General features: G+C 44.6%; 9 protein-coding genes across 19 annotated transcripts; 4 read left to right on the top strand and 5 right to left on the bottom strand.

The window, feature by feature from the left end:
• Window positions 1-20,607: 20,607 nt before the first annotated feature.
• Window positions 20,608-28,826, bottom strand: TSACC (TSSK6 activating cochaperone; the record flags this gene model as incomplete). Its single annotated transcript, XM_079104993.1, has 3 exons — window positions 20,608-21,200; window positions 22,249-22,371; window positions 28,652-28,826. 3 exons carry the CDS (start codon window positions 28,824-28,826, stop codon window positions 20,983-20,985), a joined length of 516 nt encoding a protein of 171 aa, XP_078961119.1. The 3' UTR covers window positions 20,608-20,982.
• A 118-nt stretch (window positions 28,827-28,944) lies between these two features.
• On the top strand, window positions 28,945-44,902 carry CCT3 (chaperonin containing TCP1 subunit 3). The gene is made up of 14 exons (XM_079104472.1): window positions 28,945-29,103; window positions 31,258-31,319; window positions 31,991-32,041; window positions 32,128-32,190; window positions 33,303-33,399; window positions 35,479-35,596; window positions 37,646-37,832; window positions 38,525-38,674; window positions 39,924-40,056; window positions 40,237-40,318; window positions 41,605-41,785; window positions 43,447-43,692; window positions 43,953-44,084; window positions 44,570-44,902. The coding sequence occupies exons 1-14, from the start codon at window positions 29,073-29,075 to the stop codon at window positions 44,672-44,674; spliced, it is 1,638 nt and encodes a 545-aa protein (XP_078960598.1). The 5' UTR covers window positions 28,945-29,072; the 3' UTR covers window positions 44,675-44,902.
• Window positions 44,903-52,639: 7,737 nt separating this feature from the next.
• GLMP (glycosylated lysosomal membrane protein) lies at window positions 52,640-55,621 on the top strand. Of its 2 annotated transcripts, XM_079104648.1 has the most exons (6): window positions 52,640-52,816; window positions 53,331-53,588; window positions 53,779-53,979; window positions 54,096-54,314; window positions 54,791-55,047; window positions 55,167-55,621. In XM_079104648.1, exons 1-6 carry the CDS (start codon window positions 52,655-52,657, stop codon window positions 55,330-55,332), a joined length of 1,263 nt encoding a protein of 420 aa, XP_078960774.1. In that variant the 5' UTR covers window positions 52,640-52,654; the 3' UTR covers window positions 55,333-55,621. The 2 variants fall into 2 exon arrangements, with proteins under 2 accessions (XP_078960774.1, XP_078960775.1); XM_079104649.1 differs by lacking the exon at window positions 54,791-55,047 and having other exon boundaries at window positions 52,647-52,816.
• Window positions 55,622-55,761: 140 nt separating this feature from the next.
• TMEM79 (transmembrane protein 79) lies at window positions 55,762-63,076 on the bottom strand. The gene is made up of 4 exons (XM_079104710.1): window positions 62,959-63,076; window positions 61,393-62,184; window positions 60,886-61,099; window positions 55,762-56,952 (listed from the first exon to the last, which is right to left on the bottom strand). The coding sequence occupies exons 2-4, from the start codon at window positions 62,144-62,146 to the stop codon at window positions 56,739-56,741; spliced, it is 1,182 nt and encodes a 393-aa protein (XP_078960836.1). The 5' UTR covers window positions 62,147-62,184; window positions 62,959-63,076; the 3' UTR covers window positions 55,762-56,738.
• Window positions 63,077-65,149: 2,073 nt separating this feature from the next.
• On the top strand, window positions 65,150-93,040 carry SMG5 (SMG5 nonsense mediated mRNA decay factor). Of its 3 annotated transcripts, XM_079104286.1 has the most exons (22): window positions 65,150-65,399; window positions 69,331-69,429; window positions 70,011-70,134; window positions 70,686-70,842; window positions 72,758-72,847; window positions 74,057-74,146; window positions 74,792-74,870; window positions 77,562-77,687; window positions 77,788-77,856; window positions 78,363-78,571; window positions 79,216-79,353; window positions 79,738-80,337; window positions 81,693-81,868; window positions 82,910-82,985; window positions 83,629-83,804; window positions 84,668-84,826; window positions 88,787-88,846; window positions 89,272-89,431; window positions 89,876-89,966; window positions 90,799-90,873; window positions 91,308-91,446; window positions 91,623-93,040. In XM_079104286.1, the coding sequence occupies exons 1-22, from the start codon at window positions 65,326-65,328 to the stop codon at window positions 91,704-91,706; spliced, it is 3,051 nt and encodes a 1,016-aa protein (XP_078960412.1). In that variant the 5' UTR covers window positions 65,150-65,325; the 3' UTR covers window positions 91,707-93,040. The 3 variants fall into 3 exon arrangements, with proteins under 3 accessions (XP_078960412.1, XP_078960413.1, XP_078960414.1); XM_079104287.1 differs by lacking the exon at window positions 69,331-69,429; XM_079104288.1 differs by lacking the exons at window positions 88,787-88,846; window positions 89,272-89,431; window positions 89,876-89,966; ... (1 more) ...; window positions 91,308-91,446; window positions 91,623-93,040 and adding an exon at window positions 86,268-86,719.
• Window positions 93,041-93,725: 685 nt separating this feature from the next.
• Window positions 93,726-98,463, top strand: PAQR6 (progestin and adipoQ receptor family member 6). 5 transcript variants are annotated; one of them, XM_079104730.1, is made up of 8 exons: window positions 93,726-94,064; window positions 95,210-95,285; window positions 95,719-95,846; window positions 95,952-96,157; window positions 96,266-96,392; window positions 96,732-96,828; window positions 97,009-97,159; window positions 97,510-98,463. In XM_079104730.1, exons 2-8 carry the CDS (start codon window positions 95,235-95,237, stop codon window positions 97,782-97,784), a joined length of 1,035 nt encoding a protein of 344 aa, XP_078960856.1. In that variant the 5' UTR covers window positions 93,726-94,064; window positions 95,210-95,234; the 3' UTR covers window positions 97,785-98,463. The 5 variants fall into 5 exon arrangements, with proteins under 5 accessions (XP_078960856.1, XP_078960859.1, XP_078960857.1 ...); XM_079104731.1 differs by lacking the exon at window positions 93,726-94,064 and adding an exon at window positions 94,509-94,634; XM_079104732.1 differs by lacking the exon at window positions 93,726-94,064 and adding an exon at window positions 94,673-94,828.
• On the bottom strand, window positions 98,258-101,044 carry BGLAP (bone gamma-carboxyglutamate protein). Its single transcript, XM_079105066.1, has 4 exons — window positions 99,455-101,044; window positions 99,241-99,279; window positions 99,012-99,081; window positions 98,258-98,817 (listed from the first exon to the last, which is right to left on the bottom strand). Exons 1-4 carry the CDS (start codon window positions 99,627-99,629, stop codon window positions 98,685-98,687), a joined length of 417 nt encoding a protein of 138 aa, XP_078961192.1. The 5' UTR covers window positions 99,630-101,044; the 3' UTR covers window positions 98,258-98,684.
• Window positions 101,045-101,180: 136 nt separating this feature from the next.
• On the bottom strand, window positions 101,181-117,065 carry LOC306640530 (polyamine-modulated factor 1-like). 2 transcript variants are annotated; one of them, XR_013757809.1, is made up of 5 exons: window positions 116,737-117,065; window positions 105,222-105,327; window positions 104,243-104,343; window positions 102,354-102,858; window positions 101,181-101,669 (listed from the first exon to the last, which is right to left on the bottom strand). XR_013757809.1 is itself a non-coding variant. In XM_079104827.1 (4 exons), exons 1-4 carry the CDS (start codon window positions 116,892-116,894, stop codon window positions 102,429-102,431), a joined length of 795 nt encoding a protein of 264 aa, XP_078960953.1. In that variant the 5' UTR covers window positions 116,895-117,065; the 3' UTR covers window positions 102,105-102,428. The 2 variants fall into 2 exon arrangements, 1 of the variants encoding a protein (XP_078960953.1); XM_079104827.1 differs by lacking the exon at window positions 101,181-101,669 and having other exon boundaries at window positions 102,105-102,858.
• A 61-nt stretch (window positions 117,066-117,126) lies between these two features.
• Window positions 117,127-135,798, bottom strand: SLC25A44 (solute carrier family 25 member 44). 3 transcript variants are annotated; one of them, XM_079104770.1, is made up of 4 exons: window positions 135,527-135,793; window positions 129,086-129,723; window positions 122,687-122,814; window positions 117,127-119,698 (listed from the first exon to the last, which is right to left on the bottom strand). In XM_079104770.1, the coding sequence occupies exons 2-4, from the start codon at window positions 129,708-129,710 to the stop codon at window positions 119,507-119,509; spliced, it is 945 nt and encodes a 314-aa protein (XP_078960896.1). In that variant the 5' UTR covers window positions 129,711-129,723; window positions 135,527-135,793; the 3' UTR covers window positions 117,127-119,506. The 3 variants fall into 3 exon arrangements, 2 of the variants coding, with proteins under 2 accessions (XP_078960896.1, XP_078960897.1); XR_013757808.1 differs by having other exon boundaries at window positions 119,559-119,698; window positions 122,687-122,809; window positions 135,527-135,797; XM_079104771.1 differs by lacking the exon at window positions 122,687-122,814 and having other exon boundaries at window positions 119,561-119,698; window positions 135,527-135,798.
• Window positions 135,799-139,114: the final 3,316 nt, after the last annotated feature.

The raw sequence follows: 139,114 nt of genomic DNA, 5'->3' as shown, positions 1-139,114 counted from the left end.
AAGGCCACTTAAGATCTACAAAACCATAACCTTTCAGTTTTCCCTTTAGTAGATTTTTAAAAAAATTTTTTACTTGTAGATGGACACAATACCTTTATTTTATTTATTTATTTTCATATGGTGCTGAGGATGGAACTCAGTGCCTCACACATGCTAAATAAGTGCTCTACCACTGAGCCACAATCCCAGCCCCCCTTTAATAGCTTTTGAGCTCCATGTGCAAGGCTAGGCAGGCCCTGAGGGCATAGCAATGGACAATCGACATTGTCTTTGCTCTCACGGAGCTGATATTCTAGCAGGGGAACCACACGACAAACACCAATAGATATAGAAGACAAGGAAACAACCTGGGCCAGAGGATGGAGAGGCCACAGTGCCATCAGATGCATTAAAGGGAAGGAGAGACAGGAAGAAGTGTGAGAGGGGATCCTGTGGACTTATGGGATAGGGCATCCCAGGCAGAGGGGACAGCAGAAGTGCAGCTCCTGACTTGAGGTATGCAACCTCGACTCCACCCAGGCAAAGCAGCCCCAGGTGCTGAGGAGAGCGCTATCTAGATCTGGGGAATTTAACACCCTCCTGCAGTATCCACCCCAACCCACATCCCTATTCTCATTGCCCATTCCAGTTGTGGTGCTGCTGATCGAACCCAGAGCTCTGGGTGTGTTTAGAGCTGGAAGGTCTCACCTGCCCTTTCTGGTGGGTTCCATTTCCTCCTGTTTTCTCTTCCAGGTCCAGCCACACTGAGGCAATCTACCACCTGGCAGTAAGCAAAGTCACTCCTCCCCTCTTTCCCCTGCCACCTTCATCCTAGGCTTGAGGTCCAGCAACTTCAGCCCAGACCAGAGCAGGTGAGTGTGGGACAGGGATGGGGGCTGAAGGGAATAAGTGCATCTCACACCCTTGGCTGTGTAGTGCTCTCTGGCTAGCTGTCTTGCCTTTATCTTATTTTGTTCTCAGATAAGTTTGTAGATAATATCCTTTCCACTTTAAATATTTACTTTATTAGTCATTTAAATATGCAGCAAATATTTATTGAGCACCAGCTATGTGCCAGGTACTGTTCGATGCACCGGTTATACAGCAATGGAAAAACCATCAAGAACAGGAGAAAAGAGCTACTTGAGAGGCTGAGGCAAGATGAGCACAAGTTCAAGGTCAGCCTGGGCAGCTTAGTGAGACTCTGTCTCAAAAAATAAAAAGGGCAGCTGGATACAGTGGCACATGACTGTAATTTACAGTGGCTCAGAAGGCTGAGCAGGAGGATTGCAAGTTTAAAGCCAGCCTCTGCAACTTAGCAAGAACCTGAGCAACTTAGTGAGATCCTGTCTTGATATAAAAAATAAAAGGACTCAGTAGTGGCTCAGTAGTTAAGTGCCCCTGGGTTCAATCCCTGGTACAATAAATAAATAAACATGGCTAGGGATGTAGGTCCAGTGGTAGAGCGCCAACAGGGTTCAATCCCCAGTACTGCCCCCAACCAAAAAAAAAAAAAAAAAAAAGCTAATGTGAAACTTATTACAATTTTTTAAAATAGTATTGTTCGAAAATGTGTCAGTACTGGAAACTGGTGATCTGACTATGTACCAAACTCCTGCCAACTTGTTTGCAAATGTCAGACAATGAAAAATCCCAGAAGATCCTGTTTTGGGAAATGGAGAAGATGGACGGAACAGGCAGGACACAAGACAGAATATCTTGGGGAACAAGGATGTTTGTTCCCTTGGGTGTACCCAGAAAGCCCCTCCAGGTTCTGACTCTCCCTTTCCAAATTCCATTTCTTCTCAGCTCTGAACACACCCAGAGCTCTGAGTTCAGCTAGCAGCACCACAGCTGAAATGGGCAGTGAACGAGGAGGCGAGTTGGGGTGGAAACTGCAGGAGGATATTAAAGGAACCTGGGAGAGGGAGGCCTTGGCTGGGAAGCAGGGTTACAACTGCCCTGACTTTAGCATGGAATCTGCTTATTAAGGACTTGGAGAAGGCTGTGGGAGTCAGACCTGGGGCCGGGTCCAGGAAGAGTCTTTTGACTCAAACCTATTTCTTAGAGGGGCTAACCCTCCTACGTTGGATGCTGAGTGAATCCTGGCAAGGAGAGTCATGGACCCAAAGGGGTGAGGGGACTAAACCACTCTTGCCACCAGGGCAATGTTGAAAAGACTTAGCAGATGATTCCAATGGACCCCATACCCACCCCCAGTGAACTACCCTGGCGTGGTGGACTGTATATTAGTGTCCCGACTGTACATCAGAATCACCTGAGCTGGAGGAAAAGAACCTCGAAAAAATTCCAATGCTTGGCCCTACCCCCAGAGATTTGGATTTCATAGGTTTCATCAGTATGTTTTTAAAGCTGTCCAGATAATTTCAGTGTGTAGCCAGAGTTGTGGCTCATGAATTTAAAAAAGCAGTAGCAGTAGTAGCCCTCATGCTTGGGAGCTTGTGAGTAAAGAAAGATCTCAGGTTCTGCCCCAGTTCTATTGAATCTGAAACTCTGGGAATGAGCCCAGTGGTCTGCTTTTTAATAAGACCTCTGAGTCATTCTGATAAACACCAAAGTTGGAGTTCCATGGATCTAGTGGAACTCTGGGGCCCTTATAGTACTGAGTCTTGGGATCTCTGCGAAATGAACATTTGACCTTTCCTACCCCCTTAGCCAAGGATGTGGGTTCATGGCTCAACCTGCCAACAGGACAAACCTGTCAAACTTGAGATCACAGAATCGTTTCACTTCTTTATTATAGTGTCACACATCTTCTTTTTTTTTTTTTTTTTTTTTTTTCATACTGGAGATTGAACCTAGAGGGGCTTTACCACTGAGTTATGTCCCCAGTTCTTTCTATTTTTTATTTTTAGACAGGGTCTCAATAAGTTGCTAGGGTCATACTAAGTGGTTGAGTACAGGCCTTGAACTTGTGATTCTCCTGTCTCTGTCTCCTGAGTTACTGGAATTACAGGCATGCCCTGCCACGCCTAGCATCACACACCACTTTTAGAAAGCAAAAGAAAACTACCTATCTTCAGACTTTTAGTAGGTGTTTGGCTTCGCAGTTTAGCAGTCCTTGAGTTGGTCTAACCCCTGACCTGGCTGTCTCAGAAAATCTACTGCTTAGTTCCTTTGATTCCTATTGTCTGGTTTATGAGGACCTCACTTTTGATGCCTTGATTACTCCTTGATTCTCATCCAATCACGAAGATTTGAGTTTCAGTGTAAGGAGAGAAGGACCTGCCCAAGAGGATACTTGGCTTGGCTCACCCAGGGAAGAAAATAGTGGCAGAGTAAGCTTTGTGTCAGAGAAAGCCCAAAGTAAAGGACTCATCTGGGAGGGCGATATTGTAGAATGTGACTCTGAGGGTTCTGGCTGAAGCTAGAAGGCTGGGAGGATCCTAGGGTTTCCAATAGTCAGTTCCAGGAGACAGAGTAGAGAAGCAGGGACCCAGGATTCTCAGTTTTCTCTAGGTCTTTCTCTCAGTCTCAGAGCAACTAGCCCTTAGAACTAAAAAAAGAATCAGGACCTGGAGAGAAAGAAGTGGCAAAACCTGTAGCCTTGAGGACAACTTATTCACATAAGAAGGAAGAGAAACAGTAATTATTGCAATCTCAGTCTCATTGAGGAGAAGTCCAGGAAGAGAGCACAGCCAGGAATCCTGCCTCACCACTCCTTTGTCGCGAATCCTCTTTACAATTCCCTTTGAGACATTGTCATGAGGCTGTTCCAAAGGCACTCTTATTTTTTTTTTTTTTTTTCTTTTTGAACCCTTAAATTAGGGCTGGGGATATAGCTCAGTCAGTAGAGTGCTTGCCTTGGCCCTGGGTTCGATCCCCAGCACTGCAAAAAAAAAAAAAAAAAAGTTTCTGAACCCTTAAATTCATGGATCTCCAACTTTGGTGTTCATCAGAATTACCTCAGAGGGCTTGTTAAAAAGGAGATTGCTAGCCAGGTGCAGTGGCACACACCTGTAATCCCAGCAGCTTGGGAGGCTGAGACAGGAGAATCGTGTGTTCAAAGCCAGCCTCAGCAATGGCAAGGTACTAAGCAACTCAATGAGACCCTGTCTCTAAATAAAAAATATAAAACAATAGGACTGGGGATGTGGCTCAGTGGTCAATCCCCGGTACCAAAAAAGAGAGAGAGAGAGAGAGAGAGAGAGAGAGAGAGAGAGAGAGATTGCTATTGCTAGGTCCCATTTCCAGGTCAGCAGAAGCAAACCTCCTCCCTTGCTGGAGGAAAACAGCCTCCCCTTGCATGGAGAACCTGCAAAGATATCACAGAGAAAGATGTCTCAGAAGGTACTTGTCCTTATCAAGTACCACTCTGCCATCTTTTTATTCTCTAAAGGGAGATAACTAGGATTAGACCTCACCAAAATCCAGTGTGTTATTAGAGATTGAATCCAAGGGCGCTCTGCCACTGAGCTACATCCTCAACCCATTTTAAACTTTATTTTGAGACAGGATCTCACTAAGTTGGCCAGGCTGATCTTGAACTTTAGATCCTCCTTCCTCAGCCTCCTGAGTAGCTGGGATTACAGGCATGTGCCTCCATGCCCAGCCAACCATCATTATATTTATAACAGACACCTAATTCTATAAATTCTCTGAACTCTACCTCTTCCTTTGTGCTGTGGTGACAGTTTAATACAGACTTCAACCAGCCCAACCTGACAGTGTCTCCCCTCAGAATCTTCATTATGTACTATTTCCTACCTTGGGACTTTGCAAAAATCTACAAAAATTCTTGTATTTGCAATGTGGAAGCACAGAGGAATTAACAATTGTGGGGCCACTCTTGACCAATGGAGGTCAGAAGCCAAAAATTTATTCCCCTTGGTTTGTGTTTCTGGGACACATTGCATATTGACTCCCCCGAAGTTTCTGTGGGACAGAGCACCAGTCACCTATAGTGGTGGCCAAATCACTGACATATCTTTGCGTAGCCTTTTCCTTAGTCTCAGTTCCACTCCCCTTGTTCTGCATATGTGCTTTCTGGATCACATTCTTAAATAGGCTGCTGTGTGCATAAACCTTTGATTCAGTTTTTGCTTTTGGAAGGATCTGGCTAAAATAATTAGTTACAAACTACAAGGTAGACTCTCAAGATGGGATTTTGGAACTGAATCACTCTTTAGTTAGATGCCAAAGAAGGGGAGTGGGGATTTTGATAATTCTTCACATATGATAACATCAAATAACTTAAGTCGCCTGTGGTGGATTGGAATGAGGCAGAAGGTGAAGTATAGGGATATATAATAGTTATGACCCTTAAATGATACGGAGGCAATAACAGGGATTGACTGACTTTTGTTAATTGCTTTGGAGGCCTTGAAAAAAATTATAAGATCAGGTCAGCCAACTCTAAACTCAAGGAATGCTATGAAAACCAAAGCGTCTCTAAAGCAATGTTTAAGAATCTTCTCTTCAGGCATGGTGGTGCACAACTATAATACCAGCAACTTGGGAGGCAGGAGGATTGCAAGTTCAAGACCAGTCTCAGTAACTTAGTGAGGTCCTGTCTCAAAAAAAAACAGAAGTGGGGGTCTGGGGATGTGACTAACACACCCCTGAGTTCAATCCCCAATACCAAAAAATAAAGAAGGCTCATTGCAGTAGCAGGACAGATCATGCTGAAAATCACAGATGGGATCTATTTAATAGGTGGCAGACCTACAAAGGAAACTGAATGAACAGTTTCAACAGTTCTCCTATATCAACATCAAGACCTTCAGAAAGAGTAAGAATCAAAGACCTGGAATGGAAAATTTGAGTGCATGAGCCCAATCTTGAAATTTTATCTTCTTCTTAAGACTCCAGGTCAGCAAAAGCAACCCCTTTCCTTGCTAGAGAAAAGCAGCCTCCCCTTACATAGAGGCCCTGCAAAGATCTCACATGAGAAAGATGTCTCAGAAAATATTACTGGGCTGGGGAGATAGCTCAGTTGGTAGAGTGCTTGCCTTGTAATCACTAAGGCCCTGAGTTCAATTCCCAGCACTGCAAAAAATAAAATTAAATTAAAAAAAATATATATATATTACTTGTCTTTATCAAATACCACCCTGCTACCCCTTTTTCTCCAGGGTTAGTCTTCATTAAATTCAAGTAGAGATATGAAGTTCCTAGAGTTCCTGCTCTAGGAAGAAATAGGTATGTATCAAAAGAATTGCATGACCGGGCCAAGGTGAACCAGTTAGGACTGGGAGAACACATGAAGTGAATCTGGAATGGGAGGAAGCTGTAGGAGATAAGGATGGATAGAGGAGACTTTATTGACTGGAATTACTCTATGTTTTGGGGTTCACTGTCCTGGCAAGGACATTTAGAACTAGTACTCATCAAGAAGATGGGTCTTTGAAACCTGAACTCAATAATAGACGAGTGGTGAGGCAGAAATACCCAAACTGTCTTGATGGGGTATTGAAGAGCAAAGCAAAAGAGTTGTGAATTTTAGAATGGATTTATTATGTGAGACCCAGAGGACTCACCACCTGACTATTCTCCTAAGGGCCCAGTGTGCTCTTTGCTAATGCAATAAGAAATGTACTAGTTAAGGGGACATCAGCATTTCTGAGAAATTCAATGACTGCTATTATCCATATGCAGGGGTTGACAGTAGGATATACTTCCATGAAACTGGGATTCTTAGTATCAATAGGGATGATGAAATTGCAGAACATCAGAATCCAGGCAGGGTCCTTAACCATCAGAGGCAAAAGAAACAGAATTATCATAATAGACAACTAAGCCAGAAAAATATAAACAGGGTGCCTTAGTGTACAGGGATCTGTGATGAAGGCTAATATTTAAGAAAGTTTAAAGGGACAAGATCAATAAACAAATGTTACTTGTAGAATTTTTTTTAAAATCACAAACCATAAGCAGAAGTCTATATGATGGAATATTATGGTCCCTCACCTTATCCCTATATCTAAGTCACTTTATAGATCAAGTCCATCAAATGAAAGGGAGACAAAATTCCCTGAGAAAAAAAAACAGCAATACCTTCATAAATATTTCTTTTTTTTTTTTTTAATTTTATTTTTTGTAGCAGGAATTGAACCCAGTGCTTAATCACTGAGCAACATCCCAAGCTCTTTTTTAAAAATATATATTTTATTTGGAGACAGGGTCTCACTAAGTTGCTGAGGCTGGTTTTGAACTCATGATCCTCCTGCCTCAGACTCCTCAGCCACTGGGATTAGGCACCGCCATCCCCAGTCCTTTTTATCATTCATTTAGAGAGAAGGTCTCAATAAGTTGCTGAGGATGGTCTTAAATTTGGCATCTTCTTGCCTCAGCCTCCCAATAGATGATAGGCATGCACCACTGTGCCTGGCTCTCACAAGTATTTCTGACAAATTTTCCTTGATCCTTCCCAAAGGGACATTTATTCATTTACTAGGATAACTGGAAAGGAGGAAATGCCCAAACCTTTTGAGATTTATTACATATGAAGTCTGAGCTAACACTGATACCATAGGATATAAAATATCTTTTTGGTTGTGTGATTCCAATGGTAACATATGGATTCCAATGGTAACATATGGTGATAAGTGAAAGTGAAATTTCAAACCAATTCTGTTTTACAGTGGGCCTGATGGACTCATAGATCCACCCTGTGGTTTTTCACCCATTGCTGAGGGCTTACTTGGGAAAAATATACTTATTAATTACACTAAGAACCATTATGGGGGAAGGGCCAACAAGTCCATCTTTAATATATCAAAAACAGTATCTGTCCTGGTAAAAGTTGCAGAGATTAGCACCACCATTGAATACAGTGATGGTAGTTTTGTTGGTACTCAGTGATGGATATATAATGTTTTGTACACTATTAAATTTACCTGTCTAACTCGAACAGAAGCCAATTGTAATAGACGATAATGGATTATCACAAATTTAACCACACAGTAGTCCCAATAATAAATGTGGAATCTTTTTTTCCATGTTTTTTTATCAGTACATTATAGTTGCACATAATAGTGGGATTCATTGTTATATAGTCATGCATGCACATAATGTGACAATATAATTGGCCTAACTGTGGCATCTTTATTGGCCATCTTCTGGTATTTACTACATGACCCCCAACTTAGTAGTAAGTGAAACCTCCATCATTCCAGGTGTTCTGGTCATCCTTGATTTCTTATTCTCTCATATATTATATCCGGTCATCACCAAATCTTCAGAGCTATACCTTCTAAATATAATTAGACCATATATTTTGTCCTACTCTGAAGCTACCAGATGTTCCAAGCCACCATCATCTTTTGCCTAGATAAATGAAATAGCCACCCCACAGCTAGTGGTGCACACCAGTATCTTGGGAGGCTGAGGCAGGAGGATCACAAGTTTGAGGCCAGTCAGCAGCAGGAACTTAACGAGACTCTGTCTCAAGATGAAAAATAAAAAAGGACTGCGGATACAGCTCAGTGGTGAAGCATCCCTGAGTTCAAGTCCCAGGACCAAAAAAAAAAAAAAGTCACCCCACTAGTTTCCTCCTCCTTCCTTTACCTCTGTGCAATCTATTTGCAGCACAGCAGCTAGAATCATACTAGTAAAAGTCATTTCTGATAACAACACTCTTCCTTATAATCTTCCAACCTTCCAATATCTTCCCATTTCACTCAGTAAAAGCCAAAGCTCTTAAAATATCCTACAGTACCTACACACGATCTGATGTCCCCACCACTTCTCTGATCTTATCTCCTTCTACTCTTTCTCACAGTCACATCCTTGCAAATGTATTGACCTCTTTTTCTTGCAGAATTCCAGGTACTTTTCTACCTTCTGGCTTTTGTACTCACTATTCCTTTGGTTTAGAATGTTCTACACCCAGAAATTTATATGGCCTATTCCTTGTCTTCTTTCAGGTGTCTGCTAAATGTTACCTCAGCAGTAAGACTTTCCTCCTCCCACAATCTCTTCCCTCCTCTCACTATATTACACCAATCTTTCTCAAGGTTTTGGTCTCTTTACAACCTTAAAAATTATTGAAGAACTGGGCACGGTGGTGTGCACCTGTAATCCCAGCAGCTAGGAAGACTGAGGCGGGAGGATCATGAGTTCAAAGCCAGCCTCATCAATTCAGCAAGACCCTAAGCAACTCAGCAAGACCCCATCTCTAAATAAATACAAAATAGGGCTGGGGATGTGGCTCAGTGGTTAAGTGTGCCTGGGTTCAATCCCCATACCAAAAAAAAAATTAAAATTAAAATTAAAAAAATGTATATACACACACATATATAAATGTCTTATATATATACATATATATAAATATATATGTCTTATTAGAAATTGGAACATTAAATGAATTTATATTGAGTATAAGTAATAAATATGTTAATATAAATATATTGAATAATACATAGTATTAATATGCATTATTCTATATTATATATATAATAATTATGCATTATATATCATTTAGTTATATTTTGTTTAATATATTATTTTGATATAGTTATTTAATATATTTCATTATTTCTATTGAACATAAATAATAAATATATTTACATATTAATTTTAAAACAATAATATAAAATTTTTAAATTTTAAAAATAAACCCATGACATGTTAATGCAAAAAGTTTTAATAAAATTAACTATATTATCTAAAACTAAATGCAATTTGTGAGAACACAACTTTACATTTTTAAAAATCTTTTTAATGTCTGGCTTATTAAAAAATACTGGATTTTTGCATCTGCTTCCAATTTCTTGTGATCACATGCCATGCAGTCTCTGGTAACTCTACCATATATTTGTGACACAATGATAATGAAAGCAAAATAATGTCTTAGTATTATAAAAATTGTTTTAATATCATGAATCTTCTAAAAAGATTTTAGGAACATTCAAGAAGCCTTGGCACAATTTTGAGAACTAATGTATGGCACTGCTTTCTAAATAGTTATTTTTTGCTTTTGTTTTTAGATACTGGGGATTGAGCCCAGGTGTGCTCTACCATGGAGCTACATCCTCAGCCCTTCCTATTTTACTTTTTAAAAATTTTGAGACAGGAACTCACTAAATTTCCCAGGCTGGCCTCAAACTTATGCTCTTCCTGCTTCAGCCTTTCAGTGTCTGAGATTATAGACTGTGCCAGGGTGCCTGACTTTAATTGTTCTTACTGCCACCTGCTATACTTATATGTTTACTGATTTCCTTATGGTCAGTTTTCTTGCACTAAAATGAAAACTCCACGCGACAGAGAATTTGTTTTGTCCTCTGCTCCATTGCCAGTTCCAATATCAATGTCTGGCACCTAAGAGGCCCCTAATAAATATAAGTTGAATGAATGAAGAAGAAGGAACAACAAATATTAATTTTAAAGATTAATCATAAAGAATGCACTGATGCTTTAAAAATCTCATTTATATTTTATTTTTTCAATAAATTATTATTGACATAGTAATTGTACATATCTATGGAATACAGTGTGATAATTTGATACATGTATACACTGTGTAACAAGCAAGTCAGGATAGTTAACATTTTCACATTGATCATTTCTTTGTATCAGGAAACTGAATTCCTCTCTTCTAGTTCTTTTTTTTTTTTAAATACCTTTATTTTATTTATCTATTTATATGTGGTGGTGAGGATCGAACCCAGTGCCTCTGAGTCACAACCCCAGCCCTCTTCTAGTTCTTTATAAAATATATAATAAATTGATGGAAATTATAGTCTCCCTACTATGCTATAGAACACTAGGACTTATTCATTCTATGTAACTACTTGGGTAACCATTATCCAAACTTCGTTTCCCCTCCCTCTTTAATTTCTAATGATCACTATTCAACTATTTCTATGAAGTGAACCGTTTTAGCTTCCACATGAGTGAAAATATGTGATATTTGTCTTTCTGTGTCTGGCTTATTTTGCCTAATGTTCTCTGGTTCCGTCCATGTTACTTCAAATGACAGAATTTCATTCTTTCTAATGGTTGAATTATATTTCTTTGTGGCATATGTACCACATTTTCTTTTTCTTTTTCTTTTTACTTTCATAATCTTGAACTTTGCTTAGTTATACATTGTATCCCCTGTTTGAGATCACAGTAACGTTTACAACAAATAACAGTCTTTTGAACAAGACTTTAAATAAGCTGAAGTCTAGCCTATTTTGGAGCCATTTTAACATGGAGTTAAGGTGGGAGGCAAAGCTTTATCTCAGGTAAGATGGAGCTCTTTACAAATAACACCATGCAACATTACATCTGAAACATGAACCAAAGAAAGGCTAAGAGAGCCTTTAACTTTTCTTTTTGTGGAAAAAGTGGCAGAATGTTTCCATGCTTTACAATGTCACCTTTAAACAGATCAGGCTCTCATTATCTTCCAAAAAATGCATTTAAATTCCAATTCTAGTGTGAAGAGTAACACAAAATTGTATATATATATCTTATTGACCATGGGTTACTTACCCAATTATAAAACATGAAATGACATGAATAAATACCAATCAAATTTGTTATTTCTATACAAATCCAAGATTTTTGCTACAGATTATTTTACTTTGGATAACCAACTTGGCAAAGTGCTCTCCTAAGCTCTACATTTAACTAAGTTTAACTTTTAAAGTACAATTTAGAATCCAAGGATATGATAACAAGAACAGGTCTGCATGGGTTAACAAAAATCAAAGGATAGTCTGAAATATTGTACACATTTAGGAAACAGTGTTAATCATCAGATATTGACTTAGTTGTAGCAAACAGGTATAAGACAGGTCTTCAAATAATACTGTGGCCCTTCTATGTCAGATACAATATATAAAAGAGAGCACTTGGGGAGATAGCTCAGTCAGTAGAGTGCTTACCTTGCAAGCACAAGGCCTTGGTTTCAATCCCCAGCACCACAAAAAAAAAAAAAAAAAAAAAAAAAAAAAAAAGAGAGAGAGAGAAAGAGAGCACTTACTGGTTATCTTGCCAGTAAACTTACATGAGCTTTCATTTTATAAACTGTTACATAACACTTAGACAAGACTTAGATAGATATAGTTCTCAGATGCAAACATATACCTAGTCACATTTATTTAAGGTGTTAAAAATACTGTTTTAACCTAAGAGTTGTTTGTTCAACCAGTTACAAAGTAATCATTTAAGACTTTAAAACAGGTATGAACCCTAATGCCTTACTTAGTTTCCCCAAGTAATAAAACGGAACAAATACAAGAAAATTATCAATAGATAAGAGCAGATCAATGTTTCGGGTTTTGCTTCTTATCAGTACATTAAAGTTCAAATAATTTTACTGACTGATAATTACAGCCAATTTAATTGCAAACCCAAACTTTTTGAGGTTTACCTTCCACAAACCTTCTGTGACTTACTTAGATATTCACAACTTTAGGGGTAAGTTTTGTCCTCTTTCATCTTGGACTTTAGCTCAAGAATATTACTTTACCAGACAAAATACTTTCTCATCCAGAAACATTTCTTTTACTTTCTAATTTTTCATACTAAAATATTTCCATACCTGTAACTTTATCTTTTCTAATTTTGAACCCTTTCTTAAATTTATATTCTGAAACAAACCTTATGAATGTTTTCTGTGCATTCAATTTACACAACAAATTTCATCCCAAGAAAGGGTTGGAAAATCTAGCATATAAAAACAAAAACAAAAACTGTGCCTTAATCTTTTTTCTCCTGGGTTGCATTCAAGGGGTTGGAGCACAGGATAATTTTGAGCCTGACCTGTCTCCATTATCATTATCACAATGCCATCAACTTTAAGTGAGTTAACCATTGTCAATTGTACCCAGAGTCTCCTTTTGGACCTTTTTCTTATACTAAGGATATCGATATACAATGGAGGAGAGCTTTTCCATCCTTTTTTTTTGGGGGGGGGTATCAAGGATTGATCTAAGTGGCACTTGGCCTCTGAGCCACATCCCTTGACCTATTTTGTATTTTATTTAGAGACAGAGTCTCACTGAGTTGCTTAGCACTTCTCTCTTGCTGAGGCTGGCTTTGAATTTGCAACCCTCCTATCTCAGCCTCCTGAGCCATGGGATTACAGGCATGCATCACCATGCCTGGCTTCCCTCCTTTTCTTTAAGCTTCCTTGAAGATTCATTTGCAGAAGCTGCCATAGGCATTGCTTCTTGGTACCTTCAGCTTAGTTCCTGATGGAATAACGGGGTTCATGTGTGGCTTTGAAACAGATGTTTTTTTTCTTTTTCCCAAACTTCTTCTCCCTGATCTTCTTTTCCTTGATCTTCTCCTTCCTGATCTCTCTTCCCTAATTTCATTTTCTCTCATTTTCTCTGAATCACCTCTATAAAAGCCCCCTGTTCCTGCTGATGGGCAGAGTCACAGACTTTGGGGCAGGAGACTCCTATGCTTCTTCTTTGCTAGCAAAGCAATAAACCTTCTTTTTCCTTTTTCATGAAACCATGTATTGGATTGGCATCAGGGACAAGGACCAAGCTTTTGGCAACAATGGTTCAGACCCCTTATCATGCAACTGCATAAATGCCTGCACATACAGAATATCTTTCATACACTTTATCCCTGACAGACCAACTTCAATGTCAGAATTGTATAATAATCTAGAAAAAAAAACATTTAAAGGAAAGATTGTGTTACAATAAACCCTCTTTCTCTTAGACAGGCTTATCCCTTATAGGTGGCCTATGCAACGAAGATCTCTCTACTCAAGAGACTATTGGTAAGATCAATGCAGCATGGCCCATGTCTTATAGGACCAGTAACAGACAAAAAAGACAAGAGAAGATCACCAAAACCAGGGCTGATAGACAGGAACCTTTAAAACAAAGCTGCACATACAAATTTCTTCCACTTACATTACCTTTGACAGACCAATTCCAAAGGCAAGATTGTACAATAATCTAGAAAGCTATTTAAAAGCCAGATCATTACAGTAAAACATTATCTTAGACTTACAGGTAGCCCTTTATTCAACTCACTTTACCTCTTACAGACCAACTCCAATTGCAAGATTGTACAAAAAAGAAACACTGAGACAACCAGAGAGGAGCCCCCAAACCATGACTGAGAGATGGGGAACATTTAAATTGACCAGCCAAGATCTTTTTTTTTTTTTTTTTAATATTTTTAGTTGTTGATGGACCTTCATTTTTTATTAATTTCTTTGTATGTGGTGCTGAGAATCAAACCCAGTGCCTCACACATGCAAGACAATTGCTCTACCACTGAGCCACAACCCCAGTCCCCAGCCAAGACCTTTTCCAAGAGACTGCCCATAGAATTAATGCAGTACTGGGCATGTCTTAAAAGGGGCACGAGTAGATACACGCAAGAGACAACCAGAGGGAACTCCTAAGCCTAAGGCCAACAAACTGATGAGAACCTAAAAAAGATCAGATGGGACTACATATCCCTAGGTTCTCAAGTCCCACTTAACTGTGACTCCTACACCAGTGGCACCACAGATGTCTCCAGAAAGAGGGACCAGATGTTCCCACAAAGAGGAATCAGGGGTGTGGAATCAAGGGCCTCAGCGGGGGACTTACCAAATGGCCAAAGCTGTCACGACTTTCCTGAGTTCAGTTTCCTTTTTCTCAGAGTGGACCATGATGGAGCAAGCTGTACTCTCCAGGGAGAGAAAGCGGGAGTTTCCCAAAGCAAAAGGAGCTCCAGCAGCTGCTGGGATGGTCTCACAGAAACAGCTCCTCTGGTTCAACTGAAGGCAAACTCATCCATCTCCTAACTCTCCTGCAGTTGGCTCTTAACAAGTTCACCAGCACCATGAATCCTCAGCATGGAAGTGGGGTTCCTTAGAGAGTCAAGCCTGACCAATAAAGCTGGAGCGGGGCTGCTCTCATTTCCCATCTGGGTCACCAAATTTGTTGCCAAAAACTCAGTCCTTGTCCCTGATGCCAATCCAATAACAAGGACATGGTTTTGAGAAAAAGGAAAAAGAAGGTTTATTGCTTTGCTAGTAGAGGAGAAACACAGGGGAGTCCTGTCCCAAAGGCTGTGATTCTCCCACATTTTCTTTATCCATTCATCTGTTGGTAGACACCTCAGTTGATTCTGTATTTTGGCTATTGGGAATAGTACTGCAATAAGCATGGAGTGCAGGTATCTGTTTGATACAATTATTTCATTTCCTTGGGATATATAACCAGTAGTGAGATAACTGGATGATATGGTAGTTCTATTTTTATTTTTTTGGAGGAAACTTTGTAGTGTTTTCCAAAACAGCTACACTAATGTACATTCCCATCAACAGTGTATAAGAGTTCTCCTTTCTGTGCATCTTTGCCAGCATTTGCTATTTTCTCTTTTTCATAATAGTCATCCTAACTGGGGTGGATGTCTCACCCCAGTAAGAATAGCTATCATTTTTAGAGAAAATATATTGTGGTCTTGATTTGCATTTCCCAGATGATTAGCGATGTTGAGCATGTCTTTATATAGTTTTTGACCATTTGTATGTCTTCCTTTGAGAAATATCCAATCAGATCATTTGCCCAATTTTAATTTATTTGGGGGTTTTTGTTTGTGATTTTTAAAAAATTTTCTGTATGTTCTGGATATTATGTTCAGATGCATATTTTGAGACTATTTTTTTCCTTTTGTGGCTTGTCTTATCACTCCATTTCCTTTGCTGTGGAGAAGCTTCTTGGTTTGAAGTAATCACATTTGTCAGTTTTTCCTTTGTTGCTTATACTTTTGGGGTCGTGTTCAAAATATCATTGTCTACAGTGATGTCTTGAAGTGTTTCCCCTATGTTTTCTTCTAGTAGTTTCATAGTTTCAAGTCTCACAAATTAGACTCTTGACCCATTTTGAGTTTATTTTTGTGTATGGTAAGAGACAGAGATCTGCTTTCATTATTCCATGGATATACAGTTTTACCAACACCACTCACTAAAAAGACTATTCTTTTTCTAAAATCTGATTCAGGGGTCTTTGTCAATGATCACTTGATTGTAGATGCACAAATTTATTTCTAGGTTCTCTATTCTGTTCACTTGGTCTATGTATTGGTTTTTACACCAACACTATGCTGTTTTGGTTACTATAACTTCGTAGGACTTTTTTTTTTAGAATTAGTATTTATTTTTTTTTTATTGGTTCTTCTTACATATGACAGTAGAATCCATTTTGATAAAATTACAAGAATGTGATATATCTTATTCTAATTAGACTCCCATTCTTGTGGGTGGGCATGATAATGGAATTCACTTTATCTAAGTGAATATGTGTACATAGGAAAGTTATGTTCGATTTATTCTACACTCTTTCCTATTCCTATCCCTCTTCCCTTCCTTTCATTCCCCTTTGTCTAATCTACTAAACTCCCCCTCCCCTTATTGTGGTTTAGTTTCCACATATCAGCAAAAACAAAAACCTTTGGGTTTGGGGGATTGGTTTATTTCACTTAGCATGAGAATCTCCAGATCCATCCATTTACTGGCAAATATCATAAAGTCATTCTTCTTTACGGCTTAGTAATATTCCATTGTGTGTATATACACGTTTTTTATTCATTCATCTGTTGACGGGCATCTAGGCTGGTTCCATAGCTTAGCTATTGTGAATTGTGCTGCCTGTAGGACTTTTTGAGATCAGGTGTTGTGATGCCTCTAGCTTGTTTTTAAAATAAACAGTTTCACTGCTGAATTTAGCCTGTAGTCACAAATACCTCTTCTTACAAATCAAGGATATTTATTGCAGTATTAAAAATGTTAGTCTGGGGGGGTGGGAGGAAGGCAAGAATGGAGGAAGGATGGATTGTATAGAGAAAAAAGAGGGGTGGGAGGGGTGGGGGAAGGAAAAATAACAGAATGAGACAAACATCATTACCCTATGTACATGTATGATTACCAAATGGTATGACTCTACTTCATGTACAACCAGAGAAACAAGTTGTACCCATTTGTTTACAATGAGTCAAAATAAAGAAATTATTTTAAAAAGGCGAAAAAAAATAGTCATGGTAAAAAACTGGAAACAATATGTCCATTGATAAGGAACAAGTTAAATAAATTCCATGATGTTGTGCCATGAAATACTCTGCAACAGTATAAAAGAATGTGGTAAATCTACAAGTGTGGATTTTTAATGCTTACCAAGTTATATTAAGTGGTGGGAAAAAGGAAGGTGCAGAATAATGGTTAGAGCACACCACAATTCACAGTAAGGAGAATAATGTTTCCTCCCCACCCACCAAAGATGTTCTACCCAGAACCTGTCAATTAAAAATTACATGGCAAAGGGTAATTAAGGTCAGATAGAATTAAGGCAGCTATTCAACTAATTTAACAAGAGGAAATTATCCTGGATTACCACAGTGTGTCCAGTATAATTACATGGGTCTTTAAAAGTGGAAGAGGAACCAGGCACAATGGCACACCATAATCCCAGACTCAGTAGGTTGAGACAGGAGAATCACAAGTTTGAGGTCAGCCTCAACAACTTAGGGAGACCCTTGACAATTTCATGAGACCCTGTCTCAAAATAAAATTAAGAAGGGCTGGGGATGTGGCTCAGTGGTAAAATGCCCCTAGGTTCAATCCCCAGTACCAAAACAACCACAAAAAGAGTGGAAGAGGGAGGCAGGTGGGCTGGAGACAGATATGACTTTAGGAAAATGGATAGGGGGGAGAAAGAAAATGGACAAAGATGTAATGTTGTTGGCTTTGAAGAGGGAGGAAGGAGGACCCCCAAGAAACTGAAACATACCAGGATAAAAAAGGTTCCCCCCTAGAACATCCAAAAAGGACACCTTGATTTATAGACCAAGATTTTAGACATCTGTTCAGATTTCTGATCCATGATCTATAGAACTATAAGATAAATTTATATTGTGCTACTAGGTTTAAAGTAATTTATTACAGCAGTGATAGGAAACTAATATACTACCATTGTATACATTAGAAAAATAATAAAAATGTATATATATACATATATTCAGTTCAAATCTATTCTATATGCTAAGCTATATAGAATAATATATAATACACAGGAAATGGTAAAAAATGGATTTCTTTGGGGAGAAGTCCTAGGATATTCTGGTTTTTGATAAAGGGCTAGGGATGTGGCTCAGTAGTTAAGCACCCTTGGGTTCAATCCCCAGTACCAAAAAAAAAAAAAAAAAAAAAAAAAAAAGATTAAAAAAATAAAGTACTAAAAAGCTGGCAGACTTTTACAGCTTCTTGTTACCTAATAGGATAAGATATTCTGGGCTTATCTTGCATTTTTTCCTACCTGAAACTTGGAAACAATCATATTTGAGGGGCTGGGGTTGTGGCTCAATGGTAGAGTGCTTGCCTAGCATGTGCGAGGCACTGAATTCGAGCCCCAGCATCACATAAAACAAAATAAATGAATTGTGTCCATCTACAACTAAAAATATTTTTAAAAATCATATTTTTAAGGATCCTAGCTTCCTTTCTTACAACAAAAACACTACCTAAGAGGCTATATTCTGAGTGTTAAAGGTATTTGCTGCTACCAGGTTGATCACTGTTTCAAGACCCTTACATGAGCATGACTTTTTGTGAAAGGTATAAGGTTCATGTCTAGATTTTTTTTTTTTTTTTAATATGTGGTGTCCAGTTGTTACAACACTGATTTGTTGAAAAAATTATTCTCTCCCCATTGGATTGCCTTTGTTCCTTTGTCAGAAATTGGTTGACTATATTTGTATGAGTCTTTTTCCAGCCTATTTTGTTCATTGATCTATCTCTATTCTTTTACTGAGACCATACTGTCTTGATTAATGTACTTTTGTACTAAGTTTGAAGTTGGGTAGTTTCAGTCCTGTGACTTTGTTCTTCTCTGTCAATGTAATGTTGGTTATTCTGGGTCTTTTGCCTTTCCATACAAACTTTAGAATTGGTTTGTTGATATTCACATATAATTTACTGGGGTTTTTTTTGGAATTGTATTGCATCAATAGATCAAGTTGGGAAGAACTAAAATCTTAACAATACTGAGTCTTCCTATCTATGAATACGGAATATCTTCCCATTGAGCATGGTTTTTAAAATTTAAGTGTGAATGGAGAGATCACTGGCCAAGGGAGGAAGGGACCCAGTTAAGATTTTATTTAAAAACTGCATTTTGGCTTGGCATGGAGGCACAACATAACTGTAATCTCAGCGACTCAGGAAGCCAAAAACAGGAGGATCCCAAGTTCAAGGCCAGCCTCAGCAACTTAGATGTCTCAAACAAACAAACAAAAAAAGTTTGGGGCTGTAACTCAGTGGTAAATCACCCCTTGGTTAAATTTCCAGTACCCCACCCCAAACTACATTTTGACAATAATGGGATGGTGGGACTAAAAGAAACTTGTAGACATAATTTGCCCCTTCTCTTTATCCAGAGTTAGGTACATACTTATTCACAATTATAGTTGGGGGGGGGGCTCTTCCATTCTAAAATTATTACTTTTTTCTCTTTCTCCATGGATAATATCCTAAGTGATCAGAATTTCTTCCTCAATGCCAAATTACAATTCCTTGGGTGTCACTGTCAATCCTATTCTTGTATTCTTTTTCTTTCTTTCTTTCTTTTTTTTTTTTTTTAAGGTAGTACTAGATATTGAACCCAGGATCTTAAGCATGATAGGCAAGTACTGTACCACTGAGCTACATCCCCTACCCACTCTGTTCTCATTTTTAATGGTATAGAATAAAGAGATTTCTCTGGAAAATGCTTCAGACTTGAAGGCCAATATGAAGTCCTCTTCTTAATCACTACTTTCTCCCTTCTTCTCATCTGGATCCAAATTTTTCATGTTCTCCACATTCCACAGAAAATATGATCTCTATGAAAAGAGGACCCAGTTTCAAGAGTAACATCAACAAACCTGTAAAGGAAAGTGGTGTCCTAATGTGACTGAAATGATTATGCTCACCTCAGTTGTTTCCTTCTCAAATACTGAAAACTTTTGGCTGGACTTAAAACACTCATTAAAGCTAACCTGGCTCCCTAGCTGAGAAATTTCAGGATGTTGTCTCTTGATGATTTACCCATGTCTCTCTTCACTTCTAAACCCTTTATCCAGACCATGATAGTGTCACAGTAGATTACGAGTACTAGTGTATGCATCTTTCTCAACTTCCATTCTCCCTCCACAACAAAATGCTATGCCCACAGTGTTTCCACTAGCTTATGTGTGCCTCAGCTCTACCTGAAAGCTACTGATGGCTCTCTAGCACTTCTAAGAATGATCAGAATAATCCCAGAGAGCTGTCATAGGGCTGGGGTTGTGGCTCAGTGGTAGCGCCTGCCTGGCATGTGTAAGGCCCTGGGTTTGATCCTTAGCACACATATAAATAAATTAAAAAAAAGATCCATTGACAACTAAAAAATATTTTTTAAAAAAGGAAGAAAGCTGCCATGTCTGTCCTCAGTTCCTCTGCATTCTACTTCACACTCTACATTCATGGGAGAAATAAATTTCTGAGGAGTTGAATAACTACCTACCTCCAGTTTATCCAAGTTTCCCAACTAATAGGAAACGACCTGATTTGGTCTGCCATGCTATTGGATCCCTCCCTCTCTTCAAGCGGCATCTTACTCCAGTAAGAGTCTGAGATTGGTTCAGCTGTATTGAGAAATCCCAATGTTATCTCTTAACCTCCATCTCCCCAACTCAGAGCTCTACTAAGTTTTGTAGTGAATTATCTGTCTTACCTGCCCTGTAAGGCAATACCCCTCCCCTACCAAACTGTCTCTTTTGTAATATGTGTTCCCAAGGGCTTGTACAATGATCTACTCCATGAACACTTATTATGAATTTGTAAACCAATTAACCATATGTAAATATACATGCCTAGGAGCTGTTGGAGGTGGAGCTCAGTGGTAAAGGGTGTTCTTAGTATGCACAAGGCCTTAAGTTCAATCCCTAGCATTAAAAAAAAAAAGAAGAAGAAGGAAGAGGAAGAGGAGGAAGTAGACTATACATGGCTGATTTCTACCTCAGGCTTATTGGGAAAAGAGAGGGGAAAAAACATACACAATAACTTTGTTCTACAATTCATTTACGGAATTGGGGCAGGTGATTTAACAACAGATTACGAGATAAAACTGGGAGAGAAGAGTTCTTGCTTTCCCTCCCAGGAACCAGTTGTGACATCGATGCTTGTAAGTTTTCCAAAATAGCCATCTGTTGCTGGGCAAGCTGGGTCTGAAGTTGGAGGTTGGCGTACATACATTCCAGAAGTCCTAGACATTCCTTGGGCTTGTGATGAACTCCTGAAAGAAGAGCCATGAAGGTGAAAAAAAAAAAAAAGATTTTGTAAGTGTACTAAGGATGGAATGGTGCCAATAAGATGTACGCTCTAATCTTTCCAGGCACAACCCTTTGCTCAACTATCACTTTCTCAGTGCAACTTTCCTGGTTATATTCTATTTTAATTTCGTCTCAAATTAAATTTGAAATTCAAAACCAAACTAAAATAGAATATAACTTGAACTCATCCTCCCTCCCTTATTTTATTTTTCCCAAAATATTTATGGACACATGGTATGTTTTGTAATTATTTATTTAACTTTTGTCTAAGTCCCCCTTCTAGAATGTAAACTTTGGGAGGCAACAATTTTTGGCTGATTTATTCACTGGTGTATCCCTAGCACCTATAAGAGTGTCTGCACAGAAGTGTTCAATAAATATGAGCTCGGGAATATCTCAGCCTCCCCTTAGTGGGATGGCACCATTAGTAGTGACCTGAGGTTCTTCCTGTTGTCTAACTTCAACTACTCTTGGTACATTAATTTATTTTTCAAATGTATAGGCAGCTCTTAGTTAAGCCGGTAATTATATTATTGTGGTTTGTGTGTTTATTGTTTTTGACTTCTTTGTTAGACTCTGAGGTTCTCAAAAATAGGGGTTATGATTGTTTAGTATTGGGTTCCCTATAGGTATTTCAAATATCCCAAGGAAAGATAAATAATGGAAATTCAGTGAAACACAGGTTGAGATAATAGTTAATATTTCTCTCCATGGCCACCTTTTAATTAAAATGAATAGCAAGCGGTAAGATTTTCATTTCATTCCTGCCTAGTGTAGCAAAGGTGGTAAGCAAGGAAACAATACAACTTGGTAGAACCTGGAAGAAAATGAAATCAATATAACTGAAAAATCAGTAAATTACAGTGAAGGTAAAAACAATTAATGATGAAAAATGTATAGGTGCTTTGACACAAAGTTGGCATTAGATCAACAGCAGAAAGCTCAAGCCACCTCCTCATGCAACGCTTCCCCATGCTGAGTCTACTAGGGAAACCTCCCCTACATTCTTACCTGAGGGCAGCTTTGTCGTCTGGATGTTCAAGAAAGTGGCTGGTGGGGAACTTGCTTGAAGATTAATATAACTGGGGGACGGTTTTGCTCGACAAAGAGGCATAGCATTACCTTCCTCTTTTGCTGGAACAAAATTGGAGGTAAATAAATCAAAGCTCCTTCTAATAGGAGATAGGCTTTTTATTAAATCCCTACACCTGGTCTATGAAGGCAGGTACCAGGCCCTGCCCTGACTACCTTACATACTAGAAAAAGATATTTAGAGAGACAATAAAGAAATAGTGGGATCAAGGAAAACCAAGCAGGGATGGGATAAGCCAAAATCTAATTTGCTTCCATTGTGAAGTTCTTATTGATAGGCATCACAAGTTTACCACTGCACTATATGCTAGGGCATGCACATGAGGAGTTAAGATATGGTTTCTTACGTGTTTATTATCTATTTTGGAAGACAAATCAGAAGCAGGTGAAACAGTGATATAACAACACAAGAACATAAAGAATGAGCCTGGGGGCTGGGGTTGTGTCTTAGTGGTAGAGTGCTTGCCTAGCATGTGTGAGGCACTGGGTTCGAATCTCAGCATCACATAAAAATAAATAAAGGTCCATTGACAACTTAAAAAATATTAAAAGAATGAGCCTGATGCTAGGGTGCAGTGGTGCATGCCTATAATTCCAGAGGTTCAGGAGGCTGAGACAGGAGGATCTCGAGTTCAAAGTCAGCCTCAGCAACTTATCGAGGGCCTAAGCAACTCAGCAAGACTCTATCTCTAAATAAAATACAAAAAGGGCTGGAGATATGGTTCAGTGGTTAAGCACCCCTTAGATCAATCTCTGGTACAAAAGGAAAAAAAAATAATAAGCCTTATAATCTGAGATGAACAGAAGACTTTTTATCCATTACACTAAGTACATGATTAAATGTAAAAACAAGTCCTTTCAAAAAGGAAAAAAAGATTAAGATGAGTACAATAGTCAGAGACACCTCCATACAGGTAGAGGTCATTTATTGGACCTTGAACACTTGGGAAACTTCATGAACAGAAAAGATATTTCAAGTGGGAGATGAAAAGAATAGCATGACAAAGGCAAGGAAGGAATATTTTCACTGGAAGTGTGAGAAGCCCTGGGAAACAAGCCAGAATTAGGAGTGAGAAGACAGGATGGGCCATGGAGGCCTCTTTACATAAGCAAATCTGAGATGTCTAGGCTTTCTCCTGAGAATAATGGAAAGCCACTTAGCCTTTTAGGATTAGAAAATAGGATTAAAATATTTTTATTAATCTATATTAAACACAATGAGCTGGACATGGAAAAGATTCTTAAATAGGTAAATAAATTATATTTGGGAAAAACAGTTCAATTAGAAAGAAAAACCAATTTGTAGGACATGAGGAACCCTACCAAAGACATCTGTTATTTTTGTCTACTAAGCAGCCTGTCCTCTGGGAAATTATTCTTTCCCCAGTTTCCAGTCCATATTGATGAGACTGCAATCAAGCCCCTCTTCTCATCAAGGATGGGCATGTGACCCGATACCAGTCAATCATGGTATCCCGTTCCCTTTGGTAAATGTCATTGATCCAAGATGGTAAACATATGAGGAAGGCTGGGCCAGAGTCATTTTCCGAGATCAACATATGGATTCTGTGTCAAAGAAACTTTCCTCTGATTTGCTATTCTGAGAAGACATAAAGTTCGGCCCATGGAAGCTGTTGAATTGGCCAGCATCTCGAGAAGTGGATACAAGCAAGATCAGAGACAAAAAAGGAAAGGGTGCAGCAAGATGAAATTTAACTTCTATCTCTCACCTGCACAAAATTCAACTCAAAATGGATCAAGGACCTAGGAATTAGACCAGAGACCCTGCACCACGTAGAAGAAAAAGTAGGCCCAAATCTTCATGTTGGCTTAGAACCAGACTTCCTTAACAAGACTCCCAAAGAGCAAGAAATAAAAGAAGAATCAATAAATGTGATGGATTTAAACTAAAATGTTTTTTCTCAGCAAAGGAAATGATCAGTGTGAATAAAAACCTACAGAGTTGGAGAAAATCTTTAACACGTGTACTTCAGATAGAGCACTAATCTCCAGAATTTGTAAAGAACTCAAAAGTCTTAACACCAAAAATACAAATAACCCAATCAATAAATGGGCTAAGGAACTGAGCAGACACTCAGATATACAATTGATCAAAAAATGTTCAACATATCTAGTAATTCGAAAAATGCAAATCAAAACTATCCTAAGATTTAATCTCATTCCAATTACAAGGGCAATTATCAAGAATAAAAGCAACAATAAAACGTTGGCGAGGATGTGGGGGAAAAGGAGCACTCATACGTTGCTGGTGGAGTTGCAAATTGGTGCAACTACTCTGGAAAGCAGTATGGAGATTCCTTAGAAAACTTGGAATGGACCCACCATTTGACCCAGCTATCCCACTCCTTGGCCTATACCCAAAGGACTTAAAATCAGCATACTACAGAGATACAGCCACATCAATGTCATATAGAAGCTTAATTCACAATAGTTAAATTGTGGAACCAACCTAGATGCCCTTCAATAGATAAATGAATAAAGCAAATGTGGTATATATATACACAATGGAATGTTAGTCATAAAGAAGAATAAAATTGTGGCATGTGCAGATAAATGGATGGAATTGGAGAATATCACGCTAAGCGAGATAAGCAAATCCCAAAAAAATCAAAGGTCAAATGTTTTCTGATAAGTGGATGCTAGGCTGGTGATGTAGCTCAGCTGGTAGAATGCTTGCCTCACAAGCACAGGGACCTGGCTTCAATACCCAGCACCAAAAAAAAAAAAAAAAAAAAAAAAGTGGATGCTGGGGTGGAGGGGGTAAGGGAAGAATGGAGGAATTGTGCATAGGGAAATGGGGGGGAAGATGGTGGAATGACATAGACATCATTACCCTATGTACATGTATGATTACACGAATGGTGTGACTACATCATGTACAACATGAAAAGCTGTACTCCATTTGTGTACAATGAATCAAAATGCATTCTATCATGCATAACTAAATAGAACAATAAAAAAGAATAAATTATTGATGTTTCCACAAAAAAAAAAAAAAAAGGCAGAGCCAGATAGACAGATACCAGTGGACACTGAATTCTCAATTCCAGTCCTTGACACCCTTGTTTTACATCTCTCCTTCATCTTCTGTGAGCTACCCAGTGTTCTTCTCAACTGTATTACTCAAGGCAGTTTGAGTTGGGGTTCTGTCATATTAATATAATCACATTTGGGATAGACTGAATTCTAGAACTGTCTAGAAAAGCGAGAAATGTCACTGAGTTTGTGTGAAGGGTCAATCTGCCAGGTCAGCCACAAAATTGGGGATGAAGAAGCTACAAAAATAAACTAGCTCTCCATGGCAAAAGAATAACTACACAAAACAGAAAATTGGACCTCTAAATAACTCCTCTCAGGAGTGTGGAAGATGAAAAGAAGGTGGCAAAGGAGACAGGAGAACAATAAATGGAAAAGCAGAACAGCTGGGATCAGGAAAGAATGAAAGTGCCTGGAACAGAGAGGAGTCAATAAATCACTGTCATCAAGAAAGATCAACTGACATCAAGAAAGAAAGGGTTGGGGTGTGGTTCAGTGGTAGAGCACTTGCCTAGCATGCTCAAGGCCCTGGGTTCAATCTCCAGCACCCGAAAAAAAAATCAAATTCATTCATTCATACATACATATAAGAGATAACAGTGCTTCCTAAAGACACCACAGTATAATGAACAGATGTGGTCACTACTCTCCTGGAGCTGACAGTCTGGCAGTACAGATGTTGGTAAGAGATGAAGCACACATTATTCCATCCCAGTAAGTGCTATGAGAATATTTGACAACCTTTGGAGCTGGGAATTATGTCCTGAGGAAGTGATAGCTCAGCTGGGATCTGAAGGATAAAGGGGGGGGAGGGTTTCATGAAAACTAAGCCTGGGGGCAGAGTGTGACAAGTAGATTGTATGAAGGAAGTTGTCGTCTTCTTTTCCCTCACTCAGAGCACCACAGAAGTAATGGCCTCTTCACATAAGCAGTGCCACACTGAGGTGCTTTCTGTCTAGACCGTCACTGAACCTATGAAAATGGAAATCTGCTACATTCCCTGTCAGTTATTCTTGGTGAGGGAAATCTGTTGTTTTGGGTTTTTTCCCCAATGGGTTTTCCAAGCTCTACTGTAGTTCCTCCATCTTCCCTTCCCTCCTGCTAGAGTCATGTCATTTATGGCTCATACAGTGGTTAGAAGACAGACACTCAAACTCGGATTGTAAGATTCTTCTCACCATTTGAAAATGTGTTAATTTCCATGCAAACGCACTTCTCGATCATATAAATCCTTCATGGGCATACAAAGATGTGTTTCCTACAAGATTATAAGACTTGAAGAATATATTTTACCCACAATCTACACTGAATGAACCATATTTCTTTTTTGCGGGGGGGAGGGGGTAACCTGGGATTGAACTCAGGGACACTTAACCACTGAGTCACATCCCCAGTGTTCTTTTTTTTTTTTTTTTTTGTATTTTACTTAGAGACAGGATCTCACTGAGTTGCTTAGGATGTCACTAAGTTGCTGGGGCTGGCTTTAAACCTGCAATCCTCCCGCCTCAGTCTCTGGAGTTGCTGGGATTACAGGCATTCGCCACTGTGCCTGGCTGAAAGAATATTTCTGACTAGAGAATACATAATATAAAGGGGAGCAACAAAAGGAGGTACATTAGAAAAAAACAGTAAAAGGTACTTTACATACAGTGCATTCTCTTACATAGTTTGTACAATGATCCTCTGAAGTAGGCAGCATTGTCAACGTTTTATTTGATAAAACTTAAGTTAGGTAAGTTTTTCGGGATTCCACAATTAGCATGCAGCAGTGGTTGAATTAAATCTGGGCTTGCAGACTCAAAAAATCATGTTCTTTATCACTGCTCTTTACGTTCTGTGAAAAGAGCTAGTTAATTTACGTCCAAGCTATGGCACAGTAGGTTACTACTCCACCTGAAATAAAGTGGAAAGGCTCTGGACTCAGACAGCCCCAACCACCTCCCTGCCCACCAGCCAGTGGGACTGTCCCACTCACACAGAGTTTCCATTCACTCTAGTTAGCATCAAGTCTTCTGAGATGCCTGTACATAGTCTAGTTCTAAATATTAAGAGATACATGAGTATAAATGCATTAAATTGAGCATCTACTATTTAACAGATCCAGTTCTAGGCACCATGACCAGCAATGTTCCCTTTAGTAGGAAACACAAATATGTTCCAACTAACCAAGTAACAAAACAACAACAACAGCTAGAACCATTTCCCCAAATGCTGAGCAATTAGTGAGGTCTGACTTTAGCAGGGCCTCTATATACAACTTTTTTGTTAGTGTGACTAGTGTGCTGCTCCATCTGAACACCAATAGGGTAAGGATAATGGCACCACATGATCAGACAACCCTTGCTATTGTTTTTACCACTGACAGTTTCATAAGTTTTCTCAAGCAGATCCCAAGTTGTTTCAATTTGCAGAGAAAGAAATGTGTGTATTCTGTTTCATGGCTAATTCTAAGCGACTATTCTTGAACTGTTCATTCTCTTCATGTTCCCTTCATCCGTTTGGAAAAGTTATTTCTATTATTTTTAAACATATTTAGTTTAGATGGACACAATATCTTTCTTTATTTTATGTGGTGCTGAGACTCCAACCCAGGGCTTGGTGAGCACTCCACCACTGAGCCACAACCCCAGCCCAGTTTCTATTATTATTACCTCCTTCCCCGCCCCCCGACGAAATATGACCAATCCCAAGCCTTAAGAGCCTTCTTCTAACGGGCATTTATTCTTTTTCTACATGTTTAATTTCTGCAGTCTTTTTCTTATCAGATAGTGAGGTAATTTAAAAACTCTGGCTCCCGATCATCTCTAACGGACTTGGGGTTGAGTGAGGAAGGTGGGAAAGGGATGGATGTGAGTAAAGAAAATATCGAAGCACTACAGGGAATACTTGGGAAGATATTTAGAAAGGACAACTCGGGGGAAACGTAAACCATCACCCTACAAAACCGCTCTCACCCTCGGTAGAAAGCGTTTGCCTAAGAAGGGAAAGATTCACACTCGGCGAGTTCAGAAGTTATAAACCACAACTCCCAGCGTGCCCGAAAAAAGAAAAAAAAAAAAAAAAAAAAAAAAATCGTTGTCTCAGAGCCCTGCCCCATAGAACTACAACTCCCACTTCACCCTTCATCGGACCGGCCGCTAAAGTCCCGCCCTTCTACTCCCCCCAGTTACTAAGGCTGGGATAAAAGAATGAAAACTGTCACAGATCTCTTGACCTTCACAGTCCGAGAGATGCGGAGCTACAACACACTGTTTCGTGACCTCACCTGCGGTATTAATCGAAAGCCTCACACCCAGCACCCGCCCCTGTAGTTGATACGCATGCGCACTAGCGTACGGCCAACTGCCCGAGCCTTGGCGCTTGCGCTGATGATCGCGCCGCACGCGGCCGGGAGCGGCCACCCTATTGCGCAAGCGCTTGTGCTCTCCGGTTTCCACCATCGCGCTCTCTCTATCTACCTTGCCCTGCCGTTTTTTGGCGTAGGGGCGGAGCTAATACTGTCGATTGGCCGGTTTTCGTGCCAGTCAATGAAGTGGCTGCGCTGATTGGCGACGATTTGGAAGGTAGCGGGTTTAGGTGTCAACGCCGAGGAGGCAGCATTTTCGGGGCTTCTCGCTGCTTCTCTCTCTCCAGAAGGTTCTGCCGGTTCTTCCAGCTCTGGGTACCCAGCTCTGCATTGCGCCGCCATGATGGGCCACCGTCCTGTGCTCGTGCTCAGTGAGTTCTGGGGAAGCTGGGGAAGGGACCTCCTCTTCGTACACCTCTCTCCACGCTTCTTCTTGTCCCAGCTTCGTCCCGCCATGACCTGACGAGAGAGCCTTTCAGTCATCGTCTCCTTTCGGAAGCTCCTTTCGCGTTCCTCTCTTTCTTCCATTCTCCCTTAACAAACGCAAACTGACTAATCCCTCGCCAAGTCCCTGGTATTTACGTATGCTTTTCTTGGAAAACCCTTGTAGACCCCCTCATTGAGTGTCTCAGCCTCCACCTTCCTCCACGCCCCTGCGCCCTTTCCAACATGACTTCCGGCGTATAGTTGAATGAATAATGGTTTTCAAAATCAGGCCTAGCTGTGTATTCTTGGACCATCCCTTAGTCACGATGTGACCTTGGGCAAATTAAGTTTTTCCATCTGCGTTAAGAGATTGGTAGTACTTCATCATAGAGTTGCGAGGTAAGTAGATAAGCTACTTAAAAGAGGGCCTGGCACAGCGGTGGCATCCTTGGCTTCGGCATTTATCATCAGCAGTCGTTCAGCCGCTTCCCTCATTGAACTTAGATGTAATCTTTCCCGCTAACCAATTGAGTTTTCCCAAATTCTCCAGTACTTTTCTCTTCCCTTTTGGGAATATCCCTTATTTCTTTCTAAGAAATGAGCATTGTCTACATTGTCTTCCCTTGGTGTGTTTTCATTCCGTGGGTAACTTCTGTACCTAGGATGCCCGACCGACCAGCCATTTCCCCTCTTAAAGGAGGGAATCTTCTGTATACACAATGCTGATGAGAGTTCTTGTTAGTTTTATCTATGCTTGGGGAAGAACCCATTCCTTCTGATGGATTGTAGGTCCATATACATTTTTGGTTACCTCTACCTGAGATAAAAATATAAACACTGAGGGCTGGGAATGTAGCTCAGTTGGTAGAGTGCTTGCCTTACATGCACAAGGCCCTGGGTTCACTTCCCAGCACCACCACAAAAAAAAAAAAAGAAAGAAAGAAAAAAGAAAAAGTATGAGGATTATAGTAGGTGTTTAGGGAGTGGAATGCAAGATTTGCAGAATTAAATTATAAGTGAATGTATAATTGGAGCATGGGGGGAAATCAGCATTATATTGATTTGGTTATAACCACTGGCTTGTCTCTTCTGAATGGGTTCTGGGGTGAGTGGTGCATTTGTAAAGCTCTTTTTAGGTCTGTATTAAAGTCTGGCATTAATGGCTGTACCTGATTATACTCCCTATTAAGCTGTGTAACCAGATCTTAGCCATGGTAAATGGGTTACTGAGGCATTCTTATTACATCCAAGTATGGGATGACTTTGAAGAGTGTGCATTCTCATCCCACAGCATGCAGTAGGGGCTCTATCAGTAATTATGCTTGGACTACTAGAGCATCCTCCTCTTAGTCAAGCAGGAAAGTAACCCCTAAATTCTTCCCCTCTTTACATAAAGCTCTGATTTTCATAAGGTCACTAGCCCTTTGAGAATGTGATGATAGCTTTGAATCCTCTTCTGGGGTGAGAGGTAGTATATTTTCTTTTTCTTCTACAATCTTGGCGGGTTCACTGTCCTGCTGAAGCCCATTCATCTCTCTCAGGTTATCAATCCCTGCTGTAAATATGTGAATGGTTAGAGGGAAAGTGTTGTCCAAGATTTTGAAGTTGGATCATTATGGATTATTTCTTAGTATACTAGGGATTGAAATAAACGAATAGGCCAGGTGTGGTGGTGCACATCTATAATCTCAGCTACTCGAGAGATTGAGGCAAAAGGATTGTAAGTTTGAGGCCAGCCTCTGCAACTAAGGAAGATCCTGTCTAAAATTACAAATAAATAAATAAATAAATAAATAAATGGTTGGGGATGTAGCTCAGTGGTATAGAGTTGCCCCTTCGTTCAGTCTCCAGTACCCCTTGCCCTACACACAAAGTAAATAGCTGCAAGTGTGTTTATTATTTAGCAGGCTTATAATTTAGTAGGTTTTGAAGTATGACATATAATCTGCACCTATTTAAAGTATGTCATTTGATAAGTTTTAATCTACGTATATACTGTGAAATCTGTTTTTATTTTCAAAGATTGGGGAATAAATTGCTTGTGTACAATGGGGCAATCCTGGGCTGTTACTGTTTTTTTTTGTTGTTGTTTATTTTAGGCCAGAATACAAAGCGTGAATCTGGAAGAAAAGTTCAATCTGGAAACATCAATGCTGCTAAGGTAGCATATCCCCCTTCCCCCAAGTATTTTATATAGTCGTTTGCCTCCAGTTGTTGGCGCTAGTATTTCTGTATTCGTTCTTAGCAATTAACTTCCTATATATCTAGACTTTTTAGAATGTGCAGTCAGGCAGAGAAAAAGTTGACTTCCCTTCTTTCTTGACATTTCCCTAATGGTAGTACTGGTAAGGAATTATATATTATAATTTAAGTCTGTAATAATAAGGTCTAATAATCTTCTTATATTAACCTGTGCATAACTGCATTACTATATATGTTTTATAGCATTCTACTTGTGTTTGTCTCCCATATTAGACTGAGCTACTTAAAGGGAAGGACTGTACTGATTCTCTTTTGTATTCCTAGTGCCCGTCATAGGTCCTGCATAGGTGTTACTCTTTTGAATGGAATAGTGAAGTGACCCAAGATTTGACTTAGGGTGGTATGTAGGTGATTGATGTGGAGAAAAATTCTGAGATTTGGATTGCTGGGACACTAAAGCTCTGAGAGGCATATTTCTCCTTTTTTCTGTGAAAAGTCATTTTTTCCTGTATCTGAAATTGTTGCCAACTCTAAAGGTATCATTGTTAAAACAGACTTTCCTTGTTGTTCTCCAACTCATTCATACTGTCCTCTGATTTGTGCTTACATGTCTTGTTTCCTTTCCATTAGACTATTGCAGATATCATCAGAACATGTTTGGGACCCAAGTCCATGATGAAGGTAATCTTACCTCTTATTGAAATTCATAGACTACAGAGTATATATCCTTTCTGTTATCTAGGACACTTACTTTGCTTTTGTTTTAGATGCTTTTGGACCCAATGGGAGGCATCGTGATGACCAATGATGGCAATGCCATTCTTCGAGAGGTGTGTTTTTTTCTTTTTTCTTTTTCATTTACTTCCCCACAGTTTTATAAATACAAAGAACCCATTAAGATATATGTAGGGGCGGGGGTTGTAGCTCAGTGGTAGAGCACATACTTAGCATGTTCAAGTCCCTTGGTTCAGTTCCCGGCAGTAGAAAAACAAATTTACTCTCTTATAAACTGAGGCTAGAAGCTAGACATGATGGTGCATTCCTGTAACTCAGGAGGCTAAAGGAGGAGAATTGCAAGTTTGAGGTAACTAGCAAAGCACTGAGCAACTTAGACCCTGTCTCAAAATTAAAAAAAAAAAAAAAAAGGGCTGCTGGGGATATAATGCAGTGGTTAAGCACCCCTGGGTTCAATCTCTGGTACCCAAAAATAACAGTAAAATAAACTGAGGCTAGAAATCTAAAATCAGGGTATCAGCAGGGCCTTATTCCTGAAAGGTTTAGGGAAGAATTCTTTGTCTCTTATAGCTGGAGTCCTTGCCTAGCAAGCACAAAGTCATGGGTTTAGTCCTCAGTACTGGGAGAATAAAAATATTTCCAAGTCACATTCACAGGACAGTTCACACACAATAGAACTTGCAATATGTAACCTGTATGGTATCATGCTGTCCTCAAGGAGCTATAGTAGTTCAGTTTTTTGTTTGTTTGTTTTTTGTTTTTATTTGCTTGTTTGTTTGTTTGTTTGTTTTGCAGTGCTGGGGATTGAACCCAGGGCCTTGTGCTTCGAGGCAAGCACTCTACCAACTGAGTTATATCCCCAGGCCCATAGTTGAGTTTTTCTGATGCATTTTTTCCTCAGAAGAAGGGGTTGGGTTGTGGAAAGGTGGTTTGGAGTGCCATTTTAATTTTCAAGATATGGTAAAACAATAAAGGGGAAGGGGAATATGTATAGAAGCAAGAAACTGGGCTGGGGATATAGCTCAGTTGGTAGAGTGCTTGCCTTGCAAGCATAAGGCCCTGGGTTCAAATCCCCACCACCAAAAAAAAAAAAAAAAAAAAAAAAAAAGAAGCAAGAAACTTGGGAGTGAGGACCAAGTAGAATGGGTTAAAAGTCTTGAGTAGAGTTGGTTAAGGGGTGATCTACATTTTTAATTAAATTTTTTAGATTCAAGTCCAACATCCAGCAGCCAAGTCCATGATTGAAATTAGTAGGACCCAGGATGAAGAGGTTGGAGATGGAACCACATCAGTAATTATTCTTGGTAAGAGAATGGAAAATAAAAATTAGGAATAATGTCTATGTTGCATTTTAAGAAGGAAATTCTGGGACCAGGGATGTAACTTAGTGATAGAATCATGAAATTGCCCCCCCAAAACACAAAAATGTGAAAACCATAGCTTTAAATATACTATGTTAAGGATACTGATTACAGTATGAAAACTGAAACAACATGATGTTCAACCTCATCCAAGAATGGTATTGGTTTGGCTCAAATTTTTTTGTCATTCTGAACACGTCAATGAATAACCGTGGAAGTGCCATGAATATTGATTTTGAGGTTACAAGTAAATTTTAGGATGTCTGTATATACAGAGATAAGAAATATTTTGGTGGGAAGAGCTTAAACAACATCTCTATTCTAGAGGCTGGGAAGTCTGAAGTGTAGGACAGATACAAAATCTTGAAAATTGTGAGAGTTGGTTTATAAGTTTAAAATAGCCTTGTTTGGGTTTTATTTTGTTTGTTTGGATTAGAGAATGAACCCAGTGCTTTACTATTGAGCTACAACCTCAGTCTTTTGGTGGGGAGGCACAGGATCTCACTTAAGTTGCTGAGACTGGCTCAAACTTTTGATCCTTCTGCTTCAGTTTCCCAAGACACTGGGATTACAAGCATGTGCCACCACACCCAGCCTAATCTTTTCACTTCTTAGGATCATTTCCAAAAATGACTTTGTTGCTTTTGTTGTATAATTCAAATTGATGGTGGGATTATTTTATTTAAAAATTTCAGTAATGATTTTAGAAATGAGAAAGTCTGTTTTATTGCTTACTTTATTATGTTGTTCAGGTTGGGTTTTTTGATTTTGTTTGTTGTTGTTGTTGTTTTATGATGCTGGGGATCAAATCCAGGCCTTACGCACAGAAAGCACACACTCTCGCACAGGACTATATATTCCTGACACTGGAAATAACTCTGTTTCTTAGTTGTTAACCGTTAGGGCATATCCTTTTCTAAGTTCTCTTACTCTGGCATCTTGTGAAGTGTTTATTATCTCTTTAGAGATAGATAGCTAAGAATTGGAATAAATTCAAATAATAAATTAAATAAATTCAAACAATTGGGTGTGTGCATACCTTTTGGAGGGGATACCAGGGATTGAACCCAGTAGCCACACACATACACACACACCCTTTTGCCACTGAGCTACAGTCCCAACCCCACCCCTTTTTATATTTTATTTTGAGATAGGGTCTCACCAAGTTGCTCAAAATCTTACTAAAGTTGCTGAAGCTGGTTTTGAAATTATGATTCTCTTGCCCCAGCCTCCCAAGCTGCTGGGATTACAGGCGTGTGTTACCACACCCAGTAATGCATACTCTTTAGGGTATACATGTGAACTTGAGCACGTGAGCATATATTTTAAGTTTGTGAGTAGCTATTATATACCATTTGTGCCAAATGCTTTTTTTTTTTTTTTTTAACATGTTGTCTTTTAACTTTTTTAGAAACTAGTTTTGTGTGTATCTATGTGCATATCATTTGGTGTGTGCTTATTAATTAGAAGGTTTAGTTTTTTAGTGTTTTATTTTGAGACAGGGACTCACTAGGTTGCTTAAGGCCTTGCTGAATTGTGAGACTGACCTTATTTTGCAATCCTCCTGCCTCAGCCTCCTAAGCCACTGGAATCATGGGCAAACACCACTATACTAGGCAGGATAATTTTGACTTTTTGTTTATTTGGGGGTTCTAGGGATTTAATCCAGGGGCACTTTGCCACTGATGCCACATCCCAGCCCATTTTATGTTTTTTTTATTTTGAGACGGAGTCTCACTCAGTTTCACAGGACCTCGACAAGTTGTTGAGGCTAGTTTTAAACTCATGATCCTCCTGCCTCAGCCTCCCAAGTTGCAGGTGTGAACCACCATGCCCTCCATAATGTTTTCTTTTTGAATTGGCTTACACAAAGTGTAAAATTTCAAATAGTATTAATAGCTAAATGGCAGATCTTTTGAGTCTGTTTTCAGAAAAAAGGTACTATTTTTTAAACGCGTAATAAAGTCTTGATACCCTAGTACTTTTTAAAACATTGCTATGATGATTGTATCCTTTTTTCAGCTGGCGAAATGCTGTCTGTGGCTGAACACTTCCTAGAGCAGCAGATGCATCCAACAGTGGTAATAAGTGCTTACCGAAAGGCACTGGATGACATGATCAGCACTCTAAAGAAAATCAGGTATGAGAGGATGGACCAGAAATGGGTACTCGAAAAGTATGGAAGGCTTAGAAGACTGGCTAGTCTTTTTTAAGATAGTAAAAGAAGGCCAAACACATCTTAGATACTCAAGATCGTTATACCCTGATATTATTTTGTGAGAAAGAAAAATGAGGACAGCAAAAAGAAAAAGAGGGTAAGGGAAATAGACAAATAGAAAAGGAGCTACTGGGATTAGTTTTTCAAAGTATTTTGGGGGTTGATGCTATCTGCAAATTTTCATGTTAAACCCTGCCATGAAAAACATGTTCTGAGTAAAAATAGGCCTACCTTCCAAGATTTTGTTTGTTTGGACCTGGGGACTGAATCCAGGGGTGCTTTACCACCAAGCTAAATCTCCAGCCTCTTTTATGTTTCATTTTGAACCAGGGTCTCACTGAGTTACTGAGAGCCTCACTGTTTCAGCCTCCTAAGTCTCTCCTAGGCATGTGCCATGGTACCCAGCTGGTCTTAGTATTAAAATATCTTACTATCATGTATGATTTAACTAACACAGTACTCAGATCAGTTCTGTGAGAGGGCAACCAACAGTTTTCCATTGAAATGGAAAGGGCCAAGACTGAAAATCCTATTGGAATTTAGTAATTGGAGAACTTACTATTAGTATATATTTGCATAGTGCTAATATGATAATGAAGGGAGTATTAAAATGCATGACTTCTAACTATTGAATTTTAGGTAAGTTGTGGCATAACATGGAGTCACAAAGAGCAGTGTTATGAGTAAAAAGATCTTTGTTTAATAGGCACACAGTGCACACCTGTAATTGTAGCCACTCTAGAGACTGAGACAGGAGAATCACAACAGTAAAATGGTGTTCTACTCTTCTGTATATAGTTGAGTCATTAGGTGTGTGAGTAGTAATTTTGTGAACTTTGTGTTAAACTGCCCCTGCTATAAAAACGAAAGTGTGCATAAATACCTGTTTAGCATACTTTAGGGAATTAGATGTATGATTTAGTTATTTTTATAAGCTGTAATATTTTGATCAGTATGTGGAACCTGAATTGCTGGAAACTTTTGTGTTGGTTTTTTGTTTAGTTTTTGGTGTTGTGGTTTTGTGGTGGTAGGGATCAAACCCAAAGGGCAGACACTCTTGCCACTGAGATCTAACCATAGCTGCAGAAATAACTTCTTGTTAAGCAGTATCTGCCTATCTAGAATACCTTACTTTTAACCAGACATGATGGCACATGACTATAATCCCAAAAACTCTTGAGGCTGAGCCAGAAGGATCACCAAGTTCAAGGCTAGACTCAGCAGCTTAGCAAAACCCTGTCTCAAAAAATAAAAAAGCCTGAGGATGTAGCTCAGTGGTAGAGTTCCCCTGGGTTCAACCCCCCAGTATTCCCCTTCTCACCAAATCTAGAATGCTTTACTTTTATCTACTTTTGAAGCAATTGCTTCTTACTTAAAATCCATAATTAACAACTAGTTCTAATTGCAGAGCCTTAAACTATCATTCAAGGAATTTTAGCAGTATGTGAAAATTTGGACATTTTTTATCCAAGAGTTCTTAGAGCTTTATTTTATTGTTTTGAATAGTCCTACTGCGCACAAATTTATGATCCCGTCAAAGAAGACTAGACTGATAAATAAAAATAGCAAATACATTATGGCATGCCATGAATTAAGGTGCTAGATAGAATATAGTCCAGCATTTGGAATAGTAAAACTGAGGACTTGATATTAAAAGGAACTCAAAATTGGCTCTTTATGGGGTAAGATTTTATAGACAAAATGTGTTGATCTGAGTTACAAAAGTTGAAGGGTTTATTTGGTTGAATGAGGTAAGGAACAAATTGTTTTGCTATAAACTTAGTATATGTTTGTGTGGAAAGTTATTAGCCATGGAAACGGATTTCCCAGGAAATTGTGGAACCTTTCAGGGATAGTTAAGTTGTAATTTAGCTCAGAGCCCCCTGTCCTGCCTTTTGGCCCTCTATTTTAGTCTGAGGTACGTGAAGAACTTCTTCAAATATTTAAGTTGCCCGGCTTTGTTTTCTCCAGTATCCCAGTTGACATCAATAACCGTGACATGATGCTGAACATCATCAATAGTTCCATTACCACCAAAGTAATTAGTCGGTGGTCCTCTTTGGCTTGCAACATTGCCCTCGATGCTGTCAAGACTGTACAGTTTGAGGAAAATGGTCGGAAGGAGATTGATATCAAGAAATATGCAAGAGTGGAAAAGGTGAGCTCTTTTAGTATGTACTTTGGGATAATTATTTCCTGGCATGAATAATCCCACTTCTGGAGGAAATAGTTAAATCAGAGGAAGGTATCTTTAGTTAGTACTAGGAAGAACTTTAAGCCTGGAAAACAAAAACCTAAAGGGACTATAAAAAAAAAATTCCTGAAATAATTTTGTTACCTTCACTGCTGTTCCCTCATAAGGTTTGTAAGGATAGGGAAGGGCTTGGTATCTCCATGTTTGCACATTTGGATATGTATTGGTCACTTAGTCACAATATAAACTTTACAAGGTCTTTATAGTATAATGTAAATAAGCCCTAGAAAACTTTCTATCATCTCTACTAAATATAAGATTTTAAAAGTAGTATCTTATGGCCAGTAGATGGAGCTCAAGCCTAGAATTCTATGGGAATATCTTTAAGGAAGTAGAAAAGACCTGAGTCTTTTTAAATCTGTCAAGTCACTTTCTATGGATGTTAGCCAACCTTCAGAGTATTATGGTCCAAAATTGGTATGCTTCTTAGAGGGAAAAAATGTGTTTGCTGCCATGTTTTGTTTTTAAGCTTCATGGAAAAAAGATATTTTAGGAATGTGAAGTAGTAGCCATTTGGGAAAGAGGAACATCTGGGAACGAAGTTGAGAAATTGTCCCCTTTTGGTTGTAGATTAAAGTGGGTCTTCTTTTTCTCAGATACCTGGGGGCATCATTGAAGACTCATGTGTGTTACGTGGAGTCATGATTAACAAAGATGTGACCCATCCTCGAATGCGGCGTTACATCAAGAATCCTCGTATTGTGCTGCTGGATTCTTCTCTGGAATACAAGAAAGGAGAGAGCCAGGTAAGGTTCTTGGCCCTATTCCTTAAAGTGGAATCTTAACTGCTAAAGTGGATAAGAGAAATAAAAGGTGTGTTTATTACATGACTACTCTGCCAGTTATTTTCCTTTTTATGTGTTGTCCTTGAATCTTACAAAAGTCCTTAAAAATAATTGGTATTAACTACATTTTATAGATGAGGTACTTGGAGTTTAGTGGGATTGCTGACAAATAAGTAAGTAGTCCTACATATTAAAATTGGGTCAGACAGAGCCAGGGACAGTGGCACATGCCTGTAATCCCAATGGCTCAGGAGGCTGAGGCAAGAGGATCCCAGGTTTAAAGCCAGTCTGAGCAATTTAGCAAGACTTCATCTAAATAAAATATAAAAATGGCTGGAGATATGACTCAATGGGTAAGCACATCTGGGTTTAATCCCTGTGTGTGTGTGTGTGTGTGTGTACTAAGGTCAGACATACACCTAATTTATGTATGATCTATCAAAATGCATAAATGCATTCTACTGTCATGTATAATTAGAACAAATTTAAAAATTCTTGAAAAATGATTTGAAATAAACTATTGAGTGGTGACCATTAAAAAAAAAAAAAAAAAAACCCATAGATTTAAGTAATCATTCACCTTCCTCCTTGCTTGACCCTGCCCTACAGTCCTATTATTGGCTTATGAAACCCAATTAACTAGTTAGGTTAGCTGCCTGGGGAAAACTAGTATTGACCAAATTAAGATTTGATCCCAACTCTGGCTTCAGTTTTACATAACCATCCCACCTTCCATAATGCACTAAAAAGATACAGAGTAGAAATTAATTTAGCTTTGAAGTGCTAAAGGAGAATTTTTCGGAGGACAAGAAGGCTTACAGGGTTCTAAAAGTCTTACTGAACAAGGATTGAGAAAAAGAATCAACCTAATTGATGGGAAGAATTAAGACCTGGAATAACCAGGTGCCATGGCATATGCCAGTAATCCAGGAGTTTGGGAGACTGTGAGGCAGGAGGATCACAAGTCCGAGGCCAGCCTCAGCAACTTAGCAAGATCCTGTTTGAAAAAATACAAAGGGCTGGAATGTGGCTCAGTTGTATCAGTCCCTGATGCCAAAAAAATAAAAAGACCTGCAATACCTGTGCATACTGGGAGGGCAGATAATATTGAACTGGGTGGTCAGAGAGCATAGAAAAGCCAAAGTCAATGGGTTAAACTAGGTTGTAACTAGTGCTGAAATGGTATGAGGTGGCTTTTTTCACCACACAGACTGACATTGAGATTACCCGAGAGGAAGACTTCACCCGAATCCTCCAAATGGAAGAAGAATATATCCAGCAGCTTTGTGAGGACATTATCCAACTAAAGCCTGATGTGGTTATTACAGAAAAAGGCATCTCAGGTAGGGCTTCATTAATCCCACCTTCAAGATTGAAGAGGTTAGATGATTCCCTGCCCACCTCCTGCATCATGTTTGTGTAGTCATAGTAAATGTGGTGGTTACAGTACGTTGAGGATAAAATCAGTTGAGAACCCTGGAGTTCTGGCATCTAGCTTGACACTTCTACTCTTGAATTTGCAGATTTAGCTCAGCACTACCTCATGCGAGCCAATATCACAGCCATCCGCAGAGTCCGGAAGACAGATAATAATCGCATTGCTAGGTGAGTGGCCAGGTAAAGATAATATTTCCTTCCCATGTGTTTCCCTTTTTGTAGCTGCATAATGTAGTCATTACCTGAAAAGATATAATACAGGATACAGTTACAGAAATAACCTGGGTATAGCTGTCTGCCCTCTTCAGAAGTCTTCTAGTACAACAGTTATCCACTGCATGAATCCCTCCTCTGCTACTCCTAAACATTAGTGAGCAGCTTGTGCTTGGACATCTGTAATTGCTCCCTTGCTAGGTGTCCATTACATTTTGAAATAACTACTAGTCAAGGTCTTTATTGTCATCATGATTATTCTAAATAAATGTTTCCAGAGTAGTCTGAATATAGAATATAGCAGAACCTTCTGTTTCCTTGACTGGATTCTTAGCTGCTATGAATGTACCTCTAGTTTGCATTTACTGTTTCTGCACTGATATCTGTACTCCATCCATTTTGAATACTAATTTATTTTTAAAGAGTTAAGGAATTGACCCCATTGTATTAGTCAGGTTTTTTGTCACTGTAACAAATACCAGAGATGAATGTATAAAGAGAAAGTTTATTTTGACTCAGATTTGGAGGTTCCAGTCCATGTTTGGTTGGCCCTGTTGATTTTGGTCCTATGGTGAGGCAGTGCATGGTGGGAATGCAGGGTGGAACAGACCTACTTACTTTGAGAAAGAGAAAAGGGTTGGAGTCCTGCTTTCATCTTTTAGAGCATGCTCCCCAGGGCCTCCCGCTAGGTCCCACTTCCTTAGGCTCCGATACCCCCTATCTGCTCCACTCTGGAGAGCAGATATTTACCACATGGACCCTTGGGGGACACTTAAGATACAAGCTATAGCACCTACCATCATTTAGTATATTATAGATCCAGGTCAAATTTTATGCTTCTGATTGCTCTAAAATGGTTCTGAGCATACACGTATATGCTTAGTTGTTACACATACTCTTGAGTTGAGGGAAAAGAGTGACAATTAAGAAATCCATCCTACATTAATTAAAATTGGGTCAAACATACTGATGTACTTAATTCATCTTCCTCCTTGCTTGGCCTTGGCATCTTTTCTGGTTCAGTCCTGTTAATGACCTTGAAATTACAACTCATCTAGTACAACGTAGGGTATATCTAGAAATGACTGTTATGTAGTATTTTTTTTCACCAGGCAGCCAAGACCTCTCAAGTAACATTTCTAGCAATCCACAAGCCCTAATCCTCAGCCACAGACCCTAGACTAGGGACATAGGTAAAGTGTCTGAAATCATCTGATTCTCCCCATCTTTTTACCCAATAGAGCCTGTGGGGCCCGGATAGTCAGCCGACCAGAGGAACTGAGAGAAGATGATGTTGGAACAGGTGCAGGCCTGTTGGAAATCAAGAAAATTGGAGATGAGTACTTTACATTCATCACTGAGTGCAGAGACCCCAAGGCCTGTACCATTCTCCTCAGGGGGGCCAGCAAAGAAATTCTCTCGGTGAGTCAACCTTAGAAATGTGATTGACTGAATGAAGATCCTTCTACTCTTTAAGAGTTCCCAGAGAGTCTAAAATTATTTTTGTTCAGTCAGCTTTCCATTATTATAAGAAATATCTGAGGTAATCAAGCTTTAAAAAGAAAAGTTTTATTTTATCTGTTTTGGAGGCTTCAGTCCATGACTGATTGACCTCCTTGCTTTGGATCTGTATCTGCACATTGGTGGGACTATGTGGCAAAGTAAAACTGCATACCCCATGGCTAGGAAGTAAAAAAGAGGAAGAGGAATACTGGGGCCCCATAGTCGCCTTTGAGGGTGCTCCCCCAGTGATCTGAAGAATTCCCACTAACACGTGGACATTCTGATTCAAATTAATAGCAATCCTGTTGCCTACTTATAGCTATTTAATTTGGATCTGCAACCACAAATATCTTTCCTGCTTCCGTTAAAAAATAAAACTTTTCTAACTATACAAAGAGCGTACCATAAAATTTACCTACCATCTTAACTTTTTTTGCTATACTAGAGATTATAGGGATTGAGCCCAGGGGTGCTCTACCACTAAGCTACATCTCAGCCTCTTAGACATGGTCTTGCTAAGTTGCCCAAGCCTCAAACCTAGCAATCCTCTCTCAGTCTCCTGAGTTGCCAGGATTCCAGGTGTGCACCACCAGCCCTGGACCCATCTTAACTGAATTTTTTTTTTTTTAAGTGTGCAGGTTGGTGGTGTTAAAAGTACAAACAGGTGCTGGGTGTGTTGGCATACATCTGCAATCCTGGTGTCTCAGGAGCTGAAATTGGAGGATCATACGTTCAAGACTATCCCCAACAACTTAGTGAGACCCCGTCTCAATATTTAAAAATTAAAAAGGACTGGGGATAGAACTCTGTGGTAAAGTGCCCCTGAGTTCAATTCCCAGTACCAAAAAAAGGTACATTCACATTCTTCACAACTTTTTTTTTAAGTTGCATATGGACACAATTCCTTTATTTTCTTGTGGTTCTGAGGATGGAACCCAGTGCCTCACACATGCTAGGCAAGCGCTTTACCACTGAGCTACAGCCCCAGCCCCGACAACTTTTTAATCCTATACAACTGAGAGTATATGTCGACTCCTCATTTCTTGGCAGCCACTGTTTCACCCGCCATTACTTCCCCCGCCCCATTTTTTAGTGTGGTGCTGGGGATCAAATCCAGAATCCAAGGCTTCACATGTGCTAGGCAAGCTCTCTACCACTGAGCTGTATCCCAGCCCTCCTTATTTTAAATTGAAATTGTAAATACTGTGTTTTTTCCCTCAGTGAGACTTAGCTAACTTTCCCGAAGGCACATAGCTAGTAAATAGGAGACAGTTTTTTCCCTCCATTCGGTCTCCTAAAGAGCACAACTAGGAATGAGTGAAATGTTCTTCAACATAATAAAGACCTAACTTCCCAGTTAAGGTAACACTCTCCAGTCCTTTTGCAGACAACCTTCCCTACCCTCTTGCTGCCTAAGAAAATAACACCTTCGGCCCTCACAAGTAGAGAGAGGTTCCAAAGATCTTTTCTAGTTGCCCTCCTGCTGGCTTACCAACCCACACAGTCAGAAAGTTCTTTAGTGCTTCTGATTTCTCCATGAATCATCAAGCTGCTTCATACTATCTCTTTGCTTCCCCAAGGAAGTAGAACGCAACCTCCAGGATGCCATGCAAGTGTGCCGCAATGTTCTCCTGGACCCTCAGCTGGTGCCAGGGGGTGGAGCCTCTGAAATGGCTGTGGCCCATGCCTTGACAGAAAAATCCAAGGCCATGACTGGTGTGGAACAGTGGCCATACAGGGCTGTTGCCCAGGCTTTAGAAGTCATCCCTCGTACCTTGATCCAGAACTGTGGGGCCAGTACTATCCGTCTACTTACTTCCCTTCGGGTGAGTTCCTTTCTGTGCTGTCTGTTACCTTGATAGGGTAGGAAAGCTGTTTTTGGCCTCAGGGAATGGTTTGCATATGTCTATCCCAGTTCCCCTTATAGTTTGTTACTTAAAATCTTTTAATCTTTGATTTATTTGCTGTCATTACCATTTTCTCATGTCCATTCTGTACCAATTCAGTATTTTTGGTTTAGTTTTTTACCTAAAGTTCTCTGCCAACTTGCTTATTCTCCTCTAACTTCTGTTTGATCCAACTACAGGCCAAGCACACTCAAGAGAACTGTGAGACCTGGGGTGTAAATGGTGAGACAGGAGCTTTGGTGGACATGAAAGAACTAGGCATATGGGAACCATTGGCTGTGAAGCTGCAAACATACAAGACAGCAGTGGAGGTAAGGCATCCTAAAATTTGTGCATGTTATTTATTTTCAAATAACCAGAAACCATTGTTTTTGGTCTAGTCTTAAAGGGACAGCCTATAGAATGCAGAGTATTCCCTAAAGATTGCTCAAGGAATTCCTTGAGGATTTAAGTCCCTAACTTAAATCTTTAGCTTATACAAAAACAAGATAACAGCCAGACTTGGTGGTGCATGCCTGTAATCTGAGTGACTTGAGAGACTGAGGCAGGAGGATCACAAGTTTAAGGCCACATCCTGATTTCAATTCCTGGTTTTGTTTTGTTTTTTTAAAGAAGGTAACAGCATAAGTTATATTTCTTGGTTAGGGTGAACTACATATTACATTTAGGACTCTGAAAAGATAGATTCAGATAAAATGGTAATTTGTGGGAGGAGCTAGGAGATTCTGTCTAAAAGAAGACAGTATCCTCTTTCCTTTCTCTGCTGACTTCTTTGGAACTGTGATTTTTCTCCTAGACGGCAGTTCTGCTACTGCGGATTGATGATATCGTCTCAGGCCACAAAAAGAAGGGTGATGACCAGAGCCGGCAAGGAGGGGCTCCTGATGCTGGCCAGGAATGAGTGGTGGGCAAGGCAACTTCAGTGCACAGAACCAGCAATCTCCCCCTTTCCTGAGCCAGAGTGCCAGGAACACTGTGGACATCTTTGTTTGGAAGGGATCAAATTGAGGGGCTGTCTCTAGTCCCTTTCTGTCCCAGCTCAGTTTGCAGAAGGCACTGACATGTAATTCTTCTCTATTGTAAGCTTTCCATTTAGTTTGCTTCCGACGATTAAATCTAAGTCATTTGAGATAGTTGTGTTTTTCACCCTTGGGTCATATCTACCTCCTGGCAAAGTGGGAAGAGACAGAAAACCTCATTGGAGAAGAAGGGAGATGGAATAAGGTCATTAAGTCTCTTTGTGTGCCTTCTTAAAGGGTATTCTTCAGTCTTGGTTGGGGAATCTTGAAATTCAAAGGATGATAGAGTAAAGCTTAAGAAGCACCACTTTAGGGCTGAGGGTGTAGCCCAGTGGCAGGGACTTGCCTTAGCCTCACTGGAAGAAAAAAAAAGAGAAAAAAGTTACCATTTTGTATTCATTTCTCAAAGAACAGGAGGAACCTGCCTAAACCATGGGTGTTCCCCATCTGTGGTTATGTATAGAGCCACACCCAGTAGGTGCTAGGGCCTAGGCTTTTTCCCTAAAGGACATGTAACATCTCCTTTGTCAAGGGGGGAATTTGAGTAGTGTCTCCAAATGGGGCTACCCTTTGATTTTTTTTTCTTTGTCCTTCCTCTTGGCAACAGGGCCTTCTGCCCTCCCCTTTGTCCTTATGATTCACACATTCAGCCTTGTTCATCTCTTCCCTGCCCACAGGACTGAGTCATATTAAGTTGAATACTTTTATGAGAGAAATTTAAAATGTAAAGTATAGGTGAAGTGACTCATCCAAGAGTCAAAAAACTTATTGAGTGGCAGAACTGGAATTTTTGTGTAGGCTGTCTTAACAATATAAGCCATGCTTGCCGTCCTGACAGGACTGAAGTTTTGGGGTGGAGAAGGGTTGTAAGAGTACTTCTGAACTCACTTCCTACCCTATACCCGTCCTTGAGCTTCCTGCCCAACTCACTCTAAAACGTTCAGTTTTTAAACAGGGTTCTGAAGTAACCCTAAATCCCTGTCTCTGCTTGCAGTGCTCATTCCCTCAGCCTTAAGTCCTTACAGAGGGATGCGGGATAAATTCTCCTATAGGTTGGCAAATCAGTTCTTAAATACTGTTTATAAGGGACTGGAGATGTGGCTTGTGGTAGAATGCATGTATGAGACCCTGGGTTCAATTCCTAGTACCTCCAGAAAAGAATGAAAAATATTGCTCATACTGAGGAATTACAAGGGTCCTGAGGAAGCTAGTCATTCCCTGTAGATTTTTTTCTTCCTGTTTATCCCTGAGTGGCTTAGGTGCATTCTGGTTTCAGCTCTAATAGTAAAGCATGGATAATATAATCTTTCTTGATAGCATTAGCACCTCTTCCCCACCCACCCATCTACAATGTTAGATCAGTCAGATTCTGGTCAGCTTTTAAAGTCCCTGTCTGCTCTCCAGAATTTATCATTAACATGGTAATTAAAGCCTGCATGCACCCTATTCACTAAACTCAGTAATATCATGAATACAATTTCATCACCTTCTTTGTTCATGACCCTTTGCACTCCTAGATTATTTTTCTTTCTTTCGTTCTTTTTTTTGTTTGTTTTTGTTTGTTTGTTTTTAGTACTGGGGACCAAACCCAGAGCTACTTTACTACTGAGCCACATCCCCAGTGATTTTTTCTTTTTTATTTTGAGACAGGGTCTCTAAATTGCTTAAGGCCTTACCTAGTTGCTAACACTGACCTCCAACATGGGATCCTCCTGTTTCAGCCTACTGAGTCACTGGGATTACAGGCAAGCACCTCCTGGTGGCAGTACTCTTGGATAGTGGGGGAGCCTTGATTTCCTGCCTACTATTTAAACCCTCTGTACTTAGCCAAGATTCATTTGTATTCTCCCTTATCAAGTTCCAGAGTTGATAGCTTAGAGGGTATGAGTGCTTTTTTCTCAAGAAAAGTGAGTTGTTGAAGTTTTTTTTTTGTTTGTTTGTTTTTTTTTTTGGTTTGTTTGTTTTGCGATGCTGGGAATTGAACACAGGGCCTTGTGCTTGCAAGGCAAGCACTCTACCAACTGAGCTATCTCCCCAGCCCAAGAAATTTTGATAGTTCTTCCTAGAGTAGCCACTCAGAAGAAAAAGATGGAATTGTTTCCTTATGTGTCCTTATTTTATTATAGAAAAGTTAATACTGTGTAGCTGCAAGAGTCCAATTGAAGAAAATGAAGCCATAAGAGAAAACCATAAGAAGAAAATAATAGAATTTAAAATAGAGTGGGAAGAACACTACAGTAAAAAACAGGGTGGGAGGATGTTTGTAACAACATGAGTTAATTTCCTTAAAGAATTTTTAGAACTTGGCATTTAAGAAGAGAAGGCTAAGATGAGGGTGTAGTTTGATGGTGCAGTGCTTACCTAGCATGTGTGAGGCCCTGGGTGCAGGGGTGCGCACCTGTAATTTCCATTCTCAGGAAGATGAGGCAGGGTTAAAAGTTAAAGGCCAGCTTCAGCAATAGCAAGACCAAGCCTCAAAAAGGGCTGAGGATGAGGCTCAGTGACAGAACATTTGCCTAGTATGTGTGAAGCCCTGGGCTTGATCCTGAAAAAGCAAACAAAAAGATGAAATTTTTAAATACCTGGGCCAGGCACAGTGGCACAGGCCTGTAATCCCAGCAACTCAGGAGATAGGCAGGAGTATCACAAGTTCAAGGCCAGCCTTAGCAACTTAGAACCCAAGCAATTTAGACCTTGTCCCAAAAAATAGGGGAGGGGGGTTGCTAAAGCTCAGGAAATAATGCCAAGAGTTAATAAGTGGAATAGCATCAAATTAAAAGCTTCTGCACAGCAAAGGAAACAATTGGGAATGTGAAGAGAGAACCTACAGAATGGGAGAAAAATCTTTGATAGCTACTCTTCTGATAAGGATTAATATCTAGAATATATAAAGAACTCAAACTTTACACCAAAAAAATCAACCCAATTAATGGGGAAATTAATTAAACACATTTCTCAAAAGAAAAAATAACAAAGACTGGAAATTGGAGTAGGGGAGGCTTGAGGGAATAGGATCAGGGAGAGACGTAGGCACAGGACAAACTGGAGGATGGGGGAAGGGGCTTGGGCAATTCTGGGGAAAGCATGGAATAGTGGGAGCCTAGGTGAGAGGAATGTGTGTGAGAGCAGAGGGAATCGTGGAGTAAGGGCAGAGGAGGGGTGGAGGAGAGGGGTTGTGGGTACAGCAGGATACTATGGCCCTAGGGGAGAGGAGGTCAGGGCACAGGACTGAGACAAATATAGAAATCCAAACACTTGCCTGGACCTGGGTCACCCAGGGCTAAGTCAGGGTTCAGACTTCAGAGCAGAAAGTCATCATACCTGCTCAATCCACCCCACAATCCTTTCCCATGACCCAAGGATGCCCCTCAGGTCCCACGATGCAATTAGGGAAATGCAAATCAAAACTACACAGATTTCATCTCACACCAATCAGAATGGCAGTCATCAAAAATACAAATAATAGGCCAGGCATGGTGACACATCCCTGTAATACCAGCAGCTCAGGAAGCTGAGGCAGGAGAACTGCAAGTTCAAAGCAAGCCTCAGCAATTTAGCAAGGGCCTTAAGCAATTTAGCAAGACCCTGTCTAAAAATGAAAGAGCTGGGATGCAGCTTAGTTGAGTGCCCTGGGTTTGATCCCTAGAACCAAAAATAAGAATTTTTTAAAAGGGAACTGGGGATGTAGCTCAGTGTTGAAGCACTCCTGGGTTCAACCCCTGGTACAGAAAAAAAATAACAATAAATGCTGGAGAGGATGTGGAGAAAAAAAGAACACTTTTACATCATTGATGTGGTTGTTAGTACAACCACTATGGAAATCAGTATGGAGATTCCTCAAAGACTAGGCATGGAACCACCATATGACCCAACATCACTCCTCAGTACTTACCTAAAGAAGTAACACGAGGGGGCTGGGGAGACAGCTCAGTTGGTAGAGTGCTTACCTCACAAGCCACAAGGCCCTGGGTTCAATTCCCAGCACTGCAAAAAAAAATTAAAAAATTAAAATCATACTACAGTGACACATGCATAACCACTCTATCATAGCACAATTCACAATAGCCAAACTGGAACCAGCCTAGGTGCCCATCGGTGGGTGAATGGATAAAGAAAATGTGGTATACATACACGATGAAGTTTTATTACTTAAGAGAAATAAAGTTATGTCATTTGCAGGAACCAGAGACCAGTAAGTTACGTGAAATATCCCAAATTCAGAAGGTCAAGGGTCTTTTGATTTCACCTATATAGAAGCTAGAAAGGAAAGAAAAGTGGGAGCGGCGGGGTCTCATGAAAAAGAGATCAGTGGAGGAAAGGGATCAAGGGTTGGGAGTTAGGACAGGAGGGGGGAAGTGTGGGGAGTGATATTGGCCAAATTATATTGTTAATGTATACATGTACGAATATGTAACATCCCATCACTGCAGTATAATGCACCAATAAAAAATGTGGAAAAAGAGGCACTGGGGATCTAACTCAGTGGTAAGTCATCCCTGGGTTAAATCTTCAGTACCAATAAATAAATAAATAAAAATGTCTGGGATTGTAGTTCAGTGGAAGTGCTTGCCTATTTAAGCATGCACTAGGCCCTGGGCTACAGCAAGACAGGCAAAGGGGGCAGGCATGGTGGCACATACCTGTAATCCCAAGCGCTGGGGAGGCTGAGGCAGGAGAATTGCAAGTTCAAAGCCAGCCTCAGCAACTCAGCAAGGCCCTAAGCAACTCAGTGAGACCCTGTCTCAAAATAAAATATAAAAAAGGGCTGAGGAGGTGGCTCAGTGGTTAAGTGCCCCTGGGTTCAATCTGTGGTACAAAAAATAAAAATAAAAAATAAGAAAAAGGCAAAGGGTATAAATAGCTCCCAGGGGTTAAAAAATAAAAATAAAGACTAAAACATGAGATCTGTAAACTGACAGTAATAAAAACCCAGTTTGGTAAACATGTGAAAATGGACTCAAGCACATGGTGTGAATGTGGATTAATAAACTACATATAAGGCAATTTGATCTGGCCCTATGTACTTCCCTATGCAATTGGTTATGGATATGTGAAATGTATATCTGGGAATATCTCTTCCAGCATTGTTTGAGCAAATATCACCTCAACAGAGTTCTGATTAAATATATCCATGGAATAAGACAGGCATGATGGTGCACATCTGATCCCAGGAACTTGGGAGATTTAGGCAGAGAATCACAAACTTGAAAACAGCCTCAGCAACTTAGACCCTCTCAAAAAATAAATAGGGCTTGGCTCTTTTACCAGGACGTGCCAACATGGACCGAGTTTGCAACAAAACCTGAAAGAAGGCTGGGTTATCATAGAGAAGCACCTGCTCAGGTACCTGAGCAACAACTTCCATACCAATAAGCACATGTGCCAGGAGATCGCCATTATTCCCAGCAAGAAGTACCACAAAATCGCAAGCTATGTCACACATCTGATGAAGCAGATTCAGAGAGACCCTGTGAGAAGAAGAGGAGAGAGAAAGGAGAGATAATTATGTTCCTGATGTCTCTGCCCTGGATCAGGAGATTATTAAAGTAGATCCTGATGCAAGAAATGCTGAAACCTTTGGACTTGGACAGTCTCACATTTGCAGGTCACTCAATCTGTGGGGATGAATTTCAAAACAACACATGGAGCTGTTTGAATCTTTCTACTATGCTGTGATATTTTCAATAAACCTGGGACAACAACAAAAATAAATTAACAAATAGGGTCGGGTCTGTAACTTAGTGGTAAAATACCCCTGGGTTCAACCCCCAGTACTGCCAAAACTTTTTAAAATTAAAATTTGTGTGTGTGTGTGTGTGTGTGTGTGTGTGTGTGTGTGTATTTAATTGCCAAGGAGAATGAGACAACTCCAAGTGCATGAACGAAGAATAGTCCTCAAGTGGAAAATAACGCTGAAGAACAGTGTGTGGATGCATTGTATCAGTATTTCATTATTATTATTATTATTATTATTATTATCATTATTATTATAATACCAGGGATTGAACTCAGGGGCACTTAACCACTGAGCCACATCTGCAGCCCTTTTTGTGTCTTATTTTGAGAAAGGGTCTTGCTGAGTTCCTTAGGGCCTCGCCTCGCTAAATTGCCGAGGCTGTCCTTGAACTTCTGATCCACTTGCCTCAGCCTCCCAAATTGCTGGGATTACAGGCATGTGCCACTGAGCTCAGCATGCCCAGCACATATTCTTAAATATACATAGAAGAATGCATAAGAAACTGGTAATGACTGAGTGTAGTGTATGCCTGTAATCTCAACTACCTGGGAGGCTAAGGCAGGAGGATTACAAATTCAAGGCCAGCCAGCCAGGGCAATTTAGGGAGATTTCATCTCAAAATATAAAAGAGTTGGAGGTGTGCCTCAGTGGTAAAGCATTTGCCTAGTATGTGCACAGTTCTGGATTCAATTCCCAGTACTGCAGGAATTGTGGGGAAATACTGGTGCTGGGTGTAGTGAAGCAGGGGGATCACAAATTCAAGGTCAGCTTGGGCAATTTAGCAAAACAACCCCATATCAAAATAAGATTTTTTTTTTTTTTTTAATTTTTAGTGGAACCAGGGATTGAGGCCATGGAGCTCTACCACTGAGCTACATTCCCAGCCCTTTTTATTTGAGACAGGGTCTTGCTAAATTGTCCAGTCTGATCTTGAATTTGTAATTCTCCCACCTCAGTCTCTAAAATTGCTGAGATTACAGAAGTGCTCCACTGGTCAAGATAGAATTTTAAAAGAGCTGGGATTGTATTTTAGTGGTAAAGTATATCTTCTGAAGCACAGAAAGAAATCTCTAGAAACACAGGAACAAGGGGGAGAGTGGAAAGACAGGATAAGATAGGAAGGGAGGGTGGGAGGGAAGCGGAGGAGACAAACTGGTAATGGTGAGTGGTGATTGTCTCAGTATAGGCTCCAATTTACTAGGGAATAAAGGTGATACTCTTCAGTACCTTTCAAATTTTGTACTATGTGCATTTATTAATCAAAATAATTAAGATTGCCAGGCATGTGGCAACACCTGTAACTCAGCGGCTCAGGAGGCCGAGGCAGAAGGATCGCAAGTTCAAAGTCAGCCTCAGCAATTTAGTGAGTCCCTAAGCAATTTAGCAAGACCTGTCTCAAAATAAAATATAAAAAGAACTGGGGAGGGGCAGGGGTTGTGGCTCAGTGATAGAGCGCTTGCCTGGCATGTGTGATGCCCTGGGTTCAATTCCCAGCACCACCTATGAATAAATAAATAAATAAAAATGAAGGTCCATTGACAAATAAAAAAATATTTAAAAAAGAAGGGATGGGGTTCCGCACAACTGAGTTCAATTCTCCATATAAATAAATAAATAAGTAAATAATTTAAGATTATGCCAAAACATCGAAAAGCAGGCATTTGCCAGGTGTGACCTCCCTCTTGACCAATAAATGTATTGCTCTCATATATTTCCTCAGGTATCTTCACAATGAAACTGTGAACTCTTTCGTGATGAAAATCTGCATACCTGAGTGTTCAATAAATATTGACTAAAAGAATCCTCTGGGGTACTCCATCTCACAGGAATTCTCCAGACTTTCCTAGCACAGTTATATTATTCAGATCCCATTTGTATCTTGAATCCAGACATCATGCTCATTGTAAGTAACTGTTCAGTGGGGCTGACTGGGTAGGTGAGGCTAGGAATGTGTCTGCACATACGAGCTGGAATGTTGTGCCTGCCAACCCCATTTGAGGATGATGTTTTTTCCCTGATTCTGTTCCAACTCAGCTGAAATTAGGGTTAAGGGAGGCGGTTCCTTTAAGAACTGGTGGTGTGGCCGGGCCCCACCCTCTAAAGGGATCAGCTGAACCCGAGTCACATGACTCTCCGATGTCTTCCATCTACTGAATTTGCTACCGGCTGCATGTGTGGTGGTGGGGAACCCCTCTGGGGTTGGGGTCCCCGTGTCCCCAGCCCCCTGCTACTCTTGAGTCTCCTGTCCACAGCTCCACTTGGCCTTCTGGGAGAGGAGACCCGCCAGGTGAGGACTTGGGGACTAGAGCAATAGAGGTTTCAGGAAATTCTGCCCTTCCGGGGTGGAGGGGCAACCAAGGGGTGGAAGGCGAATGCAAAGAGAAGTGTTTTTGAACATCGTGGGACCTGAGGGGCATCCTTGGGTCATGGGAAAGGATTGTGGGGTGGATTGAGCAGATATGATGACTTTCTGCTCTGAAGTCTGAACCCTGACTTAGCCCTGGGTGACCCAGGTCCAGGCAAGTGTTTGGATTTCTATATTCGTCTCAGTCCTGTGCCCTGACCTCCTCTCCCCTAGGGCCATAGTATCCTGCTGTACCCACAACCCCTCTCCTCCACCCCTCTTCTGCCCTTACTCCACGATTCCCTCTGCTCTTACACACATTTCTCTCACCTAGGCTCCCACTATGCCATGCTTTCCCCAGAATTGCCCAAGCCCCTTCCCCCATCCTCCAGTTTGTCCTGTGCCTATGTCTCTCCCTGATCCTATTCCCTCAAGCCTCCCCTACTCCAATTTCCAGGTGTCTCTGGAGGTTATCCCTGGCTGGCCAGGCCTCCCCCAGAACCTGCTTCATATCCGGGCAGTGGGCACCAACTCTACCCTGCACTATGTGTGGAGCAGCCTCGGGCCTCCAGCAGTGGTGCTGGTGGCCACCAACACCCCCAACAGTGTCCTGAACGTCAACTGGAGTCGCCTGCTGTCCCCTGAGCCTGATGGGGGCCTGATGGTGCTCCCAGAGGACAGCATCCAGTTTTCTTCCGCCCTTATTTTCACCAGGGTGAGGAGACTGGGGGAGACCAAGGAAAAAGCACAGAGGAGAGAGTTCCTCCCAATTAGAGGAAGGGATCGAGGACTGGGAATGGGCAAAGACTCTGATGTGGGAGCCTCAGGGTGGGTACGGAGTGGGACAGGTGATTTAGGAGAAAGCTAGACTGAGGCAAACCCAATTCCACCCACCCCGCCCCCAGCTGCTTGAGTTTGACAACACCAACATGTTCGATGCGGCAGCAGAGACCCCAGGAAAGCCATATCCTCCATATTCCTTGGCTGAGTTCTCCTGGAACAACATCACAGGTTCACTGGACCCTGCCACCCTGAGTGCCACATTTCAAGGCCGCCCTGTGAATGATCCTACTGGGGCTTTTGCTAATGGCAGCCTGGCCTTCAAGGTAGGGGTGTGAGGAAACAGAAGACTGGTTTATGAGGGTGAGAGTTAATGATGGCAAAACGTTTAAGCACAGGTACGTAGTCTTCATCCCATCCCTCCTACCCTCCTCTTTCCTAGGTCCAGGCCTTTTCCAGATCTGGTCGTCCTGCCCAACCCCCTCGCCTCCTACACACGTCTGATACCTGCCAGCTAGAAGTGGCCCTGGTTGGGGCCTCTCCCCGAGGAAACCACTCCCTGTTTGGGCTGGAAGTAGTCACTGTGGGGCAGAGCCCTGACTGCCCCTCAATGCAGGAGCAGCACTCCATCGATGATGAATATGCACCTGCTGTCTTCCAGGTCAGGCTGCCAAGGAAGAGGCAGGTGGATGGGGAGTGTAGGCAGGACCCTATTAGGACCTCAGAATTGTTTATCAGTTGGCAACTTTCTCTGAATGCTTTAAATACTGGGCACTATACTTAATGAATTCCACTCAGTCTCTACCCTCAAGGCAGACAGCCAAAATGTAGTACAGTGTGACTCACGCTCCACAGATGGACTGAAGTCCGAGGGGTGGGAGCTTGGTGCAGACTTGCAGGGCTGCAAAAGGACTCTGCTCGTCCAGCCCAACTGCCCCTTTCTTCAGAGGAGAAACCAAGGCCCTGGTGCAGACAGCCTGTCAGTTCTATAACCAAGCCTAGGACTCAGGATTCTAGCTGCCCTTAGCACACTGTCACTGCTAGTGACAGATGGAGGTTGAGAATTCGGAGGAAGAGAAGGGTCAGTCTGATGTAGGTTGTTCCTTTTCACCCTCCTTCATTTGCCTTTCTCCTCAGTTGGACCAGTTGCTGTGGGGCTCTCTCCCATCTGGCTTTGTGCAGTGGCGACCAGTGGCTTTCTCCCAGAAGCAGGGGAGTCGAGAATCAGCCCTGCCCTGCCAGGCTTCTCCTCTTCACCCCATCTTGGCATACTCTCTCCCCCAGTCACCCATTGTCCAAGCCTTCTTTGGATCTCAGAACAACTTCTGTTCCTTCAACCTGACATTTGGGGCTTCCACAGGCCCTGGCTACTGGGACCAACACTACCTGAGCTGGTGAGAGCCAGAGCGTGAACTGCTGAGGGTTTTGGGGTGAGGGGTTTGAAGTGAAGAAGGGCTCAGTCTCCCAGCCTTGCCTCCTAACCCACTAACTTCTCTCACTCTTCTTGTTCTAGGTCAATGCTTCTGGGTGTGGGCTCCCCTCCCATGGATGCCTTGTCCCCACTAATCCTAGGAATCATGGCAGTGGCCCTGGGTGCTCCAGGGCTCATGTTGCTGGGGGGAGGCCTGGTCCTGCTGCTGCACCACAAGCAGTGCTCAGAGTACCAGTCCATAAATTGAGGCTCACTGACAGAGGGAAGGACATTCCTGGACCTGCCTTGCTGTGCCTTGAACTACTGGAGGTTGGAGAGTCAATGTTCCAACTTTTCATCCCCTCCCAAGGCACTTTTCTGTGAAACCCAGGTGGAGTCTCCTAAATACCTTGTGGAGGGGCTGGGGTCAGGGTTATTGCTAAAAGGTCTCCTTGGTGGTGTTTACTTGTGTCATCCTACTTCCTTGGTTGAGACTCAAAGGCTAAAATGAGAGTGACCCTGAAGGGTATGAAATAAGACTTATTTTTTTCCACAAGGTTCCAGTCTCAACATGTTGATATTGTTGAGTTCATTTGGGGCTGGTTTCAGGGAATGGAAGGGCTAAACTTGGAAGACAAGTTTGTTTGAGGTCCCATTTTCTCACCAGACCTACTTCTCTCCCTCCCTGTGATACCACAGCTCCTGCCAGATATCTTCTACCAGGTGGACCCAAAAGGTTTCTGGTGCAGTCTGAATCAAACAAGGAAGGGATACTTGAGATTGGGCAGGGGAGGGACAAACGGGAAGAAAGAGCCAATGCAGATGCAGACTGTGGTGGTAATTTATTCTCCCTCTCTTTTTTTCTCTCTCTCTCACACACACACATACACATACTCGCCCTGGGTTAACATCAACCATTGTGCCTTCTAACCACTCCCCTGCTACCACACATGTAGGTACCACACACCACTCTTGGGAGCCATATTTCCCTGTCCTTTCTTATCTTCTCATAGGAAGCGTGACATCTGGAATGTTTGGAGGTGAGAAGTTACAGGGGTGTATATAGATTGTAAGAGAGAGGCAGTAGCTCTGGACAGGGGCAGCTAGAATAGTCTTGAGACTAAGAAGCCTTGAAGACAAGTCACAGAGAAGACCAAACCCAGGACTCCAATAATTTCACCAAATGTGAAAGTTCTTATTTGTTCTGATGCCAGCCTCTATTCTTGCCAGTCTCTCCAGTCTCCTTGAGTTCCTCTGATTATTCAACTGGCACAGAAAAAGTTAGGGTTCAGATGTGGCTCTGCACGCTGCCTCATGAAGCTGAGGAATGGGGCGGAGTCCAGCATTTGGGAGGTGGGAGGTCTAATGGCAGTCGGGGTTTGCTCGGGAAGGAACCATGCCTCTCCCCATAGGCTGGACCATGTGTCCTCAGCTTTCTTAAGGGACATTAACCTCCTTCCCTGCTAGAAAAATCCCTCTTTTATGACTGTGCCAAGCCTCAGAAGTGAAGGACAACAGCGGCTAAGAGGGAACAAGGGTCAATCCAGACTCTGATGGAATGATACCCGTATGGGGCAGTAGCAGGGTTCCTCTCACAAAGGTCCCTGGGCTGGAGACAAAGCCCTGGCCTGGGGCTCCGTTCAGAAAAGCATGGCCCCTGCGCAGGGCCGCGCCTCAGCCCCAGGGGCGTGGCCTGTAGTCGGAGGCGGAGCGTGCATGGTCCGGGTAGTCTAGGCGGCTCTCTGAGGCAGTGAGCATGCGCTCTGGCTCCACCACGAACATGTAGTACAGGTTCCACACCAGCATGGCCAGCAGCGGCAGGAATGTCAGGCCATAGCCGAAGCCTCGGAAGGAACGGCCCACGGCGAAGGTCAGCCAGTATATCAGCCTGCAGGGGGGATGGCAAGGGTCGGGTATGTCAGCCAGTTGGCAATAGTTGACATGGGAAGAAGAGTGAAGAAGGCAGGTGGGGGTTGGTGTGAATGGTAAAGTTTCTGCCAAGAACAGGGCTAATTACTGCAAGTGCATTATTTAATTTTGATTTCCTACATCCCTCTCAGTAAGTCTATTATCTCATCTCCTTCCCCTCTTTTATTTACTTTTAAAATTTCAATAAAAATTTTGAGTCGGGAATATACATTTACATGGTTCCAGATTCGGTAACTTCAAGGCCCTAAGCAACTCAATGAGACCCTGCCTCTAAATAAAATACAAAAAAAGGGCTGGGATGTGGCTCAGTGGTTGAGTGCCCCTGGGTTCAATCCCTGGTACCAAAAAAAAACAACAACAAAAAAAAGATTCAGTGGTTCCCATCCTATTTTCCTCCCTGACTCCCACCCTAAGTATCCAATTTCTTGTGCATTGAATGGTTTTTATGCACATACAACAAAAAATGTGTATGTGGTGCTGGGATTCAAATTCAGAGCCCTGCATGTACTGGATAAGCACTCTACACCCCAAGTCTGAACAAAAAGTTCTCCTTTCTTTTTCCTTTTTTTTTTTTTTTTTTACCCCTGAGATACATCCCCAGAACTTAATATAATTTTATTAAAATTTTTTTTTATTTTTACAGACTGCATTTTGATTCATTGTACACAAATGGAGTACAACTTCATTTCTATGGTTGTACACAATGTAGATTCACACCATTCATGTAATCATACATATACATAGGGTAACACTGTCTCATTCTACTATCTTTCCATACCCCACCCCCTCCCACCTCATTTTCCTCTGCACCATCCAAAGTTCCTTCATTCTTCTCTTCCCCCTGCCACCACCCCTCATTGTATATTGTCATGCATTTATCAGAGAAAACATTCAGCCTTTGGTTTTTTGGGCTTGGCCTATTTCACTTAGCATGATATTTTCCAACTTCATCCATGTACCAGAAAATGCCATAATTCTTTTATTCTTTATGACTGAGTAATAGAACTTTTTATTTTTCATTTTGAGACAGGGTCTTAGTTGCTTAGGGCCTAAGTTGCTGAGGCTGGCCTTCAACTTGTGATCTTCTGGCCTCAGCCTCTTGAGTCTCTGGGATTGCAGGTGCACCACCACACCCAGCTATATAGATGTTAGTATGTTGATGTTCTCCCCATTTTATGTATCTTGGCGATCATTTTATATCAGTACATAAACAGTTTCCTCATTCTTTTACAGCTGCAGTGTGTTTGATTGTATTTACCCTTTTGCTGATGAAGACACTAAGATTCCACAGGGTTCCAAATTCACAGCTGGGAAATAGCAAAGCTATGATCTGAACCCCAAGATCTGAATCCAAGCCTGTTCATCACCTCTTCTTCCAATGTTTTAGAGAAACAGAAGGGGATGGTAAGGAAGGGCTTGAAGTCAAGAGGGATAGATCACTCACAACAAAATTTTTCCTCTTGTAAGATCCACTCAAAATATATACTTCCCCAGCTGGGCATAAGGCTGAGGCAGGATGATTTCGAGTTCAAAGCTAGCTTCAGCAACTTAGCCAGGCTCTGAGCAACTTAGACCCTGTCTGAAAATAAAATATTTTTTAAAAATTGCTGGGGATGTGGCTCAGTGATTAAGCACCTCTGGGTTTAATCCACAGTACAAAAACAAAACAAAAACAAAGGACAAACAAACAACAAAAGCATTTCCTCAATCGGATAGGGAAAAACAACTTCCTCTTAATGTATGAAGCATGATGTATTACAAAACTGACGTGTTCCTGTTCCTTTTAGGTAAAAGGGAATGAAGATGATTCCCATCTACTACACCAGGAGGCAGCTGGCATAAGACTTCACATTTAGCAAGTCTTAACTGAGTTCCAGATTGTTTTAAGCACTCTACATGAATTAACTCATTTAATCCTCACAATCCCATTTTATAGATGATGAAACAGGTACAATATGCTTAAAGAACTTTCCCAAAATAGAAAAAGATGGACTCTGGATAGAAGAGGAAAAAGGCCTGGATTCTAGTCCTGCCAAAGTTGCTAACCAATCTCAGCAACTCTTCCCACAATCTGTGTTTCCTCTCTGTAAAATGGGAAGCCTGGATGAGACAATCACTTTTCATTTAGCTCCCTGATGATTCTTACTGCTTAATCTAACTTTTTTTTTTTTTTTTTTTTTTTTGGTACCAGGGATTGAACCCAGAAGCACTTAACCACTGAGCCATATCCCCAACCCTTTTTACTTTTTTATTTTGAGGCAGGTCCTTGCTAAGTTGCTGAGGCTGGCTTTGAACTTGCAATCCTCCTGTCTCAGGAGGATTACAAGCATGCTGAGATTACAGGCATGGGATTACAGGCATGCACTACTGTGCCCAGTTTAAACCAATTTCTGAAACCACTATTCTCAAAGGTCAGAGATGGGAGGTTGAGTTATGTGAGCAGGATTATATTTATCTTGGGGAAATCTATTGAGAGAAAATGCAAGGCTGCATGATGGTCAGGAGGCTGGTGGGACAGCTGAATACTAGATGACAATCAGAGGTGGTGAAAAGACTAATCTTAGCCCAACAGGAAGACTATTTTAGCAGTTAAAGCCACCTGGCATCCTGTATTGAAAGTAACAGAGGAAATGTGTTAGGAGAATGTAATGATTTTCATTTGGGTTCAGAAATTCAAAGATGCCTTCTAGGTTAACAGTAGTTCATATGAAAACATCCTCAGGACTGGGGGTATAGTTCAGTAGCAGAGCTCGTGCTTAGCATGCGTGAGGCTCTGTGTTCAATCCCTAGGACATTAACAACAAAAAACACCCTTAAGGATTTCAAGTGACTCTAACTCTGAATGAAAGGGGAATAAGGAGGCTGCATGAAAGTTCATGTGGCCTCAGTTTGTATGAAGAGGACAGACTACCCTTAACCAGGGTCCCTCCTCATTCACAAGCAGGAGAATTTCCTTCCCAGAGAGAAGGAGCCAGGTCAGTGAAGGGAACAGGGTCATTCAGAGACAGTGGGAGGAATTGAGAGCTATTGTTAAATATCTGAATTTGTCCTAGGCAATTTTGGAGGTCAGAGTCAGGGCAGAAGTTTTTATCACTGTATAAAGAACCTTCTAACAAACAGGACCTTTAAAAATGGAAACAGACTGCCTTAAAAAGAATTGAGCATTTGGTATTCAGCTAGAGGCTAAAATCTTAAGCTACCTGACTACAGTGCCACAGAAGAGTACAGGAGTGGCTACAGTGGATGCACTGGTCTAGATAACACCTGAGGCTGGGCATGGTAGTGTGTGCCTGTAGTCCCTGCTACTCAGGAGACTGAACCAGGAGGATCACAATTTCAAGGCCACTCTGGGCAATTTAGTAAGACCCTGTCTGAAAATAAAAAATAAAAAAGGCTGGGGTTAGAGCTCAATGGTAGAGAACTTGCCTAGCATGTGGGATGCCCTGGGTTCAATCTGTACTACACAAAACAAAGAAAATTAGGCCAGGCATGGTGGCACACACCTATAATCCCAGCAGCTCGCCCAATGGGAGGCTGAGGCAGGAGGATCAAAAGCCAACCCCAGCAATTGAGTGAGGCCCCGAGCAACTTAGGGAGACCCTGTCTCACAACAAAATATAAAAAGGGCAGGGGATGTGGCTCAGTGATTAAGAACTCCTGGGTTCAATCCCCAGTACCAAGAAGTAATAAATAAATAAATAAAATTAAATGTGTTTAAGTCCACTTAAAAAGAGAGAAAAAGTAATTCATCTTTCCAGGGTGTACATTTGGGTTGATATAGAACCCAGAAAGCCCCTGACCCTAGCTTTCCAGACAGACATTCAGATGCCTGGCTCCTCTAGCACCATCCCCCTCCACCCCCCTCCCATGCTCACCTCCAGCCCATACTCACCGCGAGATGGCAAAGAGACCAGTGAGCAGAGGGAGCAGCTTGAGGGTGTCCTGTGGCAGGTAGGTGGAAAGCACGGCCAGGTTGAAGAAGTAGAGGATGAAGAGCTGGACCGACTGGGCCACATACTGCCGGTGGATCTCCACCTCTCGCCTTGGCTCTCCAAAGGGCCGGAGGGCAGAAAAGCACAACAGGCTCAGCCCGTACACCAGGAGCCCTGGGTGGGGTTGGGAAGCACACAGGAGCAGAATAGGCTGAAGGAAGGAGCTAAAGGTGGGAAAGCTGGGGCTGGATTCAAAGTAGAGGGCTCATGGGCCTGTGTAGAGGTATAGACCTCTACACAGTGGGCCAGAGGTGGTCCTGGAAGGAGATGGACATACAGAGTGGCAGGTATGGAAGGTACTGAGGGGTTCAGGCTGAATGAAGGGAAACCCTCCTCTCCAAGCCAGGCAGGCTCTTCCCCCTCAAGTCTACTTCCTGAATGCCCCTTCTCCCAGGACCCAGACTCACCCAGAACAATGGGGAAGGTGGCAAAGACCCCGCATCGCAGTGTGTAGACCAGGCGAGAACTCAGGGTGGGCAGCCGTGGGGCATCAAAGGGCAGGAAGGCATATGCCCCATACAGAAGGCAGGGGAAGAGGATGAGGGCAGCTCCCACTGAGGCCACGGCCCTTAGCCCCTCACGGCCTCCACAGCCCCCACAGCCCCCACAGGATCGACCAGGTGGCCTCACAACTGCCTCAGCCCACTTTCGCTCAAGGGGCTCTGGTTGGATGGCCCGAATGGGCAGGAAGGTCCGGCACTCGCCCTCGCTTGCCTCACAGCGTACAATGAGGTCTTCCTGGGGACGCTTCTCAATACACTGTAAGTCGATGGGTACAAAGGCCCGGGCTGCCTTCCCGGGGAGCAGGTTAGCATCATCTTCAGGTGGCTCCTCTGACTTAGTAGGTGGCTCCGACTCCAGAGGCTCTGGCTCAATGTCCCGCCAGCCAGGGGGATCCAGGAATGGGGCACTGGGCTGGGGGTCAGTTCCCCAGGGCAAGGTAGCAGCCTCGCTTACTGTACTGTCTAGACCATCTTCAGCTCCATCTCTGGCCATGGGAGATCCAACTGAAGAGCCCACTATGAGGGACTCAGCTCCAGGGGACTCAGTTTCACATTCCCCTTCTGGCTGCTGGCCATTGGGAACCAAAGCCTGAGGTGGGCTCTTCGGGGTCTCAGGCCTCTTCATTTCCAGCAGGGCCAGGGTCTCAGGTTCTGTCATCCTGGGTCCTCAATTCTGGCGCCTACCACAAGATCATCCTGGAGGGAGCAGAGGAAAGCTCTGTCAGAAGCCCCTGTATTCTAGACAGTGTCAGAATTGGAGCTCTCCAGGACAGCTGGCCTCTTGGGCCAGTCCCTCTTGGGACTTAGGGAAAACATGATGCGGAGGAAGGTGTTGAAACGAGGGAGGTGGAAGGGTAGTGAGCAGCTGAAATGGAAGCACCCTTTCAACATCAAATGTCATCCAGCAGGACAGGGTGAGTCAGGGGGCACAGGCCCTGGCAGCTGTGACCTTAGCCCCACCCACACCTTCTACCCCCTCCACCAAAACCCCTGGAGTCATGGCCACTCCAGTGCAGGAACAGCAGGAAGAGGAGGTGTCTCAAACTTTGCAAGAGCTTCTTTCCCACCAATGATCTTCCCCTAAACAGAGAGGCTGCCCCTCCACTGTCCTACCTCCCCTTCTCCCTGCAGATCCCTCACTGGAACCCTCCTGACAACGGATACCAGTGATTTGCTGACAAATCTGGCTTGAGGAGTGGCAGTAGCAGGGCACTGGGTCCTTTCATCGTCAATCTAGGTATTGGTCAATTTCCAGACTCCTCACTAGCATACCTTGCCCATGTCCACATGCCTGGGTTTACCCATTCTAACGTTCAGGTCTAAACATGGCTGTGTCCCATGTTTTCTTCCTGTTTTTCTCCTTTCCCTATCACCCACCATCTCACTGCTCCTGGATGAGGCTAATTCCCCACCCTCACTTCCTCAAGAACCCTCCTGCCCTTGCCCATTGGATCCATGACACCCTCTTACTTTTCATCTGGGAGAGATGGAGGGTCCCCAGCATCCGGAAAAGAGCTGCCCAGCTCTCTGCTGGCTGTGCAAGTATTTCTCTCCGTCTCTCCTCCCTTTACCTGTGTGTCCAAACCTGTCTGACCAGAGCAGGTGGGGCCCAGATTAAAGGGGCAGGACACGCCCAGCGAAATCCTCCGACAGAAAAAGCATTAGTGGAAGACGTCATCCTTTCTGAAAATGGGGGTGCAGCTGAGCATAGAGATAAGTTTGTGATTCTAAACACCTGGGGCAGAGGTGTAAGAACTCACAGCTCAGGAAAGCAAAAGGGGGAAGAATGAATTTATGCACCAAAGCATTCTTGGAGTAAGATACCTAGAAAACAAGATGGTATTTGTACATTTATTCAACAGATGTTTATTAAGCATCTGTTATTAGCTATGAACTATTCTAGGCACAGACACAGAAGAGAAGATGATGACAGTCAAAATCTCTGCCCTTGAGCTTATGTTCTATTGGGTTAACATATAATAAAAAAGACTCAGCCAGGTGTTGTGGTGCATGTCTGTAATCCCAGTGACTCGGAGGCAGAAGGAATGCAAGTTTGAGGCCAGCCTCAGCAGTTTAGCAAGACCCTCAGCACTAAATATGACTCTGCCACAAAATAAAAAGGGATGGGGATGTAGATGAGTGGTAAAACATCCCCGGGGGTTCAACCCCCAGTCCCATCTAAAAGAAAAAAGAAAAGAAAAAAAAAAAAAAAAAAAAAAAAACCTCACAACTCAATCAGTAGGGCAATTTCTATGGGGAAAACCTGTTTGATAAGGTAACATTTGAGCTGAAACTCAATGAGAAATCAGAGTATATAACTGTTCCAGGTAGCAGAAGCGTAAGTGAAAGGCTACTAGGTGGGAAAGACTTAAAGCTGTTTCAGGAATGGAAAGATTTAGTGCCTGGAGCCAGAAGCAGAATGGTATAAGGGGGACTTATATTCCCATTATACTGTGTACACAGACCCCCAAACACCTTGCTTTATAGCTTAGGTTTAAGGGTTAGAAAGCAATAGGCATTCAAGTTAGATAGAAGCTGATCTTTCTTTTCTTGTGAAGTCAGGGCCTCTCATGTTAGGCAAATGCTATTCTGTTGGGATACATACCTAGCCAAAGTTGATCTTTCTAATGAGAGCATGGGGAGTGGGGGCAGAAATATAAGGAAATGGCTTCTAATTTATCTTTTCTTTTTGGTACCAGTTATTGAACCCAGGGATGCTTAACGACTAAGCCACATCCCCAGCCCTTTTTTTGTATTTTATTTAGAGACAAGGTCTTGCTGAGTTGCTTAAAACCTCGCTAAATTGTTGAGGTTGACTTTGAACACATGATCCTCCTGCCTCAGCCTCCCAAGCCACTGGGATTACAGGAGCGCACCACTACGTGTTTGCCACTTGAGACTGTGTCTTCTAAATTGCTCAGGGCCTAAATTGTTGAGATTGGCCTTGAATCTGCGATACTCCTGTCTCAGCCTCCTGAGTCCTTGGGATTGCAGGTGCGCACCACGAGGCTGTGTTATTGGCTTCTCATTTCTATGCAATATTATCCCTGAGATCGTTTGAGCTTTGTGAAGGTGAGGACAGGATCTAGCTGTGTTCCCAGAACCCAGTACTGTTGTTAGACGACAGCAAGTGTTCAATGAATGTTTGCTGGGTTGGTGAGAGAGGATTTGCAAGCTGGAAATCTTTGGGAGGGTAAGATGAAGGGTCGAGGCGCTTTGTCTTCCAAAGCCTCAGCTCCATATGATGCTTGGCCTTTCCAAAGGAACTTTTACACATTATTTTTCTAAGTTATGGGGAGGGGGAAACAACTGGAATCATTCTAATCAGTAATATGAAAGGGGCTTGGTTCAAATGGGGGTAGGGATTAAGAGGCAGAAGGATGGATCAAATAACCACTGTAGGGCACAGCAAAATCAAGCTCTCATCTGTAAGTCCACCTGCCCAGATCCAGTTTAGCTTTAGCGGCCTGAGTTCGTTGTCACTTCCCGACAGCTTTGTCAATAAAGTTTTTCTCAAGGGCTTGGAGAAGCCGGAAAGAGGCCATGCTGCCCAGAGTTGGTTCTGGTAACTTCCCGGGAGGGAAAACGACTTTCGCGAGATTTGGTAGCAGCAGGTCACTGGCCCGCAACAGTGGAGCTGCTCTCGCGAGATTTGGCAGGAGGAGGAGGAGCTGTCGCGGGCAGCCGCCTCACAGCGATGGCGGCCGAGCAGGGCCGGCGGCGGTGGCGGCTGCGGCTACGGCCGGAGACGGCAGTGGTGGAGGCAGTGGTGGGTGGTGGGGGCCTGTGACCGGGAGCCGCCCCCGGACCCGGGCACCGCCCCCGGACCCGGGCACCATGAGCCAAGGCCCCCCTACAGGGGAAAGCAGCGAGCCCGAAGCAAAGGTCCTCCACACTAAGCGGCTTTACCGGTGAGAGGGGCCGGGGCGTGAGTGCAGCTGCCGAGGGAAGTGGGGGACGGCAAGGGGCGGGGCCTCCCGGGCAGGCGGGGCCGGGTGCCGGGCTGAGATGCTGGCTGGGGGGGTAGGAGAGTGCAATTTTGGAGGGCGTCGGGGGCGGGGTCCCATAACCCTGGGATGAAGGAATTGGGTGGGTGGGAGTTTTGGAGGAAAGCACGTGGAGTAATCCCTTCTGCAGTGAGCTTGGGGTGGGCACGGAGCTTTGCAGAGTTGGGATGGGAATGAGGTGGGAATTAGGGACTGGAGGGGTTGGGTAGATGAGGGTGGCGGGGGTAACAGATGGAGGAAAACCCGGAAGGGAACGATGCTTAGCCCTGTAGGATTTTCAGGTAAGAGTCCTAGGCAGAAGTCCACAGAACCAGATTTCTTGCTTTGCTCTTGACCTTGGACCTCAGTTTCTTCTTCCTTAAAAGGAGAGATTTGGATCGGATACACTATGAAGGCCCATAAATCTCTAATTTGGGGGAGTCTGAATGAGAAGGAAGACTGAAAGACTAGCTGTGTTGGTTCGGAAGGGTCATGAAAGACTGGGTGCAGCTCGTTCTTAGGGCATGGGACCCCATTTCAGGACTCATGAATACAGTCCCTTGCCAGGCAACTTCCATTCCTGATTTCTGATTCCCACAGTCCCACCCACACTCCTCAAGTCACATCTTCAGCCCTTCAGGCCTCTGCTGGGAACAGACCAGTATGAGGTCTTCCCAACTTCACTGGAAGAATTTTTGTATAGGTCAGCTAGAATATGGACCCTGGAACTGGATCATAATAGGATGAAACACAGAAACGAAACTCAGTTTTCTGCTTTGTAGGAGGAAGTAGGGTTTGGGATTTTCATTTAACCCTGTCTCTGTTGAACAGAAATGTTTGCCTGAAAAGACTACCCTTGGAGCCTTGGGCCCCATCTTGGCAGTGAAAGAAAATGTTTTTTTTTTCCTTCCTGGGTAGGCATCCCAGTCAGCTCTGGCCTTGTAAGCCAGAAAGCAGAGGGGAGTATAGGCCATTCCAAAAATAGAAAAGTGATCCAATCCGGCAGCCCCTGGGCACCCACTGTAGGCTGCCCCACAGTCCCCAAGCTGGTGAGGATTTGGCTAGTGGTGGCATGTGTGCCTCATGTCATGCTGCTGAGTGTCACTGGTGTCTGTCAGACAGAGCGTAGGCAGTGTGCAAATTCCTTCTCTCCAGCTTTGGGGGATGGCTTCGTCCATTCTAATTTGTCTCCCATCTAGTTCTTTCTCAAATCCTGATCTTCACAGGACTGACTGACTTAAGCTAGTATGTTTGCATGTGTGGCTTACCTGTGTGCACATGGGTATCTGTACCTCTAATTGTGCCTTGTTGGCTTTGAGTAGGTTAAACATTTGAGACATCCAGTCTCTGTTTTTATTATTTATTTGTTATAGCAATGGTGATTGGTGGAAGGAACTGGGAGGGAGGTCTGGTTTCTTTTCCTAAAATATTTATGTTGTTAAACTGTGGAGCTGTCACAGGGTTTCAGTAAATTTGGGAAGCTCCCATACCTAGCTGTTTAAAGATATGAAATTCTGAAATATTTTATGACTGACAGTAAGAAAAAGTGTTGCTGGAAGGAACACAAGCACCAATTAATTTATTAGGCTAGTTAAGTAGTTATTTATTTTAAAAACATTTTTCTTTTTTAACACCATGCAACGCTTGGAATTATAATAGTGAATGAGACAATAGTAGCTGGGTACGGTGGTGCACACTTGTAATCCCAGTGACTCTGGAGACAGAGACAAGAGGATTCCAAGTTCAAGGCAAGCCTCAGCAACATAGAGAGATCCTGTCTCAAAATAAAAAAACTATAAAGGATTGGGAATGTAACATGGTGGTAAAATGTCCTGGGTTCAATCCCCATCCCCCCCCCCCCCGCAAAAAAAAAAAATTATAGTTTCATAGAAGACCTTATGATCTGATGGGGAATGGAGAAAAAAGTGCTGAGTCCTCTCAAATGTGTAATAAGATTCCCGAGTAGTGATTATTAACCATTTTTAGATTGAGAATGTAAGCGTTCTAGAGCCTATCCATAAAAATACACCTGGGCTGGGGTTATAGCTCAACTATAACCATCTAGCTACAACTCTTTAGCCCTGGGTTCAGTCCCCAGCACCAAAAAGAAAAAGAAAAATGCACACACACTCCTGTTAGATTTGTCTGTGGCACTGACATTAAAAACCCTGCATTGCTGGATATAGTGGCTTTTGCCTGTTGTCCTAGTTACTCAGGAGGCTGGGGCGGGAGGATCTTTTGAGCTGGGTTCATTTAAGGCTACCCTGGGAACATAGTGAGACCCTATCTCTTTAAAAAAATAAAATAAAAAATTTTTTAAAAAAGAATTCCTGCCCTGGGTACTAAGCTGGTGTCAGTAAATCACTGCTGCTGTCCCTGACTGGCTAGAAGGTCCTGACTCTCACCTCTTGGTAGCCCAGAAGATGTTTGGAGAAATACTGAGCTCAAGATTGCCTGTAAGAAGGCCTGATTGCTGTCCCACCCACTCAGCTGGGTGCTGGCAGTCACTTGGCCCTGTACAGGGCAGCTTTTATTGGTGTACCACCTAAGCCAACACCACCACCAAGTGCCAGCCTGCTGTGACCTGCTTGGGAACACATCTGTTTGTTCTGGGAATCATTACCCTTTGGTTTTGGGCTGCTCTGTTTTTCTGGTCCACAACTATGTCTGATTTACCTATTCTCACAGCTACTGCCTGCTGTCCTTTGGGTTTTACCCTTCCAGAGTTGACACCTACCTCTGGGACTTCTGACTATCCATTGTAGTTTTTGTGCCTCTTTGTTTCCTGTTGTGACAGAGTTAGTGTCTTGACTCTCCCCCTTATCCTTCTATAGTAAGAAGGTTAGAAGCTAACACTTGGTGAATGTTTGCTATGTACCAGGCACTATCATAAATACTTTATATATTTTTTTCTTTTTATTGTAAACAAATGGGATACATGTTGTTTCTCTGTTTGAAATACTTTATATATTAATCCTCACAAGGTAGGTGATTACATTCTCATTTTTAGTGGGGTGAACTGAGATATAAGGAAGTTGGATATTTTGCTCAGCATCAAATAACTGGTAAATAGAGCTAGGATTTGAACCCAGGCAGTCTGGTTTCAGGCTTACATTTAACCACTGTGTTCAGAGTCCTTCAGTAGAATCCAGGAAACCTTATGACTGAACAGCTTAAGAGTCCCTCTTACCTTCTCATACCTTGCAATTCCAAAGCAGAATTTTACATCAGAGATTTTAGGTCAGAGATAATAAGCCCTTGAATAATAGTAACGATCCTTTCATTCTACCATTCTTTATTGAATGCTTCCCATATAACAAAACTTCAGATAAATTATTGCCATTTAATCCTTACAACAATCCTCTGAGTAGCTGTTATTATGTCTGTTTTTTTATTGATATTGTAACCTTTAAGAATTTAGATAATTTGCCCAAAAACACAGCCAGGGTTTACTCTTAAGCTTTTCTGCCTGGCATCACAGCCTGTACTGTTTCAATTGGGAGAGTCTTCTTTCCCATATCACCGTTTCTATACCTTGACATTATCAACATTTTTGGACAGGATAATTCTCTATTGTGGTGGGCTACCCTGTGCATTATAGGATGTCTCTCAATATCCACTAAATGCTAGTAGCACGCATATCCCTATGCCCATTGTGACAACTGAAAATGTCTGCATCATTGACAATTTCCAGATGTCCTCTGGTTGTGTGGCTGCTGTGTAAGATGGAGAATGTGTTCATCTTGCTTTGTATGGACCTTAGCCTGCAGTTGTTTCATTTTCCCTCCCCTTTAGAATCAGCATCTGAGGTGAACCATGCATGTGACTTGGGCTCTTTGCCTGTATTTCCCTATAGGGCTGTGGTGGAGGCTGTGCATCGACTTGACCTCATCCTTTGCAACAAAACTGCTTATCAAGAAGTGTTCAAACCAGAGAACATTAGCCTGAGGAACAAGTAAGCTGGAGAGTAAACCACCAATCCTTACTGTTTCCCTGCCTATCTCCATCAGAGTGGCATTTGAGCTGGGTGTGGTGGCGTATGTCTGGAATTCCAGTGACTTGGGAGACTGAGCCAGGAGGAATGCAAGTTCCAGACCAGCCTGACCAATTTAGTGAGCCCCCTTCTCCAAAACCAAGAAGGGCTAGGGAAGTAGTTCAGTAGTAGAGCACCTGCCTCTGGGTTCAATCCCAAATATCACCTCCTCCCACATAGAAAAAAAAAAAAGCATTTGAAGGAGTTGGCCATGAAGGCAAAGAGAGAAAGAGGGGGTAAGAAGGCAGAGAAAGAGGAGTGAACGGTGCAGAGGGAAAAATGAAGACTGTTAAACTTCTTGTTGCTTCCTGCATCTGTTTTTTGGGGCTCGCACACTACTTTCTGTACTGCTATTGTTTGGGATCATATTGACTCTAATATCTCTTGTCAAGCACATAGATTTGTTGGTGGGAGTATATTGGCACATGCCTCCCTGCCCTCAGTTCTTGTGTTCCTCACCCAGGGATGGGCCATCTCTTTCATGCTCCCTTACCCACTCTCAGGCTGCGTGAACTCTGCGTCAAGCTTATGTTCCTGCATCCAGTGGACTATGGAAGGAAGGCTGAGGAACTGCTGTGGAGAAAGGTGTACTATGAGGTTATCCAGCTTATCAAGACTAACAAAAAGGTAAGGGGAGGTCCTCGAACTTGGGAAGAAACTTCACTAAAGAGGGGAAGCTAAGGAAGAGACAGCTGGGAAACTGGGCCTAGAGCATGGTTGGAGGTGGAGAAGCCATGGAAAAGATGGCAGAAAGGGGGGAAGGAGTCAGACATAATCCATATTCAAGGAGGAAGGGAACCTGGTCCCAGAACGGGTGACCAGAGAGGTAGATCCAAAGATATAGGGGTTACTTGCGAGTGAGAAGAGATATGGATAAGGTTCCACAGTCAAGAAGATAAATTTGTGCCTGGTACAGTGGCACATGTCTGTAATCCCAGCAACTCAGAAGACTGAGGCAGGAGGATGGCAAGTTAGAGACCAACTTCAGCAGTGTAGAAAGAACCTACTCAAAAAATAAAGGGACTGAGGTGCAGCTGAGTGATAGGGTACCCTTGGGTTTAATCAAAAAGAAAAGAAAGATAAGTTTATTTCCTCAGTGGGGTGAGCAGGGTGGGCTGTGGGGGAGTGGTATACTGAGCTTATTGTTTAGCCAGTCCCTTCCCTTTCCCAATCTCCAGCACATCCACAGCCGGAGCACCTTGGAATGTGCCTACAGGACACACCTGGTGGCTGGTATTGGCTTCTACCAGCATCTCCTCCTCTATATCCAGTCCCACTACCAGCTTGAACTACAGTGCTGCATTGACTGGACCCACGTCACCGACCCCCTTATAGGTTAGTGAAACCTGAAGGTGGACTTGAGGAGTAGATTCTTGTGCCTCACTTTTTGCTTTGTCCTTCAGGGTTTGTGTAGCTTGCAACTCAGCCAGGCTTCATGAAACTTAGATTTAACCAGTCTCTGAGTTAGGGTAAAGATGTTAAGGAAGTAGAGAGGCTTGGAATTGTGGACCAATATGGAGGTGGGAGGAGGGACCAGAAATATTTTAGAATACTTCTGGCTCTGGAAGATGATATTAATAATATTTCTTTTCTTCCTCCATTTGAATTTTGCCAGCACTGTTTCTTTTGACTTTAGAGATTATTTTCCAATGTTTGATGAAAGTATTGAAATCTTTAGAAATGTTGAGAAAATTGTGGACAATCTTTCAAGACAGTGAAAATCCCTTTTCAGCCAGTTGAGGTACTGGCAGCTATAGTTGTTTTACCTCCTTTTCTAGTTGGCAGTTTTCTTTTCAGTTCATCTACCTTGTAGAGCTCCTTCCCTCAATCTCCTTACTGTGTCACCTTTCCACCCCTGAAACCTTGCCCCCACCCTCCACCAGGACAAACAGATGGAAGTCATGTCCTTGCTGCCACATGGCAGCATTCTCTGGTCAGAAGCAGAGCATCTGTGTTTTGTGCATTTAAAAATATTTTAAAACAATGGCAGGTATAGCTCAGTGGTACAGTGCTTGTGTCGCATGCATGAGGCTTTGGGTTCGGTCCTCAGTACTATAAAATAACGACAAAATTATTCCAAGATGGTGTCCATAGGTTTTGCCAGATAGCCACATGAACTTTTGGGTCCACATCCTCAAAAGTTGTTTCAAAGAGTCATTTCCCCACACCATTTTAGTTTTCCTCATCATTGATATTTTCTTCATTCAGCCAACTAAGAGATTTCTACAGAAAACATTTGGAAGGGTTTTTTAGAATGGGAACTACACACCTGTGAGAGAGTCTGTAAATTGGAATAGATGAGACAAGGGTCTCTGAAACTAGCCTGTGTTTTAAATTTGGCTGTGTCACTAACGAGCTCTGTGACTGATTTCCTCCACTGTGAAATGGGAGTATTAACTGCTTCATGGAGTTGTGTGGGGATTAAGTTGATGCTGTAGACATTTAAACCTGTACCTGCCATGTGGGAAAATTGGTACCCAAAGAGCCCAAGCTTTCTGAACTGAAATTACAAGGCTGCTTAGGTGAAGAGAGAAGTGAAAGCCCAGGCAGATTTGCCCTTGGCCATCACTAGTCCTCAGGCAGGGCAAGCTCATTTGTCTACTCTCTGAGAAAACTCTCCAGTGGCTGCCTTTCCTATGTGGGCTTCTACCAGGCACAAATCAGGAGCATTTGCCTAGGTCTCATTCACATGCCATTCTTTTGGGCAAGTTAGTTTCTCATCTTTACCCAAACCTTTTATCTTAATGTAGGTAGCTTCTATAAAAGGTACCCTTGACCTTCCTGATTCTTGAACCTCATCTCTTTCTCCTTTCTGGAAGCCTTCCTATGGTAACCTTTTAGATAACCTTCTCCCAGGGTGCTGTCCTGGGTTTAGGACTTAGCCCTGCTCTTCCAATTCCTTCCTATCTTGTGAGTGAATCCTGCCTATGAACCTCTGTATCTCCCTGCATCTTAGGTGAGTGTCTTCTCTGCCCCAGAAGACATGGTTCCAAGGCTGGCCCTTCAGTTTTCTCCTTTCTCCACTTAGAATGTTTCTGCTTAGTTTGGGGAAGAGGAATGGACTCAGAAATCAGTCTGCCATGAGCTGGGGTTTGGCTCAGTGGTAGAGCACTTCCCTTGCTAATGTGAGGCACTGGGTTTGATTCTTAGCACTGCATATAAATAAATGAATAAATGGTCCATCAACAACTAAAAAAATATTTAAAAAATATTTTTAAAATATTTTAAAAAATCAATCTCTGTCTTTCAGGATGCAAGAAGCCAGTGTCTGCCTCAGGGAAGGAGATGGATTGGGCACAGATGGCATGCCACCGATGTCTGGTGTACCTGGGGGATTTGTGTAAGAACCTGTACCTATCTATTATTTATTTCCTCTCTTTGGGGCCACAGGAAAGGCCCAGGCTGCTTTAATTGTTGGTACCACCTTTTACATGAATGAAGAGCAGAAGAAATGGTTTGGCCTCTGAAAACTTCACCCCTGCATTCAGTTTACAGTGATCCCTCCTAGGAGTCAGAGAGGATCAGTGAATACGGGAAAGGGGGAAAGCCTCTGAGCTTTGAGAAAGTCAAGATGATCAATAGTGAGGAAAATTTTAACTTATTGTCTTTCTTCCTCAATGCTCTCCTTCATCTTTGTTGGCTCCTAGACAAGTAGGAACTTAAGCAGGACCTGAGGGAGCATTCTCTGCCTGACAAATATATCTGAGAATGGAAAAGTGCTCTCGTTTTATGGGCTGTGGGTCTCTATACCTCATAGACAACTACACCTCATTAGGCTGCTGGTGTGTAGCTACTGGGCACATTATCTTTCATTGATAAAGACTCCTGTCTCTGCCTGCAGCCCACTCTTGAATTTATGGGCATTGTGTGCAAAGAGTCAGCTCTTTCATATTAGGCAGACTAGTGTGTCCTTAGCAATGTCTTCCTTGTGGAATCAGGCAGTTGCATTCCAGGACCAAATATGAGAGGTCTTTGCAAGAAAATGTAGCAGCTCCCTTTCACTGGGAAGAGATAATCAAGAAGATCCTGTTTAACTGGGTACAGTGGGGTATGCTTGTAATCCCAGCAACTCCAGAGACTGAGGCAGGGAGGATCACAAGTTCAAGGCCAAACAGGGCCTTAGTAAGACACTATCTCAAAAAAAAAGATGGGGGTTGTAGCTTAGTGTAAATCCCCAGTATCTTACCCTGCTCCCACAAAAGATCCTCTTTATGTAATTAAATATTCTTTATATTTTGAACCAATCAACAAAGAAGAGAGAATTGAGCAATTTGTCCATGGTCGTACAGGTTTAGGACTGTGTTTAAGACCCCACAACCTGTCTCCTATCCCAGGTCCCTCTCTACCAGGTTCTTTTTTTTTTTGGCAGTGCTGGTGATTTGAACCCAGGGCCTTGTGCTTGCAAGGCAAGCACTCTACCAACTGAGCTATATCCCCAGCCCATCTACCAGGTTCTTGTTATAGCTCTTAGAAATGGGCTTTGGATGAGGGAGAAGGTTTTCTGAAACATGGAATCATCTTGTTTCCCTTCTTCCTCTCTTTCCTGCAGCACGCTACCAGAATGAATTAGCTGGTGTAGACACTGAGCTGCTAGCTGAGAGATTTTACTATCAAGCCCTGTCAGTAGCTCCCCAAATTGGTAAGTGAACCCCCTAGTTGGGCCTCCAAACCAGTATGGTTTTTTAAGAGGAAGATTGTACCATTGAGATGGCAGGCAGGCCTCATACTCATTTCTTCCAGGTTTTTGCTACCCTTAGCTCTCTCATACATTCTCCACCTTATAATATACACTCAGAAGATGGTAGAAAGAGAAGAGAAATGGGAAAGTCAAGTAAGAAGGGAGGCAGAAAAGGAGGGGACGATCTCCCCATCTGTGAGATCTCTATAGAGAGAGGAAATCATACTTCTGCTGTCCCCACAGGAGATGCAGTGAGAGAAAGGGTAAGATTCCATTGTAGGTAGAGATGGGGATTTGCATGTGGGATGTAGGAAGGAACTCAGAGGTAAAACACTGAGCTAGGGAAGAGGAAAGGGCTCCATGGAGTTCCATCAGCCTCAGCAGAGCCACAGTGACAGGTAACCCCTGGCCAACCAGGCAGAAGCAGGTTGCTAGGAAATAGAGATCTGTAATCCCCTGGAGGAACAAAGTTAAACTACTAATCAATTTAGACACCAGAGTTGCCTGCAGACCCACCTGTTGTCTCTGGTGCTCATCATTGGTTGAGCCTGGCAGCTTTGGCTGAATATTGTGGTCTTAGACTGCATGAATTCTCTTTCTTTCTAGGAATGCCCTTCAACCAGCTGGGCACCCTTGCAGGCAGCAAGTATTATAATGTGGAAGCCATGTATTGCTACTTGCGCTGGTGAGTATTTGTCACCTCTTTCCCAGCCTTGTTCTCATGTCTATATCCCTTCCGCTTTGTCTTCTTTTCCTTCTTTCACTAGCTTCTAGCTAAGATAGATAGGGGGGATGGTAGATTAAGGGCAAACCACATGGATTTGTAGATACTTGGATAGCTAAAATAACTATTTAACACTATTTTATGCAAAATATAGGATTGCTGTCTTCTTGAAGAAGGAAATATATTTGATAGAGTTGATAAAACGTTACCCAAGTGACCTCTGACAAGAATCTCAGAATTCTAGATCTTCAGTGTCTTAATGCAGTGATGATATAACATGGAAAGACCAACTTAGTAGCAGGATGAATCACTACTTCCTTGGGTCTGACCCTCAGCTTTTAGAATTTAGATATAAAGTTTTAAGGCACCCAAAATTGTTTAGTTTTGAGGTACTGGGTCCTCATAACTATGTGCCCTTGAGGCTGATAGGTAGCCCAGAATGCCATTGATTAAATTGATTGTTATAGTGTGGAATAAACTGCCTGGAAAACTCGCATTTTTACTTAATCAGGGCTAAAGACAAATGGTTCTTAGGAGAGGTTATAAAGTGAGCTGACTTCAAACAAAGGGTATATAGCATGGTTTTCTTAGCTCAAAAGGTCAATTGTTAAAGTGTAATATAGCAAAATCCCTAATTCTTTTTTTTTTTTTTTTTTGGCGGTGCTGGAGATTTGAACCCAGGGCCTTGTGCTTGCGAGGCAAACAATCTACCAACCAAGCTATATCCCCAGCCCGTATAATACCTAATTCTGTCATCTAATTCCATGTGCTGTAATTATTGGTTCACATGGTCAAGGAAACCTGTTTCCTATGTCAATCATGTGTTAGTTCCTGGGGTGCACTTTCTCTATATCAGGGCAGCCTGAGCCTGGCCCCCTTCACTATGCCACTACATCCATTCCTTCTTCAGTGTGATTACCAAGTTTATAACTTTCCATGTGTCTTTCCTGTTTCTTGAATGCCTTTCAGAGAATGCCCCCCCCCCCCTTACTTGTTCTTGGCCCCTCATCACACTCATAAGCTTACTTTAGGGTAAATCACTTCAAAATAGAGCCGAGCACATTTGGGAGGTACCCACTGAGAGGTACCCATTATATTCCATGATGTATGAGTTAGGCATTTGGGCAGGGTTCAGTGGGCAACTGTTCTCTTCCCAGTGGTACTGTGTCGGGTGAATTCTTTGGAATTCTCCTGATCTAGAGGCCTGATAAGTCTGCAGGATTGGCTCGCAGTGTCTCAAGGCTCCAACAGTGAACAGTGCCCTAAGAGACTGCCAGTTTTTCTTTGATTACTATTATTATTATTATTTATTTTTTTGGTACTGGGGATTGAACCCAGGGACACTTTATCACTGAGCTGTGTCCCCACCTCTTTTTTTATTTTTTATTTTGAGAGAGGGTCTCGCTAAATTGCCCATGCTGGCCTTGAACTTCAGGTCCTTCTGCCTCAGCCTCCCAAGTTGCTGGAATAACAGTCACATGCCATTGCATCTGACAGAATCTGCCAATTTCTTTTCTTTTCTTTTTTTTTAAAGAATTTATCATGCCTTCAGTTTTTTTTATTGGGGTGGGGGTGGGTACCAGGGATTGAACTTAGGGGCACTCAACCACCGAGCCATATCCCCAGCCCTATTTTATATTTTATTTAGAGACAGGGTCTCACTGAGTTGCTTAGCACCTCTCTTTCGCTGAGGCTGACTTTGAACTCATGATCCTCTGCCTCGTCCTCAGCCTCCCAAGCTGCTAGGATTATAGCTATGCGCCACCATGCCCAGCTGATCTGCCTTCTGGGTTAGACTTGGTCCTACTTGGCAAGCACTCTACCACTGAGCTATACTTCCAACCCTAAAAGTTGTTTTAAAGTAAGACAAAAAGACAGAGCTTGTGAGGTTGTGCCAAAGTTGTTGGTTTTGTAGTGAGATGGGCTTGGAGTCTCAGTTCTGCCGTGAGTCAGCTGTGCAACCTTGGGCAATGTCCTTGTTCTCACAGGCTCCCTTTCCTCTCTTTAAGCATGGACAGTAGGGTACTCCATTACCTGACACAGAGGATGCTTAGTATTTGTTTTTGAATGAATGTTGGGAAGATTAACTGAAATAATGTGCATAAATATATTTGCTTATAGTAAATGCCCATTAAATGCTATATCTTGTAGTTAGGATAATGTATTTTAGTGATTGAACTAAGTTAAGTTCATAATGTAGAGTAGGATTAGTTGTCTATTTTCTAAATATCGAGGAGAGTAAGATATCAGTTTTACTTAATCTGGAAGTTGAGCTGGGCACAGTGGCTCATACCTATAACCCCAGCAACTTAAGAAGCTGAGGCAGGAGAATTGAAAGTTTAAGCTTAGCCTGAGCAACTTAGCGATACCCTGTCTCAAAATAAAAAATAAAAAGGGCTGGGAGTATAGTAGAGAACTCCTGGATTCAAGTTCCAATACAGCAAAAATGATAACAAGAAAAAAATTTGGAAGTTGTGTGGGTATATTTATTGGGTAGCTCAGGAATCTTTTATCCTGAATATAACAAGGAAGGTGAGGCGGGGGACAGCCTATATTTACTAGTGACATTGTTTCCTAAAGCCCAGTAGAGTGAAATGCCCTTCTCCACCTCTCCCCTGCCAAGACTCAGTAGCTCGCTCTTGTCTCCTTCAGCATCCAGTCAGAAGTGTCCTTTGAGGGAGCCTATGGGAACCTCAAGCGACTGTATGACAAGGCAGCCAAAATGTACCACCAGCTGAAGAAGTGTGAGGCTCGGAAACTCTCTCCCAGCAAAAAGAGGTGAGTGGGGTCTGTGGTGGTGAGACTGGGCCTTTCTGTCATCAGTGCAGCAGGGACTCTGGGGCCTCTCAACATTTACTCTGGGCTCCTCTTGGTTTAGATGTAAAGATATCAAGAGGTTGTTGGTGAACTTCATGTACCTGCAAAGCCTTCTGCAGCCCAAAAGCAGGTGAGTGGAGGAAAACAAGCAAAAACCACATTGTGTGAGCCCCAAGTTATAACTGCTCCTTTATACAGGAGGTCTAGAAGGGTGCTGACTGTTGGATTTTGCCCTCCATTGGAAATTGTCTAGCCAGGTAGTCCATCCTTGGCATCCCTCACTCTTTTGCCCAAGGGTTCTATGCCCATCCTCCTTCCCGCAGCTTTCCCTCTGAGACAAAGTAGGTCCTGAATGTTGAAGAAAGAACCCCCTGTCCCATGTTGTTTTGTCTGTCTGCTTTGTGTTCTTTGTTTGTTTGTTTGTGATCCTGGGATGAAACCCAGGGCCTTGTGTGTGTTAGGCAAGTGCTTTACTACAGAGTTACACCCCTGTTTTATCTGCTTTGGAGATAAGTCCAGCACTGTCCCCTCTCCCTGGTTTCACCTGTAGGGCCACTTGGTCTTTCTCTGAGTCTCATATTGCTAATTCCCTCAGCTCCAGCACTGACCTCCTCTGTTATTTCTGCCCTTCCATAGCTCTGTGGACTCAGAGCTGACCTCACTTTGCCAGTCAGTCTTGGAGGACTTCAACCTCTGTCTCTTCTACCTGCCCTCCTCGCCCAACCTCAGCCTGGCCAGTGAGGAGGAGGAGGAGTATGAGAGTGGATATGCTTTTCTCCCGGATTTGCTCCTCTTTCAGATGGTCATCATCTGCCTTATGGGTGTGCACAGCTTGAAGAGAGCAGGTAACCTTCCTCATGACCCTCTTTCCCCTCTGACTGGGATTCTCACTGCCCTGTTTTGCAGCTCCTTATTCATAAACTGCCTTCCACAAGTAGCCCCTTCACTGTTTCACTGTTTAGCTGTGGGAGAAATGAGGGCCAAAGAAACCTTACCTGTGAATGAGCAAAGGCAACAGTGTGTTCCCTGTACACCCTCCCACAAATATGTGCACACTTGACCAGGATGAGGGCCAAAATATGTAGCTAATGAGTCCAACAGAATTCAAATCTTTCTGTTGGGGGCACTTAGGCACTTCTGGAAGCCTTTGTGGCAGAGGTGTATGTAGAGCAAGATTTGAAGGAAGGAGGGGAGGGGCAGGGCTGGACGTGAAGCTCTTGGGTAATTGGGAAGCACCTTGAAGCCAGGGAGGATGAGCTTGGACAAGAAGATGTGCTTATATGAGGGAGCATAGGGTGAGCTGGTACATTCTAGATTATAAGAGAGATGATGGTCCAGAGACTTGGGAAATTTTTTTTACCTTAGCAGAAGCTTGGAAGGGTAGTCAGATCCTTGGATGAGTTGAGAACAGGTAAGATGGGGTTGGAATTGGTGGTGCCTGTTGCTCATCAGGCCCTGGGTCCCTAATGCCTAGCTTTCCCGGCTTCAGGATCCAAGCAGTACAGTGCAGCCATTGCCTTCACCCTGGCCCTCTTCTCCCACCTCGTCAATCATGTCAACATACGACTGCAGGCTGAGCTGGAAGAGGGCGAAAACCCTGTTCCGGCCTTCCAGAGCGATGGCACAGGTGGGAGAATGGGGGAGGTGGTGATTATGGAAAGATTGATGTGGGAATGGGGAATAAAGAAGGGAACAGGGTTGGGTGCAGAGGAGCAGACTTATAATCCTGGCCACTCAGGAGCTGATGCAAGCAGATCAGAGTTTGAGGCCAGCCTAAGCAACTAAGCATGACCCTGTCTAAAAGTAAAAATATAAAAAGGGCTGGGGAGATAGCTCAGTGGTAGAGCCTTTCCTAGCATGTGTGAGGCCCTGGGTTCAATTCCTACTGTTGCATTAAAGCTGAAGTGGGGCAGACATACTCAGTGGGGGAGGTGGTGGGTGTTGGAGAGAATGTTCTAGCTTTCAGGCTCTGCTTTTTCCCTAGGCTTTATCTGACCTTCCTTTTTCACAGATGAACCAGAGTCCAAGGAACCACTGGAAAAAGAGGAACCAGATCCTGAGCCTCCTCCCACCTCAGCACCCCAAGCTGGTGAGGGCAGAAAGAGCCGTAAGTTCTCCCGCCTCTCCTGTCTCCGCCGCCGGCGGCATCCGCCCAAAGGTGGTGATGACAGCGACTTGAGTGAAGGATTTGAGTCTGACTCAAGCCATGACTCAGCCCGGGCCAGTGAGGGCTCGGACAGTGGCTCAGACAAGAGTCTGGAAGGTGGGGGCACAGCTTTTGATGCCGAGACAGACTCGGAGATGAACAGCCAGGAGTCCCGATCAGACCTAGAAGATATGGAGGATGAGGAGGGGACACGATCTCCGGCTCTGGAGCCCCCTCGGGCCAGATCAGAGGCTCCTGATTCCCTCAATGGCCCTCTGGGCCCCAGTGAGGCTAGCATTGCCAGCAATCTACAAGCTATGTCCACCCAGATGTTCCAGACCAAGCGCTGCTTCCGACTGGCGCCAACCTTCAGCAACCTGCTCCTCCAGCCCACCGCTGACCCTCATGCCTTGGCCAGCTGCAGGCCCTGTGTTAATGGGGATGTGGACAAGCCCTCAGAACCAGGTATCTGGGTCACCCTCACTATCCTGCTCTGGCCCACACCTTCATGCCCTCACTTGAGAGAATCCATTTTTCCCTTCTGTGATTGACTTCTCCTTTCTACTCTTTTCCCCTTACCTTTGATCCTCTTTCTATGATGTAGCCCAGTACTGTTTTCCTGAGGATTTTTCCTCTTGCTCACTTCCTCACCCATATCCTGGTCTCACTCCTCTCCCATTCCCTCCCACTCCACACTGCCCTGTAGGTTTGGGGCTCTCCTCACACAGTTGCAGCTTCCTCCCCAAGTGCTACTTAGGTCTCTCTGGGGCTCTGGAAGCTACAAAACCTGCCCCACATCAGGGCAGGTAGGTTGGAGTGACTTCTCTCCTGAGGATCTTCCTTGTAAAGGGAGTGCCCTTCAGCAGCAGCAAGCATTTGTTGAGCTTGCTCTATGCTAGGCATTAGGCTGGATTGTTCCAGGGTGTTGTCTTATTTTCAATTTTCAGAGCAATCATGTGGTGAATGCTGTCTTTTTTTTTCTTTTGGTGCTGAGGATTAAAGCCAAGGCTTTGTGCTTGCTGTATCTCCAATCCCTAAATGCTGCCTTTTATCTCCAAACTCCCCCACCCCCCTATACTGAGGATTGAACCCAGGGGTGCTCTATCACTGAGTTACATCTCCATTCACTTTGAGTGAATGAAGGAAATACATTCTGTTGTTCAGAGAGGTGAAGTCACCTGTCCAGTGCTCTAATATGAAAGTAGAAGAGCTGAGAGTTGAGGGTAATTGTTTGGAACCTGTGCCCCTTTTTCTCCCTCCTTGACAGCCCCATTTTGACTGTCTGCCCTGTCTTCCAGGATAGAGTAAGCACTTCATAACATGGTTGAGCACATAGCTCTAGACCAATCTTACAAAATTAGCTTAAATCTGAAAGAATTATATCGGAAGGCACCAGCCCCTTGGTTTAAAAGCTACCACTTAGTGGAAAGAATTTGGCAGCGGTCTGACAGTGAATTTGCCACCTCTTTCTTTTTGTTTGTTTGTTTGTTTTTGTCTTTATGCTAGGGTTTGAACCCAGGGGCATTTTATCACTGAGCTACATACCCATTGCTTTTTAAATTTTTTTATTTTGAGATAGGTTCTCCCTAAATTGCTTATGGACTCAGTTGCTGAAACTGGTTCTGAATTTGCAATCCTTCTGCTTCAGCCTCCCAAGTCTCTGGGATTACAGGCATGCAACACTGTGCCCAACTTCCTTCTTCTTTCATATCAAAATTCCTTAGAAGAATCTAGGTGGCCTATCTGCCCTGCCAAGAACTAAAACCTGTTGCCAAGTGCTATTCTCTGTTTATCCCAGTTTTCTCTCTCCCTAACCCCAGCATCTGAGGAGGGCTCTGAGTCAGAGGGGAGTGAGTCCAGTGGACGCTCCTGTCGCAATGAGCGCAGCCTCCAAGAGAAGCTGCAGGTCCTGACAGCTGAGGGCCTGCTTCCTGCTGTGAAGGTCTTCCTAGACTGGCTGAGGACCAACCCTGACCTCATCATCGTGTGTGCTCAGGTGCTCCTTCCCACCCCTTCTCAGGTCCCAAGATGTTGGAAGAGGGGATGAGCCAGGAGGTGGGATGGTCTGCTAGGTACCATCTGGACTGTGCCCTGTGCTTTCTATAGGGAAGGAGGCGATGGCGTTTGCCTCAAGGAACCTGTGGCCAGGGAACAGCAAGAAATCTGATTGTTTTGCTTTATATTCCTTGTGCTGGGCATAATGCCTGCCATTACGAGTAATCCTGATAAAAGCATGTGTTTGAGGGCAAACTCAGTAAATACTAAAGAACCAGAGAAGGGAGAGCTGTTTCGTACAGGACAGCAACAGAAGAGATGGGAACTTGGCACAAGGGTTGAGCTGGTGTTCAAGGCAGGTGCAGTGGCTCAGGGAGAGTCACAGCAGCAACCAGTGGTGTCAGTTTGCACCATGGGGCCTGGGTGGGCCATGGCTTCTGCTTCTCCTCTTGTTTGTATCAGAGTGTTTTTTTTTTCCAGTAGTACACCTACCTTGCTGTGAAAGATTCTTCCCTGTGAGTCACCCCCTTCCCTAGATGAGAGTTTTAAGCCAGGGCCAGACACACCCTGGGTGTGTGCTCATGTCTGAGGACAGGTACTCAGTCATTAGTCATCAAGGAGGTGTAGTGTAGTGAAGGTGGAAATTCTAGGTCAAATCCCTGGAGAGCTGTCCCAGAATGGGCACATGAAGAGAGGGCCGAAAGCAGAAAGAGGGCTGGCTGTGGAGAAGTCACCTCTTCCACTATTTAGCTTTTTCCACTGTGCAGATCCAGGAAGTCCTTGTGGCCTCACTGCCCTCTTCTCATGAAGGGCTTAGCTGGTGAAGAAGTTTAGCAAGCCCCTCTGGTTCCATGGGAATGCGCCCCACCCAACCCTGTTTTCTAAGTCCTCTACTAGCCCCTTGGCCTCTTTGATTAATTTTCCTATCAAGTCCCACTAGGCCTCTGAACATGGCCCCAGTTCCCCAAAGTGTGGTGCTCTTGCTCACTGCTCCTCTCCAGCAACGTCCCTGTCTGAAGTCTTCCTCTTTCCCCCTCCCTAGAGCTCTCAAAGTTTGTGGAACCGCCTGTCTGTGTTGCTGAATCTATTGCCAGCTGCTGGTGAACTCCAGGAGTCTGGTGAGTAGGTCACTGACACTGCCCTTCATTTTCTTTTCCCTTGTAGACCCCACTAAGCCCATCCCCCGCCCCCCATAGCCCAGCCCTGGGTAAGGAGGTTAATGGGACTCACTGCTGAGCCTCCCTAGCACACAGCAGTCATTGTTTGGTCCCAGCCTCTCCGATTTCCACCCCAAATTCCTCACTATGGGCAGGGAGCCTGGTCTGTGAAGGGTACCGCCTGCAGTGGTACGGGCAAGAGCTGAGTGAGGAGTCTGGGAGCCAGGCCCTGTCACTGCTGTCACAGCTGTTGTACCGATGTCTGTGGGCATTGAGAACTGACTGAATTCCCTCCTACCAGCTGGAAAACTACACCTGCACTTACCTCCTGAAACCATTCCTTGCTCCAGAACCCCTTCTCTGATTTGCAGCCCAGTGTGTTGACCCTTCTGTCAGGGAGACTTTCTGGATTGAACTGTCCTTCTTCTACCTCTGACCCTCTGAGCTCTGGCATCCTGCCTGAGTGGTCCTTATGTGGCTGTCTTTTTCCTTCCCTCTGTCCTCGTGGTATGTCCTGTCTTGCCAGCCTGGTAATTCCCAAAGGTGAGGGCTGTGTTCGGAGTTCCCCAGGACAGGTGGTCTGATGTGTGTTCCTTCTGCCCAGGCTTGGCCTTATGTCCTGAGGTACAGGATCTTCTGGAAGGTTGCGAATTGCCCGACCTCCCCTCAAACCTACTGCTCCCGGAGGACATGGCACTTCGCAACCTGCCTCCCCTCCGGGCTGCTCACCGACGCTTTAACTTTGACACGGATCGACCCCTACTCAGCGCCTTGGAGGAGGTGAGGATTTACTTTCTCCTGCCATGAGGGTGGTGTGTTACACTTGTGGTGCAGGACATAGATCTGGGGTAGGGACTGCCGGATACCTCCTCCTAGGGGAGGGCGAGACCTTGGGGTTGCAGCCTGCGTGTCCCTTCTTTCCTTGTCTTCACTTGAAGGTGTCCTTCTTCAGCTCTGCTGCTGGTGGTTCCTCCTAATGTAGGAGGACCTTGCCCCAGAGAAAATGTATGTCTAGGCTTTGAAATCTGGATCAGCTCTGAGCCCTGGCTTTTGAGCTGGAAGGGTGTGCTGCTGATTTATCCCATTGTTTTCATCCTTGAATCCGTGTCACCTCATGGGCTGTCTAGGGGCAGCAGAGGGGGAAGCCAAGCAGCTGCCTCCTAGTATTCTTGCCCTCTCACTGGCTACCTCTGTTTCAGCCAGAGCAGCTTGGCTGTAATCTGTTTTAAATTTTAGGGCTCCAGAGAGAATTTACATTTGAAAGAGAAGAAGGATTTTACTGACCAAAGAAAGTTGGGAAATATTTGTCTATTTTATTTCCCTCATTTTACATACAAGGAGCGGAGACCTAGGGAGATAGGTGGCATTAAATCCATTTCTCCTCGCTTCCAGCTCAGTGCCCTTTGCCCTTTCTTCCAGACCAAGACCTGGTTCTCCCATCCTTCTAGGGGGTCTCCTTGCCCTGCTTACTTGCTTCTTTTCTGGCAGGTAGAAGCTTTGGGTCTCATTGCTCCCCCTTTCCCACCTGTAGACCAACAGCCTTTCCAAAGAGTTCTTATCGCCAAGGTGGCTGGACCAGCAGGGAGGCAGGAGAGAAGGTGGGAGGGTGGCCTAGAGGACCCTACTCCTGTGTTTCCCCACAGTCGGTGGTGCGCATCTGCTGCATCCGCAGTTTCGGTCATTTTGTCGCCCGCCTGCAAGGCAGCATCCTGCAGTTCAACCCAGAGGTCGGCATCTTTGTCAGCATTGCCCAGTCTGAACAGGAGAGCCTGCTGCAGCAGGCCCAGGCACAGTTCCGCATGGTGAGTCAGGCCTTCCCCTGCCTTTCAGCTCCCTTTGGCCTCACTGAGGAGTCAGGGCAAGAGGCTCAGCCACACTGGTGGGCCTTGCCTGAAAACACCGTGATAGGGGAGGCCAGCTGGCCTTCCTGAAGGAGGCCTGGGAGGGACTAAGGGATGGGACTAGTACACAGAGTGAGAGGTGCTTTGAGCAGAGGCAGCATGGCCCAGGACCTGTCTCTAGACTGACTTGGACTTGAGGGCCATGTCTGTCACCTCCTAGTCTGAATTAAGAAAGTCACTGAGCCTTGCAAAGCTAGTTTCCTAATCAATTATGTGTGAATAAATGGAATCAATTTTGTGGGGTTTTTGTGAAGAGGGGATGATAATGCATGTAAGGTGCCTTGTGTACTGTCTCATGGGGCAGTATTCCCTTCCCTGAAAGAGGCATCAAGACAGAGGAGTAGAGAGCTGGTGCGTGGTGCATGCCTGTAATCCCAGTGACTGGGAGGCTGAGGCAGGAGGATGGCAAGTTCAAGGCCAATCTCAGCAACTTAGTGAGATCCTGTTTCAAAACAAAAAATAAGGGGTGGGGATGTGGCTCAGTGATAAAGCACTGCTGGGTTCAGTCCCTGGTAAAAACAACAACAAAGGATGGAGACTCTTGGGATCTGGCACCATGCAGGAACCCTCTTCTGTCAATCATGTTCCCATTTATAGGGGCCCCAAAGAGTAGGAAGTGGCCTACGTTACCTCTCTTCCATTTATTACTTTATTCTGCCAATATTCATTGAGAGTCTGCTCTGTGCTAGACATGTCACTGCTGGGGTTACAGCAGTGAACAAGACTGTCCTTTCTCTTGTGGGGCTGATACTTTGTGAGCAACAATATGGTTTTCCCAATGGGGACTGCACAGCTCTGGGCATGTTGTTCTCTCTGAACTGAGTGGCTCTGGTGCGCTTGGGGTATTGGTGTCTGGCATGAGAAGTACAGGCCACATGTCTCAGCCAGCCTCTGGTTTTCTTCTTCATCTCAAGCCAATCTCCTCCCCCACGTTCTTCCTCCCCCCACCCCCCAGCCACAGGCCAGCAACTTCCTTACTATCTCTGAGCCCCTTTCCTGCGGACATTCTCCTAGTCTGGGAAGGGGCCCTGGGTCCCCAGAAACTCCCTTCCTTGCTGCCTTATAAATAAACATATTTAGTTAAAAACAAACCTTTTGTATTAAGGCTTTTATTGCAGTTCCATAGGGAAAGACAGGGAGTTACAAAAATAATTATAGGGAAGTTACACAGCTTCAAAAAATGTTGGAGTTTTTGCAGGCGTTTCCTCTAGCCAAAAGCTGAAGGCTCCAGGGTGTAGGCGGTGGGGGCAGGCAGTATTTGCAAGGCTATCTCATGTGGAATTAGACATCTCAGGCCATGCTGAACCAGGCCACGCTGCCTCCTGCTCTGCCTACGTCACAGGTTTACCCACAGCAGGAGTGTTAGTGATGATCACATTGCCATCTCCTGTCATTCATTAAAAGCTTTCTGGGTGCAAAGACTGGTTCACATGTGACATCTCAGTTAACCCTGAAGCAGCCCTCTGAGGTGAGTGCTTGTTTTATATATGAAAAAGAAGACAGGGGGCTGGGGTTGTGGCTCAGTGGTAGAGCCCTGGACTGGCATGTACGAGGCACTGGGTTTGATTCTTATCTCCACATATAAATAAATAAAGGTCCATCAACAACTAAAAAAAGTATTTAAAAAAAAAAAAGAAAGAAAAGAAAGAAGACAAAGGAACTTTCCCAAGATCATTAACAAGGTATAGTCAGGGTAGGACCAAGGCTCTGGAGTTGAACAAACACGAGTTCTTTTGGGTTTTTGTGTGTGTGGTGCGTGTGTTTGTGTGTGTGTGTGTGTGTGTGTGTGTGTGTGTGTGTCTGGTTTGCTGGGGATTGAACCTAGGGCCTCTGGGATGCTGGACAAGTGCTATACCAGTGAATGACACTTCTAACCTCAAACTTGAGTTCCTATCCTGTCTGTTGTGTGCCGCTCTAGGACTTAACTTCTTTATAGGCCAAGTGGCACCAGGAGCTGCTGCACATACTCCATAGGGCTGTGGCAACGTTTGCCTGGTGTAGGGACCCCCTCTCTTGATGGGCCTCTGAAGGTGGGTTTTCCCTCTGAGGAAGACATAGGCCCCCATCTGTCTATACTGTTGTACTGGTGATTTCAGAGCCCTTAGCTTAATGCAGCCCTCCCCATTCCAGGTCCAGGTGGATCCCACTTGTCTGCACTAATTCTCTGGGGGGAGGAATTACACAAGTGACCCATCTCCCTCTTGAACATGGTACCACAAAGAGAGTTTTAGCATAAAAGTGAGACTCTTGGGCTTTATTTCTGCACTGAAAGTAGGGGGAGTTTGTCCATAGTGCTCCTACCCTTTTCAGTCCGCTAACAGGCCTGTGAGGAAATAACTGTCCTGGACTCTGAGCTTCTGCTTCCACTATGATTACTCTATAAGTGCTTCCCAAATGGGCACTACGAGCATTTGGGGCAGGACTTTTTGTGTGCAGTGCTACAGATGAAATCCAGGACCTCACGTGTGTAGTGCTTTACCACTGGGCTATATCACCAGCCCTTCATCAATTTTTTATTTTGAGACAGGGTCTCACTAAGTTTCCTAAGCTGGCCTCAAACTTGTGAACCTCTTGCCTCAACCTCCAGAGCTGAGATTACAGGTGTGTGCCACCATTCATAACTCAGGACAATTTTTATTATGCAGGACTCTGCATTGTACTATACTAGCCATAGTATAATCATTAAAACTGAGAAATTGGGATTGGTGCAATACTATCAGCTATAGATTTTATTCATATTTCACTGGTTTTCCTACTAATGTCTCTTTCCTTCTATCACCTAATGCAGGATTCCACATATTTGGTTGTTATATCTCTAGATTCCTCCAGTCTGATATAACTCCTCAGTTTTTCCTTTTTTTCACAACCTTGACCCTTTTGACAAGTACCAGCCTGTTCATTTGACTTGGCTGGTGTGATCTCGTGATCAGAACAAGATTAATATTTTAAAGCACCACCTTGATGGTACTACTTGGCTCATCCAGGAGTCTTTAGTGGCTCTCCATGTTTCACATGACAGGCACTATCCTTCTCTGCTTTTAGATCATATTACAGTATTTGGACTTTATCCAAAAAACAAAAGAAAACATCAAAGAACTTTTAGACACGGCCAAATAGGCATCACATGGTTTTAAAAGATTGCTGTGGTTGCAGATAGAGAGAATGGACTAAGAGGGAGACCAGTAAAGAGTGTTCAAGCAGACAAAAATAGAGATGTTGGCTAAGACTAGGGTTTTCCATGCAGGTGGAAGGATTGGTGTGCTAGTTGGGGGCTCAATTGATAGGTCTGAAAGCTTATAACTTCTGGCTGAGAGAGAAGGAAGAGTCAAAGTCAACTCCAGGCTTTTTGACTTGAGCAGCTGGATGGAGGTTCACTTAGAAACAAGGAAAAACTGGCAGAATAGAAGCAGGTTTTAGGAGCAGATGGAGCTGCTTGTTGAACAGGCAGGTGGACATGATGGGCTGGAACTTGGGCTGAGTCTGCAGATTTGGAGGACATTGGCAAGTAGCTAGTAGTAAAAGGCCAAGGTTGTATGGTTGGTGTCCTCTAGAAGGGAGACCCAACTGAGGAGAGCAAGAAGAGCAGAGATCAGACCCTGAGGCACAGCCAGGTGGTGTCTTGCATCATGACAGCCCCTGGAGGGCTGTCCAGTGTGTCCTGCAGTGGGCTGGACATGGGAGTTGTCAAGTGCACCAGAAGAGTGTTTCCTTTTACCATTCCTCCCTTCCCTTCCTGTCGCAGGAGTGAGAGAGGCAATTTTACATGAGTTTGTCTCAGATCCCAAGAATGCTTGTTGGTCTTCATGATCTCTGGAGGAATGAATGCACTTCTCTCTCCTCATGACTTTTGTTTCCTGGTAGGCACAGGAGGAAGCACGGCGGAACAGGTTAATGAGAGACATGGCTCAGCTTCGGCTTCAGGTAGGAACGTGGGGCCAGGTGCTCCTGCTGTTGATTTGGCTTTTGCTTAAACCCCATTGGTGGATCTCATTCACTGTACTTGTAGACCCCTGCTCTATGCCACTGTCCCTCAGCTTCACCTGGATCACCTTTCTTGCCTTCCAGATGGGCCTCCTTTTTGCTTAGGGCCTCACTAAGTTGCTGAGGTTTTCTTTGAACTTGGCGATCCTCCTTCCTCAGCCTCCTGAGCTGCTGGGATTACAGGCGTGTATCACTGCCCTCAGTGTTAATTTAATTTCTTTCTGTCCACTTTCCCCTGAGGTCACTGGTATAAAGACTCTACTGTCCCCTTTAGCAATTTACCACTGCTGCCTGGATTCTTTGCTATCTACTCAGGCCAGGCTATGAGGCCAGGCAGCTCTGCTCACTCTGTCTTCTCTAACTAGCTCGAGGTCTCTCAGTTGGAGGGCAGCCTGCAGCAGCCCAAAGCCCAGTCAGCTATGTCTCCCTACCTTGTACCTGACACCCAAGCCCTCTGCCACCACCTCCCTATCATCCGCCAACTGGCCACCAGTGGCCGCTTCATTGTCATCATCCCACGGACAGGTATGTATTTTGGGGAGGAAGAAGGAGAGATATATATAGTGTGCCTAAAAGAGACTGGATTTGGATTGAAAATGCTTTATTTGGGATATTTGGGGTATTGACCTTTGGGGCTGGGGGAGAACCAGGCAGTTTATACAGTGACCTTGGTCAAGTCCTGCCATCTCTCTGAACCCCAATCTCTTCATCTGCACGATGGCCTTAATAATCCAAATTAAATGCTGTCTCACAAGATACTGGAATAAACCATTGAGAAAAATCTAAATGCACGCACTTGGTAAATTACTGGCAGTTCATGTTTTCAAAGAATTTTAGGAGCCTTGAGGGGTGCCATGGTCCCTTGTTCTGCAGTGTGTACTGGTGTGTGTGCAGGTACTTCCTCAGAGCTCAGGTCAGCAGTTTGAGCTTGTCTGTTTTGTCTTTCCCTCCCCCAACCTTGTCCTTCAGTGATTGATGGCCTGGATTTGCTGAAGAAGGAACACCCCGGAGCCCGGGATGGGATCCGGTACCTGGAGGCAGAGTTTAAAAAAGGAAACAGGTGAGCAGAGCTTGGCCAGAGTGGCCCATGGTGGGGACAGCACATGCTTATGAGCTGCTTGCTTCATGGTCTGCAAGCTGCCTGGAGAGTGATGTGGAACAGCCTGTCAGAAGTCCCAAGTCTCAGCTGCTGAAACCAGTGATTCAGGAGTCAAGCGGCACAGGGGGCAGCACTGAGCTGCTTTCCTTTCACCTCTAGGGCCAACCTGTGGTCAGTGGCACTGGGGAGAAGGGAGCAGCCATCACCCCAGCTCCAGGCTGTGGGCTCCTTTGGCAGACTCTCCTGCTTGGAACCAGGGATCAGGTGTCCAGGGTGGGAGTGTCTTTTCAGGGTCACCCCAGGGCCTCCCACCTCTCCACTGAGCTGAAGCTGAGGCTGGAGGCGGCCAGTCAGGGAGGAGGAGATGGCAGCATGTGCATGTTCCTGACCCAGTCTGGGCTGCTCTCTTGGCCTTTCGGGGTGGAGAACTAGGAGGAGGGGCAGGGCTGCCCTCCCCTGCACCTACCCCACATGGCCAAGGCTATGTGGTGCCTACTTGCATGGCCCTTTGTCTCCAGAAGCCCTGACTTGCAAAGCATCTGCTGCTTCTGCCCTCTCAACTCCTCCTGAGAGGAACCAGAGAATAGATGTTATCAGAGGAAATCGAGCTGGGCCTGGTGACCAGGAAGCCACTTTGAAACAACTCTCTAAAAGAGCCTGATGGGAGCCATGCCACCAGCCCAGCCCAGCCCGGCCCCTCTGGCAACACTGGGACCCCAGGGCCACAATAGTCTGCTTTGTATAAAGTGCCCTTCCTATCCCCTAACCCTGCCTCATTTCATCTCTTCTACAGATACATTCGCTGCCAGAAAGAGGTGGGGAAGAGTTTTGAGCGGCATAAGTTGAAGAGGCAGGATGCAGATGCCTGGTAAAATTTTAACCCTCACACGAAGAGCTTCCTCAGGAGTTGGCCTTGCTCCTCCATGAACACTCCTGTGGCAGTGGGACAGGGAGTCCTCAGGAATTCTGAGGCTCCACACACAACGTGTCAGGGGCCTCCTGCAGTTCTTAAGTTGGAGAGAGTATGGACTTGCTCCAGCCCTGGAGCCCGCCCTGTATGGATGGGGTCAGCCTCAAGCCCGAGATGCTTGGGCTTGGCACTCTCACTTAGTGGGCCCATCTCTGCTGTCTTCTAGCACATCCTCCAGGGCCATTTTCCAGGACCCACTGCCTCTAGCTACCTGGTCTCTCTTGCTATTTCCTGGTGTCCTCCCAGTTCTTACTTCTGCTATCCTCTGGAGGTCCTCGTGTTCAGGCTATACTGATGCTGGGTCTTAGCCCATCTTTTGCTCTCCCCGCTAGGACTCTCTATAAGATCCTGGACAGCTGCAAACAACTGACTCTAGCCCAGGGGGCAGGGGAAGAGGACCCAAGTGGCATGGTGACCATTGTCACAGGACTACCACTGGATAACCCCAGCACGCTCTCAGGGCCCATGCAGGTGGGTCACCAGTGTGGTGGGGACAGGGTGGACTACAGGGAAGCAGAAGTGAATGGAATCCATCCTCAATCTTCCAGGCAGCTATCCCTTCCCCTTCAACACACCTTCACCAGATCCCCAACAACTATACATTCAGGAGGTCAGGCCTTCCCATCTTTCCTCCCCTCATTCTACAGGCAGCCCTGCAGGCCGCTGCCCATGCCAGCGTGGACATCAAGAACGTTCTGGACTTCTACAAGCAGTGGAAGGAGATTGGTTGAGGCTGACTCCGAGGCCCTGCGCAGGGCTGACACCAGATCTCTCCTGCTCTCCCTGGCAGCCGGGACCACCACCTGCAGCCACCCCACCACACGTAGACTCACGCGCACACACACAGGAAGGAAGCCCAGCTGTGCGGAGCTGCAGGGAGGTCCCAGGAGCCAGCTGGGAGGGTGGGGTCCCTTGTTGCCAAGATGATGTCAGGAAAGTGAGGAAAGTGCTTGGAGCAGGAGAGGCCTGGGCTGGGCTCCTTGCCAGCCTTCCTGCCTTAACCCTCCTGCTGTCCCCTGGGCAGAAGGCAGGCAGCAGGCATAGGTGTTGGCATTTCATTGGAGTTGTTCCTGGACCTCTTGAGGGGAAGGGACAGCAGAAGGGGCCCTTCGTTCTGCCCAAGGTGCAGGTGGTTGGGGCCGGGAGTGTGGACCCTCTAGGCCCTGGGGGGAGAGTTGAGTAATACAAGTGTCTGGGTGGTTCTTTGCAGAACCTTCCCCTCCTCAAGGACCACCCATCTTCCTTTCATCTCCCTTTGTGGGGGCAGAACTATTCTGGAGCCCACTGTGGGACTCTGTGAAAGCAGGACCTGGAGCAGCCTGCGCTGTGTTGCAGAGATGGGGTTTGTGTCCCCCCTCCTGCTGTAGAAGCCACACACACTCAGTTGCCCCACTTCTGCTCTCTTTCTGCCTGTCTAGCTCCCAGGGCAGGGGCAGCCCCATGTGGGGCTGCAGGCAGTTTGGCCTGTACCAGCATGGTTTCCTGTGCCACCAGCCCACAGTTGCTATGCTTTGTGCTCTTGGCTGCTGTGCTGGGGCAGAGTGGGGTGCAGGCTAAGGCCACCCCCTTACTATCCAGGGAGGGCTAAAGTAAAGGGGCTGGCTTTCAGTGGGTCATAGAAAGGATAGGCCTATGGAAGCCATCAGCCAGAACTGTCCTGATGGGCTTCCCTCCTTCAGGATTAAAGACCTGGTGGGCTGAGCATCAGCTGGCTTTTGGAGTGTCCAAGTGACCATGTGGGAGCCGAGATCATGAATAGCTCAGGGCAGTGAATGTCACACAGAGAGCAGGCCTAGGAGTGGGAGGTTTTGGCCCAAACACTTCGGTCCTCCCCGCAGGCTGCAAGTAGAGCAAGGCTGGGGGCTGGGGAGGAGGGTCTCAGTTCTGCCCCCCAGCCCAGTCCACCCAGTGCTGGCCTAGCTTCCAGAATGCTGAGAGGAGAGCTGGCTTCTAGTAGCCACCTCTAAGAGCATGTCTGGAAACCTGGGGGGAGCAGTCACACCCACCCCCAGTTCCTGGCAGAGACTGAGACTAAAGCATCACTTAATAAAGACCCCCAAGCCCATGCCTGTCTGCTAGAGTCTCACTGGGGAGCTGGGGTGTTGGAGATGCTGCTGGAGTGCACCTCAGGAATGGGGACAAAGTATAGACGACCTGAGTGAAGTCCCTGGAGATGGCTTTATAATTGTCATTCTTTGACCTCATGGACCACAGTGGCTTCTTCCCACAGGGTGATAGGCCAAAACAGTGCTTCCTGGGTTTGGTGTGCTGTCCCAAGGGAGGTAATCCTGGAAACCAGCCTTTGTGCCTGTCCTGCAAGGGTCAGCACCCAAATGACCCTTGTATCTGGGTGTAAATAAGCCTGGCACATCATCCCTTGTGGTTGAAGTGACCTTCCCCAAAGTCAGTTTGCTCTGAGCACTTCCCAGATATCAGGTGCTGAGAGGCTGGAGAGTGTGGTGAAAGATTGTTTCTTAAATTCAGTAAAAATCTAGGGGTTTGAGTCAGGCACAGTGGCACACACCTATAATCCCAGAAACCCTCAGGATGCTGAGGTAGGACCCTAAGTTCAAGACCAGCCTCTAGTTTAGCATGCCACCTTTAAAAAAAGAGAAAAAGGCTGGGTCAGTGATTAAGCACCCCTGGGTTCAACCCCTGCTACCAAAAAAAAATTTAGGGATTTGGATTCCCTTCTTGACCCTGACGTTAAACTGGCCACACTCCTGGAACCTGGAACCAGGGTGTGCTGATCTGAGGGAATTAAGAGTTTTACACAGCTAGGGCCTGTCCTACCCTGTTCCTGCCAGTCTACACAGCAAGGCGGGCCATGGTGGAGGGGCCACTGTTCGCAGGAGACTGAGTGAGCTGCCTGCTAATGGGGCTGGGCCACCCTGTGCTGCTCCCTAGAGGCTGGACAAGGCTGGGATTGTTCCCTGGCTCCCCCTTGTCTCCCCACTCTCCGCCCAGGCCTGGCCCTCCTCCCCAGCCACTCTTCTCCCTGTCAGCTTGGCTGGCAGGAGCCTGGGACTCCGCCTGAAGGAGCCCTGGGTTGCAGAGCCACCAGCCGAGGAGCAGCCCAACAGCTCTGGGTAAGGAAGCTTAAGACCTGGGGCCCTGGCACCTCCTCTTCTAGGGCAGTCTTCTAGGTTAGTGCCGGCCCAACCCTCCATTTCCACGGCAGCTCTACACACCCCACTGTATTCCAGAGATCTCCAAACTATTTCTGAGGACAGGGATCCCGAGGGGAAGTAGACCCTGCATCTCACCTCCCTCATGTAAGGAGATTGCAAGGGACACTCTGGGGGAGCCCTTTCTGTTCATGTGGGGTGCAGGGACTAGGTACTCTTGTTACCAGCCAAGTCCTCAGCACCCAGTTCAGGGACAGAGGGACCCAAGCTGTTGAATGACAGGAGTAGAGGCCTGACTGAGTGAGGCCCAGAGTACGCAGCACAGACAGCAGGAAGAGGGGTGGGGCTGGCCATGGAGTTGCTGGAAAGTTTGGCCTGGGGAAGGCGGGTGTATCCTATTCTCCCTCCTCTTTGGCGGCTGGCCCACCTCAATGGCCCATCCCCTCTGCTGGTGCCAAGGAATGCACGGGGAGAGGCAGCCTGAGAGGCGGGCGGGGCAGCAGAGCAGCGGCCACCGGAGGCAGTGCACAGGTCTGGGTTGAGGGGCATGGGGCTCAGGAGGGGCAGGGACCCTGCATATCCCCTGGAGCACAAGTGTAGTCCTCAGAGAAGAGCCAGAATCCTCTTATTTCCTGGCGCACTGGATGGCATTCTTCCTGGGAATTTCCCCCAAGGGCAAGTTTCGGTGCTTTACCCGGCACTGAGGGCTTTCTGCTGGAGTGGGGGTAATTACATTTCTGCTGGCCTCCAGGGGTCAGGGTCCTTCTGAGGCAAAGACAGGAATAGGGCTGACTCCAGGGGATGGGATTACTATGGGGTGGGGGGTGGCCTTGCAGCAGGGACCTTCTGCTCCAGGGTGAGGCTGACAGCCTTTTCCAGGGGGAAAGTGAATTCCCCAAGAGTGAGAAGGGCAGGGGGTCTGTGATATACTCACTGAGGGAGCCAGGCCACCTACCCTGCAGGGCCTGAAGGAAGCAGCCCAGTGGCCAGCTGCCACCCATGAATGCAGCCTATCCTGGGCTGAGTAACCAGGTCTAGCCTGAACCTGGGTGAAAAGCAGCCTGTGGGTGGGGCCGATCTCTGATGCTCCCCTACTCTATCTCCAGGTCAACGTGGAGGTGCCAGGCCACCATGCTCAGCCTCAAGCTGCCCCAACTCCTTCGAGTCCACCAGGTTCCCCGGGTGAGGGCCTTGCCTTACCAACCCTCACTCCCCAGAGGACTGATGGGGCAGAGGTTCCTTTAGCTATTGAGGAAATTCCTCCTGCAAGCTAATTCTTGTCCTTCCTATTCCACTCTGAAACTTACCCTGTTCTGAGAAACAAGTGTGTGACCATTCCCTAGAGCCCAGAATGTGCCCCCATCCAGACTCCTCCAGGCTTCACTGTCTCTGTCCTCTTCAATCTAATCTTATCTTGTCCCCTTATTCTGGCTCTTCTGTGTGTCATCTGTGGGTTTGGGTACCATGTGGTAAGATGGGAATCTGATTTTGACTGTCTTTGGGGACCCTGTGATATCCAGTGCATCCTCTTCACCCTGCTTCCAGAGAACTTTCACAGATGGAAAGGGGCAGGGCACAGTGACTGCCTCCTTTCTCCCTCCCACCACTATCCCAGGTGTTCTGGGAAGATGGCATCATGTCGGGCTACCGGCGCCCCACCAGTTCGGCCTTGGACTGTGTCCTCAGTTCCTTCCAGATGACCAACGAGACGGTCAACATCTGGACCCACTTCCTGCCCACCTGGTGAGGGGGTGCTCTGCTTGAGGGCACAGCGTTTGGCTCAGAGGGAGTGCCCAGGTGGACAGGGACCATGCAGTGGCGGACTGAGCACATGCTCTCCCGCCGCAGGTACTTCCTGTGGCGCCTCCTAGCGCTGGTTGAGGGCCCTGGTTTCCGCGCAGAGCCCTACGACTGGCCGTTGCTCATCTTTCTGCTGCCCACCTGCCTCTATCCCTTCGCGTCGTGCTGCGCGCATACCTTCAGCTCCATGTCGCCCCGCGCGCGTCACATCTGCTACTTCCTGGACTACGGCGCGCTCAGCCTGTACAGCTTGGGTGAGCCAGCGGCAGGGACAAAAGGGGGTGATACTGTGCCCGGTGGGGTCCCTGGGTAGGGATGGGCGTCCTTGGGCCTCAGCTCCCTCCTGCGCTGCCTCACCGCAGGCTGCGCCTTCCCCTATGCCGCCTACTCCATGCCCGCCTCCTGGCTGCACGGCCGCCTACACCAGCTCTTCGTGCCCGCCGCCGCGTTCAACTCCTTCCTGTGCACCGGCCTCTCCTGTTATTCCCGGTGGGTGTTCAGGTGCCACCAGAGGGGAGGGAAGATAAAACAGGGCGAGGGACAGCCGAGAAGAGGTGCATTGCCCCAGTATTAGCTAAATGGTTATCGAGGCCACACTGCCGGCCCTTGCATGCTAGCTCTCTCCTTTAATCCCCACAGCCTCCCTCCTAAGAGGCAGGTGTGGTAGCCCCATTTTACAGATGTGGTCATTTACATAGGGAGTCATGTGACCCAAGGGCTCTCTTAACCACTAAGCTTCATTGACACCCATTTTGGCTCAAGCTTCCCTTGCCCTTCTTGACCCCTACCCGAGCCAGGAATGGTGACCAACCTGTACATGTCTCCCAGGTTCCCAGAACTAGAAAGTCCTGGGTTCAGTAAGGTCCTCCGCACAGCTGCCTTCGCCTATCCCTTCCTGTTCGACAACCTTCCACTCTTCTACCGGGTAAGGCTGCTGGGCCAGCCCTGCTTTCCCACCTGAACTTGTGGTGCTCCCTCAGCCCTTTCCTGCCCTCCAGGCTCAGCACAGTTGTGGCCACCCTCTTGGCACCCTCACCAGATCCCAGACACATTTCGGTCTCTGCGCCCAGAGACCTCTCCACCAGCTGTCCTTTTCCTTTGCCAGCTGGGGTTGTGCTGGGGCAGGGGTCACAACTGTGGACAGGAGGCACTGAGCACCAGCCATGGCTACCACCTCCTCTGTGCATTGCTCACTGGCTTCCTCTTCGCCTCCCACCTGCCAGAGCGGCTGGCACCTGGACGCTTTGACTATATTGGTGAGAATATACCTGGCCTGGCCCTGGAAGGGCAAGGGAGACAATTTCCCAGGGCATAGAGTGAGCTGGGTAAATGGATCTTACAGCCTAACGGTGGAAGCACATGATAGGAAGGACACACCTGTCTTCTTCCTTGGGCCCTTCCTCAGTAACAGCAAAACTAGTAGGGCTATGCTAGGGGCTTTGTGCAAATCAACTCAGTTACCCCTTCTAACAATTCTGGAAGTCAGGGATTCTTAGTCCCAATTTATAGGGAAGTAGGAGGACAGGGTGACTTGCCCTGGGTTACAGGGCGAGTCAGTGAACACTGGGAATGGGTATGTGCCCTGACCTGCTCACCCTCCCTCCAGGCCACAGCCACCAGCTATTCCACATCTGTGCAGTGCTGGGTACCCACTTCCAACTGGAGGCGGTACTAGCGGATATGGGATCACGCAGAACCTGGCTGGCCACACAGGAACCCCCGCTGGGTCTGCAGGGCATAGTGGCCACACTGGGCCTTGCAGTGGCTGGGAACCTGTTCATCATTGCTGCCTTCACAGCCTCCCTGCTTCGGGCCCCTGGGACCTGCCCTCTGCTGCAGGGTGGTCCACCAGAGGAGGGAACTCAGGCCAAGCAACAGTGAGATCCATCCCTGACCTTGGCCTGGAGGGAGGCAGAGACCAGAACCCAGCACTGCTGTGGAGCCCAGGCCCAGGCCTAATAAGTTGGGGGCACATCTGAGCCTGGAACCAAGAGTGGCTGAGGAGAGAGCACAGAGGAGGGACAGTTTGGGGGAACTGGCAGCAAGTGACAGGGACAGTGAGGGGGCTCTTGGAGGGAGTGGGTAAGTGCCGAGGGTCTGTGAGGGGAGGTATGTGTGTCCAGGCTGGAGTTGCCCCAGGGCCCTGTTGGAGGCTGCAGTAGGGAGTGTCAGGGACCTTTCATCTGGCCCCATTTCTGGTGCTTCTCAATGTCTCTGCTTGGCCAGGGAAGAACTGACATGACTAACCTAGGCCTACCCTGAATGCTTGTTAATCAGCCAGAGGCCACACATTTGTTCCTTGCCCCCGAAAACGAGGTAGGACTCTGTTTGCCAGCAGCTTTTTACCTATGGAGATGAGTCTGTTGGTCACAACTGTATACTCAAGATGTCCAGGCCTTCGGAGGCTGGTCTGTTTGCATGTGTCATGGCTGATACAGTGGACTGATGTGGGAGGGGTGCTGAGCTAGAGCTGGGAAGCCTAGTTAAGACTTTAGGAAGCCACTTTCAATGCTTTCTGGAACAAAGCAGCTACGATAAATAAACAGGACTTTGGGAAGCACTTTCTGGGACTAAGGAAAGTGAAACCTCCTCTCCGCTCCATCCGCCAAGCCCCTCCCTCCACAGACTGGACAGACTCATAGACCACCAATTCCTCCTCTGGACTTTATTTTTGACCAGCTGGGATACCCACACTTGCAGGGCAGAGAGGTCAAGGGGAGGTGAGGGGAGGGATCCTGGAGAGGAGCCAGAGCAGGGGCTGCTGTGGCCAATGAAGCCGCCCTAGGCCGTGGTACCATAGAAGCGCTGATAGGCGTCCTGGAAGCCGATGTGATCTGCCAGCTCATCACAGTTTGGGTTGAGCTCACACACCTCCCTCTTGGGCTCCAGGGGATCCGGGTAGGGAGCTGGGGCTCTGAGAAGCCCCACACAGTAGTATCATTCCCCATGCAAAGTGCTCACCCCTTCTTCCAACTGCACATGGGGCTCCAGAGTGCTTACCAGGAGGGATCTCCCTGCCCTGTACCCATAAAGGCCACTCCCTACTTGACTCCTCCCCAGCACATGCCATAGGTGCAGGGCCCTGCTCAGCATCTCCTTTCTTCTTACCCCATCCCATAGTCCGCAAAGCGCCTGGGTCTCTTCACTACCTCGCTGCCCTCCTGCTTGGACATGAAGGCTGTGGAGCAGAGGGCAGGGATCAGGTGGTTCCAGGCTTGGGAAGACAAGTAGGGGAGCAGGCTGGCCTTCCTGACAGGCAGGAGTTAGCGGGAGTCGGGGAATGGGACTGAGGGGAGCAGGGCAGAAGGGGTGCCAGGAGCCCCTACCAGGCCCATACCTGTACCTTTGCCAGACTCTGCACCACTGGGCTTCGCATCTGCAAAGAAAAGATTGCCCAGTTCACCCCTGCTCATTCCAAGGGCCCTCATCCTCCTCCTCCTACCTCTCTGGTAGCTTGTTCTTCCTGCTTCTCCCTCCACAATGACAGTGGGAGCCTGCAGAAGGGTGTCCAGACTGCAGAAGAAAAGGGGAGGCGAGCTGGGGGTACTTACCTGCCTGGCCAGCAAGGCAGAGTGCAGCCAGGGCCAGCAGGGCAAGCAGTGTGAGGGCCCTCATGGTGTCCGTTGGCACTGTCAAGGGCTGCTGCTGGGAACTGCACCCATCTGCCTCTTCTAGACTCCAGCGCTCTTTATACCCACCCCAGAGATGAAGGGGCTGTGCCCACATGGTCAGGCGGGGCACATGGGAAACTGCCAGGGCTAATTGGGGGTCATCTGCCCTGGCTCTATAGGCCAAACCCCAAAGGATGTTGTGGCTTGGAGCTGCAAATGCCTAGGCTGGGCCCTGGGAGTGATGAAGGAGGGCAGCCACAATCAGACTCCCAGGCTCTTGACATCACCCCTGGCCCCTTTCCTTGGGGGCTGTCCCAGATCTCTAAGCCCCTCTCCATTCTGTTGAGACCTGCAGCCTCAGCTTGAGTCCTGGCTGGGACCTAAGGGGAACCAGGAGAGGAAGGCGGGTTCGGGTCTAAAATAGGTTCCAGAGCTCCAGCTCTCTCACAGCCTATGATTTGTACTGTCTGCCCTGGAGGCAGGAGCCAAACCATAGGGAGGGCATGCCAGCAATGCCCTTATTCATCCAGCAGACATCAAAGGCAGGCGTGGTGTGGGGCAACTCGACTGTTAGGGCCCTATGCTTCAGGAACGGAAGGGGTCGGGCAGCACAGGCCCAAGAGTCAAAGCCAACAGATACAGGGCTGGTGTGTGAGGACAGCCTCTCCATTTCTGGGCAGGCCAGGTGGCTATAAGTGCCAGGTATGAAGGACAGGACAGGGAGGTGGTCCTATGATAGGGACCCCCTTCCCTGTGTCCCTGGCAGGGAGGGCCTGTGAGGAGTGTAAGATGGAATGCAGTCTGGGCTCCTTTCCCTCTGATTCTCCTCCTACCCATGCAGATCTCCAGTGTTCACGGCCTCAGGCAGGGACCTGCCTCCCTCAGTTTTCCAGGAAAGCCTGTCTTGTGGGGCCAGAAAGACCCAGCCTGAAAAACCCCATCCCACACATGAGAGTTGCCACTGCCTCCAGTCAGTCTAGGGAAGACAGGAAAGGTGGCCTGGCACCTTCCCCTCTGCCTGACCTGTGTCCTCACTCATACACCCATCAAGGCTCAAGCCCATTTGCCCAACCTGACAAAGCACTCGATGAGGTGGGTTGGACAGGATGGAGGTGTCTGGATTCTTAATGCTGCAGCTCCACAGTGCAGAGGGCAGAGAGAAGATGATGTTTGGGCTGTTTATGGGGGGAGGGGTAGAAGCAGGAGTCACCTTGACATCTTCCAATCTGTCCCCAGTGCTTCTGAGACAGGCCCAATCAATCCTCTGTCCCAGGAGTTAAGGTGTGGCCCATACCAGGGAAAAGAGCTTTGCCCTCCACCCAAAACCATCCCCCTTCCTCTGGTCCTGGTGGCCCTGGCTAGAGAAGAGCAAGGTGGAGAAAGAAGGCGGCAAAGTGCCCAGCTATCCTGGGGGCCCCCACCATGGACACTTAACCCAAATGTCAAAGAGAAGGGTAGGGTGGGATGAAGAGTGACATACCCTTGACAGCTCATCCTGACCTTGGGGGACCCAGATATCCTACTTCTGTGAAAATGGGGCTCTGCGCCCTTGGTGTATGATGGTCACATACAATCCCCCATCCAGCCTGGACTGACCAAGCCCTTGACTAAAGTTTGGTCTTGGCCCAAGAGACGCCGGGCAAGGAAGCATCCTCACAGATTATAGTGCAGTGGAGGATGTTTATTTACGGATGTGGGGAGAACATGGCAAGAGACCTTAGGCTGTTCAGCAAGGGGACAATCAGTGGAAACTGAAAACACACTCCCTAAGTGAGGGGGGGGTGGGGGGGCGTGCGGAGCAACCTGCTGGAGAGCCCTGGGAGTGTTGCTGGCCCACACCTAGAGGACAAAGAGCCAGGCACCTGACTCCATGCCTGCCACCGTCCTCTAGGTAGAAGGGAAGAATCTGAAGGTAGAATGTGTGACCCCAGGGGAGTCTCAAAGGCACTGCAACAGTGAGGCTTGCTCTGGCCTGATCCTCCATCATTGCCTGGGGCTTGGCACCATCTCAGCTGTCCTCAAAAGCAGCCCACCCAGGCCCGGTGTGCGAACCACAGCTCTCGACCTTGACTGCCCTCTGCTCTCAGCCACAGTCTCCGCCTCACTCTGATTCCCTCAGCACGGCCACCAGTTCCCGCTGTTCTCTGTGCAGAGCCTGAAATCAGCAGGAGAGAATAGCCACATGGGGCTATGAGGAGACCAAACCCTTTCTCCTCTGTGCCGAACTCCAGGCTGGGTTTCCCCAAGGACAATGTGACTCATCACTGGCCCAGGAAGGTACATTAGAACAAAGGTAGACAGAAGTCTCTACACTCAACAGGTACTGACGGCAAGTTGGGTACCAGGGACACCTAGACTAGGCTTCCCTGGGGCAGAGTCCAAATCTTCTTTTTGGTACTGGGAATTTAACTCAAGGGTACTTTACCACTGAGCCACATCCCCACCCTTTTTGTTTTTAATTTTTTGAGACAGGGTCTTGCTAAATTGTTGAGTCTGGCCTCAAACTTAAAATCCTCCTGCCTAGCTCCCCAAGTCACTAGGATTACACGTGTGCATCACATCTGGCTGGAACTGCATTTTGAGTCAAAAAGAAACCCCATTTCATCACTCCAGCCCCACCTGCTACCTGTGTCGTCCAGCTTGATCACACTCTAACCCTTACATCCCAAGTCACTTGGGACCACTTTCAAAAATTAAGTTCATCTTCAAAGGACATACACTGTTGCCAGAGAATAAATTTCAGATGTACTAAGGCTCTAGAAGTCATGCCAGTGTGCATGTTTTAAAGATTCTGTCCATTACTGTCCATGTTCACAGGGAGGAGTACAATGACCATTACCTGGGACAAGCCTCTGCCCTCTCTGGGCCCAGGGCCCATTTCCTCAGCAGTTGCAACAGGGGATATAGGTTGCAGTTAGACTTCAACAAGAGCAGGCAGCCCCAGGCCAGGGTGGGCAGGCAACCTGTCTACTGCGATGGATGAGAAGTTTACCGCACACATCCAAGCAGAGGTGAAAGTGACTGTATGACCACAGGAAGTCCCTCCTGCTTGCTCTGGGTCCCTTATGTTGGAAGAGGGAAAGTCAACAACTTGGGGATCTGAGGGCCTATCAGATGAAAGGGAAAGCAGGCAGGGCAGGACACTTGCCTTCCAGGCCTGCTGCCGGGCCTGGACCTGCAGCTGCAGCTCCTCCACCTGCCTGCGCCCCGCCAGGATGGCATTGGCCAGCTCCCTGTTCTTGGCCTCCTGTTTCTGAACATGACGCTGCAGGGTGTCTCGTTGCTGCAGGAAGTAGGGAGCCATGGTGCTGCACAGGTCTTTCTCTGGGATCCCGCTGGGGCGCCTGAAGGGCCACATGAGGCCCAAGGGGATAGGGAGGAAGGGACAATGTGTGGGAGAGTTCTACTTCCAAACCCAATCAGTGACATTCCCACCCCAGTCCCAAGTTGGGCTGGCTCCTTAGATCTTTCCCACTTACCTCCCAAGACCTGCTCCTGATGGGAACACGTGCCCTGTGCCCCCTGCCCCCGGCCAACTGCCTCCAGCTTTTCTCTCAGCCTCCCTCATGAGCCTTCTGTACCACACTCCACATTCTCCTCTCGTCCACACACACTCCCCCATCTTCAATACCCCAGGTCTAGAGTGACTTTCCAGCCTCTGCCTCTGTCCTTGTGAACACATGCCCTGCTTATGCATCACCCTATCAGGCTGTGAGCTGGAGAGGTCGGGGTTGTGGCAGGATAAGCCTTCCCAGATGGGGTGGTTCTGGAGCGAGGACCCGACCCTGGAGGCTGGATGATGTGAGAAGGTAAGGACAGAGGGTCTTCGGAGGCAGGCTTACACAAGGAGGAGATGACTGCAGGTTCTTATAAAAATTATTATTTTTTTTGGTGCTTGAGATTGAACCCAAGGGTGCTTAACCACTGAGCCACATAACCCAGTCCTTTTTATTTTGAGGCAGAGTCTTGCTAAGTTGCTGAAGTTGGCCCTGAACTTGTGATGGGAATATAGGCATGCTCCACCACACTAAAAAATTCCTTTTTAGTTGTAAAATTTCACTCTCTTAAGAATTAAGGTCACGGAGCACAAAAATGGTATCTCCTTCCTCTGGCCTGAGGTCCTGTGAGGGACAGAAGGTAGTGGAAGGCTGCTGTGGTCTCGATGGCCTCCCTCTCCACTCTGCACTTAAGACCTTACTTTTTCATCCTGTTCATGGCATTCTAGGCTACCAAGCTGCCCACTGAAATGTCAGTTCCAGAGTGTCACTTGTTCCCTGCCAAATCTCTGGCTTCTAAAACAGTATTCAGCATATAGTAGGTGCTCCCTAAATATGTATTGAATAAACGAATCAAAGCCCACGCCTGGCCAGCCTAGCCTATACATGATTCCTAACCTCACTGTTCTGCTTCCTCCCTGTCCCTCCCCGCCCCTTCCTCCCACAGGCCCAGCAAATCCTAAAATGACCCCTCAAAGGCCTCTTCAGTCTGACCTCAAACCACTTCCCTCCCTGAACCCCTGGACAACATGCACTTGCCCTGGGGCTCTCCTCCCAGGAGGGAACTCTGCATTTCAATTGTTTTTGGTTATTGTTTGGTGTTTGTCCTTTCTATTTGTCCCTGTCAAAGGGTCCTCTCAGGGGCTAAGAGCCCAATGTCTCAGATATGGGATCAGTTTTACAGTCTCCTTCAAGAGGCTGAAGTGCTGTCCCTTCCCACCCCCTTTCTCACCAGGCTGGCTCCTTGCAGTTTTTGCCTTCTTCCACAATTTTATCCAAGGAATTCAAGACAGCTTCTAGGTTCCCTTCTTTTTTAATTTCTGAAATTTCCTCCTGAAGAGAAAGGAGGAAAGAGCTGTAATGATACTAGATAAGCCCATAGTAGAAATACACCAAATTTTGGCTTATTTCTTTTCTCCCCTCCCCCTGCCACCCCTCATGGTACCGGGAATTGAATCCAGGGGTGATATGACACTGAGTTACATCCCCAACCTTTTTGAGACAGGGTCTGTCTATGTTGCTGAGCTGTCTCAAACTTGTGGTCCTCCTGTCTTGTCCTCCCAGTCACTGGGATTACAGAAGTGTATCATCATGCCTGGCTTTAGTTTTTATAATAAAGAAAATAAAATTAAAATGGCAAACATTTAGAAAGAACCTGCAGCAGGCCTCTCTCCCTGCCTTCACCTCTGGAGGCTAGAGCTCTGCTCTATCTCCAAGCTCTCAGTACCCGTCCTGATTCCAGATTGTGATCCTAACAGGACCTTCCCGGAGTGACAGCATGGGAGTCTGACTCTCTAGAGACAATGCAGTTACTTAAAGACACGAATGGAATCATGTCCTTTTTTTGGATTCACAGCAATATTCTGTTTATTAGGCGGCCTCTTCTGTGCAAGGCCTTGATCCAGAAGCTGAAGGTACAAAGTTGAGTACGACCCTGTCCTGCCCTTGCTGAGCACACATGGTCTAGTGGGGCAGACAGCATACAAACACATAATTACAATCCAGGACAATGAGGGAAAGGGGCATTTAAGATACTCATATTGTTTGAAGGACAGAAGTGTTTGGCACTGTAGTCTGTGAGGCATGGAAGACAGACAGCTCTGGGACTGAGAAGACAGAGGGGCAGAGGGTGGGTCACTGCCCTCAGAGGACCAACAATCTAGACATAAAAACCTAAGCCAATGGTATCTTCTGGGCCTCCAGTCACTCACCCGGATAGATGTCTCCAATTGAGTTATAAATCTGTCATAGATTCTCTGTGTCATCTCAGGCTGCAACTGGTAGACGCGCTTATAACAGTCAGTGAATCTCTGGTAGCTGGCAGGAAGAAAAGAAGTCAAAGGGGAGGGTCAAGTGCACAGTCATCAGGCTGCCTGGGCACCTCTACTTCTCATAGGACTCAAGCTTTACCCACTTCATGGCTCTATTGTTAATGACCATAAATGCAAATCTCTCATCAGCAGCTCACATCATAGGATGGTTCAATCCCACCACCAGTGCCCCATTTGGCTTCCCCATTTTTTCTCAGCAGAGCCCTCACTGAGTTCAGGGAGTACTCCTTAAAGATGGTGAGCCAGGCGCAAAACCACACACCTATCATCCCAGTAACTCAGGAGGCTGAGGCAAGAAGACCATAAGTTTGAGGCCAGTCGAAGCAGTTTAGTGAGACTCTGACTCAAAAAAACAAAAAGGAAACAGGCACAGTGAGACACACCTATAATCCCAGCTACTAGGCAGACTGAGGCAGGGGGATCACAAGTTTGAGGTTGGTCTGGGAAATTTAGCAAGATCCTGTCCAAAAAAAGGGGCTGGGGCTATAGCTCAATAGTACTGCTTCCCTAGGTCAATCCCTAATAGTAGGGGGGGAAAAAGAGAGTTATAAGCCAGGCTCAGTGGCATGTACCTGCAGTCCCAGCACTTGGGAAGCTGAGCAGGGAGGATCACTTGAGCCCAGGAATTCAAGAAATTTGGATACTGGGCATGGTGGTGCACACATATAATCCCAGCAGCTCAGGAGGTCGAAACAGGAGGATCACAAGTTCAAGGCCAGCCTCAGCAACTTAGTGAGGCCCTAAGCAACTGAGTGATACCTTATCTCAAATTTAAACAAAACAAAATAAAAAGCACTGGGGATATAGTGCCCCTGGGTTAAATCACCAGTTCAAAAAAAAAAAAAAAAAAAAAAAAGTCAGATATGGACAATATAGTGAGATTGTCTCAAAAAAAAAAAAAAAAAAAAAAAAAAAAGGTGGGTCATGATTCACCTAACTATGGTTATTTAAACCTTACTGTGCATAAAATTGGCAAGAAGGTGATCTGTTATAATAGATCACTGCTCTCTTCAGAGTTTCTAGAAACCTCCCAGGTGAGACTGATCCTGCTGATCTGGGGATGGTATTTTGAGAATCTCTAAAATACCAGTCCCCTTGTGGGCCAGCCTTAGCAACTTAGTGAGACCCTGTCTCAAAAAATAAAAAGGGTTGGGATGTAGCTCAGTGGTAAAGCACCCCTGGGTTTGATCCCCAATACTAGGGGGAAAGAAAAGGAAAAAAAACATTTCACATAGTACCTGCTATATGCTGATTAACCACTAGGTACTGGGAATTGTCCTCCTGTAGCTGCCAGTAGAAAGGGAGAGATGGAGAGATGGCAGCAAACACAGAGGCTCACATAATGTGGCAAACACCACTGTGGAGAGTGGTTTATGGGCCAGTGTTATGCGGGGGGCTTTATTCCTTCAGGTGAGGAGGAGGTGTCAGTCTCATGATGCTATGTTTAAGTGAACTGCAGAGTGTGACGAAGCCAACCAAGAACACTCAAGCACACGAAAGCTTGCACTTAAGACTCCACTGTGGGTCAGGCTAGTGGACCCCTGCATAAACATGGCACAGGTACCTGCAGCCCAATACAGGATGCCATCCCTGGTCAGGGAATCACTGCTGTGCCTCCCTCTCTCACAGTTCTCTAGGCCTCCCCACCCAATTCCTACTCCCAAACAGCTTTGGAAACAGGCAGTGAGAAAGAGCAATGTCATGCTAAAGCAAGCTCATAGCGGCTTAAAGGAGAACTCTGCCTCAGCAACTTAGCAGGCCCTAAGTAACTCAGCAAGACCCTGTCTCTAAATAAAATACAAAAAAGGGCTGGGTCTGTAACTCAGTGGCTAAGCACTCCTGGGTTCAGTACTAAACAAAACAAAAACAAAAACAAGGAAACTCACAGCCCCCAAAATACTACCTACTAATCATTCTACTTCACTTTATTTGCTCTTGAGGTTATTAATATGTTGTCTCTGTGTGATGGAAATGCTGTACAAAAAGGTACCACCCATTTATTCCCAATTCTGTATATGATAATGCCATGTCAGTAGCTTAGAAAAATTTACATTTTGAAAACTGGCAAATACGGCAAACCAGGGCTTACTTTCAGAGAGGTGGCTGTAAGCATCTACCAGCACACTTCTGGGTCACAGTGAAACATTTCATATTAATACAACTTTGGAGGCTAAGACTGTGTGAAAAGGACAATTCAAAGGATAGCTGCTGGGCATCCTTTCAACCCTCAGTACAGTCCCAGATATCTGTTTTACTGCTGGCCCCACCAGCCACAGTCTGTGGTTACAGGAAGGAATGTGGAGGGACACATGATGCTTGACCAAGCTGGGCTGGAACTGAAACTAGGTAATTGTGGCTTGAACACTAGAGATCCTTTTCCTTCTCCCAGCCCACTCTGGAGGCAGAGGGTCTAAGCAGGGCACATCTCTCCTCAGCTTAGGAAGACAGAGCCCAGGGAAAGTGTGAAGCAGACTGCTCACCCTGCTGTTTGCAAACTTTTCTACAGCCTCCTTTATGGTTTAAGAATTAATGAAAGTGGTGCTGGGGCTGGCTCAGTGGTAGAGTGCTCATCTAGCATGTAAAAGGTCCTGGGCTCAATCCTTAGCACCAAGAAATTTAATGAAAGTGAAGGATCCCAGAACCATGTACAGTCTTCAAATAAACAAGATGGGAATATATGTTAAATAGGACCATGTTGCTTAACCAAAGAGGAAAGGAAACCAGTCTGGACACCAATGTCCATGAGTACAAGAGGAAACTTTCCTTCTTTGAAAGCTAATGCAGACTTGGGAGTGGTTTGAATGCCCTGTGGATGAAAAAAAAAAAAAAGACTCAGAGAGAAGCAAGAAAGCGATATGTTTTTAGAAAACATTCATGACTATTTGTCCCCCAACTGTAAAATTTTATATTTTCATACAGGCTACAACACCCCTAGGGCTAGGAATATTCCCTACAACATTGCTGGGATCTCCAAGGTGTCCAGAGCAGTGTTATATTCACAGTAGCACATAACACACTCCTCTCAGAATGTGTGACTGAGACTGAGGAAAGGCATCAGCTGCCCGACCCTAGGCCTGACCCATCCAGCCACCTCTCCCACCCTGGGCCCCAAGGACTGAACTACTTGGACAGAGGAGTCCTTCTCCAGTCTGTTAATGCTCCCATTAACCGTGTGATAGAACTGGCTCCTGGCCTTGGCTTTCTGAGCTTACCAGGAGGCTACTCAGCTATACCCTGGGTAAGTGAGTTGGCTCTGAGGACAGACTGCCTGTTCTTTTGCCTGGGATAAAATTCTATTTGTACCACTTACCAGTTGAGTGTCCTTGGACAACTGTTTACATCCATAAGCCTCGGTTTCCGCCTTGGTCAAATGAGGATAATAACTGCATCTATACTTCACAAAATTACTCTATGAATTAAATGAGGTTATGTATAAAAAGTTTTTTTTTTTTTTTTGTACTGGGGATTGAAAACAGTGGTGCTTAACCACTGAGCTACATCCCCAGTCCTTTTTAATGTTTTATTTAGAGACAGGGTCTTGCTGAGTTGCTTAGGGCCTAAGTTGCTGAGGCTGGCTTTGAATGTGATCCTCCTGTCTCAGCCTCCCTAGCCGCTGGGATTACAGGATTGTGCCACCATGCCTGGCTATGTAAAGTACTTAGTAGAGTGCCTAGTACATTGAATGTTCCATGTTAGTTATAATTATCAGTACTATTCTCACAAGAACAGTTCACACCACCCCTCAGAGGCATGTGTCAGTAACCTGACTTCTCAGAACAGTCTCTTTCCCCTGCAAGGCAGATAATGAGTAAATGTGTCTTGGTTGCAACTGCAAATGAAGAAACCACCCAAGCAGTAGGAAAAGCTAACCATCTGGATCTGTCCCCACTAAAGAGCAAAGGTTAAATGTGTAATCCCCACTCCCCCCCCAAAAAAAACACAAACTAAAAAAGTCTTTTTTTTTTTTTTTTGGTAGAACTGGGGATGAAATCCAGGGCCTCATGCATGCCAGACAAGTGCTCTACCTGAGTCCAAAGAGACTAAATTGAGCAACAGAAGTAACGTTTATTTATTTAAAAAATATTTTTATTTGTAGATGGACATAATACCCCAGCCCTGAAAGTAACTTTAAAAAAATATGTTATTAGCTGGATGCAGTGGCATACACCTGTAATCCAGCGAATCTGGATGCTGAGGCAGGAAGATCACAAGTCTGAGGCCAGCCTGGGAAATTTTGCAAGACCCTTCTCAATAAAACATAAAAGGGGGCTGTGGTTGTGGCTCAGTGGTGGAGCACTTGCCTAGCATGTGTGAGGCACTGGGTTCGATCCTCAGCACCACATAAAAATAAATGAATAAAATAAAGGTATTGTGTCCATCTACAACTAAAAAAATTTTAAAAATAAATAAAAGGAGCTGGGGATGTAGCTCAGTGGTAGAACATCCCTGGGTTCAATCCCCAGTACAATAAATAAATAAAGATATAAATAAATAAACAAACCACATTACTGTTTTTTTTGTTTTTTGTTTTAAGAGGGAGTCTCACTATTTTGCCCAGGCTGGTCAAATGATCCTCCTGCTTCAGTCTCCCAAGCATTCCCAAGCAGCTGGGATTATAGGCACATGCCACTATGCCCAGCTTCATATTACTGAGTTTCAAAATTGACATGACCACATACTTATTATTTTCTCTTAAATATGATATTAGAAAAGATCACTGGTTTTGAACTCAGTGAGAACACATTTCTATTACTGTACTAAGAACAACTAAGAATTCACCATAGGGGCTTAGGGTACAGCTCAGTGGTATAGCATAGGCTTAGCATGAATGAGGCCTTAGGTTCAATTCCCAGAACCCCAAAACAAAAACAAAAATAACTGACTGTAAATTGTCATGGAAGTTTGACTTTTATAAAATTAAATTTTGAAATATTTAGGTATAGAATCAAGTCCTGGTGGTTCATCAATCTGCTGGTTTACATATGCAGATGATTTGTAAAGGATACCATGGAAAGACAGGCCAGGATCCAACCAGTAAACATGTTTGGGTAGAATCACAGCCAAGGAAGCCAAGGCTTGCCTTCCTCCCTGTTGACCCTGCCTGCTGCCCAACTCAACATCTGTTTCACAGGTTGCCCACAAGAGGGCAGCAGTGACTGGCACTCCCTGTTCCCGAGTTCCTCGGCTCCCTGCTCCTAAAAAGCTGAAACCACTGAGACCAAGACAGATCTCAGATGGGTGGCATACAAATGACAGACACTTATGCTCTTCATCCTCCCCACCCCAACCTGCTAAGTACAGTTGCCCTGTTCCATTAAAAAAACGTTTCTGTCTGGTCTTTTTCTCCCCACTTTCTCAGCTCTGTATATACTTGGCAGCCCCAGGACTGAAAAAGGGAGAAAAGACCAGAGAAATGTTTCTTAGTGAAAATAAAAGAAGAATCTTCAGGTCAGGGATTAAAAACTGAATGAATAACTATTAAAAAGTTATCTTTTGCCATGTGGTATGGTGCACACCTGTAATCCCAGCAGCTGAGGAGGCTGAGGCAGGAGGATCGAGAGTTCAAAGCCAACCTCAGTAATTTAGTGAGGCTTTCTAAGTAACTTAGGGAGACCATGTTTCAAAATAAAATTAAATAAAGGGCTGGGGGTGTGGCCCAGTGGCTAAGCACCCCTGGGTCCAAACCCTGGTACCAAACAAACAAATGTTATCTTTCGCTGGATGCAGTGGTACACATCCATAATCCCAGGAGGCGGGGGCAAGATGATGGCAATTTCGAGGCTAGTCTGGGGAACTCAGCAAGACATTCTAAAAATAAAATGGCTGGAGATGTAGCTCAGTGTTAACAGTTCTTGTTTCACATAGAAGAGGCCCTGGGTTCTATCCCCAGTAAAACACACACACACACAAACACATTTACTTTTATTTTTATTTATTTGGCATTTGGTATTGGGGATGGAACCCAAGAACACTTAACTACTGAGCCACATCTCCAGCCCTTTTTTTCATTTTGAGGCAGGGTTTCGATAAGTTGGTTAGGGCCTCACTAAGTTTCTGAGGCTGGCTTCTAACTTTTGATCCTCCAGCCTCAGCCTCCAAATTGCTGGGTTAAAGGAAGGCACCACTGTGGTGGTGGGCACCTGTAACCCCAGTGACTCAGGAGTCTAAGGTATAGGTTGAGGCGGAAGGATCACAAATTCAAGGTCAGCCTCAGCAACTCAGAGAGACCCTGTCTCAAAGTAAAAAATAAAAAGGCTGGTGATGTAGCTCAGTGAGAAAGTACCCCTGGGTTCAATCAAAATCACAGTCACAACAACAACAATCTTTTCAGTGGTAGAGCACCTGCCTAGTATGTTTAAGGCCCTGAGTTTGATCCCTGGCACCATGAAAAATAAAATAAGGTAAAAAAAATTGTCCTGTGTGTGTGCGTATGTGGTGCTGGGGATGGTATCCAGGACCTTGCTCATGCTAGGCAAGGCCTTTATCACTGAGCTATATCCCAAGCCCCAAAAATTAATCTTAACTATGTCTTTAGGTTATTTGGTCTCTTAGGCTTAGTTAGCTTTTTTTTTTTTTTTTGCAGTGCTGGGGATTGAACCCAGGGCCTTGTGCATGTGAGGCAAGCACTCTACCAACTGAGCCATCTCCCCAGCCCCTTTAGTTAACTTTTATTGTTTACATTCCACCATTGGAAACTGCTAGAAAATATAAAATTAAGAATCTGAAATTGGGATACTTCCCCAAAGGAAAAAACCTTTTGATTTGATCAATATTAGCATGAAGATAAAAAGTACCATCAGGATAATTATATTCATTTGATAAGTACTTACCAAGCACATAGCAGGCCAAGCTTGGTGGTACAAATACAAAGATGAGAAAATATGATCCCTGCCCTCAAAGAGGGTACAGATCACTTCTCAGGGAAATGAGTGTGGCCTGGCAGGTGGGTGGGTGGAGTGTGGTGGGTACGGGAAGAGCTCCTGAGAGAAAGAAGCAGGGACCAGAGAACAGGAGAGGAGCAGCCGGTAATAAGCCCTCAGCAATGTGGCTGAAGGGTGGTATGTGTGCACAAATGTGCATGTATATGAAGATGCAGTAATCTTACAAACGTTTCTACCAGGTCCTGTTCTAAGCACTCTACCTGGAGTAACTCACTGAATCCTCACAAGAACTATTTTCATCACACCCATTGCTCAGGTGAGCAAGCTGCGGCAGAGAGGAGTTTGCCAAAGGTACACAGCTGGTATATGATAGGGCCAGCAGGAATTTACATGGCCTGCACGCTGCAGGGCAGGTAGGGATCCTACACACACACACACACACACACACACACACACAGTCTGAACTAAATCATGATGGAAGAGCTAGAAAAGGGTTTAAGCAGAGATGATTTGGGTAGCTAAGTGAGGGTGGTTTCAGGAGGCACAGCTGAGATGACCATAACCTTGAGTAAGGCAGAAACTGTGGAGATAGAGGTAGGTGGTCTGGAAACACACAAAGGAGAGAATTAGCGTGACAGGCCAGAAGCACACACCACATTGATGAGTCATACCCACACTTCAGAAACCAATCACTACCACCATCCTGCATCAGCTGCACAGTCAAAGATGGTGATATAGTTTATATATTAAACTGGTGTGGCATTGATATAGTTTATATATTAAAATCACTTTTTCCAGTGAAGAACTGTTTCCTACGAACACCAAGTCTTTGCCACTAGCTTTATCCCTTTTTTTTCTTTTTCTTCGTTTTGTTTGCAGTGCTCATGATTGAACCCAAGGCCGTGAGCACTCCACACAAGACCTCTACCACTGAGTGACCCCCCAGCCCCTTTGCCACTATGTTAAAACTCAACTGGGCTGGGGATATGGCTCAGTTGGTAGAATGCTTGCCTTGCATGCATAAGGACTGGGTTCAATCCCTAGGCACCACAAAAATAAATAAATAAATAAATAAAAACTCGACCATTTATGAACAAATTCAATTAGCTCTTTCCTTGGTCACTGTCAGATGCAGGCTTTAAGTCACTTTACACAAATCATATCCTGCACAGCACATCTCTGGCCAGAAGACTGAGCCAGAAGGACATGGGCTGGACCAGGAACAGCATCTAAGAACTTAAGAACTGTCAATCACTTCTTGCTCCCTCAGCCTTCATGGAACCAACACTGTTGTGGCATAGGTGCCCAGTTATCCTAGGTACCTAAGGCAACCCAGCTTTTCTCTGGAGTTTTCGCTAACTGATTTTCAGCCTGAGACCCACTAACAACACCTCTAACCAACTGCCCCTCTTGACAGGTCCCAATTTGTAACAAAACATAGAAAAGGAGCATCCTCACCTTCTTGTTGTAGCTAAAGAGGTGAATGACTATTTTCAGAAGGTCCAGGAAGCTATAAGGACAGAACAGACGCCTTCATCTTCAGGTTGTAAATAGTAGGCTCCAACCAGGCCCCATTTCTATGTTCTAAAGCCCGAGAGAGCAGATTTAGCAGTCTCTACCTCAAAAGATGTCAACAAAACAGTGGGGCATGGGTCCACAGGATCTGACCGCCCAGCATGGGTGATAATCTTCCAGGCACTCTGGGGTACATCATAGGATTTGCCCTCCTACTGAAGCTAATATTTATATTTAAATATGCTGAGTTGTGGGGGGAATCAATGTGGGCTTTAAAATATCCCTTTGGATACCTGGTATGTAAATAAACCAGCATTTACTATGTGTAGACTCCTGTCCCAGGTATAGGACTTTATCCTTGAGATTGAAGATTGATTACTTATTTATTTATTTAACTATGAATATGTGTATGTATGTATATCTGTCTATCTAATTATTTATGGTACTAGGCACTCTACTGCTGAGTTACATCCCCAGCCCCCCCCCCCCTTTTTTTTTTTTGCAGTGCTGGGGATTGAACCCAGGGCCTTGTGCTTGCAAGGCGAGCACTCTACCAACTGAGCCATATCCCCAGCTCCCCAGCCCTTTTTATTTATTTATTTATTTATTTTGAGACAGGATCTTACTAAATTGTTCAGGCTGTCCTAGAACTTGTGATCTTCCTGCCTCAGTCACCCAAGGAGCTGTGATTACAGGCATGTACCACCACAGCCAGCAAGATTAAAGACTTTAAATTCTTTGATTTAATGGCTTCAGGTGGAGAAAAGAGGTCAAGTATTTGCATACATCTTAAAAGTTTGTATTCAAGCCTGTCATGGTGGCATACACCTGTAATCCCAGAGGCTCAGAAAGCTGAGGCAGAAGGATCACAAGTTCAAAGTCAGCCTCAGCAACTTAGCAAAGCCCTAAGCAACTTAGTGAGACCCTGCTTAAAATAAAAAATAAAAAGGGCTGGATATGTGGCTCAGTGGTAAAGTCCCTCTGGATTCAATGCCTGGTATATTCAAATGTGACATTTACTGAGCATTGTCTATGAGGAAACCAGTCATAAGTTCCTATTTAACTAAATGAAGGCAAGGACGTTTTAGTGAGCAGCAAAATGTGTCAGGGACGGGGCAGAGTAGCAGCACTAAATGAATAGCCTTTCTGCAGGTATATGTCTACATTTGCATGCAAGTATACATGCTTTGTACTCCCATGGTCCTGGCTTGTGACTAGAGGGACAGGGTACTTAATTTCACTTAGCATGATATTCTTTCTCTTCAGCCTCCTCCTTTCCAGCCCTGCCATCACTGTTTGAGTTCTCTCACTAGATCATTGCATCAGCCTCCAAACCAGCCTTCCAATGTCAGTCTTGCCTCCTCTCTCCAGTCCACAGCTCAGATTTGAACATGCCCTTCTGCATAACATGTTTAATTGGTTCAGGACTGCTTCCACACAGGATGCAAGCTTCTTAGCACAGCATACAAGGCCATTTACTCGTGGGCCCTTTTCTGTCTTTTCTAGTCACAAAAAAAAGAGGGCAAGAATGAGTGAGGGGGGATAAATAAAAAAACAAGGACATAAAATGATGGTATGTCATTATTGGTTCATAAAAACAATTATAAATTATTTTATCAAATTCATTATTACAGCAAATTAGAACCTGCCTGATAAGGTTGTCACCTGCCTGGCTAGCCTCCCCTGACTACTTTTTTTTTTTTTTTTTGTGGTGCTGGGGATCAAACCCAGGGCCTTAGTGCTTATAAGCCCTGACTACTTTTCCTTGCTGTAACCAGGAACACCCCTGCAAGTTCCTAAAATACCTGATCACCTCACCATCTTTACAAATCTATCCCCTTTGCCTTTAATGTGCTTTCTCTAGTTCTTCAAAAAGCTGGTTTCATCTGGATGTTCAAGTTTCTGCTTGAATGTTACCTCCCCAGAGTAGGCTCTCCTAATGTACTTCCCAGGGCTGTTATATCACCTGTTCAGTATCTTACCAAGTGCTGATTACCAAGTGCTGTTTATGATATGTTTTTATTTGTTGAATGTAAATCCAGGACAGAGGTCTCGACTGATTTATCATATACTTAGCATGCACAGAGAAGGCACTTAAATATGTGCTGGGCTGTGAATGAAGAAAGGCCATAAGGTTCACGCAGGAAAAGTAAAGTACTGAACAGAGGAGGAAGATAGGATAAAGATGGGAGTGTTTTGTTTTGGAGATGGGTTTGGGGGTTTCTGGCTCCTGGATCAAGTGATCCTCCTGTCTTAGCCTCCTGAGTGGCTGGGTCTACAAGTACATGCCACCACGCCCAGTCTCAAAAAGTGAGTTCTTGATAAGGCCAGAGAACAGCGGTGGTGGGGACACAGAGCTGGATAGTGAGGATGTGCTGGGGTGGAGGGCATCAGGAGCAAAACTCTTCCTTTAAAGTGTCCAATACTGTTCATAAAAAATCAAAGTCAAGACGGGAAAAAAATGTTTCGTTTTATAGTAATACGTCTAGTCCTCCCAAGCTCCCAGTGAAGGAGGTATCATCCCCACAATAGCTCACACGGCTTTCTCTGTGGCTTTAAATGTATTTGGCTTAGTCAATTTTCAAAAGGATCCCAAGGGAAACGTACTGATTGGCGAAGAATCGACGAGGCTGTGGGCGGGTAAGTCTCGCTCACACAGTATGGGCCAAGATCTAAACCTGATCTAACTGCAAAGGCTTATTTTCCTTTCAACCACTTTTAGACAAAACCAGGCTTTCTGGTCTACTGCAGGTTCCGGGTCTACTACAGGTTACCTCAGTTGGTAAATATTACCTGACTTCTCCCTGAGCAGGAGCTGACAGGGCTATCTGAGACGACCGCCTCCGCCAATGACCCCGAACCAGAGTGGTGGCGCCAGGCCCGCCCCGCCCAGCTAGCCGGAGCCGCCCGCCCTCTACCCGCCTGAAATCGCGGGATTTGTACTCAGGCGGGGACAAACCTCCAAAAGCTGCTCTCCCCCTCATCATCCTCCACCTTACCTCCCGGCAGCGACCAGTTTCTGGAGAAAAGTGTCCACCATGGTATCGAGGAGCTTCACCCGCGAAATAGTAGTGCAGGTTGACACGGATTCCGAAGACGACACCAGAGGCTTTATTCCCTCAGCCGTTGACGGATCTGCGATGCCAGCTTCCGCCATGTTGAAGTCGAACCGCCAAAGTGAACTGGCGCGGCCGCCCCTCCCACCTGGGCCTCCTGATTGGGTGCTTCCGCACTGGGCGCCTCCGATTGGACCCGGGAGAATGTCTGTCACCGAGTCACGTGGGGGCGGGGCACTTGCCTAACTCAGGAGGGCTCAGAAGAGGTAGAAGGGATGTGTGGTGCATCAGTGTAGTTTTTCAGCACCCGGAAAAATACGCGCAAGCCAAAGCTCAAGGGCTCAATAAAAACTTTTAATTACGCCTCAAAGACTTCGTACAGTGCAAAAGTGAATATTCCCTGCTAATATTCACAAGAGTCCATTTGATCAAACGTTAAGTGTGTTTTATTTTCATTTCCCTGTCTCAATGCTCCTGCAGTCAGGTTTCCTGTCTGGCCCATTCTCCCAGAAGTTTCTTCTAATTTTGGTTGCTAATCAGCATATCAAAATTGCCAGCTGCTTTGGTCTCCAAGTCTTAAGAAAATGGAAGTCCACGGTCCCATCCCCACCAAGAACTGTCCTAAACCCAATCCCAGTTCCTAAACTATTAAGGGAAAGTAGGGGCCAGGAGTCCCATTAATTATACACACAATTATACACACAATCCTTTAAAATTGTGAGAGAGGTGGGTAGGGAAGAAAGAAGCAGGTGAAAGGCTGTGAAATATTGCACAAGAAAATGAAACAGAAGGAAAGGAGTCTGGGAGGGAGAAACATCCTTAGGCATGAGAGGCAGGAAACTACCTCCCATCCACATTTTACCACAGTGGGGAAGGATAGAAGACCGTTCTGAGGGAGAAGTGTAGCACTGAGAAAACCATCTTCCAGAGGTCTCAATGGACGAACTTAAAAAAAAGAGGAGGGGCCCTTGCTTCCATTTTGTTGGTGGTTCTTAGGGTGAAGAGGTGAGTGATGATTGATGGGCAGGAAGATTCAGCATGACCTGTGGGCCCAACCTTTGGGATAACTGTGGAGAGAAACTGTTAGACAAAGTGCAGGGAGGAACAAAAAAAAATCTCTTTAATAAATAAATTGAATGAGGGAAGATCCTTAAAAGTGAGACAAGATGGAATATGGTGGTGGTGAAGGTAGCAAAATCTGGTTTTCAGAGTCTGATCTGGCCAGGGTGTAAGAATATGGGGCTGCCATAAGAAATATCAAGGCTTCAGGTAGCTAGCACCTTTCAAATTGGCACCATGGCCTTTCCCAGCAGGTGGGACCATTAAGTAGGTTTAAAGGATCATTCAGACCAAATGTCTCAAGTGGAAAGGCAGGGTTTGACTGCCTTCTTCTCATTCCATTTACTGCACCTCTCCGCCTGCAACACAGGCTTGGTGGAGGAGGTGGGGTGGGGAAGAATGAGGCAAGGAAGGAGCGCCATCTCCCAGCTCCTAAGAAGAGCTTCAGTATAATCTTGGCAGTATCAGGCTGGTAAATGCAGTGATCCTGGTATTAGGTGACTTCCTGATCTTTATTCTCTTGCAAGTACAGGGTACCATGACTGGGATGACTCTTTACACCCAGGGAGAAGAAAACAAAAACATTCCACATCTGGGATTTCCACTGTGAGACAACATCTATTGCTGTGAGTGTGAGTGACTGGGGTATATGTGTGTGTCATGGTTGCCTGGAGTTGAGAACCTCCACTTGTTCTCTCCTAGGCTTGGCTCAGCTGGCCTGAGGAGATGTGGTAGGGAATACATACCCTCTTGTTGCTTTCCAAACCAACTACTCTCTCAACCTGACTTTTCAAAGTGGTGCTATAAGTCCAGTGTACCCTAGAGAGCCTGATCTATTTAGAACTGTGCCCCCTACCCCACTGTAGTCACCTGGGCCAGGGGAAGCCAACAGCTCATATTGTTACAGGGACTGTTGGGGCTGAAGGGATATGGAACTGGGACTGAGGAAAAAGAATACATGACATTTTTCACCTGTCTGAGGCAGGGGTGGGCTCTGACAGCAGGATTGGTGCTTTAGCAGGATTAAGCCTGGTTCACAGATGTTTAAAAAGTATACACATAAAATAAAGTATCAGCTTTTCTCCCCATCTTAATAACTCCTCCAAAGAGAAGACAAGTGCTCTGTAGAGATAGGGTTTTGCTGCTCTGTCTCTCTGTGCAAAAGTGCCTGGCAACTATCCCAAAGTGGCAGAGAAATATAAAGTAGTCTGGTGGGCAGCTCAGACCCAAATTAAAAATAAGCAAGCCTAAGAGATGAAGTGGGAGAGGGCAGGGGGCAGCTGCTTAGAGTCTGAAAGCCCAAGAGGAGGAACCAGTGGTAGTAAACAAGCTCTATGCACAGTTCTTCTCAGGGCCTCAAGGAAGATGGAGAGGAAGCCTGAGAGGGGCTAGCAGGTCAGGGCAGGTGGGGTCTCCAGGCCAGGGACTGAGTAAGGGAGCCCAGTTTAGTAGAATTAATAATGGGGGCAAGGAAGCCAGGCATGGAACCTCTTCAGCAAGAGCAGTCCAAAGTCTCTGTCCCTTTCCCAAACAGGCCACCTGGCCCAGGGCAGGGCTGGGTATGTAGTGGGGGCATTAGAGAGGGCACTATCTTCCCTGCTCTGCCCCCAGCCCAGAGTAGTGGGAAACAGCCAGCTTCTCTGCCCACCACTAGCTACCAGTGTCTTGAGTCAACCAGCTCAGGTCGGAGGCTGAGTTTCTTGAGGCTTTCATAGCCTACCACAATGACGATGGTGGAGGGTGTAGCTGAGATGATTCGGGCTGAGAGGCCCTTCATGAGGCCCCAAGGTCCCTCTTCTGCCATCAGCTGTCTGAAGGTCAGGATGATGGAGCTCTTGCCTTCAACCTGGAAGTCAACACAGTTGGGATCACTGTCTGCAGTCAGTGCCCCTCTGCTCAGTCTCCCTCTGCCTCAGGCTCATGTAGGGAAGAACTAGACTTGGGAGGCAGATGGGCCAGATTCTGCTTCTGAGGACCAGAAAGCATAGGGACTTGTATGACTCTGGTACCAGACTGCCTGGGTTTGAAGTCTGCTCCCCAGCTTATTAACAGCATATCCTTGGGTGACTTAACTCTTTGCATTTCAGTTTCCTCAAATATAAAACAGTGATAATAGTACGTATGCCATGAGGTTATTCTGAACAAAAAGAAAATACTACTTATAAACGCTGAGAATCGGGGGAGGGAAGAGTTAGTGTTAGGGTTAGAGTTAGGGTTAGGGAGGGGGGCAAGTATGGAGGAAGGAAGTACTGTATAGAGGGTAAAGAGGGGTGGGAGGGGTGGGGGGAAGGGAAAAAATAACAGAATGAATCAAACAACATTACTCTATGTAAATTTATGATTACACAAATGGTATGCCTTTACTCCATGTACAAACAGAGAAACAACATGTATCCCATTTGTTTACAATAAAAGAAAAAAAAAAGAAAAAAAATAAATAAACGCTGAGAATAGTACCTGGAAGATAGTCAACGTTCAATCAATGCTAGCTATTAGTATCATTAGATAAGCTACATAGGTATGATTCTTTGGGCTGGGTTCTTCTGTCTGGACTTGGGAATGCTGGATTAGATCTCTTCTAAGATCCTCTACAGTTCTGACAGTCTATGATTTTCACTCTGGTATCTCAATCTATCTGAAGACACAGGGTGAAAACCCTCCCCTTCATCCTTGTCATTGCTTACACATATCATGGCCTGTCTTCCCTGTCACACTGGAAACTTGTCCAGGGCATTAATTTCTTCTTTCTCATCAGTTCCACCCCTTTCCCCCACTCCTGAAGCACACCTTTAGAGACTTTCCACTCATCTCCTCAGCTGAACACACACATTCCTTAGTCATACCTCCCCTCCAGTGTGACCTACAACAAGCTGATCCCAGCCCTGGCTAAGAACCCCTCCTCACTCCATCCTGCCTCCACCAGCACCCTCCTGCACACTCCCTTCTTCCTTACTAGTACTAGCTCATCTGACCACCTCTGCTCCCCTAACCTCCCATTTCTCCACAGCAATGTCAAGGCTTTTCTAGCTATGCCTCTGGCTTCCAGCCTGGGAACTCCTCAGAGAAGAGACCTGTCCTTTCCCTTGGATCTCCTCCTAGAACACTCAGGACAAGGCTTAGGGGAGAATGGGGACTCAGTCTGTGTACTCTTTGTGTAAACCAGAGGCTAATGTGTTCATTTTCAAATGTAGGAAGAGACATTCTTTCCTAGGAACAAAAATACCTATACTTGCTACCTGTCTTCTTCTAGACATTCTGGTAGCAGAGAAACTGACTTTATCGCCAACAGACTTTTTTTTTTTTTTTTTATTAGTTGTAGATGGAAATAATACCTTTATTTTATTTACTTTTATGTGGTGTTGAGAATCGAACCCAGTGTCTCATACGAGCTAGGCAAGCGCTCTACCACTGAGTCATGACATCAGTCCCCACAATGTGCTTTTTTGATGTTGATGTTTTATTTTTTCTTTTTTTTGAGAGGAGGTTCCCCCATGTTGCTTAGACTGGTCTTGAACTTCTGGACTAAATGATCCTCTACTTCAGCCTCCTGAAGAGCTGGAACTACAGATGCATACTACCACATATGGCTCCCAACCTGTTAATGTTCTTTTCCTTCCCTCCTCTCCTCACCATAACCCAATTGGCCCACTCTCCTGTACATCTTTCTTGATTCTCTACCTTTCCTCCTCAGTTACCCAAATCAGACAAAATCTTTCTTGCAGCCAGCACATTGGTACAAACCTATAATCCCAGCTATCAGGAGTCTGAGGCAGGAGGATTACAAGTTTGAGACCAAATTAGACAACTAAGCAGGGGAAGAAAGAACACGGTGTGCAGCTCAGTGGTAGAGTGCTTGCCTAGCACGTCCAAGGCCCTGGGTTCCATCTCCAACACCCAAAGGGGGAAAAAATACCCCTTCTCTCCACCTAAAACAATATAGAGCAAAATCTACCCTTTGCATATTATACACCATCATTCAGATTCTATTTCTAGGTGAAAGAAAAGAGTCTTTGAGCTGACTGAAGACAGAGACTATAATTTCTGGACAGCATCACCAAGGGCTTTGTTAGCATTTTTGCCCAGTCAAAACAAAACAATCTTTTTAAAAATAGTCACTGTCCTGGATGTGATGAGGTATGCCTATAATCCTAGAAACTCAAAAGGTAAGGCAGGAGGATCATAAATTCAAAGTCAAACTCAGCAATTTAGCAAGACCCTGTCACACACACACAAAAAAAAACCCAAAAAATAGTAACTCACTCTCAGTAGATAACCCATAGCTTACTGGAAAAATCAAACAGAAATTATCTGAAATCAATTATTATTATTATTATTTTGGTACCACGGTTGAATCCAGGGGCACTTAACCACTAAGCCACATCCCCCGCCCTTTTTATTTTTTTTTTTTAGACAGGTCTTGCTAAGTTGCTTAGGACCTCACTAAGTTGCTGAAGTTGGCCTTGAACTTGTGATCCTACTGCCTCGGCCTCCCAAGTTGCTGGAATTACAGGCATGTGCCACTGGGCCCAGTGTTGAAATCAATACTTCTAAAAATCACAATGAAGATAGGATGATTTATAGGTATGCTAATAGTTAGAGGAAACCAGGTAGAGACACACAAGGTAGCAGACAGGGTAAGAGAAACAATCTGGGTACTTCCAAGTGCTCACTGGTTTCTGCAGATGGGAACAAGGAAGGGGCTTGGATGACCAGGAACAGGCTGATTGGACCAAAAGGCCACGATACACAGAGGTCAAGGGAATACCGGAGGGCCTGAAGATTATATTTCTAATGGCTTCTCTGGGAGAAGGGTTGGGGAGAAGACCAGCATTACCTGCACGCGAGTTCGGATGACATCCATGGGATTGGTGAGGATGGAGGCAGTGGCTGCAGCCAGGGGCCCCGAGATGGCTTGAAAGACAATGTGAGGGCACTCCTTAGGACACAGGTGCGAGAGCTGCTCTGGAATCCAGGGAAAGACAATGCCTGAAGACATGAGGTACCACCCAGCTGCCTTCACTGTACCTGCTACCTGCTTGCTTCTACTCACTGGCCTTTCACAACCATGACAAGCCCTCCATCCTTTGCCACCTTAGACCTATAATTACCATCCTTTTTTTCCCTGTTTCTGCCTTCATCCAACAACAACAACAACAAAATCACATTATACATCTCAGGCCCCTTCCAGAAGTCATGTTGGTGATATCACCCATTTAAATAGGACAGGATTCCTCTGGAGAAGGGAATGTCAAAACCTCTTTGTTTGATGATTCCTTTCATCTGATGGACAGAATATTCTTACCAATATAAACACTATGTGTTCTTGCTCTATTCCTCCCAAGTCATGGGCTAGAAAAGCAGATGCTACAAATTTGCTTACATATGCATTAAATAATTTTGGTGAGATGTGTGACGCTGATTGTCCCTGGAAGGGAACTGGGTGACTCCAGTGGGTAAAGAGTTTTTTCATTGCATACTGCCTACCTTTTCCCATCTTTTGAATTTTAGCCAGTGATTTAACCCAAGGACTCACACTTTGCCACTGAGCTACATCCCCAGCCCCCATAATGATATTTTTATAAATAAAAACAGGTGATTATAGGGCTGAGGTTGTGGCTCAGTGGTAGCGCGCTTGCCTAATAAGTGTGAGGCACTGGGTTCGATCCTCAGCACCACATAAAAGTAAATAAAATAAAGGTATATAAAAAAAACAAGTAATTTTAAAAGTCTTATCCTGTAGTGAGAACTTCTCACCACTCTATTTGAAAAAGAAAAATTCATTGAGGCTGAGGCAAGAGGACCAAAGCTTTGAGGCCAGTTTCAGCAACCTAGAGACATCCTTAGCAACTCAACAATACCCTATCTCAAAATTTAAAATTTTAAAAAAATGTTGGGAATATAGCTCAGTGGTAAAGTGCCCCTGGGTTCATTTCCCAATACCACAAAAAAAGAGAGAAAGAAAAATTCATTTTTCTAAATGTTAATGACAATGGAATAGTACCCAGATTCATTCATTCCCAGTACCACTAGGAAGTTCACTGTGATTGAACTTTTTTGCTTTAACCTTTCTGGAGGTGAAAAGAAGTTCATTAATTTATTCAACAAAGATTTACTGAGTGATTACCACGAGCTTATCACCCTGGTCCCTAAAGATTTAAGAGTGAATAAAAGAGCTACAAATTCCTGCCCTTAAGAAATTTACATTGTAGTTGGGGAAGACAGACAATAAACAAGTAAAAGCAAAATATACAGCCATGTCAGAAGGTATGTGTTATAGATGAAAACAAAGCAGGAAAGGGAGATGGAAAGGCCAAGGGGGTGATGAAAGGGTTCCCATTTTAAACAAGATAGTCATAGAAGCCCTTTCCAAGAAATGAAGTTTGAGCAGAGAGCTGAAAAGAGTGTACAAGCCATTTGGATTTGTGGAAAGAGCACCCCAAGCACAAGATAATATCCGATGCAAAGTCCCTTCACCTCAAGAGCATGACTGTACTGTGCAAGGGGCAGTGAATTAGTAGCCTGGAGCAGAATGAGGGAAAGAACAGTAATGAGACCCAAGAGGTAGGTCATTTAGGGCCTGAAGCCACTGCAAGGATTTGATTCCCTCTCAATTTTTTCTTCTATGGTCAGTCACCATACTGCTAATTTTTTTCTCATGCTCCTAGTTTTCAGTAGTTTGTAACCAGGCAACTAAAAACTAGAAGAGAAGAAGTAGGGAGGTGGGGGTTGGCAGGGCAGAAGTGAGGGCTTCCAAGTTCAGCTGGCATGGCAGAATTCCTTCAGCCCTCCCAGAATCACTTATCCCCCAGTTTCTAATCACTTTCTTCCCCAGAGTCAGATGCAAACAGAAACAAAGTGAACTGGCAGTTGTGCCTCTCTGGGTGCCCTGTTTCTCCTGCAAAGAAAGCATTTTGCAATCATTAGATGTAGCACTGGAATCCAGATTCCAATTCTAATTATGCATACATGCCATGCCACTTTCCTGGGGATTAGGGAGGGAAACAAAGGCAAAAACGGTGGAGGGAAAGAGTTCATATCTTGCCTTCCTCTCCATTATTCATTCAAGGGCTGAGGATATAGCTCAGATGGTGGAGTGCTCACTTAGCATGCACCACAAAAGCAAAATAATAATAATACTAATTATTATTATTATTCATGCATGCATTTATTCATTCAACAAATGTTTGTTGAACACCTATTGATTCCCTGGCAGAAGATAATCCCAGCCAGGCATGGTAGCACACACACCTGTAATTCCAGTGGCTTGGGAGGCTGAGGCAGGAGGATAGTAAATTCAAAGCCAGCCCCAGCAATTTAGCAAGGCCCTAAGCAACTCAGGGAGACCCTGCTTCAAAATTTAAAAATTAAAAATGGGCTGGGGATATGGCTCAGTGGTTAAGTGCTCCTTGGTTCAATCCCCAATACCCCACCCACAAAAAAAAGAAGATAAACCCAGGCCAACTTGGTTTAAGTCACTCCTGGGTAAATGATTTTGGACAAATAGTATAAATTAATATTTATTTAATGCTAACTAAATGTAAGACACAATGATAAGCAGTAGACATAAAAAAAATAGAGAAAAAGACAAGAAAATACCTTCGTGGAAATTATATTCTAATCATGAACTGGAAGTTGGAGGTAAAATAATTGCAAACTATGACAAGTACTAAGAAGGAAACAAGGTGCTAAAACGGAAAACATACAGAGCCTTCTTTCCAATAGAGTAATTAGAGAATTCTTTGCAAAGGTGACGCTGGAAACATGAGAAGGAGCCATCAACACATAGAGGAGTGTCCCAGGAAGAGAGAACATCATCTGCAAAGGCCCTGAAGCAGAACACAGTTTAATGTGTACCAGGAACTACTGATTGTCAGCAAGGATGGAGCAGAGTTAAGAAGCAGAGCAGAGAAGCTAGATTGTAGCTCAGTGGTAGAGCACTTGCCTAGCATGTGTGAGGTACTGGGTTCAATTCTCAGCACTGCATATAAATAAATGAATAAAATAAAGGTCCATCAACATTTTAAAAAGTTACTTTAAAAAAAAAAAAAAAAAAGCAGCAGCAGAAAGTGGCATGGTACGGAGCTGGAAAAGCACAGGCCAGATGGAAGTGACAAGAACCAATCTTGTTCAACAGACATTTATTGAGCACTTACCCTAAGCCAGGTGTTGGGAGGTAGAATAGTGAGCAAAAACAGATATGGTCCCTGTTCTCAAACTGTAGCCCAGTGGGGAAAGAGACATTAACTTAATAATCACATGAATGAATATATCATTACAATCTCAGCTAAGTGTTTTGAAAGAAATGTGGCTTCATGGGGACATATAAAAAGGAACCCAATCTAGGCTGGGACAGCAGGGAAGATGCTACATCCTAAGATTCTTGTGAAAAGGAAATAACGATAAAGATGCAAGGTCTCTCGGCACAGAGTTTGGCACACAGAGGGCATTCAATAAGTTAGTTTCTCCCCCTTCCAAGAACATTTCCAATTGGCAGAAAAGGTACACAAATAAAACCAACACAAATATTATACTGCCTTAAGAAAGAGTCAAGTAATGTCATGGGGGCTGAAAAAAGGAACACTTCTGGGTGAAGGGTTACATGGGGTGCAGGGGTGAGAAGGCACGAAGGAGCGCTTCACCAAGGCAAGGTGGACCTGGGGGGTATTAGACAGAGAATGGCATGAACTGAGGTAGGAGCAATAACACATGATTGAGGAACTGTGCAGTATCCCACCAGCCTGCAGCACAGACCATACATAAGGAAACAGCAGGAGATTTCACTGTAAAAGGAGAATAAAAGCAAGTTTTAGTAGGCAGGAGGAGCTGCTGATCACAAATAGTTTTTCTGTTTGTTTATTTGGTTGGTTTGGTCTGCGGACTGAACCAAGGGCCTGCATATTAAGCATGTACCCTACCACTGGGCTATACCCTAGCCCCATGGCCAGGGTTTGAAAGGTCAAGCCAGTTAGGGATGTGTGCAATAAATGGCACAGAAGAACTTAGAACAGATAGAAGGCTGTAGCAGCAGGCCAGGAGTATGGTATGGTTCCGAAGAAGGCAACAGGAATAGAAAATTGGGAGAGACTTTCTGGAATTACCAGGATTAAATATGGGACAAGAAAGAGGGAGTGGTGGAGCACAATCCCCAAGGCTTCAGTCTAAGAGATTTGGAGAAAAACAAGGCCACCGACAGATGAAAGTAAGTCAGAAGGGAAAGCCTGCATAGGATGAATAGTTACATGAAAAAAAATTTCAAATGTAAGTAGATGTGTTCATATCTAGAGGTCCAAGTCAGAATGTCTGGTCAGACTTTTTAACAGGTTAATCTGGGAACAGAAAAAGATATTGGACATATTGGAAAAATTCACCTCTAACTGTAAATAAAACCAAATGAGAACAGAAGGCAAAAGGAAGACTCCACAGAAAAATGCTCACATTTCCCTTCCTCCCTTCCTTCCTTTTTTGCGGTGATGGGGGTTGAACTCAGGACCTCACACATGCTAAGCAAGTGCTCTTCCACCAAGCTATACCCCCAGCTCTTTTGTTATTTTATTCTGAGTCAGGGTCTTGCTAAATTGCCGAGGCTAGCCTCAAACTTGTGATCCTCCTGCCTCAGCCTTCTGAGTTGCTGGGTTTATAGGTATGCATCACTGTGCCTAGCCTGAGAAGCTTTTTTAACATTAAGATTGCCAGGATCTGCCATGGTTGCACACACCTGTAATCCCAGAAACTCAGCAGGCTGAAGCATGAGGATCTCAAGTTGGAGGCCAGCTTGGGCAACTTAGCAAGACCCTGTCCCAAAATTAAAAATATAAAGGGCTGGGGATATAGCGTGCCTGGGTTCAAATACCAATTACATGAAAAATGTAAATAATAAATTTTGCTAGGCATGGTGGCACACACCTGTTAATCCCAGAGGCCTGGGAGGCTGAGGCAGGAGGATCTCGAGTTCAAAGCCAGCCTCAGTAACTTAGTGAAGCACTAAGCAACTTAGACTCTGTCTCAAAATAAAAAACAGGGCTCAATGGTCAGTGCCCCTGGGTTCAATCCCTGGTACCAAAAAAATATATATATATTTTTTTTTTAAGATTTTCAGGATTCATTTCCAAAGGGTCAAAGGTGGAGTCCAAGAATCTGAATTTTACCAAATAGTACAGATGACAGATTGAAAGATTGTGCTAAACAGAAGAAGAAATGGAGTTAGCAAAAAAAGAAGGTATAATCAGGGAAATAAAAGAATCACCAGAAAAGTACAGTGCTACAGGAACAAAATGATTACAGGATAGGAAGTCATTAAAAAAATACCATCTAGGAAAGGACAGAATGACAATATGAAAGGCAAGAAACCAGAAGCAGCCATTAGGAAGGTTGTAAGCATAGAGGCCCTGACCAGAATTTGGTAGTGGTAGTGACCCAAGGTTGAGGAAGGAGCACACTCAGGTCCTGCACTAGGCAATGTGCTCTTTCAGAAAGCAATGTCTACTGAAGCCCTCAAAAAATGTTATTTTTTTGACCAGTAATTCCATTTCTGGGAAATACATTATTTCTGTAAAATATCTTATTAACAAAAACACACTGCAGGAGTGGAGAGGTTCAAAGTTCAATCACACTTTGTTTAATAATGTTGAGGAAAAACATCCAACTCAAAAAGCTCACTATTGGGCTGGGGATATAGCTTAGTTGGAAAAAAGGAAGCTCGCTGTTGCCAGGAACGGTGGTGGCACATGCCTGTAATCCCAGCAACTCAAGTGAATTCCAAGCTCAAGACCAGTCTCAGTGATTTAGCAAGACCCTGTCTCAAAATAAAAACTGTTTTAAAAAGGGTTGGGAATGTGTTTCAGTGGTTAAGTGCCCCTCGATTCAATCATCTCCAGTATTTTCCCCCATAAAAAGGGCTCACTATTATCTTCAAATCCCAAACATCCAACAGCTTTTGAACCCCATCACCTTCCAATTCTCTGCCAATATTCTGCTAACACAAATTGATTCCAACACACCCAGAGCACACACTATACTCACTTATTTTACTTCTCCAACCCCTTCTCACTATATCACAAGCTCTTTGAAGGCAAGAACCATGTCCTACTCATCTTTGAATCCTCTTGGATTCAAACATTTGCTCAATGAATGGACCATCCCCCCCATTAATCTCATCTCCACTGCAACCTGCGCAGAGCAGCAGTATCTCACCCCGTCATTAACCCCCTCCCCAACTCTCTCAGCCCCTGCTTACCTGCATAGAAGTGATAAAAGGGCCACCAGACAGCACTGTTTGGGATATAGGTAAGCAGTGAAGCCACATAGCCTCGGTAGAATCCTCGAAGCCCATCAGCCCGCAGAATCTGCCTGATGATGTCTTTCGTTTGGCCAAAGGCAATTATCCCATTTCCCTCTGGGTTCCCACGCACCTGGAAGCGGCCCATTTTCTCACCCTTGCGCTGCATCATCAGGTGCTGGGAGACCACATCAATGGGCACTGTGATGCTCTGGGCCACAAGAGAGGCTGAGCCACCAGCCACCAATGATTTGACTGTGTTGCTCTGGCTGTAGTCAGCTACAAATTTCCGGGTGAGCTCATAAGTGGTGACATAGCACTGGCCAGAGATGAGGGTAAAGGTGTTGACCAGAAACCCCCGGTAGAGGCCAGTCACACCATCTGCTCGAAGGATCTTAATAAAGGCATCAAAGGTCCCATGGTAGAGGCTCTTGCCCTTCTGAACCTGCAGGCGGGTGCGGATGAGGGTAAATGGGTAGACACTGACGCGGATCATCATTGTCATTGCCACACCAAACACATAGAACTTCTTCTTGTCCAGATGTTCCCACTCAATGATCTGGATGTTTCGTTTGTCCTCCATTGTGCTTGGAGACCTGGAATTTGGGCAGAGTGGAGCGATGTGAGGAAGGAAGTTAGAACTTTGCGTTTTCCCCTCTGGGCTAGTTTCTGAAGTTCCCTTCTCATCTCCTGGGACAACCACCTCCCCAAAGCTCAGACTTCACCAGGCTTGGCTCTGCCCATCACCATCCTTCACAAATGAGCATTTCCTTCTACCTTGACCAGTCCTTCCCCTACACCAGAAATCATTCCTCACCACTGTGACTCTCCTGACTCCACTCTCACTTCAGCTCCCTATCCTAGCATCTAGGATTATCCATCCTGAACTCTTCTCTGCCTAGGTCATCGTGACACAGCCCTGGGCAGGTACCATTCTCCTTATCTGGACCATCCAGGCAGAATTCAGAATGCTGTGAACAAAGTAACTACCTGGAAGATGCAGGATCTTTTTAAGTTGGCTAATGGGATGTCAATAAATGACATTTAGGAGGTTCATGAAGACCGAAAGGGAGTGCTCCATTTTTATGCTCCTGGGCTCACTGAGAAGGCACTGTTTGGCCTTACATCCTCAGCAAGGTACCTCTTGCCACCATTTACCAGCCGACAGATCTGATTTTATTTACGGCCACGCTGGCCTCTCTGAGTTCCCCTTTCTCCAGAGTGTATTAGAAGAAAGGGTGGGGAAGAGCCCAAGTGGGGCTTTTACAGCACAGGACACCCCTGTCACCTCCCCCACCTCCAGGGAAAGGAATTAGAGAGTCAGGACAGGTCAAAGGTCAGAGTCCTCTTTGGTTATTAGATAACGCTCCAGAAAGAGAAAAGAACCACTTGCAAACCTAGAGAGCTACAGGATGGAGGATATGTTTGACCCTGTGCTTTGAACCTTAAACATACAGAGCATAACCTCAGCTCTAGAGAATGAAAGGAGAGAAATGACAGAGAAACAGACTCTCCAAGAAACTCAATCTGTTCAAAGAGACACCATATCCCTCTGGGGAATGAATATAAGATACAAAGAGAAAAAAACTGAGGTAAATGAATGAACATGTGGCCCACAAAGTGTATGCATTGCCTAGAATTTTGAACAAACCAATGAACTTACTAATGTAATAACTGTCTAAAATTAGGAGCTTCAAATTAGGAAGTATGAAACCAGAGGACATCATATGTTGGACATATTCTTAGTGATAATGTCAGATGCTCCAGTGTAGCCCACCTATCATATAGGATACTGGAAATTTCTGCCCAGACAGGGAAAGTGGAAGGTTAAAATTCCAGGAAGTGAGAAGTCAGGGACTCCCCAGGCTTTTGAGACAGGAGATGGGTAAGGAGATGGCCACCTCACAGGGACTACTCTAGAGGGCCGAAACATTCTATGCAAGCAGTTCTAGTGGCAAACCTCATGCTAAGTGTCTAATCAGAGTCCATCCTCAATCACCTTCCCCAACCAAAGGTCCCAACTCAGGTGTAGGTAGCTTTGTTCCATGGGAATTGCTCTTGGTGTACCTTGGAGGGGAGGGGGGTTGGCTTTTCAGGAATCCCTGAGATGAACTGTTATCACTTTCATTAAAGTACGGGTTACCCACAGTGCAATCTGAGTACCTGAGAGCCGAGGCACATGGAATAAGACAGGCATCCTGGAGGACGAAGCAGCTTGAATGAAGAAGGAATACACGCAGACAGTGAAAAAGAAAGAACAATGGCTTGGAGAGAGAAGACAGGAGTCAATGGGGCTGTCCAGAATGGGAAATCTAGGCTGTGAGAAATGAGCTAGAGGTGGGGTTCTGCAGGCAGGAGGACCCTTGGAACACTGATGTGCCACTGCTGTGGGCCAAGATGGTCCTCCTCCCCAGCCTCAGCCTGAGACACCAACCAAGTCCAGCGGGACAATCTTCTCTAAACCCTTCAAGAGAAAGTGGTCACTGTCTCTCCAGCCAAACTGACTGTCATCTAGGACCCGAGGTTATATTTCCAATACCACTGAGAAGTAAGGACATATGAAAAGGCTAGGATTTACTGAATACCTACTACCTCATGCAGTTCTTACAACTTAACCTGTGTACAGTTAAACATTTATGACAAGTAAGGAAATGGAGGATTGGATAAGTAAAGTGTAACAGACCCAAGGTCATGCAGTTGGTCAGTGGTGGAGGGAGGATACAAGCCAAGTTCTTCTTTACTCCACCATGCCTTTTACCCCATGGGAGTTGAAGATTCTAACACAAATCACTCTGTTCAGTTTCAAGCCAAGTCATTCCCACCCATGGGAGGAAAAGTTAATGCCCTCTTGATTGCAGGTCACTCAAGGGTTAAGCATAAGCCCCTGGCCATGCAGATGCCCAAGGACTTCCCTCACTTTGTTTCAGAGAAAGCATATGCTGCCTCTGCTCTTGGAATGACTGAGCAGGCATGTTTTAGCACAGAACAAATACAGCAGGACTCAAGTAGGAGGACCTCCTGTGGGGCACGTGCAAACTGTGTGCTGTTCAGGGCAGAAGGGCATAGCAGCAAAGGATTCTGTTCCAGGCCCTGGTTTCCTGAGTGCCTTTTCAACTTGTCTGGCTGAATCACCAAGTACCAGCATCTCCTGATAAGAAATTCTACAACAGGCTGGGTGTGGTGGTGCACACCTTTAATCCCAGTAACTTGGAAGGCTGAGGCAGGAGGGTTGCAGGTTCAAAGTCAGCCTCAGCAATTTAGGGAGACCGTAAGCAACCTAGAAAGACCCTGTCTCAAAATAAAAAATAAAAAAGAACTGACAGTGTTGCCCAGTGGTTAAGTGTCCCTGGATTCAATCTCCAGTACCAAAAAAGAAAAGAACTACTACAACAGAATCCAATGTCCCATTTCCTGTCTTGCCTCCATATCTCACATGTGTCAGTCTATTTTAAACTCCTAGAAGGAAGCTGGGATTCTCCAAAGCAGGTAATGCCTACTGTTGTCATAGTAACTGGAGAAGCCATTAAGGATTAGGCCTCAAAGGATAAACCACTGCCACACGCTGTGGTGCATGCCTGTAATCCCAGTGCCTTGGGAGGCTGAGGCAGGAGAATCACAAGTTCAAAGTCAGTCTCAGAAATTAAGCAAGGCCCTAAGCAATTTAACAAACCCAGTCTCAAAATAAATAATAAAAAGGGGATAGGGATGTGTCTCAGTGGTTAAGCATCCTTGGGTCCAATCTCTGGTACCAAAAAAAAAAAAAAAAGCCATTCCAGAAGGATGAGGGCACAATTCCCACCCCCTCTGCCTTTTCAAAAAGGAGGTTACTCCAGAAGGTTAAATCTCAACCTGTTGTTATATAACTTTCAAATTTCCTGCTGAAATATCAAAACCAGCTCCTCTTGTTTTACCCTCTAGAAAATCCTCTCTGCAGATAAACTGTATGCAAACTTCCTTAAGCGTTCCCTTCACCCAAGTGAGTCAGCTCAACTTCTTTATGACCCTTTCTCAGACTCTTATTTGTGTGCATGGCTCCAATTCCACATTTTCTCCCACCCTTAAAACTGCTCAGGCTTGGGATATAGTTCAGTGGTAGAGTGCTTACCTAACATGCACCAAGACCTGGGTTCTATTCCCAGCACCACGAAAACAAGCAAATTAAAAAAAAAAAAAAAAAAAAAAGGCTCAGGCTTACATGCTTCTTGTGAGGACCCAAATTAGTGAACACTTTGTCCTTAAGTGATCAAATAAAATGTCAAAAGTGGAGCTCCCACTACTGACTCTACCAGTGGGAAGGCAGAAATTGGCCCAGATATATATACCTGCTTTACTTCTACTCTCCTTCACACACACACATACACACACACATACACACACACACACACACACACACATACACAAATCTTGCCAGGCTATTCACTATGTTCTAAGATAATATTCTGCCTCAGAAGAAGGCAGTGTTTGCTAGAAGGTAAGGACATACAATGGAAAGAACACTAGTCATCATTAGATCTATATTTTGAGTCCCCCATTATTTGCTAGTGTAAAACTGGAACCAAGTCACTTCACTGAAATTCAGCTTCCTTGTCTGCAAAATGGGGCCAATCAAGCCTGCCACAGCTATGCAACAGTTGTGGTGCAATTCACAGGAGCTAATATTGTGAAAGCATTTTGTTAAAGTAAAGCATTTGTTATTGCAGAAAGTGATGCTCTTGTCACTCAGAGTGGTCCACTAACTGGCAGCATAAGCATAATCTGAAAGCTGGTTAGAAATATAGAATTTAGCCAGGTATAGTGGCACACACCTATAATCCCAGCAGCACAGGAGGCTGAGGCAGGAGGATCACAAGTTCAAAGCCAGCCTTAGCAACGTAACAAGGCCCTAAGCAACTTATTGAGAACCTGTCTCTAAATAAAAGATAAAAAAGGGCTGGGGATGTAGCTCAGTGGTTGGTATCTGGGTTCAATGACCAGTATTAAAAAAGAAAGAAAGAAAAAAAAAATTAGAAGTCAGAGGCAGGTGCCATAGTGCACACCTGTAATCCCAACAATTCGGAAGGCTGAGACAGGAGGATCGCAAGTTTGAGGCCAGCCTCAGCAACTCAGCAAGGCCCTAAGCAACTTATCAAGACCCTGTCTTAATATAAAAATTAAAAATATCTGGGAAAGTAGCTTAGTGGTAGAGTGCCCCTGCGTTCAATCCCCAGTACAAAAAAGAATTAATAAACAGGCTAGGAATGTAGCTCAGTGGTAAAATGCCCTTGGTTTAAACCCCCAGTACCACATGCACATGCACATGGCCACACAAAGAAATACATAATTTCAAAGCTGGGTGTGGTGGTGCACATCTGTAATTCCAACTACTCAGGAGGCTAAAGCAGGAGGATCACACATTTAGGACCAGCCTGGGCAATTTAGCAAGACCCTATTTCAAAATAAAAAGGGCTGGGGAATGTAGCTTGGTGGTATAGTGCACCTGGGTTCAATTCCTAATACAGTGAAAAAAAGAAATACAGAATTTCAGGCTGAACCCTAGACCTGTTGAATAAGAGCTAACACTTTAACAAGATCCCGAGATGAGATGCGCATGTCAAAATTTGGGAAGCACTGCTTTAAATATTAGGGACTGTCAGTATTATAAGAATTACAACACCTAGCCAGGAATCCTGGATCATTATGACATGCTCCTAAAGCCCTCTGACTCCATCCTGACTTGCCACTAGAACTGGACACAGTGATGATCACTTGGTCCATTTCAATCTTATCAAACACTCCCTCCAAATCATATCACCTTGTACAACTACTGACAAGACACTCATGAGTTCTCATCTCAGATGTAAACAAGAGTAGAAACCAGTATCCGCTGTTCCTTCTGTCCTTTCTACAGCATCTGCATCAAGGCTCTGCATCCTGAAGCTATCTGCCACATGAACGTGAATATATTTGCATGCCTGCCCACCTGTGCTACTGAATATACATTTCCCAGGTGATGCCTTCGACCCCTCCTTCAAGATAATCTCCTTCCTCCGACATGGCAGCCTTCCATGGTCTTCCATAAGTACCCACGTGATCCTTCATCACAGACACCACATGACAAGCCTCTCCACATACTCCACATGGCACATCTCTTTATGCAGTTTCGGTCCTGGTCCCCCGACACAGACAACTCTGGGTCCTAGGAAATGCCACTCACAATGCTTCTTTCGCTGTCAATGAATCTCACCCTCCTCAGCCAAGAAGAAATACCTCTCCGGAATTGTCCTTCATTCCCCAAACTAGAGGGCAAGTTATCAGGCATTGCCGACATCCACTGCCCTCTTAGCAAGTCCGGGTCCTCAGAGACCTTAGCCCTCAGGCACCCCTTAGTCCTCAGCCACCGCTACTACCATGGTTTCTTACCTTCTCAGACCCCGGCGGCTCCACCGCGTCTGAGGCAAACTTCAAGTCTGGACCTCTAGGCCGCAGCCCCCGCTCTACTCTCCATTCCCAGCGACTGCCGGCCTCCGGTCGCATCTTCCTCCATCACGACTAGGATCCCGGTACTGCCGGAACCGGAAACTGGTACGCTGTCATTACCGCCCCCCCCCCGAGGGGCGGGAATGAGCAGTGGGTAACTGAACCAATGGTGTTCTGAGCCTTTGAGCCTCCCCCAGGAGCGAGGATAGACGGTCCTGACGGCCATAGTGCCGTAGCCACGCCTTCTCTGCCTTTGCAGTGCCCGCAGGTCTAAAGCGCATGCGTGTTCTGTTCCGGCTGTTTCTAATTCGCCGACACCGGATCACTGAACCGTTTTTGAGCATCGAGTTGTAAATGGGTCACCTTTTAGGATCTGTTGGAATCTTTATGTTCAGATCTCGTCTTTAGAGTGCGATCCCTGACAACGTAAGGGGAAAAAAAATGTACTCTTTAATTTTTGTGTAGCTTTTCTCATTTTTTAATAGAGCCAAAGCTATAGAGGTCAAAGTGCAACAGGAAGGACTGGAAAGGACTGAGGTGAGGTTAAATAATTTTTGAGGGTCAGGAACTAAAAAAATTTAGGAATGAGAGACATCTTGGAGGTGGAGAAAATAATATTAAGGGTCTCATCCAGCAGTGAAACTGATTGTGCCTACCTGTAGTTTTTGTTGTTGTTGTTGTTTTTGTACTTCCATTTTTTCCCCAATTTTGCTGATATATAAAAATTGAATATATTGATGGGGTACATGTGATGTTTTTATACATGTATACATTGTGTAATGCTGTGGGGTTTTTTAAATATATTTTTTTAGATGCTGATAGACCTTCGTTTTATTCATTTATTTATATGTGGTGCTGAGAATCGAACCCTGTGCCTCATACATGCTAGGCAAGGGCTCTACCATTGAGCCACAACCCCAGCCCCTGGTGGTGGTGGGGGAGTTGTTGTTTTTGTTTTTGTACTGGAGATTGAACCCAGGGTTGCTCTACCACTGACCTACATCCCCAACCCTTTTAATTTTTTATTTTAAAACTGGGTCTAGCTAAGTTACTTAGTGCCTTGCTAAATTGCTAAGGCTGACTTTGAATCAAGAGGATTTGCAATCCTCCTGCCTCCTAAATCGCAGGGATTACTGTCATGTACCACCCTACCATGTAATGTTTAAATCAGGTTAAATTTGTCTTCTCAAACACTTATCATTTCTTGATGGTGATAACATTCAGAATCCTTCTAGTTTTTTGGAATATATAGTACATATTGTCACCTTACTATGCAAACCAGAATTTCTTACTCCTAACTACAACTTAGATAACTTGAGCAACTTTTTCCCATTTTCCATTCCCTCAATTTTTGGCAATCACCATTCTATTCTCAACTTTTTTCCCCCCAGTACTGTGAATTGAACTCAAGCTCTCTGAGCTACATCCCCAGCCCTTTTTATTTTTTTTATTTTGAAACAGGGTCTCACTAAGTTGCCGAGGCTGAAGTTGCTGGGATTATAGGTCTGAACCACCATGCACAGCTGTATTCTCAACTTCTGTGAGATCAACTTGTTTATATTTATCTGAGATCATATGGTAATTGTCTTTCTGTGCCTGGCTTATTTCTCTTAACATAATGATCTTTCTTTCCATCTAGGTTGTTGCAAATGACGGGATTACCTTTGTTATGCCTGTATAGTATTTCATGGTGTTTATGTACCACATTTCAGTTCATCCCTTGATGGATAGGTAGGTTGTTTAATTTCTTGGCTCTTGTGAATAGTGCTGTGATAAACATGGGAGTTTTGAGGTCTCTCTGATATACATCACTTTATCTACTACTCTTACTTCTGCTTCAGGGCTTTTGCATTAGCTTCTGTTGATAACTCAGTCATCAGGATGACTCATACTATCATCTACTCCATTGTTTCATTGTTCAATTCAATGTTGTTCAAACTTTATCTTATACTGAGACCTAAATCTCAATTACTTATTTAAATTGTAGACACTCCTCCCTCTCTCACTCTTCTTTCAGTTCAATTTTTTTCTCCACAGCATGTCACCATCTAATGTGCTACCTGTTGTTAAGAGACAAAATTACAACACATTCAAACATCTTAATTTGCTTTTATTAATGACAGTTATCAGGCCATCAGCAGAATTAGAGCAGGTTCAAAGAACTCTGGGGCAAACCAGGCATAGGGGTACGTGCTTGTAATCCAGCCACTCAAGAAGCTGAGGCAGGAGGATCTCAAATTTGAGGATCCCAGGTAGAGAGACCCTGTCTCAAAGCAGAAAATAAAAAGCCTGGGGATGTAGCTGAGTGGTACAACGCCACTGGGTTCAACTCCCAGTGTTTTCAGAGAAGACTGTGAATAGAAAACAGAAGTGATACACAGGGTTACAGCTTGGTGTTTTGCCCTATTTGAATCAGCTGACTGTGATTGAAGCTCGGCTGCTGTGATTGATTAAGTCTCAGATATTTGCATTAAGTAGGGTTGCAGTTTGTTACATAAGGGCTCAAGTACAAGGACATCCTCAGACCTAACTTAACACTATTTTATTTGTTTATATATACTGTCTTTCACATGAGAATGCCTGCTCCAGAAAGGCAAGAATTGTGTCTTTTTTCATTGATGTGTCCTCAGCATTTAACAGCACCTGTCACGTAGTAGGTGCTCAGTAATGTTTGTTTTGTGTATATATTTAGTTGTAGAGGGACACAATACGTTTATTTATTTTTATGTGGTGCTGAGGATGAACCCAGTGCCTCATGAGTGCTAGGCAAGTGCTCCACCACTGAGCCACAAGCCTAGCCCCAGTAAATATTTGTTAAATAAATGAATGGATTGCAGCAGAGAGCGCCATCCATACAGGGGCACACAAACGCAGTGAGGCAGCACAGTGTAAAAAGGGTTACGTGAAGTGGACGTAAGGCACTAACTCCTTATGTCAGGGACATTAGTGAAGAATCCACAGAAAGGATGATTTTCTAGGTGGAAGAAGTAGTATGCTCCTAGGAATGTCACTGTTAGTCTCTTAAGGTGAGTTGTCTGTTCACGTCTGTGTCACCAAGGTGTGGAACAGTGCTAGGCATTGAACGTTTTCATAAAACTGCACAGAGGGCTTAGGTACTGTAAGTAGAGCCAGGTGTGTACAGAGGAGCTGGAGGCAAGGCATGCTGCCTTCAAGTTTTTTGTTTTGGGGTTTTCTGGTTTTGATTTTTGGATTCTGGGGATTGAACCCAGGGGCACTTAACTAATGGATATGGAGAATAAGAAATTCCCCAAATAATGAGGCCTGAGAAAAAGAAAAGGGAGTAAAAATGAAGGCCGTGCCCTGACAGCTTTCATCTCCCAAGATGAATGTTCTCCACATGCTGGCTGCAGGCAAAGAGGATGTTCTATCATCCTCAGAAGAAAACAGTCTTGGGACTGGGGTTGTGGCTCAATGTCTACATAGAGCACTTGCCTAGCACATGTGAGGCACTGGGTTCAGTCCTCAGCACCACATATAAAATAAATGAATAAGAATAATAAAAGTCTATCA

This window comes from Sciurus vulgaris (genome assembly GCF_902686455.1).
Source record: "Sciurus vulgaris genome assembly, chromosome: 1".
In the NCBI taxonomy this organism is placed as follows: Eukaryota; Metazoa; Chordata; class Mammalia; order Rodentia; family Sciuridae; genus Sciurus; species Sciurus vulgaris.
Note: the sequence above shows the minus strand (reverse complement) of the source record. Positions and strands in the feature narration are given on the sequence as shown.

Excerpts from the sequence above, each read along its gene's own strand:
- CCT3 (XM_079104472.1), top strand. The coding sequence starts at position 29,073 with ATGATGGGCCACCGTCCTGTGCTCGTGCTCA. Across the intron at positions 29,104-31,257 it reads CCGTCCTGTGCTCGTGCTCA|GCCAGAATACAAAGCGTGAA; the intron begins GTGAGTTCTGGG and ends TGTTTATTTTAG. Across the intron at positions 43,693-43,952 it reads GTCTACTTACTTCCCTTCGG|GCCAAGCACACTCAAGAGAA; the intron begins GTGAGTTCCTTT and ends ATCCAACTACAG.
- GLMP (XM_079104648.1), top strand. The coding sequence starts at position 52,655 with ATGACTCTCCGATGTCTTCCATCTACTGAATTTGCTACCGGCTGCATG. Across the intron at positions 52,817-53,330 it reads TGGGAGAGGAGACCCGCCAG|GTGTCTCTGGAGGTTATCCC; the intron begins GTGAGGACTTGG and ends TCCAATTTCCAG. Across the intron at positions 53,589-53,778 it reads CCGCCCTTATTTTCACCAGG|CTGCTTGAGTTTGACAACAC; the intron begins GTGAGGAGACTG and ends CCCCGCCCCCAG.
- TMEM79 (XM_079104710.1), bottom strand. The coding sequence starts at position 62,146 with ATGACAGAACCTGAGACCCTGGCCCTGCTGGAAATGAAGAGGCCTGAG. Across the intron at positions 61,100-61,392 it reads CACCTTCCCCATTGTTCTGG|GGCTCCTGGTGTACGGGCTG; the intron begins GTGAGTCTGGGT and ends AACCCCACCCAG. Across the intron at positions 56,953-60,885 it reads GGTCTCTTTGCCATCTCGCG|GCTGATATACTGGCTGACCT; the intron begins GTGAGTATGGGC and ends TCCCCCCTGCAG.
- SMG5 (XM_079104286.1), top strand. The coding sequence starts at position 65,326 with ATGAGCCAAGGCCCCCCTACAGGGGAAAGCAGCGAGCCCGAAGCAAAG. Across the intron at positions 89,967-90,798 it reads GAGTTTAAAAAAGGAAACAG|ATACATTCGCTGCCAGAAAG; the intron begins GTGAGCAGAGCT and ends TCTCTTCTACAG. Across the intron at positions 91,447-91,622 it reads CGCTCTCAGGGCCCATGCAG|GCAGCCCTGCAGGCCGCTGC; the intron begins GTGGGTCACCAG and ends CTCATTCTACAG.
- PAQR6 (XM_079104730.1), top strand. The coding sequence starts at position 95,235 with ATGCTCAGCCTCAAGCTGCCCCAACTCCTTCGAGTCCACCAGGTTCCC. Across the intron at positions 95,847-95,951 it reads ACCCACTTCCTGCCCACCTG|GTACTTCCTGTGGCGCCTCC; the intron begins GTGAGGGGGTGC and ends CTCCCGCCGCAG. Across the intron at positions 96,829-97,008 it reads ACCTTCCACTCTTCTACCGG|CTGGGGTTGTGCTGGGGCAG; the intron begins GTAAGGCTGCTG and ends TTCCTTTGCCAG.
- BGLAP (XM_079105066.1), bottom strand. The coding sequence starts at position 99,629 with ATGTGGGCACAGCCCCTTCATCTCTGGGGTGGGTATAAAGAGCGCTGG. Across the intron at positions 99,280-99,454 it reads CTGCCTTGCTGGCCAGGCAG|ATGCGAAGCCCAGTGGTGCA; the intron begins GTAAGTACCCCC and ends TTTTCTTTGCAG. Across the intron at positions 98,818-99,011 it reads TTTGCGGACTATGGGATGGG|AGCCCCAGCTCCCTACCCGG; the intron begins GTAAGAAGAAAG and ends GGGGCTTCTCAG.
- LOC306640530 (XM_079104827.1), bottom strand. The coding sequence starts at position 116,894 with ATGGCGGAAGCTGGCATCGCAGATCCGTCAACGGCTGAGGGAATAAAG. Across the intron at positions 105,328-116,736 it reads AAACTGGTCGCTGCCGGGAG|CTACCAGAGATTCACTGACT; the intron begins GTAAGGTGGAGG and ends TCTTCCTGCCAG. Across the intron at positions 102,859-104,242 it reads AACTGCAAGGAGCCAGCCTG|GCGCCCCAGCGGGATCCCAG; the intron begins GTGAGAAAGGGG and ends GTGGCCCTTCAG.
- SLC25A44 (XM_079104770.1), bottom strand. The coding sequence starts at position 129,710 with ATGGAGGACAAACGAAACATCCAGATCATTGAGTGGGAACATCTGGAC. Across the intron at positions 122,815-129,085 it reads CTTTTATCACTTCTATGCAG|AGCAGCTCTCGCACCTGTGT; the intron begins GTAAGCAGGGGC and ends CCTGGATTCCAG. Across the intron at positions 119,699-122,686 it reads TCATCCGAACTCGCGTGCAG|GTTGAAGGCAAGAGCTCCAT; the intron begins GTAATGCTGGTC and ends GTTGACTTCCAG.